Source organism: Conger conger, chromosome 13 (genome assembly GCF_963514075.1).
Source record: "Conger conger chromosome 13, fConCon1.1, whole genome shotgun sequence".
NCBI lineage: Eukaryota > Metazoa > Chordata > Actinopteri > Anguilliformes > Congridae > Conger > Conger conger.
This window is the reverse complement of record NC_083772.1, coordinates 35,640,778-35,760,327: the sequence shown is the minus strand read 5'-3', so window position 1 is coordinate 35,760,327 and position 119,550 is coordinate 35,640,778. Positions and strand designations below refer to the sequence as shown.

Below are 119,550 nucleotides of genomic sequence, written 5' to 3'. Positions count from 1 at the left end.
GTCGTTTTTCCCTGGTCCGGCAGGGGGCATTCAAAAATGGCAACGCGTTAGTAATTTTCTTCTTGCTACGAATGATCCTAGAATCGTCGTGTGTATTTTGATTCGCTAGTAAGGGTTATACTCAGATGTATCGCTGGAATGCATGGACAAACATAACGCGTATTTAAATTAGAAAACCGTCAAATCGAGGCCTGCAGCAATACGTTAATTTAGGTAAAGTTACTATCATGTAGTCGCAATTTGGAAAAAATGAATTGGCTTCATAAATTAGCTGGCCATCCAGACATATTTTAGGCGCGATTTGTCAGTATAGCCACCATGCTAGGTTATGAACTAGGTTACCTAGTTACTTTGGCACTGTCACGGGTCATTCAGACGGTTCCTTATACTACCAATCTGCGATTGTTTAGCGATGGCTGTTACCTAGACTATATACTTGCAAAGGGGAAAAACACGTTTCTGCCGAGTCCGAGTTTTGGCGCGTTCCGTCCACAGAACCACAGCTACGTTTTTTAATTAAGTAACGGAATGTGTGAGCATTCCAATCGCTCAGCCTCATCATGCTAGCATGGACAGTATGAAATGAGCCACTCTGTTTTTGGTGGTAGTGTCTGTTTTGCCCCAAGCTAAATGAAAATGTTATTTTCTAATGCCCACTTCACCCCCCAGCGAAGTGCTCGTTTTCGGCAAGACCGCAACTTTATCTCTCACAAAATGTACGTGGCTAACTATGGATTGGACACAGAATAATTTTACGTGCGTTTGAAATAAATGACAAATGTCTCGGACAGTAAGCGTTGCTTGTTCATTTTGCGCGCTTTGCAGTTTTATTGAATTGCACATGAATGAGATAAGCCATGCAGCGTGACACGGAGACACAAGGCGGCGCAGTTTTATATATAAGACTACACATAGAGTAGCCTACACATTTTCGGAAGTATTAGACATTCACCAACCTCCATACGTTTCCTCGCCGATCTTTTTAAAAGCTTAGGTTTTGGGTGGCAGTGTACAGTAGTTACTTTAGGGAACTGCAGTTTGTGAAAATTGGAGATTTGATTCAGAAAGTCACATTGAGTAGGGAATAAAACAAAAATTATATATTAAATGTTACTTTGAATAGTATTCTAATGCAACAGATTTTTAAACAAACTAATTGGAATTGACAAGTTGATATCATGCTGTAACTTCAACAAGTATGATCTCTTTAGGTCTTACATTTTTTCAGTTGCAATAAACCAAGCTGAGATGCAGTTGTTATAATGAGGCACTAGTGATTTCAACTTGAGGTTTAAATTAAGTCCCACTAAGTTCTTTGCAGTTGACCTCATAACTTTTCAGTAATCCTGACCCCAATGATTCCAATGGTATTTTTCATTTCCCTTCTATGTGGGTTTGTATTCATATTGAACTGGGAAGACCGTGAAATGACGCCCCATTCAGACAGAATCATGACTTGAAAAGCAGTGCTTCATGTTGTAGCTTGTAGCTGCATTATAACCATTGTTCGGACAGTAAATGTACCAAATATACTCAGTTTCGGAAGAAAATTATTCTGAACAAGTGGTATTAAAATCAGAAATTTCACCAGCCTTTATTTATTTATGGAACCCACCGCCACAACACTTCATAGGGAGTGATGGTATGGCTGACTGTGTGTCAGTCAGAGAGGCAGCAAAACTGATCCGATGAGGAGAAAGGCCTGAACCACTGGGGGCTTGAACCACCAACCTTCCAGATCCCAGTTGTGTACCTTAGACAATAGGTTACAGGCTGCCCCTAATGCTTGGGTCACAATTTTGTTCAGTAACAATCGGAGCATTACTCTCTGGCCATGAGAGAGGTTACAGGGAACCATTGCCACAGGAGATATGCTGTCCAACATGTATGTGAATTCCCAAACATGATACTGCACATGGTGGGCAGTGGCATTGTTAGAAGCATGTTCACACGCTAGGCGCTAAAGAAGATGCAATCTGCTCGATCAATGCAGTGCAGTGACTAAAGGGAACATGATTCATCCAGCAATGTAGTGACTCAATTGAACATGACTCATACAGCAATGCAGTGAGGAAAGGAATCCCCATACATCTGGAATGTCGGGCCAGTATCAATGTTTATTTGATATGTGTTTAAAATCTTTAGAAATACTACATTAAACTTTGTGAATGATCATCTCAAAGTTGAGTAAGCAAGCAGTGTAATAAATTCTGAGGCACTGGCCAAATGTTGTTGGAAAGTTGACAAAGTTGATCCAGAAGTTGCAATGAGACAGTCAGTGACCATCATTGGTCACACCAACCAGTCTCTTTGGCTTTGCAGAGTAACTGAAGAAACCAATGGATCACTCCAAAGTCCTTGTTCTCAAGCAGAATATGTATTCTACATTGGATATTTAACTTTGATGTTTGACTATTATCTGAATTAACCTCTACCTCCTGCAGTCTGTCAGTCGGTCTGACACTTAACCATCTGCCAGACATCTAGCCAGGTAGGGGCCTATTGTGCCCAATAATGTAATGAAATCATAGTGAGGCTTGTCTGTGTCTGTGTGCCTATGATGGATAGCACTGAAGATGATTTTCCACAATGAAGGCATTAATACTTGTCTGGCCCTGTGTACATGTGTGCACATGTTTATATGGGTTTGTGCTGGGCCATTCTGTGTCAAATAAAGTGCACCGCAACATCTCTTCAATTTCTTTTTTTATTGTGTGGTGGTAGGCAATAGAAATCCTGCAGATTTTAGCTTCATACGCTGCATAGTGTTTGTGCTAGAACCATCTAAGATTTAGTGGGCCATCACCTAAACAGTACCAATTTGAATTAAGTCTTATTTTTAAATGTATTAATTCTACAAGAAAACTGCAAATCTTTTGATATTTTGTATCCTGGGAGTAGTTAGAGTTATTTAAAATTTAAATCTACTGTCAAAGAAACATTATTCTCTTTTAATTTTGGATTCTTGATTTGTTTCTATGGCAGCTTCAAAAACGTTTGTATATACTGTAGTGATGGCGAGACGATGCTTCTTGAACCGTTGAAGCTTTCCAGCCAATTGCATTACAAATGGATTAATTTCTCGAGGCCTCAAGTGCACATTAGTGACATCTGCTGGTAAGACTATGTACTGCTGCTGAAAAATCACAGGGGATGGCGGGGAACAGGAGGGCAAGCAGGCAGGCAAACTGGCAGGAATCAACAGGACAGGCGAGGCCTAGAAACAAATCAAGCGACAAACTGAAAAGCTCACAGGAACTGACGAAGACATGAAAAAGGCTCTTGACTTAGAAGGAGAACTTCAACGGTCTGGCAAGGAGCGTGAGTGAGTACTAAATAGTGAAAAGGACAGGTGTAAGGAATCTAACTAATAACTAACTATGTGGTAGTGAATGCTCTACATGTGCCAGTGCTAATTGAATGATTGATTGAGGGGTGAGGAATGTTGTGGGAACTGCGGGGCAAATTAAATCAGCGCTAATGGATAAATGAGGTGATGACAAAGCAGGTGAAATTCATCAGAAAGTGAGGCAGGGTAACGAGGCCAGTGGAGTGACTATGTGGGATGGAAAACCAGGACTGGATGAGTGGAGTGACTATGTGGGATGGAAAACCAGGACCAGACGGAGAACACCCAACCTACAACACAGAAAAATTAAAACACACGTAAATTAAATACAATACACTGGGGAAATACATGAATAAAAGGACGGGGATCCGGGAACCGGCAGGCATAACAGATCATTTGTTTAAATTAAATATTGATTTGTATAGCGCTTTTCACAGAAGACTGTCACAAAGACACTTTATAGAGTAACACAGAAGATAATTAAACATATCAGCCCTAAGCCCCCAATAGTTTGGGTTCAACTGGGCAGTAAAAGTGCTTGTGTAACTGGGGACACTCTTGGCACTTAATGACCGCAAAGCTCTTTGCTCAAACCGATCGTGTGGTTCCACACAAAATGCGGCCTTGTTTGTCATCGGTCATGTGATTTTCTGAAAACGATACAAGCCTTGAAGCGGGGCTTCAGTGACGTATATACTCGACATACACCTTGGAGCCTCAGCATTATTTGTAACATCACTAATAAAGATGAAATCAGCGTGGCGTCACAGCAGCAAATAACTTATTTCCCGATGGAGAACGGCTCTGGCTCTGCTACCTACTGCTGTTGAGGAATATGAATAGCAGGAAGTGTCTTTCCGTGTCATTTAACTAAGTCAATGTAGGAATATAAAAATAATTTGAGGAAACTGAACCAAGTTTTTTAAATTTATATGATTTATACGATGTGGCCTAGCTAGCTAATGTAACGTTAACATTACATTAACGTTAATGTTGTAGCTAACATTAGCTAGCCAACATCATTAACATGAATAACCAATGCAAACTGGCTGGCTAGGGTTATTGCAAACCATATTACTATAACGTTACTCCCAAAACTAGTTAGCTAGGTCGGATCTAACGTTTCATGTTTGTAATCAAGTTATCATCCCAGTGTTCCTCTAGTTGAGGGGTCGGCAACCCTGGTCCTGGAGAGCTGCAGGGTGTGCTGGCTTTCGTTTCCACCTTAAAATAAGCAACCGATTCAGACCCAAGAAACCAGGTGTGGCTCTCCAGGATCAGGGTTGCCGACCCCTGCTCTAGTTATACGGCCACCGATGAGCGACTGGCGTTTATTAGCCAACATTAGCATTAGCATTAGAGAGAGACAGGAAGTGGGGCAGAAAGGGGAGAGTGAAGCAGGAAGTTGGGCAGAAAGGAAACAAGAAGTGGGACTGTCAAGTAGTGGTTAGTGGTTTTTCTGTTCAGAAAATGCATGACCAACAATAATATGGTGAGTCAAATGTTCCAAAAGAATTCCAATACAAAATGAATGGGGAAAGCTAGGCATAGTGGCACTTAAGCACCACTATGTCAAAAGTTAAAAAAGATCATCACAAAAGTGTTCAGAATACCAGTGTTGCGAAATACATTGCTTTTCAAATATTCAAATGCATCTATAAAATTGTCCAAACAGCTGGACTGGATACACAAGAAGAGCGGAGATTTCACAAGCTTGAGCTGAGGTAAAAAATGTTCCTGCTTGTGCATGAAAGGGTTAAAGGTACTGAGAGTATTTTCAATACATCCATGAAATCGAATTCTAAGTAACTGTACTTTTGTAGTACAACTGTAAATGCAAAGTAAATACCTTCTTTCAAATATTTGCTTCTCAGTGGATTATATTTCGAAATACATCAAATTATCAAATATGTATTATATTTGTAAAATAATATTTTTATTACATCAAAAAAGTACTTGAAATGTGTATTTGACCCAGGTCAACCCCAAGCACAAAATCTCCAAGTCTCAGCCACTGGATGCATCCTTTCAAAACCATTATTTCTGGTTGGTTTTAAACTCCAACCACAACATTACTACTCCCTTTCAAGTGAAACCCTTAACCTTACCCCAACCCTAACACTAACCACCAGTCAATGCTAAACCTTTATTCAACTGTACAATTTCAGTAAAATTGCACGCCACATATTTAACTCAAACAGTAGTGTCAAACTTAACTCCCAGGGGGGCACAGTGTATGTGGGTTTCCTTTCAATCAGCTGTCAATTAAGACCTTGAGAAAACAAAACAACACGATATAAATAAACCATTGGAAATAAAATGCTGACTTTAACACAAGATCCAGCTGAAGCATGTGGAATCTCCACTCTGCTTGTGTATCCAGTGCAGCTGCTTGGACAATCAGGGGCTTTTCTGTGTGAAAAATTGTTGCCCTGTTTTTCATGCATGTGACAGGACAAATGCACATTGGCGTGACTCTGTACACAAAAAGACCTTCTAGTGTAGTTTCTCTAAATGGGCAGCACCCATTCTTCCCATAAACCACTGCAACGCTATACCAGAACAGTAGAGGGCATTGAAGCAGCACTTTTTTACACCTTAAGCCATCTTACGCCAGGGCTTTCAACCTTTTCCCACCCAGGCTGATCCCCATCATAAGGTATAAATGGTCATATTTAAATGCCTAATCAGAAACCCCTGTGAAGCCACTTGTCTCAATGTAATGGTGCCCTGAAATGGGGGTGGGGAACAGTGTATACAAAGGGTTGAAATTCCTACATAGTTCACCCCATGTAAATACCCACAAATTAAAGCTGAGTCGGCACATTAACTTCACATTGACCAGTTCATTTCAACAACAAAACAACGTGTCACTGTACAAATACTTACAGACTGCACATACATTAATTCATTCATTCATTCATTATCCAAACCCGCTTATCCTGAACAGGGTCGCAGGGGGGCTGGAGCCTATCCCAGCATACATTGGGCGAAAGGCAGGAATACACCCTGGACAGGTCGCCAGTCCATCGCAGGGCACACACACCATTCACTCACACACACACACCCTCATACCTATGGGCAATTTAGACTCTCCAATCAGCCTAACCTGCATGACTTTGGACTGTGGGAGGAAACCGGAGTACCCGGAGGAAACCCACGCAGACACGGGGAGAACATGCAAACTCCACACAGAGAGGCCCTGGCCGACGGGGATTCGAACCCAGGACCTCCTTGCTGTGAGGCGGCAGTGCTACCCACTGCACCATCCATGCCGCCCTGCACCGTACAGTGTAGTATATTCATTGCGTATCAAGTTTGGCCAGACCTACAGCACCTTCAAGGACCCCGAGGTCTGCGGACCCCCTGATGAATACCCATCAAAACTAGAGGACATCATCAAATGATCAAATTGTAATTAGTAGCCGACGTAATTTGAGTTACATATAGGCCATAGTTACATACTACAGTATAGAGCTGCTTATGTTGACCTGCCATTTTAGTCATGCATATGCCTAATACAGGGACAGCCTGTAGCCTAATGGCTATGGTGCTTAACTGGGACCCTGGAAAGTTGGTGGCTCAAGCCCCAGTGTAGCCACAATAAGACCTGCACCGCTGCTGGCCCTTTAATCCTGCATTGCTCCAGGGGGATTGCCCCCTGCCTATTCTCATCAACTGTAAATCAATTTGGATAAAAGCGTCAGCTAAATGACAAATTACTATTATTAATAATAGATTGTTGTCAACATTCTTCTGGGAACATAGGGTGAAACAATGGGTGAATTTTACCATCTAGTTAAAAAAGACACATTTTGTTTCTTATTCGCGTTTAACCAGTAAGTCGCCTGTCATTCTGAAACCCAGGATTGCAGCGCTTGTTCGAGTGCGCTGCAATTTCCGATTCGCCCAGCAGGAATCACTGTACAATAACGATTGTTTCCTGGCTGCAAATAGACCGCTCCGTGCAGAAGCCGTGCGCACGGCTAGGGCTGCCAACCGCTGCTTTTCAGCTCTCACGCACGAATCCAGGGTGCGGAACTAGCGGTGTAGCCCAACCTTGCTCTGGAATTCTTGAATACGGTGAGTCTTGGACAATATGATGTTATTTTTGATCTGTAATTGAATGATGTTCCCCCTCTGCAGTTATTTTCCGGCGAGCTACTCGCCTTATTACAACTCCGGAGAGCGATGTTTTTACGCGACAGGCTGCTGCTGGATGGAGGAATGAGGGCAGGGAACTGGCTGAGCCTCAGTTTCAGAGCCGCTGGATGTAACACTGCACGCTGGTTATTGCAGTTACTGTACGCTGTGGTATGGAACTGTAGCAGTTCCCTTACGCACGGAATATTTTAAACTAGTTGACTCGATTCCCGACAAGATAGCATGCGAATTGTAACAATTGTCACAACTGATGTGAAGAGTGTGGCTTGCAGACTACCTGCCGACCGCAACGCATGTAGTATAAAGTGGCATGTTGGGACCAGTCTAACCACCATTATTCTCCGGGACATCGCAGTTGCTACATTCTTTTCAAGCGATCTGGCCTTGTTCTGCTAACAAATAAAGCGAAACATCTGTAGGTAGCTGAGCGACTCAGCTGGCTACAAACCTCTGGTTTATGAGGCGAGGTGGTGAGACGGACACAATTAGCGGCTCAGACTGAGGATGTGTGGCTGTGAATAGATTCTTATCTAACAGATTGGCTGTGCATGCATGTGGTGTGTGATCTGTACACAGTGTAATTATTTGGATGTATACGTTCCGAATAAGATAGATATGAGATAGCATATAAAATCCCGGTGCAAATTCTGGCGAAGGATGCAGGAAGTGAATCGCCCCTTCACCAAGCCCTGATTGGAAGAATATCATCGGAAACACCGGAATTGCAGAGCCGACTATTATTCATACTGACAAGCGCTCCTGCTCCGTGAAGGTTTATATTTAATAAAATACTAGACCAACTGTAAAATTAGTGACGATTTGAGTCTTAGAGTAGGTTTTACGCAGATCAGACAATTGCATTCCCGGCAATAATTATTATAAATGCACTGGGCAAGAACGACCAGACGTAAGGCGTGGAATTGTGGAATACCGACACAGTATAGTCTCCTACCCTGGAGAGCTGCAGGGTCTGCTGGTTTTCATTGTTACTCTGCACAAAATTAATCAATTAGAGCCGTTGATTACACAGATAACTCACTGGTTACCTGGGTCTCAACAGAGTGCTGATTTTAAGGTGAAAACAAAAAGCAGACCCTTTTAGTCCGCAGTTTTGGATATCTGCTCCAGTTGAAATGCAGTTCTGTGGTCTAGAGCAGGGTGTCAAAAACCAGTCCTGGTGTTTCAGCACAAGAGATACATTTCAAAGTCTTTAATTGGCTACCTGTGGTTTAAACTCCAGCTAAGCATACTGCAATTGACCCTGTAGCTCTCCAGAAGCAGGGTTGGAGACCAATGGTCTACTCCAATAAGCCTATGGGTCTATGGCTGGGTCAAGAATAGGGGCTGGATCAGGAATAGAAGCTGGATCAGGAATAGAGACTGGATCAGGAATAGAAGCTGAATAGAATAGTGCCAACTCAACTCAGTACGGGGCGCTGGGCAGAGGCACATATCATCTGAGACCCTGTTTTGGACAGAAGAGCCTGAATGCTACTGTAAGGGTATCCTTGTGGAGGGGGGCAGGATTTCCCCTTAAGAACCCTCAGGAAGACAGGAAGCGGGGATCCAAAAAAGTGACATATTGAAAGAAACACTGTGTGCATTCATTAAATGACAGCTTCATGTAGTTTTTATGCCTGTTGAGCATTTCTGGCCCAGTGAAAAGCTCAGTTTCCTGTCTCCTGAGGAGGAATGTGACCTCTTTTAAAGCCACTTGTTTAGATTTGGGGGTGTCCCGCTGCCGGGAGCAGGGGAATTTTTTGGAGTCAGGACACAGACCCAGTGGGGAGGGCTTGGGTGCCTCCTCTTCCTCCCCCCCTCCGGACAGGGCTTCAACTCCTCTCTTTTAATTCTGTGCTGATATACAGGCCAAGTGACTCCCCCCCGACCCCCACTGTAAACACTGAGCTCCTGAGTCTTAGATTGATAGCAGGCTTGTTGTCGCACAGATATAGCGACATGTTTGAACTTCGTACCCATGGAGGACTGAGCCAGCCCATGTTCTTTGCTGGGCGGTCAGACAGGTCCTTATTTTTGTTGTACTCTTAGCATATGAAATTATACTTCCCTATAGCATGCTTGTTCCTGGTGATTGGTATGCACTTTGCACTTTGTTGTACGTTGCTCTAGATAAGAGCGTCTGCCAAATGCCAATAATGTAATGCAATATACAGTATACTACTACAGTAGACAACTTGTGTTAAATTCTTTGGTCCAGTTTGGGACGTTTTCCCCTACCGGGGCCCCCACTTCCTGTGGGACACCTTTTCCGCGTTGCTTTAGGTCCTGTGTCCACTATGCTTCTTTTTATGAGCGCCAGCGCCTTTTTTCAGTTATTTTCCACTGGGAGAGAGCGCATGCGGCCTCCTGCAGTGAGAACGCTGCAGCTGGTGTCTTTTTTCACAGCGCTCTGCCTTTTTTTTGCGCCGGCTTCGGGTGTCTCAAATTCAAAATAGTTCAACTTTTCAGAAAGGGGCGGTGCTCGTCAATGTCACTTTTCATGATCCGACCAATCACAGCTTAGATGAGGCGGGACTTAAAAACACCCTAACGACTATAACCATTAGCCTAATGACAGCTTCGTAACATTGTTTGAAATACAACGGAAGAGAAGCTTGTTTTAGCGGTGTCAGAGTATCCTTAGGTTTGTTAAACTCATGTCGGAAACGATAAATAAATAAACAAACAACAATCGATATCTTCCGCAACAGACCGACAGTATACGTTAGAATGTGTAGGTGAGATGTTGTCATAGATACATAACCCACACACACCACTTTTTTTCTCAGCGCTCCGAACCGTTTTTTTCAGGTGCATCATCCTAATGTTTCCCAGTGCTCTGCCGGTGCTTTTTCTACCGGAAGAGAAGCGTAGTGGACACAGACCCTTAATGGTCCACAGTGATGCTAATTTTGGCTAATGGCGTGTAATGACTGAGTGGCTATATTCAGGGTGGTTTTAAAGGAAGTGCTGTTTGGGTTTGAGCTGATTTTGATGGCGTCATTTTGCTGGCGTCAATACGGTAGAGCATTATCCTGTGTAACCAGATATTTCAGGGCTGTTATCTCCTTCAGTTGCTTTACATAGTTTTGAAGTGAAGACTGACCTGTTTATCTGTTCTTTTATCTCCAGGGTGCTTGAGAGTATCACAACGTTTCTTGGACGCCCAAAGACAGAGAGAAATCCCAGACTCCTCCTTGCCTCTGTATGGAAAGAAGCCCTGGGCTCCGGAATACAGGGTGGCGGCACGCAAAAACACATTCGGAGTGACAGTCGACCATGTTCCACCTGATCAAGAAAGACAAAGAGAAGGACAAGGAGAAAGATAAGGATGGAGGGAGGAAGAAGGAGAAGAAGGAGAAGAAAGAGCGGATGTCGGCGGCGGAGCTTCGCAGCCTTGAGGAGATGAGCATGAGGAGGGGCTTCTTCAACCTCAACCGGGCCTCAAAACGTGAGGCCAGGAGCCGGCTGCTCATCTCCGGCCCGATACCCATCAAGGTGGCCAGTGACTCGGAGCTGTCTCTCACTGCTATCGAAGCAGACCCCCACCCCACCGAGGAGCTGAGCGCCTCCAGCTCCTCCGACGACCTGAAGGGGGAGGGGGGCACTGGGGCGACCGAAGGGCAGGACCGCGGGGGCAGGCTAGGCCAGATGATGAAGGCCTTCTCCTTCTCCCATAGGAGCAAGGAGGAGAGTCACTCCACTCCCGATTTGGCCACCCCCTCACCCCAGGCGGAGGGCAAGGGGCTCGATCCGCAGCGGAACGGGCTCGAGGCGGTCCGGATCCCGGAGGTGGTGGATAAGACATTCCCGGCGGACCTGCGCTTGCCGGCGCTGGTCGCCCCGGCGATGCCGGAGCCTCGGGAGCTGGAGCTGCAGCGGCGGAACACAGGGGACTTTGGCTTCTCGCTGCGGCGCACCACCATGCTGGACCAGGAGGCGGACGGCACCCCCTACCGCAGGGTGGTCCACTTCGCCGAGCCTGGCGCCGGCACTAAGGACCTGGCCCTGGGGCTGGTGCCCGGAGACCGTCTGGTGGAGATCAACGGGCGCAACGTGGAGAACAAGAGCCGGGACGAGATCGTGGAGATGATCCGCCACTCTGGCGACAGCGTGCGGCTCAGGGTGCAGCCCATCCTGGAGCTGAGCGAGCTGAGCCACTGCTGGCTGAGGGCCCGGGAGGGGCAGCGCAAGGAGGCATCCGGCGTGAGTACCCCCAAATACACCCCAAATACACTCCAGTACATCCCCCAATACAGCCCTAATACACCCCAAATACACTCCAGTACATCCCCCAATACTGCCTTAATACACCCCAAATACACTCCAGTACATGCCCCAATACAGCCTTAATACACCCCAAACACTCTCCAGTACATGCCCCAATACAGCCTTAATACACCCCAAATACACTCCAGTACATCCCCCAGTACAGCCCTAATACACCCCAAACAACTCCCCCAAACACTCCCCCTAATTGTGATGTGGTTTCATTTGATATGGTGTACATAGGTAACAATGTCTGTGTGTCTGCCTGTCTCCTAGTCAGGGGCCGGAACCTGCATTGTGGGGTATAAAGCTTGTACCTGCACAGCACTTCTTTGTAATTGCCCTGCCTGGCTTTTACCCAGTATGTTTCATACTGTAATAAAGACTATTTTACTGTATTAATTGACCTGAATTGTCACGAGTCCTCAGGTAATCTGCAGCTGGTTTATTAATTGTTCCCCGTGGTTCACAAAATAAAATTGGGGAAGCTTTTAATCATTACGCCCCTAAATTATGGAACGCCCTGCCAATTAATATCAGAGAGGACATTTTTAAACTGCAACTGAAAACCTACCATTTTAATCTATTTTATATCTAGCAGCACTGCTTTTATTGTTCTCTCCTTCTCTCCTTTATTTTTTCTCCCTGTTTTTATTTTGTATAGTGTTCTGTGACTTATTAGTTGGTTGTTGGGGATGGCATCAGGTGTAATTCCTAAAGGGTGACTGAGAGAATGGGATTCCCCTCTGATATCAGGAGGAACTATTGCAGCTTTATTGTGTATTTTATGGTTGGCTTCTGTGTTGAACTTCAGATTAGGACAGTGTGTAGAGTGACTAAGACTGTAACTGCGTGTGTGCGCGCGCATGTTTGTGTGTGTATGTATGTGTGACTGTGTTTTGTGTGTGTATTTTTGCCAATTTGATGATTAGTTCACTTTGGCTATCAGGTAATCAATACCCTTGTGCTGACTACTGATTCCAATTGTCTGCTGTGTGGTCTGATTACAGATGAAGGTCAGCTGTGTGCTTTTCTATTTAAGTCCCCCATTTTGGTTAACTGGGGCTTGTTTGTCACTTCATCAGCACTGTTAGACTATTAATTTGTTCGTGCACTAATGTGTGTGTGAGGTGTGGACGGTCCAGTATCATTTACCCGTGGTGGTGATAGTCAAGGGAGCTGAACATGCAGCATTCTATCATCATCTTAAAGGAATAGTACGGTCCGGCTCACCTGCACATTTACACAATTACTTTTACTGCACAAATGGCAGACACGTGACAGTAAGAGGCCGGGATTTCTTTGGGAATGGAGATCCTGTCAGAATCTTCCTTCTGTCTAGGCCAAGTGGTATGGTGGGAGTTTATTTCACGTGTGAAATGTGGGAGTGTGAGAGAGAGGACAATGTTCTCCCTGTTTGTATGTGGAACTTTCTCTTGGCACTGCAGTGGCATGCTGTTTCCAAGGCTGACAGCTGTTGTATGTTTGTTTCTGTGCACTTATTTTTGTCAAAACGCAGTGTTTTTGTTCCCGTCATAGTTTAGTGTCGGTTATTGTACGTAACATCCTTATGAGAAAGAGAGTTTTGCACCTTCGGTACCTGGGGATCTAAGGTCTTCATGGTGGATTGTGTAGTTGGGTTACTTCAATATGGTTCTCTCGGCGGAGGATGCTTATGCGTTTAGTTTCCTTTTTATTTGTAACTAGGTTACATATGTGAGTTTGGAGTGTCGCTCATCCCAGTAGGAGCGTTGCGAATCTCTGATAGCCCGGAGTTCTATACGGGAGATCTTTCCCCTGCGATAGAGCCTTCATACGTTTTGTAGCTGTGTCAATATTAATGCTGTTTGTGTGACTTTCCACTAAGTCTAAATGCACTGTGTTTGGAGGTCGCCCCGCTCAGTTGGAAAGCTCTTCCACTCTCAGCTGCCAGGGGTTTCTGTGTATGATACCTGCGTGGCTGTTTGTGTGCACTTTTTGCCAGTGAATCAATAATCCTGTTTTGTCAGTGTAATTAGAGGCAGAATGTTCTTAGTGTATTTTAGCCTCGGTTTAAGCATCCTGCTTCGGTTGCTGAAGTTCACTTAATGTTTTTTTATGTGTACATTAGGATGAGGATTAGTGTTCCTGTTTTGTCAGTGTAATTAGAGGCGTAATGTTGTTTTGTGTATTGTAGCCCTAGTATAAGAGCCCTGCTTCGTTTGTTGTAGTAGAATTAATGTTTTTTGTGTGTATATTAGGATGAGGGTAATTGTTCCTGCTTCGTCAGTGGAATTAGAGTGTTGTATGTCTTTTGTTATCGCATTTCCGTTCCAGTCCTAGGTAGGCTATAATGCAGTTGCTCTATAGGCGTACCTATGATCCACTTGCCTCGTTTTATGACCACCATAATCTGTAGGACATGAGGTTGAGTTTCCCTGCCGTTTGTTGTTTCCTTGCTCGATTCAGATTATACTTCTCAACTGTTTTGATAAGTTGTTTTATTGAGTTATTTAATCCCTTTCTTGTTTACCCCTTCCTCCTCTGGGGTGTGTCCCTTGTCTCTAGGGATGCCCCCAGAAAATATCAGTGGTTATCGCACATCTTGTGGGTAACTTTTAGAACCCAACTCCTCCCACCCTGCTCCCATACAGTATGTGTCAGTGTGTGTGTGTGTGTGTGTCTAAAACCCCCAGACAGACAAAGGCCTGTGCCGGAGGCTGTCATTACCAAACAATGTTAGTGTGGAAAAGCTCCTGGAACGTGAGAGGAATGTACTTCCCTAATAAAAGGCAGCATGCTCCATGCTGCTGCATGTGGAACACAGGAGGGGGAAGATGTGTCCTTATGTTTTTCCACGCCTTGCCCATCTGCCTACTGCATGGCTTCTGTGTGTGGTTTCTTGTTGTGACATTGTGGACAGGCTGTTTGTGGTGTGGGAAAGCCCTCTTTGTGGTTCTGTTATGTAAGACTGTGGAGTCTGTATGAGTGGGGGAGGAGAATGGACTGTGTGTGTGTATTGGCTCCTGAGACAGAGTGTGGCTCTGGAGTGTGTGTATGTATGCATGTGTTGTGGATGGGTGTGTGTGTCTGAGTGAGAGTAGCAAGCTGGGACAGCCCGCTTCTGTCTTTTTGAAAAGTTAACTGCCTGGAGCAGACAGAAAACAGCTGCTTCTGATGCCCTCCCCCTGAGCCTCCTACAGCGCCACCCCCTTCTCCGCCAGCACAGCACCTGCCAGATCACCTTGCCACGTGTGGCAGACGGTTAGATCAGGTTATACATGCTGCGTTATTAGAAACAGGTTGTGCTTGCATGAAATTGACTACTCCTGAAACTAGTACTATTACTACTACTACTACTACTAATAATAATACTAATAATAATAGTAATAATATACAAACTAAGCATTGAGGGTGGTATGGCAGCCATTTTGTGCAGGACACTGAGCTCACATCAGCTGAGGGGATCAGTTTAATCAGCCCGTCACACTCTGGAACAGATTAGAACCCCAGACTGTTTGGTCACACCTTCTCTTTTCTTAAACAATATGGCGTCTTGACACGGGAGAGTTTAGAGTGAGAGTTTGCAATGTTTGGGGCTTGGTTTGGTATCTAATCCTGTAGAAAGTGTCCCCAACCAGCTGTAAAATCCAGCTATGCCAGCTTGACTGCCTTGAAAATTGAGCTGGTCAAGCTGGTCATAAGCTGGTCTAGCTGGATATGAGCTGGTCAACCAGCATAGCTAAGCTGGTCATGAAGCTGGTCTAGCTGTGTATGAGCTGGTCAACCAGCTACAGGCTGTTTCAAAGCTGTAGAGCAAGCAGCCAGGCCGGACGCTCATCAGCGTGTGTTCTGGGTGAGTGGCCGGCTGGGAGCGCACACCGCCATTCCGGTTCTTTCCGCTACAGCACCGTCCCCCAGGACCCACCCGCTTCCTGTGGGGCTCTGAAACTCCCTGTGTCAAAAGGCATTCTTCTGAGTGTACAGCAAGCGTGTGATACGCCGCTATGTTGGTTTAACATTCTCTGTCCAGTCCAGAACATTCTCTGGAGGTTTTTCCAAATAGATTGTTGGACCCTTTATTGGGTGGTGATTGTGTGCCTGCCCCCTTTTGAGTGTATATTTATGATTTATGATGAATGATTTATGGTGCACTGTTTGCAGCCGTTTGGTGCTGTTGTTCATGTTATGAGGACGCGGTCAGCTTAATTTGAAACAATTGGCCTCTGTTCATTTTCTTGGTGTTTTCTTTTTTAAATACAGAAGTGCCAGGGTATTGTCTGAGTGCTTCCTGAAGTGGTTTTGGGGGGTTGCGTCCGAGCTGACTGAGAGGATGCCCCCCCTTTAGACTGGAGGGAGATAGTATCTCTGAGCTGCTCGGATGGCTTTGTAACTTTCTCAGGAAATAGTTTGTGTGTAACCTAATCAGCTGCGCATGGAAAAAATATTTGCGTTTGCTTCAAGTAAATGGCAGGATGCATGACGAGATTCCTAAAATCAGGAGTCTGTCCCCCTTCTGCATTCCGGGATCTTCAGCTGCGTTCTATTTCAGGATGTGTCAATAAACAAATATGAAGCTGAACAAAGGCTTGTTTTCCTGGTGGGAGAGGGAGGTGGTCCTGTCGGTGGGAAGATGGGGATACAGTGTGTGGGCATGGTCCCAGAGACAATGGGCTTCATGCAAGAACCACTTGAACCAATTTGTTCTTAAATCGACCCGAATGAGTGATTTAGGAGAACTTTTTCCTCATATCCAAAAATGTTTCTGTGGTAGGAAACAGAATTTACGAGTGCCCCCAACCCGACGTACTGTGAATCATGCACTCTTCAGGTGCTTCCACACCGAATCTGGCATGCAAGCATTCCATTCATTGCGGTGCATCATGGGTGCTGTGTACGTTGGGTGGTTCTGTATTTCTATAGAATAATTTCCCCAGTTATTCTATGCAAATCAATTGCGTCCAGCAAAGCTTGCCTGGCTCACAAAACTCGGATCAATCTTAAAAACTGGGCAATGCAGATCAAATATGATTCAAGATTCAGCAACTGCATTGCTTGTTCATCGCATCAAATGTTTTCAGAAACCTATTTTGGTGGACTGTTTAGGATTATTATTATTTTAAATTTTATAAACAGTCTGCCATATTGTTCTGTTTACCAAAAAACAATGAAACACAGTGCTATCCAATCAGGCACCGGCCGTGTTATGTAGTAAACTGCGATCCTTGTTCGTGGAGATCTAGCCAACGGAACACACCTACAGGACTGCTTATAAGACTGACAACTTCGAGGTCATTTTCATGAATGAGTCTTCCGGACAAGCCTTGTGTTATATGGCATTTTGGGGGGTCAATTATGCAATTATATTTATAGTTTTATGAGAGTGAAAAAGTAAGATAAGAATATGAAAATGTTGATGCGTGAAGCCCATTGAGTGTGTGTGTGAGTGTGTCTGTGTCTGTGTGAGCGTGTGAGTGTGTGTATGTGTATGAGTGTGCGTGAGTGTGTGCAGTGTGGTTTTCTATCACTCAATAATAACTTAAAAAGTAACCAGCAATAAGAAGGCAGTAATTATTCAGTCCCCCAACGGCAACTGGAAATGGGTGTGCCCTTGTGTTTGAGGAATTTTGTGTGCCTATGTGTGGTTATGTGTGTATGCATATGTGTGTTTGTGTTTGTGTGTGTGCTTTTGTGTTTTTTTTGCATATGTGTGTTTGTGCATGCTTGTGTCTGCGTGTGCTTACATGTGTATTTTATTTTGATGTGTTGTTGTGTTATGGGGTGGGGGGGTTGTGAAAGGTGGAAAGATGGAGAGGGAGGAGATGTCAGTTTGGGTCAGGTCAGTTTGGGTGCTGGGGGGCTATGAACCATGTTCTTTGGCAGGGAGTGACATTCTCAATTCACCATTTTTCCTAAGGAATGCATGGAGAGGTCAGACCTCACACACACACACACACACACTCACATACACACACACAGACACACATACACACACACACACACACAAACTCACATACACATGCACACACTCACACACAGACACACAGACACACACACACACACACACACAAACACACACACGCACACACATACATACATGCACACACATGAGCACACACATGCATGCACTCGCAAACACACACACACACACACACACACACCCACATACATGCACACAGGAGCACACACACGCATGCACTCGCAAACACACACACACACACATACATGCACACACATACACATGCACACACACACGCATACAAACATGCACTCGCAAACACACACACACATACACACACACATACATGCACACACACACACACGCATACACACATGCACACACACATACAAACATACCTAAACACACACACACACACACACATTACACACTAAAACAAACAGATCAATAATATCTAGTTCTGTCTTTAGGCCTGTCAACTAACCTGGATGCTAACAGGGCTCTGTGCACTAATGAGTTCTACTATTTAACCAGTGTGAAAATGTGTTGCTCCAGAAAAATAATTCAGAGTGACACAACATTAATGCCTACAGCCAAGCCCAATCACATTACAATCCTGAATGTATTGCTAAGCAGGCTAGTTACCTATCAGAAAGTTAATGTTCCAACCTAGAACTATAATCCAGGTTAGATATATTGCTAAAATCCACATAAAAACATAAACCACACTATTGTAATCCTAAAGCAGAAATATTTTCTGACATTTAAAGTCTTGAAAAACCATTACTACACCAAACATGTCATTTGGCTGATGCTTTTAATCCAAAGCAATTTACAGTTGATTAGACTAAGCAGGAGACAATCCTCCCTTGGAGCAATACAGGCTTACACCAGGGATTGAACCACCGTCCCAGTCATGTACTTTAACCACTACGTTAAAGGCCACCACACACACATACAAGCCTTAGATGGAGTCTAGCTGGAACCGGCTTCTTCTCTGCTTGGATGGCATCTGGAAAGTGGTGAAGGTTTGTTGTCTGTACCAATGCTGTCCCACCACCAGGTAGTCTAGCCATGGCTGCTATCTCAACCATCTTGTTGTATGCGTGACCATCGTCAAATCAGCTTCAAACCAGCTGGACCGCCTTAAAACCCGATTAGAACCAAGCTGGAATTTCCAGCAGGGAACACGATCGTGCTGCATCGGGTCACCCAATGACATGAGGTACTACAGTAAAGCTGTTCTTCTGACCTGTGGCTCCCTGGGCCATAGCAGCAGTGCTGTGGAGTTACCCTGGTAATGGAGTCCGAGGCTCGGGGCCCTGTGTGTGCTGCTCCAGGCAGGCGTGGGGCAGGGCAGGCTGGGGCCTGCACACTGGAGAGGGGTGTCTGTGAAAGTTCATCTGAAGTAGTCTGAGCTCTGTGCACACACACACACACACACACACACACAGTCACACTCTCTCTCTCTCTCACACACACACACACACACACACACAGTCACACTCTCTCTCTCTCACACACACACACACAGTCACACTCGCACACACACGCATACACACACACACACACACTCTCACACACATGCATACACACACACACATACCGTCACACTCTCTCTCTCACACACACACACGTACACACACACTCTCTCACACACACACACATGTACACACACTCTCACACACACACACACTCACACACTCTCTCTCACACACACACACATGTACACACACTCTCACACACACACACACACACACACACTCACACACTCTCTCTCTCACACACACACACACACACACACGTACACACACTCTCACACACACACACACTCACACACTCTCTCTCACACACACACACATGTACACACACTCTCACACACACACACACACACACACTCACACACTCTCTCACACGCACACACACACACACACACACTGCTAAAGCACAGGAACAGGACGTATGGCACGGCCGTGTTAAACCAATGGGCAACATGGCTGCAGCGCAGGGTCTCCCCTGCTGAAGGGCCTCGCCACGATGTCTTCAATCGTGTTGCTCTCTTGGGGCCTCACCTATGCGTCAGCCCAGCGCCTCCAAACCCCTGAATGCGGCCTGAGTGGGTGGTCAGTAGTCCTCCTGTACAGGAGCCAGAATCCTCCAGTCCCAGCTGCCTGCTGTGAGCCCAGGAGCCAGAGCTCCATCCCACACAGCCGTCAGTCCCAGGCTGGCACACGTGGGGAATGTGCCGCACAAACGTGGGTGCGGAGCGTGCTGGGGCAGAGTGTGTGACCTCAGCAGGGAGGACCAGGGCTCAGAGCTCCAGATGAAGTGTGTGTGTGTGTCTGTGTGTGTGTTGATGTGTGTGTCTGTGTGTGTGTCTGTGTTTGTGTTGATGTGTGTGTATGTATGTGTGTGTGTGCGTGTGTGTGTGTACATACACTCAGTGAGCACTTTATTAGGTATTTCTTAGACTTATTTTTTAGATTTAATGGTCTTCTTCCGCTGTAGCTTATCCACTTAAGAGGTCTGACACATTGTATGTTCAGAGATGCTCTTCTGTATACCACTGTTGCTATGTGTGATTATTTGCCTTACTGTCGCCTTCCTGTCAGCTTTGACTAGTCTGGCCCTTCTCCACTGACCTGTCATTAAAAACGTTCACTGGATGCTTTTTTCCGCAACATTCTCTGCTCAACTCTAGAGACTGTACATGAAAATCCCAGGAGATCAGCAGTTTCTGATAAATTCAAACCACCCGATCTAAAAAACAGGTGAACCTCTTGACCATGTCTGCATGCTTTTATGCATTTATATATTGCCACATGATTGGCTGATTGAATATTTGTGTGTGTGTATGTGTGTGTTTGGTTTCTCTCTGTGTGTGACTGTCTTCTATAGCTGGTTTCTCTGTGTGTGTGACTGTTTCCTGTAGCTTGTTTTTCCTGTGTGTGTGACTGTTTCATGTAGCTGGTTTCTCTGTGTGTGTGTGACTGTCTCCTGTAGCTGGTTTCTCTGTGTGTGTGTGACTGTCTACTACAGCTGGTTTCTGTGTGTGTGTGTGTGTGTGTGTGTATGACTGTCTACTGTAGCTGGTTTCTCTCTCTCTCTGTGACTGTCTCCAGTAGCTGGTCATTCTATCACTGTTTACTTCTGTGCGTCTATTTAGTAGTAGCCATCTGATATGAATTAGCTTCTTGGTTTTTTTCCCCAACGTTCCTCATTTCTTCATCAGTAAAAACCCAATTTAGCTTTTTGGCATCTTTCTCAAACGCTCCACTTTCTCCTCCTCCACCCCATCTCTCTCGCTCCCTCTGTTTTTCTGACAGTGTGTTGTGGTATTTCCTCAGTCTTTGCACCAGATGTGTGTGTGGTGGGGAGGAGTGTAATTTCAGCTGAATATTTCACATGCATGTGTAAGTAGGGTAGCCACTTACTCCCCCATGGATCCACCATCTCTCCCTGACCCTCCTGTTTTGCTCCCTCATCTTCACCCATAATGCTCTCTGGCTGCGTCCATTTGTCTCCGCCTTATAATAGCACTTGTTCGTATTTTCTTTGGTCAGTTCGTCAGTCCTATTTTATGTTTTAGCAGGAGCCGTGGCCATGGATGAATACTGTTATACTATACTATACTATCTTAGAGGCACTCACAGACACAAATATATACACACACACCGTACACACACACGCACGCACACACACACACACACACATACACACACACACACTCACGCACACACCGTACACACACACCGTACACACACACACACATACACACACACTCACACACTCACACACACTCACACACACACCGTACACACACACACACACTCACACACACTGTTTGGTTTGGCGCAGGCTGTTATTTTGCTCTCTGAGACTGCTCCACTCAGGAAGCAGCCCTGATTTCATTGGCTCTCTCCGTGCTGAAAACTCCACCACTCACACACACTCACACACACACACATTCACACACACACATGCTCACACACACACACACGTGCACACACACTCACACACACACACATTCACACACACACGCACACACATTCACACACACACACACACACACACACACCACACATTCGCTCACACTCACACACACTCACACACACACACATTCACACACACATTCACACACACACTCACACACACACACACACACACACACATTCACACGCACACACACACACACATTCACACACACACACACACACACACACCACACATTCGCTCACACTCACACACATTCACACACACACACACACACACACATTCGCTCACACACACTCACACACACACATTCACACACACATTCACACACACACTCACACACACACACACACACATTCACACGCACACACACACACACATTCACACACACACACACACACACACACACACACACACACACACACACACACACCACACATTCGCTCACACTCACACACATTCACACACACATTCACACACACACACACACACACACACACACACACACACACACCACACATTCGCTCACACTCACACACATTCACACACACATTCACACGCACACACACACACACACACACACACACTCACGTTTCCGGAGCTCAGTGGCTTTTCTCAGCCCCTCCCGATGTCACTGCTCCATTTTCCTCAATGGGGGACTCAAATTTTCTCGTAGTGTTTCCGCGGTGATAAGAAAGGCGCACGTCTGACTGGCCTCTCGTCCCATTGGCTCCCTGTGGTGGAGAAATGCAGAGTATTTCCTGCGGCCGGCCTGCGCGTGCCAGTGGAGAGAGAGAGGGAGAGAGAGAGAGAGAGAGAGAGAGCGTGCCAGTGTGTGTTCCTGCCTGGGAGCCTAGGTGGAGCGGAAGAGGAGCTACGCATTCCCTCTGCAGTGTAATAATTCCCCAATCCCCTGCTGTAGACCCCTCCTGCCTGGGGTCGTGACCTCCAGCATTGGGCCTGTGGGCCCGCTGCAGGGTTTCCTAGGCCTTTCTAAAGGGGCCCTCCTGTATTTTACATTAGTAATTTAGCTGATGCTTTTATCCAAAGCAACTTGCTGTTGATTAGACTAAGCAGAGGGACAATCCCCCCTGGAGCAATGCAGGGTTAAGGGCCTTGCTCAAGGGCCCAACAGCTGCACAGATCTTATTGTGGCTACACCTGGTTTGAAGCACCAAACGTCCAGTCATGCTCTTTAGCTACTAGGCTACATGCTGTATTTGACAGCTGCCTTTAGCAGTCAGACCCCTGCACAGGGTGGACCTGTTTTAAGGGTTTGTTATGCTACTCATGTAGATCACCCAGTGCTATCAAGGCACTTTGTTTTTGTATCATTATGACGACAGGTCTGTGAGTCTGTCTCAGGTGTGAGTGTGTCCCAGGTGTGTTAGTGTATCTCACGTGTGTCAGTGTTTCAGGAGTGTGTGTGTGTCTCAGGTGTACTCAGGTGTGTTTGTATCTCACGTGTGATAGTCTGTCTCAGGTGTGTCAGTGTGTCTCAGGTGTGTCAGTCTTTCTCATGTCTGGTTGTGGCAGTTTCATAGTCATGTATTTCATTGGCTACTGATGGAAGATGTTCCAGTGATATGCAGTATTTAAAAAACATTTGCAGATAAAATGGTTGTCATGCATCTTCTCTTGTAGGTACTTTGTGAAATAATGTCACAGGATCCTGGCCCTTGCACTTGCAGCTGTACCACTGCTCGGGGTGGGTGGGTGGGGGGGGGGGGGGGGGGGTTAATTTCCTGCAGGTCACTGTATTACTTCCCCTCTGGCTGCAGCTGGCAGCCTCTGAGGGAAGTGGAGGGCCTGTGGGGGGGTGAGAAAAAAGGAAAGTTGGACTGGAAGCACTCCTCTGAGCGTAAAATACTTATCAGTGCTCACTTCCTGTTTTATACGGGATGTTTATAATGGACATACAGCGAGCAACACTGTGACACACTGCAGTGTTTGCTCCGACACTGTGACACACTGCAGTGATTGCTCCATGTCATAACATCTGGAGTATGTCATGTGACACCCTTGGGACTTAACACTGGGGGAAAATAACTCCCAGTGCAGCCTCACAGATACTGTAAGAAGATGGGCGATGTCCATTCTCTGCCCTCCCACCTCTGCCTTCCTGCCCTGCCCGCCGAGGCCGGATGTTTTTTCACTCGTGGGGCCTGGACAATAAGAGGGGAAGTTTCGAGAGGAGAAGAGGAAGACGCAGCCGGTGGAATTCCCCCCCCCCGCCCCCAGCCGTCTCCATGTGTGTACTAAGTGAACCGCAGGTAGAGGGGCTGGACACCTCAGTGGAACAGGGTACTGTTCCCCAGGGGCCGAGCACATGACAGGATTAAATGGCGCGCGGAGGCTAGCCGCGCGGACAGGCCGCCGCTGGCCAGGGTCAGAGCGCCGGGCGGCTGGGACAGGCCTGTGATGTCATCGCTGAGTAATTAGCACGCGGCGGAGGCTGTGTAATGGTGCCGCGGTCCCGAGAGCCGCGGGCAGGCCTAAAACAGGGTCGCCTTTATGCCCGAAATAGACACAGCGGGAAATGGTTATGGGTGTGGGAGTGCTGGGGGAGATGCTGTACCGCTCAGCACGGATCTCTGCGCCTGTGGGTGCGGAACACGCCTGTGTGCTAGATTGATTGATAGACAGATCTTTATTTACAAAGCACTTCCAAAGCAGTTCCAAACAGTTACAAAGTGCTTTACAGAAACAAGCATAAAATCTAGATAACAAGCATAAAATCAAGACAAAATGAAACACACAAAATATTATTTTTTTAAGATCAATGAAAGAAATGCTAATAAAATGAAGTAAATAAAGTAAAGTTTTTTTTATTATTATTATAAAAGCAGCAATATAACCAAATAAAAACATATAAAATAAACCAGGGAGAGTGCTACTGTATTAAAGAAATGCACGTTGAAAAAAAGTGGGTTTTCAAAGGTTTTTTGAAATGCAAAACAGGCTCAGCAGATCTAATGTGTTAGGAGAGGTTATTCCAGAGGGTGGGTGCATGGACTACAAAAGCACAATCACCCTTGGAAACAAGTCTGCTGCAGGGCACTACTAACTGGTTTTTGTCCACAAATCTAAGTGCCCTTGTTGGGATGTATGCCGTAATTAGTTCAGTAATATAACCCAGGGCCCAACCGTGCAGTGCTTTAAAAGTTAAAAGCAGAATTTAAAAATCAATTCTAAACCGCACTGGCAGCCAGTATCAGGATACTAAAACTGTGTTGTAATGTGGGACCTGCGACTAGAATTAGACAAAAGCCAAGCAGCAGCATTTAGACTAATTGGAGTCGTGACACAGCAGAAGCACTGAGGCAGGTAAAAAGCGAGTTGCAATAATCCAGGCATGAGGAAATGAAAGCCTACAGTGTCTTTCCTTGAGAGAAGGGATTTATTTTTGACAGTATTCCTGAGTTGGAAAAAACAGGCCTTCACTATGTTTCTGACATGTTGATCAAATTTAAGGTTTGGGTGAAATATAACACCCAGATTCTTTCTGTGTGTGTGTGTGTGTGTGTGTATGTGTGTGTGCGCGCACGTGTGTGTATGTGTGTGCGCGCGCGTGTGTGTGTGTGTGTGTGTGTGTGTGCACGCGTGTGTGTATGTGTGTGTGCGCGCGCGCGTGCGCGCGTGTGTGTGTGTATATGTGTGTGTGGGCGAGCGTGTGTGTGTGTGTATGTGTGTGTGCGCGTGTGTGTGTGTGTGTGTGTGTGTGTGTGTGTGTGTGTGTGTATATATGTGTGTGCACGCGCGCGCGCGCGCGTGTGTGTGTGTGTGTGTATGTGTGTGTGGGCGCGCGTGTGTGTGTGTGTATGTGTGTGTGCGCGCGTGTGTGTGTGTGAAGCTTCTCCAGCCCACATTGTCTTGCACTTTAAGACGTTGCTGCAGACTTGTGCTGACGAACGGCGCAATGCCCAGGCTTCACGCCGGGTTCGTGACCCTGTGTCCCTGTGTTATGTGAAGGCACCTGTCCTTCATTTGTGCTTTCACTCACGGTCAAAATCGAAAGCTTTCACATTCAAAAAAGGTAGTTAGTGGGAGGCTCGTCACTCAGCAGGACTCCCGAACAGTGGAGCGTTTGTGATGAAGTGATTTGTAAGTCAAAGTTCCGGGCAGAGACGGACTGGATCCAGGCAGGAAGTAGGGCTGTATGTCCCAGCAGGATTTAAGAACACTGTGCCCTTCTAAAATAGATCGAGATCTGCCCTGAATTCAAAGACCTGATAGAGAAAAACAGATTAGCAGAGAGAGAGGGAAAGGGGAGGGGAGAGGAGAGAGTGAATGAGGCACTGGAGGAGAAGGGAAGAGAGAGACAGGGTGAAAGAGTGAGAGAGGATTTGGGCTATCAGGTGAAGTCCCCTCTCCACTCTCCCAAGTCTGAGCCACACCCACTCCGAAGGCTCTCATTGGCTAAAATGTCAGTATTTACATATATATCTTGCCACTTAAAGGAAAATATGAATTGGAACAGGAAATAAATATTTGTGGCTCATGTGATTTTCTTTGGTCATAAACATCCCCCCTCACAAAATGAACCTTCAGTAATGCATATGATGAATCACATTGTTGTTGTTATTATTGTTACCCAAAGTGTAGCAATAATAACGTGCGCGTGTGTGTGTGCATATATATATGTGTGTGTTTGGCTGGCCATCCGTCTGTCTGTTCTGCGCAAACACAGAGAGCTCTTTGTCTGTGAATGCTCCCTCCATTTTGGGGTTTTCCTTGTTTCTGTAGAATGTCATGGAGCAGGGCAGGACGGCCGGGTGGGATTGTGGTGTGAAAGACGCAGGGTGCTGGCGTACACTCTACCGTCGAGACAACTTCCTGTTTGTTTATCGCCGCTGAATGCCTCCCTGTGAAATGGATCTGGCCTCTGACCCGCCCTGAGCCAATCAGGAGCCGGCAGCCCTTTCTCCTGCGCGCCGCTGTGCTGAGTGAAAGTGCCCCCCAGTGTTCACCACTGGAATTACAGGCCCAGAAGAAGCTGCTCCGTGTGTGTGTTTGGGGACAGAGGCTGAGGCTGACAGGTGACAGCTGACAGTTTATCCGGAGTTACGTACAGTTGATTCGACTAAGCAGGGGAAAATCTCCCCAATACAGGGTTAAGGGCCTTGCTCAAGGGCCCAGCAGCTGTGTGGATCTTATTGTGGCCACACCAGGGCTTGAACCACCAACCTTTCCCAGGCATGTACTTTAGCCACTAGGCTACAGGCTGACCCAGAATGTCCACACCAGTGTGTGTGTGTGTGTGTGTGTGCATGCTTGCGTGTGTGTTTGTGTAGCTTTTGACAGAATTTTGGAACCCCAGCCAGAAGTGTAATCTCTGTGTATCATCTCTGGCCTGACCTGTGGGCTCATTCCTGGATGATCCTATCACCCAGACTCCTCCCCTCTGTGGGTTCACCAATCACACGTGGCTCCTGTGCAGATCCACCAATCACACGTGGCTCCTGTGCAGGTCCACCTATCACGCGTGGCTCCTGTGCAGGTCCACCAATCACGCGTGGCTCCTGTGCAGGTCCACCTCTCCCCTAAGGCATGCCTCACCTTAAAAACAGCTGTGCCCTTATTTCTGGGGCCACGGAGTGGAGTTTCAGGCTCTGTCACCTAAAGGTTGTGAAAAAGTAAACAGGGTTTGCAATGGTATACAGCCTCAGCGTAATCATGGACATAACCAGGAATCTGTGGAAAGAGACTTCTTGAGGCCATTGGCTGTGCTCCAGCTCATTTTTATTAGTGGAAGGAAATTGAGTTTAATCTGACTTTAATCTTGAGTTTATCTTGTGCTTTGTGTGTGTGCTTGACAAGTCTGCTTTAAAACTGCGTGTGTCTGAAAAAACAAGAGCAGAAGTTCGGGAGGAAATGATTTCTTCAGAAACTGTCTTTTAATGTTGACGGGGTTACAGTGTCAACTGTGTGTGTGCATCTAGCTGACCGGTTCAAAACCATGAGTCCTTCGAGTCCTTTTTTGTGTTTTGACATTAAATTAACATGAAATACATTCTGTAAAATATATATTTATTGCTGATTTATAGTGGACAGTGGCCTATGACATATGACATACTCATAATTTCAGCATATTGCAGAGATTTGGCGGGTGGTTTTGTTGCATGCAGAATTATCAGAGTAAACTGAAGTGGCTTTAGAAATTCTCCTTCATTCCCTCACTGTGCTGCTCCCTAAGTGTAGTGGCAGTACTGCCACTTTGCCACTAGGTGGCTTCTCTCTGTGAGCTGTGTGTAATCTGTGTGTTTGAATGAGCATAAATGACTGTGTGTGTGTGTGTATGTGTGTGTACGGTGTGTGTGTGTGTGTGTGTGTATGTGTGTGTGTGTGTGTGCGTGGGAAAACAGGCATTTCTTGCTGCAGACAGGTCAGTGTTAGTTTGCATGATTAGTGAATGTATGAGGCAAGTACTAAGAAGGCATTCATCTTGGCCATATAAGTTTGGCCAGGATGTGTTGTGTTGTTGCCTGCTGGAAATGGCGATCAATCTGTTCAATAATTACAATCAGTATAATGGAGCATGGTCTGTTCACAGGGCTGTGGTAAGTGTGTCAGTCAGGATTTCTCACCATATTACAAAAGTAAGGCTTCGACACACACTGTTTTCATGATGTGGTGACACACAGAAGGCTCTACTATATGTTTACAAAAATTTCAAAATTTCAAATCTTTCCATTTATTTATCTTAAAAGAGGTTAATAAAAGCAAATCCATCAATATTCTGACAGTATGTTTTTCATTTTTTTTATATACTGTCAAATTGCTCAGACATGGTTTGCAACACAAATCAAAGAATGACCCGCCTGTTCTTGATTCTGATTGCCTTTGGAGTCTGCCGTTTGTCTACATGAGGCCCAGAGTTGTGCCAGTGACAGTCGAGGAAGCCATTATGAGGCTGAGAAATAAGAATTTGTGTGAGAGTGTTCTTGTGAGACTGCCTATGTGTGCGTGTTGGTTTGAGACTGGGTGTTTTGTGTGGTTTGACAGCAGTGACTCATATCTCTGTTGACTATTGAGTCCTGTGGGGCAGTGCCAGAGGTAGTGGTTTGAGAATACCCTCACACTGAGAGGTTAAAGGCCTCTTGTGTTTCGGTTTATATGCGTAGGTACATAGGTGTGTGTGTGTGTGTGTGTGTGTGTGTGTGTGTGTGAGAGTGTGTTTGTGTGAGTGTGTGTGTGTGTGTGTGTGTGTGTATGTGTGAAACTGTGTGCAGTCATATGTTACTGGTGCTGAAGTAACACAGCATTGCAGAATTGTGCATAGGTACATTTCTCCTTCCTGACCCTTCTGTGTACATCTCTACAGCCCAGCGTAACCATGGCAGCCTCTGCTGGAGTCACGCGTGACATCAGAAAGTCCTGACCTCCTGACCTGACCCCCCCCACCCTGCCCCAGTGCCGCAGTGTTTGAGACCTGGGGCCTCTTTTATAAAACATTCACATGCACAGATTTGATCATAAATTTGGTACATTTCATCTTACGTGGAAATCCGAGCACAACTTGAGATTTGAAATTGATGTGACAATGGGAATATGTACACAGACTCCACAGTTTACATACAAACCTTTCCTTGTGGCTATACAGTTGTTTAGCAGGCTCAACACATTATTTCAGATGTGAGGATATCCCAGTCCCCTCCCATATGGAGATGAGCAGGCTGTCACACCACATGTGCGTCAGATCTGTTTTCTGTGATACGCATTGCGAGACGCCATGGTGGGGGCTATTAACTAGGCTATTGCAGCACATGACATCATCAGTGAGGAGGTGGAGGGGGGTCTGGTATCTCTAATAGCGAGACCCCCCCAGCCCTATCACGTCCCATCACTGGTTGTGGTCCTCTGTCACACTCAGCATGTGTGGAGGAGAGGTACACACACACACACACATACAAACACACACACACACACACACACAAACACACATACACACACGCACACCAGTTTGGGCTTGGTCAGTGTAGTTCTCCCATCATGCAGTTCTCTCACAGAGAAGCTGTTTGTCTTTAAATTAGCATCATTCTGGTGCTGCTTTGTCCACATAAGCTAAGTGCTGAGGTTAAATAGTTTGTGTCACAACTTCGCAAAGTATTTTTTAGGTTCCAGAAAGCCAATGTCAGACACTGGGTGCCTGTTTCGCGTTATACAAACCTGTGTAAAGATCTATTCTAAAGCGTATACTGCCCTCTGGTGGCGCACTGAGAGAAGTGCAGTAAATGCCATCTGGTGCAGCCAGGAGTTTCTGTAGTTCGCCCTCTACTGGCCTGCAATGTGAAGTGTTCTTCCTGTGTTTTAAATCCCTGGACAGTGAAAGGTTAATTGGACTAGCTTTTACTTTGTTTACCGAAACATGGCATGGAACTGAACCCCCTGTTGTGACATGAGAGACACCTGACAGATGCTGCATGCATATGTAGGTCCCTGGGGGAAGGGGCTGGGTCAGTTTCTGCTGAGCTGCTGCATTCTGAGGACTCCCATTGGACAGTCAGGAGGTTCACATCTCCGCAGGTTAGACACCAGGGCTGCGTCCGATATCGCACGCTGCGCACTACGCACTATATACAGTATGTATACTATCATTCGGCATACATAAGGCAGCTTTGGTATACAAATAGAAAGTAAGATGGATTATCGGACATACTACTTTGTGGTGAGTTGATGACGGCGGCTATTTAATGTGACATTGTGTGAGGAAAGCAGTTTTTTCTTGTTAGTAAGTATATAGTAAATATAGTAAATATATATCCATTAATTCTAACTACCGTTAAGAGTAATGGTAAAACTCACATTTCAATTGTTCAACTCTTTCACCACTTTGGTTTGAACACTGCCTTCCTGGTTGCTGGGGTCATGACCTAGCACAATGCCAGCATAGTGTCCAGTGTTCACACAATGATATTTCACTGAACATAGTGTGACATCCGGGTAGCTTTAGCACACTATTTCATGCAGCTGTGGTTTCGGATGTCAAAATAGTAAGACAGTATGCCATTTCAGATGCAGTCCAGGTCTACTGGCATGCTGATATATAAAATAACAATAAATATGAAGAAAATAAACATACAGTATTTTCCAATTCGTTATAATTCCAATTCGTTATTCATTATAAGATTGATAATAAGTAAATCTTAAGTATTTTAGTCTTATATTTAGACTATTACTTTTTTGTTAACGAAGATTGCCAATGAGGTGCAACAGTGATGAGATGAGAGAATTTCACTTTTCAAGCAAAAAGTAACTTAAAACAAGTAAATGTTTTCTACTTCAGAGAGAAAAAAAGCTTTCAAGTTTTATGACAACACTAAGGCACATGTTTAGTCAGTCTAAATGTAAGTGTAAATTGACTGACTGAATTATTTAAATTTTGTTTTTATTTTACCTTTTGGTTGCCTGTAGCTCTGGTTCACAATTGAGTCTGGAATATGTTTGGTTCAAGCATATGTACCCATAAAGCACTGCATTATCACACTTCCTGTTGCGAGGGCCTGGGTGTGAGAAGCATCATTTCCTGAAACACTGTCTCTGCTCTATAAATCTGGGTGTCAGCCAGTGCTCTGTTTCCTGTTGAAGCTTTGCACTGTCACCCATCTGCAGTACAGACATGTTGGAGCTACAGAGAAGAGACGCGCACACTAAGGTCAACGGCCAATCGCCTTCGTCTTTCTTTCTCACTGTAACTTCCCAAAAATCTCATTCAGAAAACACTGCTCTTCCTCACATACACACACACACACACACACACACACTGTCTCAGTCTCTCTCTCTAACACTCACTCTCGCACACTCTCACACACACACACACACACACACACACTCTCTCTCTCTCACACACACACACTCTCACACACACACACACTCTCTCTCACACACACACACACACACACTCTCTCTCACACATACACACACACACTCTCTCTCACACATATACACACACACTCTCTCACACACACACACACACACACACTCTCTCTCTCTCACACACACACACACACACTCTCACACACACACACACTCTCTCTCACACACACACACACACACACTCTCTCTCACACATACACACACACACTCTCTCTCACACATATACACACACACTCTCACACACACACACACACACACACACTCTCTCTCTCTCACACACACACACACACACTCTCACACACACATATACACACACACTCTCACACACACACACACATTGTTGTGGGTCTAAACACCCGGGTTAGGCTGTTAGTGCAGGGTGAGTGCTGTAAATTCTTGGAGGAGGGAGAGGGAAGGGGTGCGGCTATTTTTAGTGCTGCTCGTATCACTGCAGCAGCTGTTCCTCCCCCACTCCCTCTCGGCCAATCGGAGCAGCCGCAGGAACACGGACGTCGGCCTGTCGTGTTACACCACCTTCCCCTCATTCAGAGCCTGGCTTCTCCACGGGTGACATCTCTCCCTCTCCCTCTCTCTCTTTCTCTCCGTCTGTCTCTTTCTCACTCTCGTTCTCTCCCTCTCTCGCGCTCTCTGGCCCTTGGTGTGGTGTGGCCCCGGCACTCTCACCTCTCTCTGGCGCTTAGGGACAGACAGACAGACGTTCTGCAGACACCAGGTAACGCTCTCTCTCTCTCTGTCTCTCTCTCTCTCTCTCCCTCGCTTGGAGCCGGTGCGGTCCGGGGGAACCTACAGGTTAAGGGTGTCGTCCGAGGGCCGCGTGGCTGCGACTATTTTTAGGGCCGGTCGTGATTCAGTGGGACGGGGTCCTGCTGCGGTCCTGGTCACACTCAGCAGTCCGTCCAGGAGGGAACCAGGGTTACAGTGTGCTCCAGACCAGCAGAATCACAGACGCAGAGGGTTACATTGTGCTCCAGACCAGCTGAATCAGGGACAAGAGAGGGTTACTGTGGGCTACAGACCAGCTGAATCAGGGACAAGAGAGGGTTACTGTGAGCTACAGACCAGCTGAATCAGGGACAAGAGAGGGTTACTGTCTGCTCCAGACCAGCTGAATCAGGGACAAGAGAGGGTTACTGTGAGCTACAGACCAGCTGAATCAGGGACAAGAGAGGGTTACTGTGAGCTACAGACCAGCTGAATCAGGGATAGGACAGGATTACAGTGTGCTACAGACTGGCTGAATCAGGGATAGGACAGGATTACAGTGTGCTACAGACTGGCTGAATCAGGGATAGGACAGGATTACAGTGTGCTACAGACTGGCTGAATCAGGGATAGGACAGGATTACAGTGCGCTACAGACTGGCTGAATCAGGGATAGGACAGGATTACAGTGTGCTACAGACTGGCTGAATCAGGGATAGGACAGGATTACAGTGCGCTACAGACTGGCTGAATCAGGGATAGGACAGGATTACAGTGTGCTACAGACTGGCTGAATCAGGGATAGGACAGGATTACAGTGTGCTACAGACTGGCTGAATCAGGGATAGGACAGGATTACAGTGTGCTACAGACTGGCTGGGGACCAGTGTTGTGGGGACTCTGCTCACACTGTCTCTGTGCTGGTGGAGCATGTTATGAACATTATTGTAGTCAATAATCTCTGGCTGTTTGATGTATTAAAAGGAAGGTGTGTGTACAGTACAGTGTGTGTGTTCAGTGTGTGTATGTGTGTGTTCAGTGTGTGTATGTGTGTGTGCATGTGTGTGAATATGTGAGAAATGTGTGTGTGTGTGTGTGTGTGTGTGTGCATGTGGCTGGCTCCTTCAGGCAGCCAGTTGACTAATTGTCTGTTCAGCTGCCCAGAGGAATAAAAGGGTGGAAGTTTCTGTAGTTAGAGGAGACACTTTTGAAGAGACCTTGTGAAGAGTTTTTGAAGGCGCCTTTTTCAGTCCTGTGGTTTTGAGACTGGTATATTGGTCCTCAAACTGATGTTTTTATTTACTGTGGCTGTGAAATTTGGCAGTGTGTAGTGTAGTGGTGTGTAATTCAGTGGTGTGAAATTCAGCGGTGTGTACACTAATTGGTGGTGTGTAATTCGGCATAGTGTAATTTGGCAGTGTGTAAGTCACTGGTGTGTAATTTGGCAAAAAAAAGAAGTATTTGTTAAAGAGCTCTGTGTATTGATTGGTTAAAGCTGTGAAAGAGTCTGTCTGTTCAGGAGAGGGGTAGAGGGTTTCCCCCGGCTGTGTGGGCTAATCTCTGGCCTCCCCGGCTGAGAGAGGGCAGAATCCAGGCCTTGCCCTGACAGACCCTTTGGGCAGACTGTCTGTCTCCTGTGATGTCATCAGTGTCAGAATACTGTTGGCTCATCTTGGTCTGTATGCATTTTTGTTTTGTTAGAAACTGGTAGGGTTAGAGAGATCGAGAGATGCATGACTTGGAGGTACAGTAATCTTTGATCCTAAAATAAACTCCTCAGAAATTCTGTCCCAAGATAAGCATACCAGACCTGTACTACAGTGTTAAGAGAGTGACGTGTACCACAGTGTTGCTAAGAGACTGACCTGTACTACAGACAGTGTTGCTAAGAGACTGACCTGTACTACAGACGGTGTTGCTGAGAGACTGACCTGTGCTACAGACAGTGTTGCTAACAGACTGACCTGTACTACAGACAGTGTTGCTAAGAGACTGACCTGTACTACAGACAGTGTTGCTAAGCGACTGACCTGTACTACAGACAGTGTTGCTAAGAGACTGACCTGTACTACAGACAGTGTTGCTAAGAGACTGACCTGTACTACAGACAGTGTTGCTAAGAGACTGACCTGTACTACAGACAGTGTTGCTAAGAGACTGACCTGTACCGCTGATATGTGGCGCGACATTGGCTCAAGAGCAGTTGTCTGGCAGTCGGAGGGTTGCCAGTTCGATCCCGCCCTGAGTGTGTTGAAGTGTCCCTGAGCAAGATACCTAGCCCCCAAATGCTCCTGACGAGCTGGGTGGTGCAATCACTGTTGGTGTGTGAGTGTGTGTATGAATGGGTGAATTAGAAGCATCAATTTTACAGTGCTTTGGATAAAGGTGCTATATAAATGCCAACCATTTGTACCACTTTCTCCCTGCCTTAAAGTGGTTAAGTTCCTTCTCTCCCTGCCTTAAAGAAGTTAAGTTCCTTCTCTCCCTGCCTTAAAGAAGTTAAGTTCCTTCTCTCCCTGCCTTAAAGAAGTTAAGTTCCTTCTCTCCCTGCCTTAAAGTGGTTAAGTTCCTTCTCTCCCTGCCTCTCTGTGTAACGGCCTGTCTGGCTTTCCTCCATTCCGGATTCCCAGTGAAGAAATGGGTGTCGCTAAATTAGTTTGGCAGAGATAAGATAGTGGAGTGGCGGTGTGTGCGAGTGTGTGTGTGAGAGTGTGTGTGTGTGTGAGTGTATGAGTGTGTGTGTATATGTGAGAGAGAGTGTGTGTATGTGTATGTGAGTGAGTGTGTGTATGTGTGTGTGTGTGTGTGTGTGAGTGTGTGAGAGAGTGTGTGGCTGTTTGTGTTTCTCTCTTCTGACTGTGCCCTGTGGTCCTCCTGCTTTCCAGCCCGGTTCGACCCCTCCCCCTCCAGGGCCCCTGGGCCTTCTGACGCTCTGGGTCTGACCCCCAGAACCCGCTCTCCACTGTCCAGAGACTCCCCACATCTCCTGCACCCCGAAATCTCCAGCCCTGTGCCCCCCTACCCCCTCTCCCCTCCCACACAGCTCATGACCGCAGAGCAGTTGCCATGGCGTTCTCATCGCGGTTTTCCTTCTGGGAGAAAAAGGGAAGTGGAATTCTGAATTCCTCTGCATGCAGGACAGTAGCACCCAGTTCTTGGATGGGGGTGGTGTGCTTTCTCGATTGGGAAGGGGGGGGGGGGGGGGGCTGTCCCTGTGAGGTTGTTGCATGGTTTGAGCTCACTTGGTCCCAAAATGCTTGTGTGCTCTGGAGATGAGAGGAGAAAGCTAACTAACATTCGTACAACTTTCTTCTGTGTGGCAACTGTTGCGTAGTGGTTAAGGTAAACGAGTGGGACCCGCAAGGTCGGCAGTTCGATTCCCGGTGTAGCCACAATAAGATCCGCACAGCCGTTGGGCCCTTGAGCAAGGCCCTTAACCCTGCATTGCTCCAGGGGGGATCATCTAATCAACTGTATGTCACTCTGGATAAGAGCGTCTGCCAAATGCCAAAATGTAATGTAGCTGTTATCAATCATAAAATAACATTTACAAATAATACTATGTTATTATATGTACAATATCTGGCTTATCCCACCAAATTGGGATCATTACCAGGTGTGTATTTTACATGACACCCATATTTGTGTGCTGCCTGACTTTGGTGTGTGTTCTGCATGAGGACCATGTTTGCGTGTTGTGTGACGTTGCTTGCGTTCCGCGTTAAGCATTTTTGCGTGTTCTGTAAAGGTGGCCTGGGTTTGACCCTGCCCCTCTCCATCCTTGCCCCCATTACAGGTGAAAGATGAGGTGAAAGTTGGGGCCAAAAGTGCAAAAGAGAGTGTAAGTGTCCTGCACCCCAAAGGTCCCCCAAAAACCTGCAGCTAGGACCCAGGGAGAAGAGAGAGACCTCTGAATATTTAGTAAATGTTTTTGTTGGCAGGGGGCGCTATGTGTGGTTATGGGTGGTGGAGTCCCTCCAGTTGCTGTTTACATTCCTCTGAAGTGTTTGGGGCCTGATTTCTTTCCGTGACGACCGGCACAAACTGGTGCAGAATGAATCATCTAGTAAAAGAGAGATTGGCAACTGCTCCCATCCCTTGGTGAAGTTTTACTGGTGTATTTAGGGGATGATCCCATGCTGGCTCATGTAACTGTTTTGAGAATGAAGTCAGAATAAGTGGTTGGAGCAAAAACAGCGTATCGGCTATCCCTCCTGGAGTTGGAGTTATTCTGCTCTGCCGGTGTGAGCGTTGTTGGCAGCAGAGAGAAAAATAAGTGTTTGGAATGAGCTGTTTATTTGCTAAATAGAAGCCCTTAGCTAGGCATGGCCACACCCTTTCTCACCTGTGCCTTCACTGTCTCCCTGGGTGGTGTTGAGGTTAAGAGTGTAGAGTGGAGGACTTGAGGTCTTCTGGGCATTCGTTAGGGATAGCCACTGCCCGGTCTCGTTCTTTAGCGTCTGTTTTTGCCCCGTCCATTTCCTTCTCGACCTTTACTGTCCTACGCCCCCTTCCTGTTCTCAGTCTGACAGCAATGGCAGTTTGGACAGCGTCATGTCCTCAGGCCCCGCAAGGGCCAAAAGCCCAGAGCCCTCCAGGGGCCCAGCCCGTGCCCGCAGCCCCTCCCTGCCTCGACGGATAGGGCCCCTGCAGACCCCGGAGCTGAATGGGAGCAGGAGCGAGCCAGGGGCCAAGGATGACCAGGGCACGTCCTACAGGAATGGGGTGACGGTGGGGAGGAAAGAGGAGGGGCCCACGGCTGCCCCGGTGACCCCGCCTGTCACCCCGCCCGTGACCACGTCTGGACGAGAGCAGGCCAGCCAGCCTCCCAAACCCGCCCCCGTCCCAAGGGTGCCCAAGATGCCCGTCTTCTCCTTCAAACACGACACCATCAAGAAGGAGGAGCTGGAGGAGGGGCCAGCCGGCCCGATTGGCCGAAGCAGGAGCGCAATCTTTGAGCACAGGCCACGCCTACACAAGCAGGAGGCGGCACAGTGCCCCCGGCCCACGGAGGAGAGGCCACCACTGAACCCTGAGCCGGCCCCCCAAACCTCACCCCAAAAACAGGACCATAAGGCCCCAGTGCCACCCCCCCTCTCCCCCCCACCGTCTGCTGTCTCCCGTCAAGCCAAATCGGAACCCCCTTCTCGCCCTGCTGGGTTTGTCCCTGCCCCCAAACCTGCCTCTCTCTCGCCCCCCGCTGGCTTTGTCCCTGCCCCCAAACCCGCCTCTCTCTCGCCCCCTACTGGGTTTGTCCGTGCCCCCAAACCTGCCTCTCTCTCGCCCCCCGCTGGGTTTGTCCCTGCTCCCAAACCCTCTCCATCCCACCCAGGCCCCAAAATATCTGCTCCAGTCAAATCAGAGGTACGGTGTGCAGCATGTAGTGTGGAGCGTGTAGTGTGCAGCATGTAGCGTGGAGCGTGTAGTGTGCAGCATGTAGTGTGTTGTGTGTGCCTCACATGTGTGGGACGTTTTTGTTTCTCTCGCCTAATGGAGAGCGGTGTTTGTGAATGGATGGCGGCTAACAGTCCTTCCCCGATAAATCCCTTTTGAGAAACGTTGCTCCCTTGTGTGAGCAGAATCGTGCAGTTTTTTACCAGTGTAGTGTAGCCGCCTGTCTACTTGCTGTAGTAGAAATGGTGTGACCCTCCAGGGCTAGCAGACTAATTGAATTGCTTCCTTTGTGCTGAGTGTTTTGGCCTTGAATTTTTTTTTCAGTGAACTAAATGCTGATTGTTATCTCTATGGTCTCTCTGTGCAGTGGAACTAATGACTATGCTCTTATCTGTGATAGTAATGCACTGGGTTTTTAGTGTGCTTTATCATTTCTATTGGCTCGATCAATAAAACACGAACCCTGTATTTGTGCATACACGTGTGTGTGTGTGTGTGTGTGTGTGTTTCTGTGTGTGTTGTTAAAAGGTGAAGGCTGCCTCTCGCCTATCCCGTGTTACAGTCAGGAGCGGTCTGTCAAAGGGCACACCTGCCCCAATAAAACAGGTGTGTTTTTGTGTGTTTTTGTGTGCGCACTCATGTGTCAGCCTGTTAGCACTGCTGTGGCCCGTTACTGCCTATGGGTTAGCGGTAGCACTACGGCTGCTGTTAGCTTGGCTGTAACCTGCTGGCAGAGGCTGCTGCTCGGCTCAACCTCTCCCTGCTCTGACCTCTAGGAGGCGCCGCTGAGTGCCACAGAAGAAGCTCAGAGACGACTCGAGAGAATCTTCGGCGCACCTGTAATCTCCCATCATGCCTTGCTGTAGTCATAGTAACACACGCTTCCTGTTTCTGCACTGGCACGGGCGTGGCAGTCACCCTGGGGCCTCCCTGAACCAGACACCAAACGGGCCCATGAAAAGGGCTGTTCTGACCCTACCAACAGACTGGTGGGGGGGTTGGTTTTGGGGGTCACCCCCAGGGTGGCTGCACCTCGTTGCCGGGGTGTGTGCTGTGGTTTGACCCCTGACACCCTCTCGGATTAATCCTGTCTATTAATCTCTCTCATTTTCCAGGTGTCCTTACTCATCTCTCCTTTTTCTCTCTCTTTCCCTGACTGTTTCTCACACCAATGGCGGGTGTGTCACAATATGCATGAGTTTCACTAATCTGTGATTATAACTGCTTTCGTTTGAAAAAGGAACCGGTTGGATCGTGTAGCTGTAACTGGATTTGCATGTTTGTGGCAGTGGTCTGTTTCAGAGTGGTTATGTGAATTTAGTATCATTTAAAACCGCCAAGCTCAGATAAAGCCCCACAGACCGTCGCCCTTCCTCCATCGCCCCTGTGCGCCCCTGTCGTTCTGTTCCTGCTGCTGTTCTTCTTTCCTGTGTCTGTTCTGCACTCATCTCTCCCTCTCTCCCACTCCCCTGCTTCTTGGCTGCCGGTGTCTTCGCTGGCTGTGGTGTGGGTAGCTGGAGCCCGTGGCGTCTTTCGATGACCCCCCTGCGACCCCTGCCCACGACCTGCTCAGAGTTTGCGCTCGTGTGTCCTGTTGGAGTGTAAGGCCGCTTTCCTCATCTAACCCCCCCCCCCCACTATATTGTGCCCAAGACTGCCCTACCCTGCTAGCTTATGCTAGGTTTTGAAACAGATGGTAGGTGGTTGGCCGGTTCAGACCAGCTCCCAGCTCAACATGGTTTAGCTGGTTGACCAGGTCAGACCATCTCCCAGCTTGACATGGTTTGACCAGCTCAAGCTATGTTTTGATATAGCTGGTAGCTGACCAGCTAGCGCAAACAAGCTACTAGCACTAGCTGGTTGACCAGCTCATACCCAGCTAGACCAGCTTTATGACCAGCTTGACCAGCTCAATTTTCAAGCTCGTCAAGCTGGCATTGCTGGATTTTACAGCAGGGTCCCCCGTGCCCCCAACCCCACCTCTCATCATACCCAGCCTAATTTACCCCCCTGCCCCCGTGTGTGTCAGTCAGGCTGTCTGCGCTGAGTGTGTGAGTGACAGGTGTTCCTGTGCTTTCTCAGACTCTGTTTATAGCCATCTCATCTCATTATGCGGGACCCCGTGTCACACCCCGAGAGCATTAACCTCCGACAACCTCCCCCCTCTGTCTCACATTCAATCAGAAAATCTATCTGTTACTGTGCTAACGGCGGACCATTTCATCCTAATGCTCATAGCTTTGATTAATGTATAAGTTCAGAAACGCACCCTTCAATCAAAACTTGCCCCCTATCGTTAATGACATGACACCTGGCCACCTGTGTGTTTTAGCATTTCCTCAAATGTGAAGACTGCCCTGCTGAAAAGCTCAAGCTGGGTTTTGAAACAGCTGGTAGCTGGTTGACCAGTTCATACCCAGCTGGACCAGCATATGACCAGCTTGACCAGCTCAGTTTTCAAGTTGGTCAAGCTGGCATAGCTGGACTTTACAGCAGGGTGTAGATGCATTGATGCAGTAATCTATTGCTTGTAAAGTTTATCCTTAAGTTTATGAGCAGGAAGTCCTTGGTATACTTAAAGAAAACCAGCCAACTGTGCCTTAATGCCATGTATAGTCCCCTCCAAGAGTATTGGAACAGCAAGGCCAATTCCCTTTTTTTGTAATACACTGAATACATTTGTGGTTGAGATAAAGATGAACACGGGACAAGAGTTCAGAACTTCAGTTTTTATTTCCTGGTATTTACACCTAGATATGTTAAACTACTTGGAACATAGCACCTATCATTTTCAAGCAGAAATTCAGTCTTCACAGGCAAACCCAAGGCTAAAACCAAGAGTAGACATTCAGAACGAATGATTATTTAACCAACCAATCTAACAGGACACACATGGGCAACAAGAAATGTTCTAATACTTTTGCTCATGTAAAGATTGGTGGGTGGTTTGATACAAACAGTGATAAGTTGTTTAACAAATCTAGATAAATGGACGAGGAAATTCAGATCTGGCATCTCATGCACATCTTTTGACCTCAGTTGTCTTCAGTGTATAGGAAAAATGAAGGAATTGACCTTGCTGTTCCAATACTTTTGCAGGTGATTGTATATGCACTCCTGAGTGTGTCTTCTCTCTGTGCACTCTCTAACAAAGACCTTGTGTCTGAATGTTGCTTTAACAGTGTGAAGCATGAAAAGCGTGTGTGTGTGTGTCTTTGGGGCTGGACGCTTTTGGTTGACTCTTGACTTTCGTCCTCCCTCCCCCCATGCCCACGCGCCCCCAGGGGCAGGTGGATGAGGACCCCGTGGCCATCCTACAGGCGGCTCACACTGCTACCGCCCTGCCCAAGGTTTGGCCTGCATTGTGCCTGTCTGTAAATCCCATTCCCCTCGTCCTCTCCCTCCACCCCCCCTCCCCAAAGTGCTCCGTCAAGTGTGGTCTGTGTGTGGAATGCTGTGGCCTCCCACCCCCCCTTCCTGCCGTTCAGTCAGTTGTACAGAAACCTAAGCTGCTCTGGAGATATATTTTCTTTCTGTCAACCACAAACTCACAAATAGCGCTAGATTTGCAAAATGCAAGCCTGCATTTCTGCAGAACCTTCTAGTATCTGACTTACCCATTATTACGCACAATAACTGTCTGGGCCAGTCAAAAACATCCACTCCAAAATATCTCCAAAAAGAGAAGGGTTTGTTTCAGGTTACATCACGGGCCATATTTAACAGTCAAGGCACAATCGTCAAATGCTTGCTTTGGATACTTCTTACTTACTTCTTGAACCCTTTTGACTACAGGCATAATCCTGGTCTCTCCTGAAAGGTAAATAATTAGAATTACTCCAAGTATGACTAAAACAGAGTTACAGAAGCTCAAACACTAAAAAGAGGAAAAGACTCCAAAGTATGTTTTTGGAGATTCCAAAAGAAGACATGAAAGATAAATGATATTATGGGTCTTATGAGATGTAAAATACTGCATTTTGCTTTCTAAGCTATATAACACTTTTATCCTGAAAAAAGGGTTTGCACCTTCTCCTTCTCTGTTCCAAACTCCCTCTGCTATCCTCAGACAGCAAAAGGCTGAGAAGATCATAAAAAAATCAGTACAATAATCACAATAATACCATCTTGTATACTAATATTTTCATTGAAGTCCATTGATTGAAGTTTTTGTCAATTACCCAACCCCCATGAACAAGTCAAGCACATATCACATGCTATTTATTATTCAAAAGCAGGCTGGCTCCTTATTTATAAGCATACGGAATAATCATAAAATATTTTGAGAATGTATTTAGATGCTCATCGATATAAAATGGGGTGCCCTCTATTGTGTTCTCAACGGTGTTTCCACTGTCTTCCTCAGAAATATTCACTTGGACAGATTCCTTGGAAGTCCTCCAAAGGAAGTCCTCTATTTAGATATAGGCACTGCAAAATATATATTTTTTTGTAAAACATCAACCTTTTTCGGCATAAAATCTGAAGAACTGTTTTTGCCGATGCGCAGCAGAGTCCGCATGTGCATTGAAAATACTGCAGTTTCATTCAGAAAAAATGCTGTGTAGTCTTATGCAAGCCATTGGAAACGTAATGTCATTAGCTAAAACGCTTTTTAGTTGTAACTTCTATAATATTCCCGTAGTTGGTTCTTTGTGAGCTGAAGTTTCTTACACACAGATGGGGGTAACGCATATAATCTCGAACTATGTTACAAATACTGGCCAGAAACGGTTGTACTCGGGCTCATCTTGTTAGAGAGAGCCGATACAAGACGTAGATAATGGCATTGCTATGTATAAGTACTTTTGTAGAAGTCTACAATGGCGAAACAGAGAACAATGATAATTGTTCCAGAGAAATGTTAAGTAAACAATGGCCAATCTATCAACGTTTCTCCGAAGTTTCAGAATGAGAAACTATTCTGCATTTGGTCCACTGGACACTTGTTTGAAAAGGATACTGACATTACTTATTTCTTGTAGTATGTGGATCTCCAAAAACGCAGAGAAGTTGAGGTCCCCACACACTTGTTTTGCCACCCACATGTTACAAAATGAGGAACTGTTGTCCCTAATGGCACCTTATAATAGGTTATAAAGATAGAAGCGTGAGTTTTGAGACTGAAGAGGCTCACTGCATAATGAGAGGCTACATTATCAGCCTCTCTACAAACCATTACTCCTGTTAGTAAAGGGGGAGATTGAACAGTATTCAGTATTTATTTTCCCCTCAAGCAAAATATATTTTCCATTTGCATGCCAGTACATTTTTTCTTTGCTGTCAATTTTTGTTCAAGACCACTACTGAAACCAAACAAAAGAAACCACTTCAAGTTTCATTAATGTCAGATGTGCACTTGATAAGATGAATGTACTGTGTACACACTCAGTACACAGTCTCCTGTGTTTTTAGCATCCATTTATTATTTATTATTTGTTTATATATAAGCATCTGTTTACACAGCTTATATATACTGAAGCAATTCAAGTTAAGTGCCGCAGCATCCTAGCCTACATTGTAATGTATATATCCCCATATAAAACCAGCCCATGTGTGTTAGCTAGCTCTTACATGCAGGCAGGTAGTTGTTGGTTGATGTTTTCATTTAAAGTGATTGATTGAATTCACAGTTCTGGAAGAGGGACAGTGCTTTTATCATCATTCCAAATATTTCATCATTTTCATTGAGATTAGCCAATTAGCCTGCCAAAATATGCTTTCACAGCTTCTGGCCTGATGTTGAATAGAATTGAGATTACTCCCAATAATGTTCCCACTTTCAGTGTATTAACCTATTGTGTCCCAAAGCAGAGAGAGGCTTCATTAGTGCAGATTCCAGCAGAGGTTCTTTACCGTCAGACCTGGGCCCTGTGCCTTGGTCAGAGACCACAATCACACAATAGAGAAAGGGACTTTGAAACAAAAGGTTCCTTTACTCTGTGACATACCCTTGTGGTTGTACAACGTGACTCTCGGTGCATTTCAGTGCTGACCTCTCGATGTGTTGTGAATAATTAATATATCTGCCCTGACCTTTGACCCTTGTCTCTCACAGGTGAAGTCAGAGGAGCAGATTGCGGCAGAGCAGGCTTGGTATGGCTCAGAAAAAGTGTGGCTGGTCCACAAGGATGGCTTCTCCTTGGGCAAGTATCTGAGACATCCTTCCACAACATCATTAGACATCCTTCCACAACATCAGTAGACATCCTTCCACAACATCAGTAGACATCCTTCCACAACATCATTAGACATCCTTCCACAACATCAGTAGACATCCTTCCACAACATCAGTAGACATCCTTCCACAGCATCATTAGACATCCTTCCACAACATCAGTAGACATCCTTCCACAACAACAGTAGACATCCTTCCACAACATCAGTAGACATCCTTCCACAACATCATTAGACATCCTTCCACAACATCATTAGACATCCTTCCACAACATCAGTAGACATCCTTCCACAACATCAGTAGACATCCTTCCACAACATCATTAGACAATTGAAGACTAGCCGAAATGGAAATTGGAGCAGCACTAGCTTCTGTGGTGTGACGTATACACGAGTGATGGATACTTTTTGAAGGGCGGGGAGTCGATTTGACTGACTTCAAATGAGGAAGGTGATGTCAAATGAGGATATGCACCACTGTGTAAAAAGGATATTGATTGGGGGGGAATGAAATGTGGATACACAATGAAGTCAAATCTCATAAAATCTCATTTTCCAGGAAGTGGATGGAAAAAACCTTTGGTGTGAAAATACACAAGTGTTACAATTGTATATATTTTCTGAATGCGGCACAAATCCTGAAAGTGCTGCATCTCCCTCCCAGGGGAGTCACCTGCCGTGTGACAGTGTACTTTAAGACGGCGTTCATACGGTTACAAAGAATTTACTGAATGTAATGAAAAAGCGAATTTTGTTTTCAGCTTGTCATTACAAACAAAAAGCACAGAAACATATTTTAGTTTAAACATCGATAATTGCAAGTCTTGGTTTGGATTTCCCTGTTTCTGGAACTGCTTGGAACTGCTGTGTAAATTGATAATATGTAAACTACCCAGAAAACATCCGGCAGATGTGTTAGCGTGAAATTAGCATAACGGCTGCACAGACCCACTTGAGTGTTTTTGCTTATTGGAGTATGTCACAAGCTCAGGCACAGCCATTGGGTAGGTGTTGATCGTGACCTTTGACCCCGCCCCCAGCGACGCTGCTGCAGACGGCCGAGGGGGACCTGCCCGAGGGGAAGGTGAAGATCAGACTGGAACACGACGGCTCACTGCTGGACGTCGACGAGGATGATGTGGAAAAGGTACACAATTCAACTTCATTCATCCCACAGTGGTGACTGTCTCTGTTCACTTCTTCGTTAGGGCATAAATTAAAATGACATTACATATAAAAATAATTAATTCCAATAGTAAAACTATTCGTAGGTTGAGAAACATTAATATGTGGTGATATGTTGTTACCATGGGAGCGGAAGGGAACACCCAGGCTGAATTATTGCTTGGCTGCAATCATTAATAATTATTTACTATTCATAATATGTTTGATTTCTTGCTCTGGGAGTCAGAGCAAGTCAAGAGTCAACCAAAAGCGTCCAGCCCCAAAGACACCCACACACACGCTTTTCATGCTTCTCACTGTTAAAGTAACATTCAGACACGAGGTCTTTGTTAGAGAGTGCATAGAGATAAGATACACTCAGGAGTGCATATACAATCACCTGCAAAAGTATTGGAACAGCAAGGTCAATTCCTTCATTTTTGCTATACACTGAAGACAATTGAGGTCAAAAGATGTACATGAGATGCCAGATCTGAATTTCCTGCTCCATTTATCTAGTCAGATTCTTGTTGCAAAGATTATTTCAGTGCATCTTCAGAGCCAACATCCGTGTCTCGGTTTATGCCTGCTCTTTAGAGGCGGAGACATTTCGCACACAGATCAACCCTCGTTAGTTGTGTGAACTTTCAAACTTTCAGCCACACTTATAATATCTCTGCCCTTTATTTGCACGATCCACCCTTAAATTCATATGCATTAAGGAAAGAAGCGCAACCAGCGATGACTCACCTAGATGGTACGCATGCTCCAGTTCCAGGCCTGCACGCCAGTTTGACACACATGATGCATGTTTGCAGGGCAGAATGCATCATATGTGTGTCTGAAAATCATTGCAAAAGTAAATCTGGCCCTATTATGTATCTGCTATATACACTCAGTGAGCACTTTTTTCGGCTGCTGTAGCCTATCCACTTAGAGGTTTGATGCGTTGTGTGTTCAGAGATGCTCTTCTGTATACCACTGTTGTAATGCATGTCTATTTGCATTACTGTCACCTTCCTGTCAGCTTTGACCAGTCTGGCCCTTCTCCTCTGACCTCTCTCATTAACAATGCATTTCTGTCTGCAGAACTGCTGTTTTTTGTTTTTTGCACCATTCTCTGCAAACTCTTGAGACTGTTGTGCGTGAAAATCACAGGAAATCAGCAGTTTCTGAGATACTCAGAACCAACAATTATTTAGTTGCTGCTACATGATTGGCTGATTAAATATTTGCATTGAGCTGGTGTACAGGTCTACCTAATGAATTTCTCACTGAGTATATACATATATATAAACATATATATGTGTGTGTGTGTGTGTGTGTCTGGTTTTGCTTATGAGATGTGATGAGTTGCAAGGAGGGCTTCAGGCAAGGATGTGTTAGAAAGTAGATACCTATTAAGAGTTTGATCGTGTAGCATTTGATATCCTATGGCAGTATATAGGCTACATACTTGAAATAAAATCATGAACAGGTTCTGTAGACCTATAAACGGATGGATTTCTGTTCAGATTAACTTGTCACTAGGTAGTTAATGACTAGTTAACATTAGTTAATGCCAATTCTTGTAACCTTATTGTAAAGGGTAACCCAGTACTGTGGCCATTCACATGCAATTGTATAATACAAGCGCTGGTTTGCCACCAGAGCGTCCCATGGTTATGAAACAGCGGAAGGATCCGGGGCATCTCGGTAGTCTGCAGACTCTGTGGCACTGAAGTGGTGACCTTTGACCTGTACTCTCCTCCGACAGGCGAACCCCCCTTCGTTTGACCGCGTGGAGGACCTGGCGTCCCTGCCCTACCTGAATGAGTCGAGCGTGATGCACTCTCTGCGTCAGCGCTACGGCGGGAACCTGATCCACACCCACGCCGGACCCAACATGGTGGTCCTCAACCCGCTCAGCACGCCCTCCATGTACTCCGAGAAGGCCAGTTCCTCTTTTACTCACAGAACATTTCTCAACAGATTAACATATACATGAGCTGCTCCTCTCTGCCTGTGCAGGTGATGCACATGTTTGAAGGCTGCCGCAGGGTAAGGGTCAGGGTTAGGGGTTAGCTTTAGCTTTAGGGGTTAGGGTCCGGGTTAGGGTAAGGGTCAGGGTTAGGGGTTAGCTTTAGCGTTAGGGGTTAGGGTCCGGGTAGGGGTAAGGGTAAGGGTCAGGGTTAGTGTTAGCATTAGGGGTTAGGGGTTAGTGTTAGGGGTTAGGGTAAGGGTCAGGGTTAGTGTTAGCATTAGGGGTTAGGGGTTAGTGTTAGGGGTTAGGGTCAGGGTTAGTGTTAGCATTAGAGGTTAGGGGTTAGCATTAGGGGTTAGGGTCAGGGTTTGTGTTAGCATTAGAGGTTAGGGGTTAGCATTAGGGGTTCTGGCTGTTCTGTAATGAGTGTGCTCCTCTGTGCAGGTGATGCATATTTTTAAAGGCTGCCGCAGGGGTAGGGGTTAGGGGTTAGGGGTTAGGGTACTGGCTGTTCTGTAATGAGCGTGCTCCTCTGTGCAGGTGATGCACATGTTTAAAGGCTGCCGCAGGGTTAGGGTTAGCGTTAGGGGTTAGGGGTTAGGGTACTGGCTGTTCTGTAATGAGCGTGCTCCTCTGTGCAGGTGATGCACATGTTTAAAGGCTGCCGCAGGGTTAGGGTTAGCGTTAGGGGTTAGGGGTTAGGGTACTGGCTGTTCTGTAATGAGCGTGCTCCTCTGTGCAGGTGATGCACATGTTTAAAGGCTGCCGCAGGGGTAGGGGTTAGGGGTTAGGGTACTGGCTGTTCTGTAATGAGCGTGCTCCTCTGTGCAGGTGATGCACATGTTTAAAGGCTGCCGCAGGGGTAGGGGTTAGGGGTTAGGGTACTGGCTGTTCTGTAATGAGCGTGCTCCTCTGTGCAGGTGATGCACATGTTTAAAGGCTGCCGCAGGGAGGACGCAGCGCCTCATATCTACGCCGTGGCGCAGGGAGCCTATCGCAGCCTCCTGACCACGCGGCAGGACCAGTCCATCGTGATGCTGGGCCGCAGCGGCAGCGGGAAGACCACCAACGCCCAGCACCTGGTGCAGTACCTGCTCACCATCGCTGGCACTGCTGGGAAGAGCTTCTCCTGTGAGTCAGACACACACACACACGCGCACACACCCTCACACACACTCTCACACACTCTCACACACACTTACTTACTTAATACAGTTGTATATATTACTGTCAGTGTCTTTATTCTTGTCATGGTTGGTGTTCTCATTGGTAATTTCCTTAAGTTATTTTAGTTCTTGCTTTAAATGTCTTTGCTGGCTAATGGTAGCATTGACTAGCCTCACGACTGTGACACATAAAACGTGTGCTGTGCGGCTTGCGAAAAATAATTATTTAGGTTGGAAAGCGGAATTCAGTAGAACCAGTGCAACTTAACAGAGATATGAGTACGGATAAAAATGTCCAAATATCAAACGGCATCTTAAATAGCAGACTGTAAGAGAGACCGTTATGTGAATAGCCGCAGAGCAATGACGTGAGCCGTGCAGTGAGAACTGAGAAAGTGGAAGCTGTCTGTAGAACTGTTGAATATGGAGATATATTTAGTAATACCTGCAGACAGAAAAATGTGTTCAACGCTAAAATTATCTACTCTATTTTGGAGATAGAACACCAGGGTGATAGGTTACAATTAGCATGTACGACCTTTCATAACTAATTACTGATTTTTTCTCATGAAATACTCACAATACTCACAAACTCACTGAGAAAATGACATTCCTACTGCTTGAAAATGGTTAGCACAGTTAAATGCTGAACTAGATGGCATTGTCGCTTTATGCAATTATCCTCATCATCACCACCACCTTAACCAGCCCTCAAAAATAAAGATTGGCGATTTACAGCTGGTTATGTTAGAGCGGGTCACATGTACATTAGTTTTTGTTGTAATGAAAGAACTGCAGGAAAGCCCCCCAGGCTTTGACCCTGATGCACTCTGGCACCATTTTATATTTCCTGCCTTCCGTACCAGTTTTTATATCAAGCCCAGTAGTGTGGGGACTCCAACTGACCTAATTTTATTTCGACTGGACTTCATCCAAATACTTCCTCATTTTTCTAGGCACAAATAGACATGGAGTTAATTTTACAGAGTGTGTATAGAGCCCTGTGTGTGAGTGTGTGGAGATCTGTACCTTTTACAGTCACAGCAGGGTCTTTATGTTGTCTTATCACTGCACTCATCTGTCCTGCCTTACCATTAGTCAGATTTAATTGAATGGTTGCAAAAGTAAACATTAGCTAACCCCCACTCCCCCTTTAAATGTTATTGTTAGTTGTTAGCTGTATTTATTTTAAGCAATGCAGTTTTTGAAAGCGCTGCTGTGGAATACTGAGAGGAGTTTTGGACTTCCCCTTCGTCCCTCTAGAGTTGCAACCAGAAACAGCAACGATCCACCTGCGTTGCTCACTCACTAATGAATCACAACTCCCCCTCCACCACACGCACACATATATACACATACACACACACATAGACACACACAGACATGCACACATACACACATTGGTGACTGGTCTTGTTGACTGACAGCCAGGGGTTTGTGTGTGTGTGAGTGTGTGTGTGTTTGTATGGGGGGTTGGGGGGGGGGGGGGGTGTTGTTGCCTTGGTGCTCAGCGGGCAGTGGGGTCATTAGGACATCTTACCCAGCCAACTCAGCTGCCCCGCTAATGAGCTGGACAGGGCGGGGGGGACTGACAGTGCCTGACACTGATGCTGTTTGTCAGAATTATTAATGGAGACAGGGTCAGTGTGAGAGGCAGAGGGCAGTGTTGGGGTTGTACAGTAACCCCCGTGTCCCCCTCCTAGCGGAGAAGTGGCAGGCGGTCTACACCATCCTGGAGGCCTTCGGGAACAGTGCCACGCCCATCAACACCACGGCCAGCCGCTTCTCACACATCGTTTCCCTGGACTTCGACCAGGCAGGGCAGCTGGCCTCCGCATCCATACAGGTACTGATACACACACTCATACTCACTCACACACATACACACACATACACACACTCACACGCACACACACATACACACACACGCATACACACACTCTCACATACACCCTCTCACATACACACACTCACACACGCACACACGCACACACACACATACACACACTCACACACACAAACGCACACTCACACACATACGCACACATACACACACTCTCACATACACACTCACACACACACACATACACACACACATACAGACTCACACACACTCTCACACACATACTCACACGCGCATACACACACACTCACACACACACACATAGCCAGTCAATGAACTATGTTTAGATGTGAGTTTGGCGCATTAGTTTGGCACATTGCTTTATGTTTCTCCACCAATCGTCTCCAACAATCAGCTGTTCCTTGTCCATTTAACACAATAAACAACAAACAACAAGTTCTTGAAATTTAATTCCATGGTCCTCATAAGGTATTTTAGGGGTGTCAAATTATGCTAATCATAAGATTTAGTGTACATGCTTTATGTTTACAATGAATTGGTATTCATCAACATACACACGCAGATATGAAAAAAAGCTGTCTATGCCTGTTTGATAAATCCGGTGGAATTTATGAGTTCGGTCCCGATCACACATAAATTTGCACACGGATTTCCGAAAATGATTGATATGATTGAAATGATACGACTGAAGCCCACTGTATTTACTGGATATGTGATAACAGTAAGGAGCCTGCTCTCCTGCTCTAGACGCTGCTCTTGGAGAAGCTGAGGGTGACCAGACGCCCGGAGGCGGAGCCCACCTTCAACGTCTTCTATTACATCATGGCTGGAGCCGACGCCAATCTCAAGTAAGCCCTCCCCTCGGGGGCGGGGTCACTGCTGTGTGCCAGCTCTGAACCTGTGTTACGTTTGTGATGCTGACTGTCGATAATCAGGACCCTGCTACTTCAGTGGAATCAATGTTTGTGGGGAAGTGGGGGGTGGGCTCTCTGTGGTCGTCATGGTGACCTGTGCTCCGTGTCCATTGGTCCCTGCAGGACAGAGCTGCATTTTAACCACTTTGCTGAGAATAGTGCCTTCGGAATCCTGCCCCAATCCAAGGTAAACCCCTGAGTTATGCATTGTCACGCTGGATAAGAGCATCCGACAAATGGTTAAAATGTAAAGACTTTTTTTTATTTTTTATGTGTGTGCGGGCATGTGTGTTTGCGTTTGTATGTGTGTGTGCGCGTGTGTCTGTGAGTGTACTGTGGGTACGTGTGTGTGCATTTGTGTGTGTGCGTGTGTGTGTGTGTGTGTGTGCACGTTTGTGTGTATGAGTGTGTGTGTGTGTGTGTCTGTGTGGGTGAGTGTGTGTGTGATTCGAGGAAGGCATAGTTAGTTTAGTGGCTCAGACCGGAGCAGACAAAGACAGGTGACCCTTCCCATCATGCCCTGCTCCAGCCCGAGGACAGGCAGAAGGCCTCTCAGCAGTGGGTGAAGCTGCAGGCGGCTCTGAAGGTGCTGGGCGTATCGGCCGAGGAGCAGAGGGCCCTGTGGCTCATTCTGGGGGCCATCTATCACCTGGGGGCTGCTGGGGCAACCAAAGGTGAGAACAACCCCCCCCATACAGGTCAGAGGTCACAGGCCAGTGCATCACCCGCCCTATTGTGTCCTATTGGCCTATTAGCTTCTCAGCTGCAGGATGTCCCAAGTGTATACAGAAGACTGCAGTGGTACAGTTCACTCCCACATTACTGTACTGCCCATTATCATCTTGAGAAAATGCACAAAATGAATTTTTTTGCTAACAATTGAAAGAACACAGGCCTTGTTCTAGTTCGAATAATTTTTTAAACCATAATTTTACGAGGCTAATTTAAGGCTAACTGCTCTTTTACAAGCAAGACCTTCTACGGCACAGACCAAGGGCAGGAAAGTGGAGAGGCTTAGAAGAAAAAAAAACAAAAAAAACAAACGGCTGGTACCATTATAAAAATCACTGGATGTTATTCCATAAAACAGTGAAGGAGCAAAGCTGTTCACATGTATAGAGTCTTCAGTGTGCCTGAACTGACATGTGACAGAATATATTTAAAAAAGAATGGCTTCTGCATAACTTCGCCCTTCCTTTTGGCACTTTGGTTTATTTTGCCTTTTCCAGTAGATTTTTAGTATTGTTTGCCTTTGTCATTATGCTGCATGATGTCATAAACTACTGCTCAGAGTGGGCAGCGATTAAAGACGAGAACTGCCTGAAAGACATCTGAAGGAGGATGCGATTATTAGAGGGGAAAAAAACACGTGAACCTTTTCATTCCATCATTCAGTCACTAAATCGTGATTTTACGTGCGTGTTTTCCTGCTGGTTTATGTGGCTGCGCCAATAAATCGCGGTCTGGTTGTAAATTAAATGAGAAAAGCGTCTTCTCATTCTGTGGTTTGTTAACTAAAAGAGAATCTAAAGATATGAACGAGTAGAGACGCAGAGTAATTCATGAATTAAAAACAAACAGAACCAATGAAACGCCGAGTGGACCTGCCGCCAATGAACAGCTGACGTCTATAGGCGTTTTATTTGGGCAGCTGCGGGTTTTCTCAGAACTATGTGAGCGTTTGTAGCTGTGCAGCCGGGACGCATATCTTCCGCTCTAATGAAGATGGATATGTCTGCAGCCTGCGTGTATATTCATAGCCTGCGCATTTGCCTCCCCCGCTCCATTTTCAAACGCAGACGGATGTGGTAATAAACATGTAACTGCTTGCAATCGCTTTCACAATGCTCTGTATATGCGCGTCAGTGCGGGCACGTGCTTGGTGTGCTCTGTGGAATACGCGCGCGTGTATGTACTGACACTTGGTGTGCTCTGTGGAATACGTGCGCGTGTATGTACTGACACTTGGTGTGCTCTGTGGAATACGTGCGTGTGTATGTACTGACACTTGGTGTGCTGTTTAATACGTGCGCGTGTATGTACTGACACTTGGTGTGCTGTTTAATACGTGCGCGTGTATGTACTGACGCTTGGTGTGTGCTCTGTTTAATATGTGCATGTGTGTACTGACACTTGGTGTGTGCTCTGTTTAATATGTGTGTGTGTGTGTACTGACACTTGGTGTGCTGTTTAATATGTGTGTGTATGTGCTGACACTTGGTGTGCCCTGTTGAATACGTGCGCATGCGTGTACTGACACTTGGTGTGTGCTCTGTTGAAAACGTGCACATGTGTGTGTATGTGCTCTACAGGAAAAGCACAGAAACGCTTCTGTGTGTGTGTCTTCGTGACATGTCCATGTCCGTGACATGTCCTCGGAACCGTGCTGTCCTCTAGGGTCCGTCCTCTTCACACTCGTCCCTGTGTTTGATCTGCACTCCGTTGTACGTCGCTCTGCATAAGAGCGTCTGCTAAATGCCTTGTAATGCAATGTAAAGTGATGTAACTACTGCCTATCTTGTTTTCCTCACGTCTGTACCCTTCATTTTATGAGATTTCAAAGCAAACTAAAGAAGGCAGGATGTGGAGACATAAGCAGGCAAAAGAGCCGGTGTGGGTGCAGTAGCCAAAGACTACTACACCTGGTTCAACTACTTAACTAATCACAGCGTGTCAGTGCCTGGGGCTAAGGCAGAAACCGGTACCACTCTGGCCCTTTTTGGATAATAGTGGTCACCCCTCCAGAAGATCATCAAATCCGGCCCTCAAATCCAAATCCAGCTCTGGTATTTTTTTCTCCTGGGTTTAAACTGAACACTGCTGCTGATTGATCAGCCTGTCTCCACACCTGACTCCCAGGTAAAGGCAGGGTGGAACACCAGCAGTTCTCAGCCCTGGAGGAGACCTTGATTTGCTAATCCCTGCAATAGAGTGTCATGATTTTGAATCACCTCTGCAGTTTGCTAATGTGCCAGCAGGGGGCGATGTTGGTCTTCCCTGCAGATGCTATGCTGCTTGAATGAAGGGAAACCCACGCTTGTACTTACTGTAGACTTGTGTCTGAGTTACAATGGCCTCACAAAAGGGGGCTGTAGCTGTTGCAGACGTGTTCATGGGGTTTGTGGGTGGCCTTGGGGAATACATGGGGTTGTATTAAAACCATCAGGCATCAGGCGAGCAGTTAGTTGTTCAGCCCTTTGCAGAATTGACGTTAATAAAGCCTGCAGGATTCTGTATACAGTGCTGCTTGCCCTAAAGCCTGCCTTTACCCCGCCCTGTCCCACTCTCGGTCACATCACTGTGACGCTCTCTAAAGCCTGTGTGAGATCCTGCCCCGCTCTGTCTGCTCTGTGGAAAGAAATGGCAGCTGCTAACCATCGCCTTCTAACCGCCATGTTTTGCTTGCATGCTGCATGACGCTCTGTTTCGCAGAGGAGGACGAAGGTAAAATGTCCCTCTCTTTGACTGTTTTACTTAACGACTTCCTTGTGACTTTATTGTTACAATGACAAGCCATTTGCATTTTTATTGTGTTTTCCTACTTTTCTCACCATCTACTTTAGAAGCAGTTTTTTTATTCGTATTACACTTGTTGTTTCATTGATTCTGTCCACTGGCAGTGGGTTTGTAGCTTGCCATTGTTAAAGGTACAATAGGTAATTTCGGACTTCTAATGGTAAGAGAAGAATAGCATCAACAAACAACAAACAGACTCTGTTCTCTGCGAACGCGCTGACGTTGAACCCATTGGCTGTGGCGATTAGAACCAATTTTCAACCAATGAACTTAGTGTTGTGCAGCTATTCAATGTTTTGGTACAGAGTGTCGGTCCGTCAACTATATAGTTTGAAACCCAAATTTAAGGACTATAAAGACAGGCAGATGGTGAGCCAACATGTCAGTGAGCCTTTTTCAATGATAGGAAGGGATTTACAATGATCTTGTAACAATGTTTTAACACAAAAATTGTATCTTTAAAGACCACCTATTTGAAGCCTTTCCCTGTTACTTACTGATGCTTATTCATCCAAATGAAGCTGGTCATAAACTAGTCTCGCTGGGTATGAGCTGGTCAACCAGCTTTTCCAAGCTAGTCATAATGCTGGTCTAGCTGGGTATAAGCTGGTCAACCAGCTAGTGCTGGTAGCTTGTTTGAGCTTGGTCAACCAGTTACCAGGCGGGCGAAGGGGCGGCCTGTAGCGTAGTGGTTAAGGTAAATGACTGGGACACCCAAGGTCGGTAGCTCTAATCCCGGGGTGGCCACAATAAGATCCGCACAGCCGTTGGGCCCTTGAGCATGGCCCTTAACCCTGCAGTGCTCCAGGGGAGGATTGTCTCCTGCTTAGTCTAATCAACTGTATGTCGCTGTGGACAAGAGCGTCTGCCAAATGCCAATAATGTAATGTAATGTAATAGTTGAGTTGGTCAAACCATGTCAAGCTGGGAGCTGGTCTGAACTGGTCAACCACTTCTACCACGTTGAGGTGGGAGCTGGTCTGAACTGGTTGAGCTGTTTTTTATAGCAGTGTTCCTCTCCGTGATTTGGACACTATTTTTTCTAGTGCTGTAGTTTTGGAAGCTGGATACTTAAAGAGGTTGTCTAAGAGCCTGACAGGGTCTTTGTTGTGAATTCCCCCATCGTGATTTTACCAAGGCTGCCATTTTCATCAAATTAAGTGTCACTACTAAACCACAGAATCTCTGATCCTTTAACAGTATCAGGAAAATCCATAGCTGTCAGAGATGAGGGGTAAATGGTTTTAGCATTGTTCTCCTCACACTCGCTGGCTGCCTGGTGGGTGGAGGAAGAACGATTATCTATCCCTTCAGCCACCCACGACCGATCGCTGACTTCATAAAATGATCAACTCTTATCTGCTCAATTATACAGACGCCTGCCAATGCTGTCAGAATATATTTCGGGTGTTCTAACTCTGTTAGTGTCAGATGGACAGAACTTTGACACAAAAATATAAAACGAATCAACAGCTGCCTCCAAAAGAGTGTATAGCTCTATAGAGTTTAATTGTACTGTTTAAAGTGATGTGCTGGTGATTGCAATTAATAGTAAATTAGTAAAATAGTTTTACTCTACTGTGCAAAATATAATTAAACTTGTGAACAATTATGTTCCTAGTGATGATGGTAAACAAAACATATTAGAGTCCAAATGCCCACACTAGCCAGCATATATCCCAAAGCCAGCTTCTAATGGGGAATTGCCAATGGCTGAGGGGTATCTGTTTGTCAATTTCTTCTGTTACCTTAAAATAAGCATATTTGTGTGGTCATAGATTTCCCTGCCAAAAATTCAGATTCCTGGCTTTCCCTACCTGTTGCATGCTGGGAGCTGACGGTGGTACTGTGCTGTTCCTGAATCCTTGCCCTTGCCCTGCCCTGTTGCATGCTGGGAGCTGACGGTTGTTTCATGTTGTTCCTGAATCCTTGCCCTGCCCTGTTGCATGCTGGGAGCTGACTGTGGTTTTGTGTTGTCACTGAATCCTTGCCCTGCCCTGTTGCACGCTGGCAGCTGACTGTGGTTTCGTGTTGTCACGGAATCCTTGCCCTGCCCTGTTGCATGCTGGGAGCTGACGCCGGTCTTGTGTCGTCCCCTGCAGCCGGCCGGAGGCAGTTTGCCCGTCACGAGTGGGCGCAGAAGGCTGCGTATCTCCTGGGCTGCACCCTGGAGGAGCTCTCCTCCTCCATCTTCAAGCACCAGCCCAAGGGCGGCATCCAGAGGTCAGCCTCCTTCCGCCAGGGCCTGGACGATGGCGGCGCTGCGGACGGGTCAGGTAGGCCCCGCAGCCAATCAGTGGCAGGACAGAGGGTGAACATACTGTATGGCTGTTGTGTCTACAGTGGCAGGACAGAGGGTGAACTCTTCCCCTCCCCTTCTCCTGCTTGGTTGTTTATATATTTTTGTGTTGCGGCGTCCAAACAATCGTTGCGTCAGCAGTGGGAGGGATGGACTGCAGCCTCTGTGTTTGGCACAAACCGGTCGCCTGTGGGTTTGGTCAAACGGCTTAACGGCACACAGAGGAGAAAAAAAAGGGACAAAAACTGATGGACAAGAATGATTTTAAAAAGCTGAAACTATCTTTTGCATGTATTGCAAGTGCTGGAATGAACATGCGGGCTGATGTGGTCTTGAGCACAGTTTGTATTGCGGGTAGGCCCCGCAGCCAATCAGTGGCAGGACAGAGGGTGAACATACTGTATGGCTGTTGTGTCTACAGTGGCAGGATACAGGGTGAACTACTGTTTCTACTCTGTGGTGGCTTGAAGACAGTGTATGTCCACTGTGACGCATTTCCTGTTTCTGTCACAGGGCCGACGATCACAGCTCTGGAGTGCCTGGAGGCGATGGCAGTGGGGCTGTACTCTGAGCTTTTCACCCTGGTTATCTCCCTGGTCAACCGGTCAGTCCGCACACACTCCACTCCTGCACAGAAATGTACCTTATACATATTCACATTAGACAGACAGGGACAGCATTGACACATATTCACATCAATCAGACAGGGACAGCATTGACACATCTGTGACTGATATCTCTGTGTGTGACTGATCTCTCTCACTATGTCTGATCTCTCTCTCTCTCTCTGTGCGGCTGATCTCTCTCACAGTGCTCTGAAGTCCAGCTCGCACTCTCTGTGCTCTCTCCTGATTGTGGACACTCCGGGCTTCCAGAACCCGCGTCTGGCCCAGTGTGAGCGCGCTGCCACCTTCCAGGAGCTCTGCCACAACTACACCCAGGAGCGCCTGCACACTCTCTACCACGAGCGCACCTTCACCCAGGAGCTGGAGAAATACAAGGAGGTACACACACACACACACACACACACTCTGCACACTCTACCTGGAGCTCTGCCACAACTACACCCAGGAGTGTCTGTGCAGTGAGTGCAGTGAGTGATGCAGTGAGTGTCTGTGCAGTGAGTTATGCAGTGAGCGATGAGTGCAGTGAGTTATGCAGTGAGCGATGAGTGCAGTGAGTTATGCAGTGAGCGATGAGTGCAGTGAGTTATGCAGTGAGTGATGAGTGCAGTGAGTTATGCAGTGAGTGTTGAGTGCAGTGAGTTATGCAGTGAGTGATGAGTGCAGTATGAAGTGAGTGCAGCTGTACTTTCTGTTGACAGAAAATCCCAACAGTTTCCCCACAAAAGTGTCTGTCTGGACATGAAAATCACAAAAAATATTTTTAATAATGAAGCGTGAAAGTAAAAATCCTGAACTGACTTCTTAATCCTACAAACCAGGAAGTGGTTAGTTTAATGAAACCCTCTGTTCTCTGTTAGGAAAACATTGATCTGCCATTCGATGAGTTGGACTCCAGCACCTCCCCCTCTGTTGCTGCGGTCGACCACGCGTCCACACAAACACTGGTAAGAGTATGTTTTCTGTCCGCTTCCTTAGCATTTGCCCCTTGTGTGTGTGTGTGTGTGTGCGTGTTTGTGTGTGTTTTCTAATGGCCAGTAAAGGAAGGCTGGTTTTGGCCTGCAGATTAACTGTTTTTTGGTGCAGTTTCATTTGCATTATGCATCTTAATTGGGGACTGTCTCTCTTACTCAACAACTATTCAGAATACTGAATACTTGATACTGAAGGGAGCACCGTTGACCTTTAGGATGGGGGAGTAACCTTACTGATTGAACTCCTCCCTCCTTTAGTCTTCAGTTACACTCAACCTGGCATGGTCAGGACTCAATCCAGACCAGTTCCCTCCCTGCTGAAAGAAACAGCTCAAGCTAGGTTTTGAAATGGCTGGTAGCTGGTTGACCAGTTCAGACCAGCCCCGAGCACTAGCCGGTTGACCAGCTCATACCCAGCTAGATCATCTTATGACCAGCTTGACCAGCTCAATTTTCAAGCCGGCCAAGCTGGCATATACAGCAGGGCTTACAGTTCAAACCAGATGCATTATCTCAGGTGGCTTATCCCGGTTATGCATACATTTTCTAGCCATGAGCAGTTTTAAACATGACTCACCCCTCATACTGTATAGTCTAAAAGTTTAGGGGATGGGCTTACCCATCCCAGACATTGTCTGGTTAGACACTGAAACTACTGTCCTTTGGTTGGAGGCCAGTACCTGAATTGGGGCTTGTTTTGTTCTCTCCTCGAATCAACATAGAAGCATTCGGAAGATAGGCGGCCCATCGAAGCAGTGTGTAGATAATTATCTCTTATTATGAGATTTAGTCACAGGACGGGGAGTTGGTAGGAGCAGTGCTATTATTGGTTCAGTTTCATTTTGTTTGCATGCGGTTCAGCACACTTGGCTTGGTATTAGTCTAATATCACAGCTCTTAATTATAGCCAAATTAGATTTGTTCTTTCTCTTTCTGCCGAGTTTGTTATGGGCTGTCAAATATACTGTAACAATACAGTGTGTTTGTGTGATGTGGCTTTTACAAATTTAATGTTTGGTTTGTGTGTCAAGGCACTTCATTGGCATTAACCAATGCAGAAATAAAATGAGCTTGTGATTTACAGGGAACTATGTGGCACAAGTAATTTTTTGTGGTGGTTCTGGCAGTTTCCAAACAGCAGGGTGGGAGAGGGAGAGAAGTGTGAGAGATTAGGATCAGGAGTGTGTCTCCTGTGATCCTCCTCACCCTCCACTTCCTCTGCAGTTGCCAGGCTAATTCTCAAAGCAACAGATGAGAAATGGCTTCATGCATTTTTAATAAAGAGACAAAAATATTTTAAAGAAAAATAAAGAAGCATTAGCTGTGAGTGCGGACTGTTTTAGCTGTGCTGTTTATTGTGTGATACACGGATGATGGAATGGGAGTAGATGCTGGAGAATCGTGAAGTTAACGAACGGGTTAAATAATTAGCGTCTGTTTGGTAATGGGTTTGGGGTAGGGACGACATGGCTCAGGCAGTAAGAGCAGTCGTCTGGCAGTCGGAGGGTTGCCAGTTCGATTCCCCACCCGGGCTGTGTCGAAGTGTCCCTGAGCAAGACACCTAACCCCCAAATGCCCCTGACGAGCTGGTCGGGGCCTTGCATGGCAGCCAATCGCCGTCGGTGTGTGAATGGGTGAATGGTGAAGCATCAATTCTACAGCTCTTTTGGATAAAGGCGCTATATAAATGCCTGCCATTTACCATTTAATGGAGACAGGTGCTGTCACAGTGGTCAGGGTAAAGTGCTGTATATTAGCGGCTCACAGCCGACAGCTGTGATTAAAGCCTGTTTATCCCAGAGAGTCATTATACAGCTATCTCAGAGTGTGGCTCAATAATATAAAAGGATAATACAGGAACAGCTCTTACCTCCATTAATAGTTTAAGTGGGCAGTAGTGTGGGTTTTATGCACTCCAGTGCCAGGAACCCTGATTTTAATATTAGGCATAATGGGAGAGCTGTGGCTAATGGCTTTATCTCTTTTTTACGGATAATCATTTTCAAACCCACGATTGCTCAGATGAAATAAACCTCGCTCTGTGTTTTGAGGGTATATTAAATAAAGCTTGCTCTGTGTTTTGCGGGTATATTAAGTTGGCAGTGAATGAGAAGTACCCATCATGGTTTTGGCTGGTTTTGGCAGGTGTCTGTTATTACAGCACGAGGTCGTGCACAGACTGCTGCCGATCACAAAATGGAGGGCCACTCTAGCTGTAGTATTTACTGTGTGCTATTTATTTTCTCGTATGTTGAAATTGCTTCACTGAATCAATGGCTATCAAGCTCAGCACAGACCAGTTCAGTACAGCTCTTATCTGCTGCTAAACGATCGTGCCTATAAATTAGCCACACTAATCTGTGTGATGTGCTTTCACCACTTTATTTAGGTGATGTGGCATTAAATTAGGCAGTGTAAAAGCCGGCTAGTTTCCATTAGCACGTCCATATGGTTTTCCATTCTTGTTAGCTTGAAGCTAATCTATAGAACAGCAGTTAATCAAACAGTACTTCTGTGCTGTTTGGTTCCCTGTGACGAATAGCAGGTGTATTTTATGTTGTATGCGATCATCAGTAGACATGTGGAATTTACGAGTGGCAAATAGAAGACAGTTAGCGATCTTTATTCATTTAACAACAACAATGCAGAACAACAGTTGCTTGCACTGGGAACCAGTGTCACCTTGGAAAAAATCGTATTTAGTGGAGAGCCGGGTAACCAAATGTGTATATGTGTGTATGTGTGCGTGTGTATATGTGTTTGTGTGTGTGTATATGTGTGTGTGTGTGTATATATGTGTGTGTGTGTGTGTGTGTGTGTGTGTTTTAGGTGCGGACCCTGTCCCGCACTGACGAGGCGCGGGGGTTGCTGTGGCTGATGGAGGAGGAGGGGCTGGCGCCGGGGGGAACAGAGGAGACTCTTCTGGAACGCCTCTTCAGCTACTACGGGCCGAGGGAGAACGACAGTGGTGAGACCCCTAAACTAAAGAACTAAAGACTGCTACAGATTCGGCACACCATTTCATTCATACTGTATGTTCAGAGGCTGAAGCCATACAATCTGCATCTTCTGAAAGTCAACCTGCTGTGGAAGTAGCCTGTAGCCTAGAGGCCAAGGTACATGACTGGGACCCTGAAGGTTCTTGGCCACGACAAGATCCATACAACTGTTGGACCCTTGAGCAAGGCCCTTAACCCCACATAACTGATGTAATGTACTGCGTGTGTCTGAGTCAGCCTCCTAAGTACTGTATCCGGAAATGATGTGCTGTCTATAAGCGTTCTGCATACTGCGTAGTGCGTAAGTTTTTATGTGCGATGGGCAGTTTGTGAAAAGTATCCACCGTACTATTGTCCAGCTGTGCTGTAGGAATGTGGTGAAACACTCGGCCCTTGTGGCTATGCTCACATGTCGTTGTTGTTGAAAGAAAACGTCAGTGAAGCTGCACATCATATTTATGGGTCATTGACTTCCTGAAAAATCTGCTCCCTAATATAATTAGCGAAACACCAAAAATAAGAAATAAATAATTATCATCCTGGACATTATAATATGGGTGCTAATGAGGATCGTGTCTCTTCCTGTCCTGCCACCCCTGACCTAGGCCCTGCCCTGCTGATGAAGAGCGAGAAGCCGCATCACTTCCTGTTGGGGCACTGCCACGGGACGGACTGGGTGGAGTATGACACGCAGGGCTGGCTGAGCAACGCCAAGCACAACCCCGCCTCGCTCAATGCTGCCTCCCTGCTGCAGGACTCCCAGAAGTAAGGGAGCCAATCAGCTCACACACCGCTGTACATTCTGCCAATCAGCTTTCTCACTGCTGTACATTGAGCTAATCAGCTCGCACACTGCTGTCCACCCAGCCAATCAGCTTGCAGCTGTGGTGGGCCTTAGGTGTAAAAGATGTATCTATCCGGAAAATAAATGGCCCTCTCAATTGAACAGGTGAAAAGTGTGTTTGTTGCTGAATTTAAGGTGGGAACAGGCAGCACCCCTGTCCTGTACTCTCTGAGGCCCTGTTTACAGGTTTCTCAAAAACCGAAAAGTTTTTCCCTTTCCCGTTTCCAAAAAAATCGGCGTTCATATGAAAACGTTATGATAACGATCACCCTTTACATGGTTGCGCAAAAATATTTGAAAACGCTGTAGTATGCATGCCAGGCCAGTGGGTGGTGGTGTAGCTTTGCAACTTGCCACAGAATAACACCACGCGCATGCGCATGCTGACTTCTACAGCATCTGCAAACTAAAACAAAAAACATGGCAAAGCACGGGCGAAAAGTGATAGACATATAGGTGGAAAGAGTACTTGGCGCATGTAATTAATGCGTCTCCGCTGATCAAAGTAATGGCGCAGCAAATCTACATTTTGCCTGAGGAGCGTTAATAAAGTTTGAATCGTCTGCAGCACAAACACAGCTCTGAAGGGCGCCATTGTTGTTGTTGTGTTTAGACTGATTGGCGCATGCGTTTTGGGGTCCGTGTCATCACAGTTTCATGTCTTCACCCACCTCCTCTCCTAATTCCTCCCACTGTGATCACAAGAATTGCGTTTTATCCATTTACATGGAAACGGTAATTTTCAGAGTGGAATTATTTGAACGGAGCCCGTTTTTGAAAGTTATCGTTTTCAGTCCTCGAAAACGCCGGTGTCATGTAAATATAAGGCCGAAACACAACAAAAGTGTGGCGTTTTCGGCAGGCACCATTGTCGAGTAAACAGGCCCTGAGTGTTCCTCTCTGCCCCCCCAGGAAGAACATCAGCAGCCTGTTCACTGGGCGCACAGGGGGGGCCACGGTCCTGTCAGGCTCCATCGCGGGGCTGGAGGGGGGGTCCCAGCTCACCCTGCGCCGGGCCACCAGCATGAGGAAGACCTTCACTACCGGAATGGCAGCCGTGAAGAAGAAGTCCCTCTGCATCCAGATCAAACTGCAAGTGGTGAGAACAGGAGGCTGTGTGTGACAGTGGGAGTGAGAGTGAGAGTGAATGTGTGTGTTTGTTTGAGTGTGTGTGTGTGCCTGATAGTGTGTGTGTCAGTGAGTGTGAGAGTGAATGTGTGTGTGTTTGTTTGTTTGAGTGGGTGTGTGTGTGTCTGATAGTATGTGAGTATGTGTGTGTCTGATAGTGTGTAAGTGTGTAAGCACACCTTTCTCTTCTCCTATAGGATGCTCTGATAGACACGGTGCGGAGGTCCCGGGCCCAGTTTGTGCACTGCCTCCTGCCCAAAGCGGAGGGTGTGGGAGGGGAGGTTCGGATGCAGGGGGGCCCCTCAGCCCGTCCTGGGGAGGGAGAGGCCCCCGGTGGTGACTGCGACCCGGGCCTGATGCAGCTGGATGTGGCCCTGCTCCGCGCCCAGCTACGTGGCTCCAAGCTCCTGGATGCTCTCCGCATCTACAGACAAGGTTAGGGCCCTGCTAGGCTCAGGGAGGATGGTAGTCACTGTGATGGAGCTGAAGCTAATGGCAAATTTCTTGTGCTTGGCATAAATAAGGCTTGGTGACCTTCTGTCATCAGTTTTTGCCAGAAGGCTCCATGGTATTGCAAGTCTCGACGCCACAGTATAATACATGTTATCAACTGATAAAAGTTTGGAAATTGCACTTATTCACATTTATTCAGATATACACACAAAGGTATGCATATCACACGAAAACCACTGCAGTTGTATAAAGTAGAGTCCGTCTAAACCTATCTACCATCCTGCTTCCCCAAGGATACCCTGATAACTTGGTCTTCTCTGAATTCCGCCGGCGTTTTGACGTTCTGGCCCCACATCTGACCAAGAAGCATGGCCATAACTACGTTGTGAAGGACGAGAAAAGGGTGAGTGCCTGCCTTTCAATGTGTCTCAGAGTTTCTCCTACAGCCTCAATGTGTCTCAAGGCTTCTCCTAGGGTCTCAAAGTGTCTCAGGGCTTCTCCTTGGGTCTCAAAGTGTCTCAAGGTGTCTTTAAGCATCTCACAGTGGAGAAGGCAGGAGAGGTCTTTCCTGATAAGACAGGTCTTCAGGTAATGGTGGAAGGCTGGGAGAGGCTCTGATTGAAGTGGACAGGTGGCTCCACTGCTGGGGAGGTCATGGGGAGAAGGCTTTGTGTCTCAGCTGTCAAACAGCATGTAAGGCCTTTGAGTGTCTCTGAGAATCACACCCTCGGTGCAGTGCTTCATGGGTATCCGCAGTTTTGTGAAAAGCCCTTGCAAGTCTGCGAGTATCTTGGATTGTCTGCTAGTGTCTTGTGTGTCCTTGAGGGTGTCAGAGTACCTGGATGTCTCGGAATGTCCCGTAGTGTCCTTGAGGACCTCAAGAGTTCCACAGAGGTAGAAAGCAAGAGCATCCGAGAGCATCAGGGAATGTTTAGACACTGCTTCGTAGAAGGGTGGGAGCAGGATCTTTCCCCTGCTCACCCGCTCCTGCGTTGCATGTAATTGATTATGACAAGGCTGACAGCGGAAAGCTGCCCCCTGATTTATGAACTGCACCATGCATCTCTGTGTGTTTTACCCCACTGGCTCCACAGTGACAGGGTAATAAAGCATAATTAATCAGGCCACTGTGACGGCTTTATGTACTGAACCTTGCGTTATTACAAACATTAGCGGCCGGATCAGTGGGGACCGCACACACATGGAAGCCTGTAATTGCACCGGTGTTGTGAAACCGCGATAGAGCTGAACTTACCGCAGTAATTAACTCCATGCAATCAGCTGTCTGAGGTTTCCTGCTGGACAATTAGTCAGGTTTAGCAGCACATTCAAGCAATGTAAGGCCCAGGAGCCAGTAAAAAGCCAAACTTTCAAATCCAAGTTGCCATATGAAGGAATTTTGGTTTGTACAATGCTAGCCCTGTAAAATGCATTGTGGTGGTAAATACAATTCTTCAGCTAAGGGCACCTGCACCTGCGTTTGAAGGATGTTGTGACACTCATCAGTAAGTCTGTCAGAAGGGCTGACGTGCTGTGAACCGTAAAAGCCAAAGCGCTTTAATACATCAATATGGAATTATGTATGCACTGCATCTGGGTTAATGGTTGTGTATCTGTACCTGGAGAAAGATACCACCAAGCTGCTGTTCAGCCAGTATCAGTCTCTGGTGTAAAGAGTAGCCAGAGGGTGTGTTGTGTGCTGTTTGATGCAAGAAAGGGCTACTCAGGGGGAGAGCTTAGAGAGAGATTTCGGAGAGAATGTGTGGGGTCAGAAAAAAAGGACAGGCTGAACAGTAGACCTGGGACATCCTGGAAAGGAATGTGTCTTCGTGAGCCTGTGTGCTCTTTCTCCTGCCTCCCTCTGTCTCTCTTATCCTGTTCTTGAGACATTCAATGAACAGCTTTTTTTCTTTAAACAACAAACAAATTTAGCCTTTTAAGAAATTCCCAGGATAGAGGATTGGGCCGGAATTCTGTAGTTTGAGCGATGGGGCTGTAATTTGAGCCTTGGGGCTGTAGTTTCAACAACAGACTGCAGTTTGAGCTATTGGGCTGTAGTTTGAGCCGCAGGTTGTAGTTTGAGCTTTGGGGCTGTACTTTGAGCTGTGGGCTATAGTTTCAGCTATGGGGTGTAGTTTGAGCAAAGGGGCTGCAGTTTGAGTTATGGGTTGTAGTTTGGACTCTGGTGTTAGAGTTGTTATGCTGTGCGACTGTAGTTTCAGATATAGGCTGTTGTTTGTACTGTGGGCTGTTGTTTGAGGTACAGGTTGTAGTTTGAGCTATGGGGATGTAGTTGGAGCCTCAGTAGTTTGAGATACAGGCTGTAGTTTGAGCCTCATGGCTGTAGTTTGAGCCATGCACAGTAGTTTGAGCTATGGGCTGTAGTTTGAGGTTTGGGCCTGTACCTTTGAGCTATGCTGTAGTTTCAGCTATGGGGTATAGTTTGAGCTAAATGGCTGTAGTTTGAGCGATGAGCTGTAGTTTGCGCTATGGTGTGTGTTATAGTTTCAGCTATGTGGCTTTAGTTTCAGTTATGGGGCTGTAGTTCGAGTTATGGGTTGTAGTTTCAGCTATGGGGTGTAGTTTGAGCTAAATGGCTGTAATTTGAGCTATGAGCTGTAGTTTGAGCTGTGTGGCGGTACATTGAGTGACAGGCTGTAGATTGAGCTATGGGGCTGCAGTTTGAGCCTCCGGGCTGTAGTCTGCATTATTGACTGCATATTGAGCTATGGGGCTGTAGATAGAGCTACAGGCTATAGATTGAGCTATGGGCTCTTGCTCTCTTTCTTGAACCGCACACTCAGGGTCACAGGCATGGCAAAGGCTTTTGGACATAATGTAGTTTTACTTGAAATCATCAGCCTTTTTGGATGGTTGGGCTGTTGTGTGGGGGTGTTTGGCCTGGACTGCATGCACAGGGAGTTCAGCGGGGTATGACATCCTGTCCCTCTATGTTTCAGGCTGTAGAGGAGCTCCTGGAGAGTCTGGACCTGGAGAAAAGCAACTATCTCATGGGTCTAAGCCGAGTGAGTACCACCCAACTTCACTCACATACACACACACACACACACACATATATACACACACACACACACACACACATATACACACACACACGCACACACACACACACACATATATACACACACACACGCGCACACACACACACACATATATACACACACACACACATATACACACACACACACACACATATACACACACACACACATGCACACACACACACATATACCTACACACACACACATGCACGCACACACACACAGGCAGACACTTAGGCAGGAGATCACGGTCAAACGCACCCTGTGGCAAATGTATTACGTGCAAACTTAATGAAGTTGTCCCCTGGACAACACAAAATCAATACATAGTTGTAAGGGAGCGGGGTCGGAGGACCAAATGCAACCAAGTTGGGTTCTAAAAGTTACCCACAAGACGTGAGGTAACCACTAATATTTTCTGGGGACATCCCTAGAGACAAGGGATACACCCCAGAGGATTACGGGGGAAACAAGAGGGAATAAACAACTCCCCGGAAATTAGCCAACCAATAAAACAACCATTCAAAACGGTCGAGAAGTTCAATCTGAATGGAGCAAGAAAATAATAGACGAAGCGAGTATAAAGTAGGGACACCCATATCGCGAGGGAAACGCCTACAACTGTGTGATAGCCCACCTAGGACCAGGAACGGCAAAGTGATAATGAAAGACATACAAGACATCCCGTCTCTGGTTCTACTGACGAAGCTGGAATACTGGCCCTAACACTAGAATAACCGGAAAAATATTAACCATCTAATTCAACTGACGCAACAGGAATACTACACGAGCAGCACCAAGGGTCTCTCACGTAGAGCCCTGGGCTGTCGGAGGTTCACGCCACTCTCTGTTGTCAACTCCAAAGCACGTGTAGTTAACCTTAGTGTAATACATAAAACAGACCTGCACTAAGAAGGAAACGAAAAGCATAAGCCCCTTGGCTATGAGGACATAGCCTAACTACACGATCCGTTGCGAGAATCTACAACAGATCCCCAGGTACGCAAACTCGCCGTTACAGATGTTACCTCCGACAACTGCGAATTGAGACTCTGTGCTATGCGTACAATAACATGCAAAACTCTTACGAAAATGAAAACAGTGAGTTTTGTAAGGGACAAAAAGAAACACCTCGCTATACTAAAGTAAGTGTAAGGCGGCTGTAAAACTTGGAAACCGCACATTACGGGAAACAGACACAGAAGCAGCGCCAAGAATAATTTCCACATATGGATAGAGGGAATATTGACTTATCCCTTATGCCAGATCAAAGCTGTAGGGAGTCTGAGCCAGCCTTAATTACCAGAGGGCCTCAGTACTCCTGGGTCCACTTTAACTTTAACACCTAAAGCTCTTTCCTTCCTAAAGGCAGCTTTTACACAAGGTGGAAATAACCTCTGCTGACGACAGCCACTGAGAGCAAGCGTGCGGAATAAGGAGTGCAATAAACTCAACACTCTAACACTAGACAGCAGGAAGCTGCTAACGGGGTCTCAATTTCCAGAGGAATCCCGTCTTCCAACTGTCATACACACACGGATACACACACGCACATACACACTCACACACACACACACACACACACGCACACACACGCATACACACATACACATGCACTCAAACACACACACACATGCACACACACACACACACACACACACACACACAAACACACACATGCACACACACACTCACAGAAACAAACACATCAAACTTAGTAGCACCTCAGAGGGACAAAATTCAACAGTTATGGACTGGCCAGTCTAGCTAAACGGGGCATGAACCCAGTATCATAAGCGATTACACAATTTCCAGCTTCCAGTCAGTGAGTTTTTAGCAAATGGAGCAGTGAAATGAAAAGATAACAATGGAAATTTCTCATGTGCTGTGCGAAACACATTTTAATGCATTTCATGACACATTGACAGATGCATTTATTCATTAGAGCTATGCTGGAAGCAGTTTGGCTGGGTGCGTCCGCAGATTGCTGCTCCCATTTCAGAAAAAAAATCATGTTCTAATGAAATACGGCTTTCAGCTTGTCTCATTAGTGGCTGTTATTGGCACTTATAAAATGATTTATCGCAACAAAATGAGAGGCTGTTAAAAAAATAAAAGGCTTGCAAGTTACCATTCCAATAAGTGACTCAAAATGAAGTTGGCGCAATTTAACTTCACTTTTGAAGTTGCAATTATAAAGAAGTTTTCCGAGTAACTCCTATTCCCAAAGGGTTGGTATCTGTACTGTATTTGAGAGGCCAGAACCCAAGAGCAGCCATACCAACATGCACCCTGCTCCTGCCAAATGGCTGGAGCTACGCGGGTGTGGGCTTGGTTTGGACTTGGATAGGAAACCCCCCTGGGAAATCCAAGTTGCTGCTGGAAGAGGTTTTGCTGGGCCAGTAGGGGGCAGTCTTCTGGTTAAATTACCCCCCAATGCCCCAGCGCAGTGGTGGGGAAAACTGTTCTGGAGAAGATGCCGTCTTTCAGATGATACATTAAACGAAGGTCCTGACTAACTGTGGTGATTAAATATCCTATGTCGCTCTTTGTTATCAAACGCCTCTGTTTGCCTTTCTCTCTCCCTGCCATCGCCATCTCCCTGCCTGCCATTTCTCAGTCTACCATTTTCTCAGAGTAAAGCAGACTTTTGAAAAACACTTTCCGCTGACACTACTTTTGCCCAGACTCAAAGGCCTGGTTGTTCTACCCCTGTCTCTGCGTAATTAATTTGGAATTCTCCTTCCCTCTTGATGTTCGTCTCCTTGCTCCATGATCGATTTTGGCAAGAGAAAACTGCCTTTGTTTGTTGCACTTTGACTTGGCAAATGCTGATGATTCTTCACAAAAACCAATCAGCTGGTGTCAGAGAGACAGAAGTGTGGAGGGGGGGATTAAAGCGGAGGAGGATAGAAAGGCAGATAGATAGCTCATCCCGGGTACACTCCTTAATGTTCCTCTCCTTTAATGTCTTTCCTCTAGGACTGGCCAGCGGGTTTTTACAGAACCACTGACTCACTGACTCACTCCCCAAATGACTTAGACTCACTGAAGATTTGAGGGAGTCTTGACATTTTGACTTTATGAGGCATGTGGAAAATGTGTGTGTGAAGTGAGCCGCATTGAAATGGCCATAGCACACACACGCACACACACACATGCACACACTCGCACACACACACACATGGGCACACACACACATGCACACACACACACACACACACACACGCACACACATGCACACATCTGTGTGTGGCTCCGCCTCTGTCTTGGTGATGTCATGACTGGTCAGTATGTGGAATGCTGTGGAGATTATGATAATGGGAAAATGGCCTCTTCACCTTCAGCGCTGTGCCTCACACACAAAGCAGCCCATGTGACTGCCCTGTCCTGCACCCACGGTCCTGCATGTTGCCTCCCCCCCGAGGCCTGTTTGGTAAAATGCACGTTTGTGTGCAGAAACAATGCCCCCTCCCACACACTGCCCCCACACTACCCCCCAGATTACTGCACTCAGTGTTTTCACCACAAAGACTGCGGTTTCAGAAGGACTGTTCCTGGAAAGTATCTCATGCGCATTCAGAATGCAAAACACATACAGAATACAAAAGGATCTCATACCCAGAATTCAGCACTGTAGAGTCCTCACAAGCCAACCACAGAGTTGTGAATGCCTTTATTTGGTTAATGATGTAATGAGAGGCACACTATTACATTATTACGTTACAGGCATACTTTTTAGCTGAGCAAAAATTGTACATATTTATGAAAATTAAGACTCATAATCATAAATACTTACAACTCAAACTTTTCAAAAGTTTTAGAATGAGAAAAATGTGTTTAGGCTCATTGCCTCAGTCCTCAAAAGAGCAGCTTGCTGTTGGTCTGGACAGATCTCTGTGACTTACAGATGGACCCAGTCCAGAGCTGTGTCGCTCTGTGTCTGTACTTCAGATGGAGAGAGAGACAGATGGTCAGAGGTACAGACCCACTCTGGAGGTGTGTCTGTAATTCAGACGTAGAGGGAAGCAACAATTATCCAGCCTCGTACAGGCACTCCCTGACCACTCCTGGCTCCTCTGTGACCTCTGAACTCAACCCCGTGGTTAGGTCTAGGTCTAGGGAATGGAATCTGCAGACCAATGAGTTGACCAATGACCAAAACGGCTCTGAACGCAGAGCTTCGGGACTTAATATCGGTCTGAGTAGAGCACCCCCAAGGAAGGTTTACAACTCCTCCCAGAGTCACCTTCAGAAATCATGAAGGAAAAATAATACAGCAACATAACAAAAGAGGAAGGATGTGTAATCAAGCTGGAAACATGGAAACACTCTAAATAACCGGAGGCACTATTCGACAAATGTAGAGGAGCGAGAGAAAGTCAGAGTCGGGGCGAGAGAAAATTCACTGGGGCAATCAGAAAGTCGATAATGGAAACAAGATACGGTGGAACACGCAAGGTCGACAGAGTTCTCAATCCGCAAATCCACAAGCAAGTTGGAGGAAGGGTCGTGGGGTTGAGTCCTGAAACGTTGGAGGAAGGGTCGTGGGGTTGAGTACTGAAGGGTTGGAGGAAGGGTTGTGGGGTTGAGCACTGAAGGGTTGTGGGGTTGAGCACTGAAACATTCTCTCTCTCTCTCCAGGTGTTCTTCAGAGCCGGGATCCTGGCCCGGTTGGAGGAGCAGAGAGATGGGCAGACGCGCTGCAACATCACCCTGTTCCAGGCCACGTGCAGGGGGTACCTGGCCCGGCAGGCCTTCAAGAAGAGGAAGGTAAGATGGCCGCCTCAAATTGAGGGTCAATTCAACTACACGACTACACTGCTGTATAAGTGCAGCGTTTACCTAGCTAAACTTGTCGACCATCTTGCCGGACTCACAGAGCACTTTATTAGGACATTTTTTAACTTATTACACCTGCTTATTCATGTGAATATCTAATCAGCCAATTGTATGGCAGCAGTGCAATGCATACAATCATGTAGATACAGGTCAGGAGCTTCAGTTTATGTTCACATTAACCATCAGGATGGGGAAAGAATTTGATCTAAGTGTGTGACCATGGAATGATCGCTGGTTGCCGTCAGAATAGTTTGAGTATCTCAGAAACTGCTGATCTCCTGGGCTTTTCACACACACTAGTCTCAAGAGTTTGCAATGAACGGTGCAAAAAACAAAAGAAAAAAAATCCAGTGAGCAGCAGTTCTTCAGACAGAAATGCCTTGTTAATGAGAGACGTCAGTGGAGAATGGCCAGACTGGTCAAAGCTGACAGGAAGGTGACAGTAACACAAATAACCACACATTGTAGAAGTGGTATGCAGAAGAGCACACTCTGAACACACGACACATCATAACTCTAAGTGGATTGGCTACAGCAGTAGATGTCTAAAAATGAGAAAAGTCTGAGAAATACCTAATAAAGTGCTCACTGAGTGTATATTAGTCCATTTTTGATTACGGTCTTAGTCTTACAAATGAACCTTCCTAAATGTATGTATTGCCACCTCCCTCTTCTTGCTGTCTGTGTCTCTGTTGTAATATGAACTACAGTTCAATCTTTCTCTCTGACACTCTCCCTCCAACCTCCACTCACTGAGACTGATGCAGATGAAAGCAGTGTACCCCCTCCACCAAACATTGCCCCCTTGTTGATCCCCTGATCTTCTAGAGCGCTTCATGTCATACTGACTGCCCTGTCAGAAAGTGCGGCAACCACACCAACTGTCCCAAGCCCCCGTTCCTCAGTCCTCTGAAGACTTGGGTCAAATATGTAATTGTTTTGGGTTTTCTGTGCTTTTGATAATGATTGATAATGCCTGGCGCAATTAAGCAAACCAAGAGCACCAGAAGGCGGGGCCTGCACTTTTTGAGAGTATTTCATCGGTTTCAATACACCAGACAAACTCAGCAAAGCATAGAAAAGTATTTAAATCCAAAACACTTTGGTATTTTGTGGATACCAGGTTTGATCCACTCCCCTTCCCGGAACATTCCAGACCAAAACAATGATGTTCACATAACCCCCCCCCCAACCCCAGCTGTCAGAGGCTTCCTCTCAGTCACTTCACTGTCCACCCTCCCCCCTCCACTCCGCCCAGTTCCTCTACTGCCCCCTGTCAACCTGAAAGCAGCTGTGTGAAATTGCTTCCCAAAGTGTCCACGTCCTGCGGCCTTTTATTTCCGCGCTCCCCTTGACCTGGGAGTCCGTCCTTTGAGTCAGTGATGTGCTTGGGCTGCTGCCCTGTTATTGGTTTGCTATCCTTTGATGTCCTCCCTTCGCTGTTAGCATGGCTGAGTGTGCCAGTGTCAGGTGTTACTGCAGGTACTCTTGAGGCTGTGTAGTGGACGTGATCTGAAAAAGATTTTAAATTTGTTCGCTAAATGGTTTCAAGTCATCTAGGGTCCAAGGTATCAAATGAGCCTCAAACCACTGTGCTGCTGTCAGATACGATTTTTCAGATATGATACTACAAGAATTTTCCTGTTGGAAAATGTATTTAGGAACAGTGTAAATCCCATGATAAGTGTCCCATTGGTGTGGATAGCAGTTTAAATCCTGTGGTAAGTGTCCCACTGGTGTGGAGAGCAGTGTAAATCCTGTGGTAAGTGTCCCATTGGTGTGAATTGCACATTAGCTTCAGGTGCGCAGGCTTCCAAACGCTCCATAGCGCGAGTGTGGCTTCAATCCGTGAATCCTGTTTTCCATTTTCCCTTTGTCCCGCTGCGGTATTTATTCCTGCGTTATTTCCGGAGTTTGTTGTGGAATTAGAACCCTGCAAATGACTGCTTTTTTGCTGGATTACTGGATTTGCCTCGTCTTCACAGGGTGTTGAAGCTTTGGCTGCGCCGTGATGAGTCAGGGGGCTTTCCAGGAGCCCCCACTCCAGTGGCACTGCCCTAATCTGCCCTCTCCCCGCTCCAGTGGCCTGCTCTAATCTGCCCTCTCCCCGCTCCAGTGGCACTGCCCTAATCTGCCCTCTCCCCGCTCCAGTATCCTGCTCTAATCTGCCCTCTCCCCGCTCCAGTGTCCTGCTCTAATCTACCCTCTCCCCGCTCCAGTGACACTGCTCTAATCTGCCCTCTCCCCGCTCCAGTGGCCTGCTCTAATCTGCCCTCTCCCCGCTCCAGTGGCCTGCTCTAATCTGCCCTCTCCCCGCTCCAGTGTCCTGCTCTAATCTACCCTCTCCCCGCTCCAGTGTCCTGCTCTAATCTACCCTCTCCCCGCTCCAGTGACACTGCTCTAATCTGCCCTCTCCCCGCTCCAGTGGCCTGCTCTAATCTGCCCTCTCCCCGCTCCAGTGGCCTGCCCTAATCTGCCCTCTCCCTGCTCCAGTGGCACTGCTCTAATTGGGTTTGTGTGTAATCTGCCCTCTCCGCAAGGTGCCTGTGACCTGGTGGCATGGAAATCCCACAGTGTCTCAGCGTGGCTGCAGGTTCTCCTCACAGTGTCTCAGCGTGGCTGCAGGTTCTCCTCACAGTGTCTCAGTTGCAGGTTCTTCTCACAGTATCTCAGCCCGTGACCATGGCCTTATAGCTACCGTATATATATCTGGATACTTGCTAAGTTGTGGTGAGGAGTATGGAGGAGTTGTGGTTTAGAGTATGGAGGTGTTGTGGTGTGGAGCTTTGGTATAGAGGTGTTGTTGTGAGGAGTGTGGAGGTGTTGTAGTGTGGAGTATGGAGGTGTTGTGGTGTGGAGTGTGGAGGTGTTGTACTGTGGAGTTTGGATGTGTTGTGGTGTGGAGTGTGGAGGTGTTGTGGTGTGGAGGTGTTCAGATGGAGGTATGAAATCTAGAGGTAGACAAGTTACAGTTCCTGCCCCCCCATCCCATCACTGAAAGAGGGTCATTCATGTGCACTCCTCCACCTCCAGTGGGCCTCAGGGTGCTCCCCCCCCCTCAAAGCCCCAGACCACAGTCCTTCCATTGTCTGGCTCCACTAACCCCCCCCGCCTACCCCCCCACACCAATACCGCTGCCTGCCCATCGCTGAATCACCCCCCATGTGCTCCTCCTGTCTGAAGGACCAATGGAGAGAGGGCTGGTGTTGGGCGTGTTCTCAGTCTTAACTTTTCCTGTCTTTACTGAGGCTGTCAGCTCCCTACAGCAAGCAGGTTTACATCTGCAGAGCATATTACACTCACTCACTCACACACACACACACACACACACAGACGCACACACACACACACATACACACACACTCACACACACACACACACACATACAGACGCACACACACACACACACATACACACACACTCACACACACTCGCACACTGATGCCTCTCTCTCTCTCTCTCTCTCTGTAGATCCAGGAGCTAGCGATCCGCTGTATTCAGAAGAACATCCAGAAGAACCGGGGGGTGAAGGGCTGGCCCTGGTGGAAACTCTTCACCACTGTGAGACCCCTCATCCAGGTGCAGCTCACCGAGGAGCAGATCCAGGCCAAGGATGTAAGTCTGTCCGTCTGTCCCCATCCCCACGGCAAGGACCTGAGTCCGTCTGTCCATCTTTCCCAACGGCAAGGACCTGAGTCCCCCTGTCTGTCCCCCTGTCTGTCCCCAACCCCATGGCAAGGACCTGAGTCTGTCCGTCTGTCCCCACCACAAGGACCTGAGTCTGTCTGTCTGTCTGTCTGTCCCCATGCAGTACTTCTCCTGTTTCACCCCCAACCTACCTGTGCATCCACAGCACCCACCCAACACCCCATCCCATTATCTCTGTACCCCTACTACCATCCTCTGATCAATCTTGCTCTGATAAATTCTGTGCCTCTTTTTTGGGAGTTCTGGATTGGTGTGTGTGTGTGTGTGTGTGTGTGTGTGTGTGTGTGCATGTGCATGCATGCGTACATGCATACTTATTAGCATATGTGTGTGGGGAGGAGTTGTTTCTCCTTTTCTCACCCTCCTTTCTTGGTTTTAGGGGTTTGTTGTTATTTGTCATTTATGTATCCCAAAGCTTTTGCAACACAAGTTTACTTGTCATGCAAATGAAGCACATTTGAATTTGAACTTGAGAGAGCAGGATGGAGAGTGCAGGTGGGAGAGAGAGGGAGCAGGGCAGAACAAAAGAGAGATAAGAAAGTGAGAGAGGTGGAAAAGGGAGAGGATGGACAGGAGTGTGGGGGGGAGGGCAGTAGAAAGGGGAGAGAGATAGAGAAGGAGGAGAGAGCGATAGAGAGAGAGGCAGTTTTGGCTCAAACCAAGTCTCCCTTCTCTGCTTTTCCTTCATCTTCTGTGTTATTGAGATTGCTCAAATTTATATTCAGCTTTTTAAAAATTCTGGAAACACTTTGAAAGTGTGAGTGGGAGATTTTTGAAAGTAAAGGCAGTGATGTCAATGGTGCGATGTGTATGTGTGTGTGTCTGTGTGTGTGTGTCTGTCTGTGTATATGTGTGTATGTGTATATGTGTGTGTATGTGTGTGTGTCGGTCTGTGTGTGTGTATGTGTCTGTCTGTGTGTCGGTCTGTGTGTGTGTCTGTGAGTATGTGTCTGTGTGTGTGTCTGTGTGTGTGAGTGTGTGTTTGTGTGTGTGTGTGTCTGTCTGTGTGTCAGTCTGTGTGTGTATGTGTCTGTCTGTGTGTCTGTGTGTCTGTCTGTGTGTCAAGTCAAGTCAAGTCAGCTTTATTTATATAGCACATTTACATGCAGCTGAAACCAAAGTGCTTTACAGATTGAGGAAAAAAATAAATAAAGATAAGGAGCATAGATGCAGATAAAAGTGCAACAGTACCAAATAGAATACAATATAAAACAATATATGATAATAATTAAAAAAAGGAGAGAAAATAAAAGGGCTAAAAGCAATTAAAAACAAAAACAATAAAACAACAGAAGCCAGGGACCGAACGAGGACAAAGTAGTAAAGAAGGATGGCTACGTGGGGGGGATGTGTGTGTGTGTGTGTATGTGTGTCTGTAAGGCACTTTGAGTTCATGCAAGATGAGTAGCACTATGTAGGACACATGTATTGTGACTGTGGTGTGCAGGAGGAGATCCTGCAGCTGAAGGCTCGGCTGGAGAAGGTGGAGAAGGAGCGGAGCGAGCTGAGGCTGAACTCTGACCGCCTGGAGAGCAGGGTACTCCTCTACCCCTACACTACACACACCCACCACACACCTTACACACAAACACACCTGGAGAGCAGGGTACTCCTCTACCCCTACACTACACACACCCACACACCTTACACACACAAACACACACCGACACACTACACACACCTTAACACACACCCACACACCTTACACACAAACACACCTGGAGAGCAGGGTACTCCTCTACCCCTACACTACACACACCCACACACCTTACACACACGAACACACACCGACACACTACACACACCTTAACACACGCCAACACACCTTACATGCCTTAACACACGCCGACACACCTTACGCATCTTAACACACCCAGAGAACAGGGTACTCCCCCCTCATACACTACACACAGACACACCTTAACACACCTTAACACACACCGACACACCTTACGCCTCTTAACATGCATTAACACTCCAGGAGAGGTTCTCCTCCACCTAACCCACAAACACACCTTAACACATTGTAAAATAAATATACAGTATTTTCAAAAAACAATATATCTAAATTGAATGAACATAAATGTAAATCTACTGTTACAGCAGTTTCACGCTTGTTCTGTGTATACACCCAGACACACACACACACACACACACACGCACACACACTGGGCTGAAGCACACATCCTGCTGATAACACAGTGGGACCCTTACATTGGCCTGCTCTGTGATGCTGGTCAGCGGGTGTGTTGCTTGGTAACAGCCCCCTCCTGCTGGCCCGTGACACGGGTCTGTCTGTGTTCCCTGTTCTAGATCACGGACCTGTCGGCGGAACTCGCAGACGAGCGGAACACAGGGGAGTCGGCGTCTCAGCTGCTGGAGTCAGAGACGTCAGAGAGACTGCGTCTGGAGAAGGACATGAAGGACCTGCAGGTGAGACGCACGCTGGCACCCCCTGTGGAGCGGAGGACCTCCTGCTTAGCATACATCCCACTCTTCCGTATACATCTTTCATGATTTATTCTTAAATAAATCCTTCTGCATTTTTTAAAACTTTATTCAGATGGGGGTAGCAGAGAGGGCTGTATGCTGGAATAAATGACTGCAGAATGCAGCTTGTCTCGGCCTTTGGGTGATTGACATTTGGCAAAGTCATGGTTCAAAGCTCCAGGTGCCTGAAAGTGTTTTATTAAGAGAGGGAGCCAGAGACGAGAGAGGGAGGAAGAGGGGGAGGAGGACAGGGAGGGATAGTGAAACGGAGAGAGGGAAGAGATGGGAGGGAAGGTGTGTAACAGGAGGGAAGTGATGGGAGCATTAGGTGTGCCAGGGCATAGATCACAGATGGTCAGGGATTTTTCTGTGGATCTGACTGTGTGTGTGTGTGTGTGTGTGTAATTGTGTGTGTACGCAGGTGAAGTTCGAGGCGGTGCAGAAGCAGATGGAGTCGATGGAGATGGAGGTGATGGAGGCTCGTCTCATGCGAGCCTCCGAGCTGAACGGGGAGATAGATGATGATGGCTCTGGTGAGTCCGTCAGGGCATCTCTCATAGCCAATCCAAACTCCTCACACAGATGCACAGCCAATCAGACGACTGCATACAGATACACAGCCAATTTGAACATCTCACACAGATACACAACCAATCATAACACCAGATTTGGAATGTACATAATTTGTGTGTTCTACTCAGTGTATATTTATGATTATTATGTTCCTTTGTTCAGTGCAGTAGCAGAGTCCAGTATCTGGGCTGCAACTCTAGGTCCACTGGTGCAGTGGAACAGGTGGGATTTGAGTAAAGATGGTGGCTCACTGGTCCTGTGTAACTGGTGGGATTTGAGTAAATCACATCGCAGAATGCTTCTGTCATAATTTACGAAGCAACAGATAATTGCTCGTCTTCATCGTCATTTTTCGTTGCATCGGGCTTGCCGACCCAGGTCCTAGCATCGCCAATTTGCTGTCCCACATCTTTTGCCATCCTAGGCGGTTGCCTAGATTTGCCTAATGGATGCTCTTGCCATTGCTGCGGGCTCATGCAGTGGTTAGAAAACTGACTGCGGGCCACATGCTGTTTCCACATGGGCAGGGAGACGCACAGACAAGCCAGAGAATAATCTGTGAGATTGCAGACTGTGCTCCCTGCCCGAGCCACCATTACACTATTTATATGCAAATGAGGTGAAGTCACCACGGCAACACCTGCAGTCCCTGAGGACATGACACAGACATCCCCTCAGCCAATCCCCTGTGCCCACGGGCATTTTCAGACTGTCTCTCTATACCATCGCCCACCTCCTGCCCAGCCTGAAAATGCCACATCAATCTCCCACCTCAGGGTTTAACACCAGCTGATCAATTCTCTCCCTCCTCACAATAAATATGAGATGAAATCCATTATTCTCCTTTTTATGTTTGTTCTGCTGTAATTAAGGAATCTGCCATCGATTGCTCTGAGCTGAGACAGCGGGGTCCATTAATATTGGCCCCTCTTATCGCCCCCACGAGGCAGAGTGGGGGGGGGGGGGGATGCCACACCATCAGGAGATGGTGGCAATCTCTCTTTTACTCTGCAGACTGAGAGCAACAAGGTGGCATAATTTTAGTGCAAACTTTTACTCAACCTTTAGTCCACTGTGAACTTTTACTCACTCTGAACTTTTACTCTGAACTTTTACTCACTCTGAACTTTTACTCTGAACTTTTACTCTGAACTTTTACTCCACTCTGAACTTTTACTGCACTCTGACTTTTACTCTGGACTTTTACTCCACTCTGAACTTTTACTGCACTCTGACTTTTACTCTGGACTTTTACTCCACTCTGGACTTTTACTCTGTTTCCCATTTGTCCTGATATGTAAAGAAACTGTTATTACTGTGCAGTTCTCAATTTTCCTTTGTTTTACTGTGTGAAATCTTAAATCTTATGATATATATTTTATATTTGATATATTATAAATAAACACTAAAATGGCTTCATACATACATAACTTTTATATTGAACTATTTAAACTTTTTGAGCAAGGTATATTTCTTCCTTGCTTATTCTTAATATCATTTGTACAAATAAACTGTTCACTGTTAAACATGTTCTCCCAAAAAATAGACTTTGTATTTAACAATAGTTTAGATTTCTGTTTAACAATATGTAGTTATATTCCAGTTCTAATGTCTTTTTGCATGCCAACCCGGCTGTTTCTTCTGGCATCTTCCGCCAATCTTGAGACTAGTTTCCGCAAGTAAATGGATGGGTCTGTCCGTTTCAGAAAAGGTGTGTTGGTAAAGGAATATACCATGGTACGCCATATGCTTTCGTAGATAATCTTAGTTACAAATATAAAAACAATGCTGAGCCAGGAAGAGAAAATGTAGCCGTGATATCGTGAAAAGAACATAAAAGTATTACTTGGGAGGCCCAAGATGAATTGCTAAATGGTTGACCTCCAGATAGTAGATTTAAATTGTTCCAGAGTGGAGATGACTGAGTAAATTTAAATAGGCCTTCCATCATCATTTCAGCTTTCTTTAAGATGGTGAGAGAATTAAATAAAATTGGGCCTAATTTAAGATTAAGGTTTCTGCTTCCTAGCCATGAAAACAAGAGGACCTCGAGTCTATGAGGTTTTACTAATGCCTGGGGTCACGGGATGCCAAGGGATCATGGAGATTGGGTCTATCCAGGCCTGGAGTGCTTGTATCTGATATGACCAATAATAATGTTGAGATCATTGAATGCATTTCTTCAGAGTATTTTTGTGGGGGTGCAATTAAAAGCATGAAAAATTTGATTTGGGGGAGAATGTTAATTTTTAGTGTGGAATAAAATCATATTTTTAAAGAGCTCCACCTTTCAAGATCCAATTCGATTTTCTGCTATATACCAGTAAAATGTACGTAAAGTTTTAGAGATTGTTGGGAATATTTGTATGCCTAGATACATAAATGAGAAACTTAATGGCATATCTAGTGTTATCTTAGCTTTCCTGGCTTTATCAGCCAATTTTTGAAATTTGTAAAATAGATCCAATATACTGGGAATGGAATGTTCAATGGTGGAAGCAGAATAAAATTTGCATGCAGTGAGATTATATTTTTGTGGTCAAACATCGCAACTTACTTTTTTAAAGCACATAACAGCTTCGTAATTCACGGTGGAGATATTGACGGATGTAATTTAAAATGGGAAACTGTTCAGCGCAAGTTAAGAGAACCTTATCTTCGGCAGGAATTTAAATACCTGTCGCACTATTTAACAGCATGTATGTTTGGCGTATTACTTGCTGTATGATTTTTCTCAGTATCCTCTGGAGGATAGAAATGCAATCATGCTTCATTGACGGAGAAGGACATGTTAACATGCATATTATCATGCATTAATGAGAACCGGGTGGTTTTACCTGCAGAAAGGGGAAAAGCTGTATTTGAACATTGTGTGGGCAGTCTTTAATTATCTACTTGGAGGACCAATTTGAATAAAAAAAAAACTGAATCAAAAAGCCTTTAAGAAAGTTTCAAGGGTATTAGATTGAATCATTTCAGGCCACCAGCTTCATATTCATTGTAAAGATACATATTTTTCTTTTACAATTTCTAGTTTAGCTCTCTATATGAATGTGAATATATTTAGCTCATCTGGTTCTAAGAATGATTTCCCTGGAGAAGGTGAAGGCTTACAGGAATAGCAGTAAATGGGCATTCAGATAGAATATTTGATCAAGGTGATCCTACCATAAACTAATGTTTTCCTTTCCTTGGTGGCATATCTATTTTAATAAGTGTATTGTTGATCTTAATTACAGAGATATTCTTGGGTATATGAAGCTATAACACTGCCTGTTATCAGTCGACTGCATGGTAACATAATCCTTCAGAGGCCTGAGCCTGAGCATTTTACAATTGCCATCATGGCTTTAGACAGGGTAAATGAGAAACATGGTCAACTTGTCATGGCTGAACTTTGTGGGCTCTTTGTGGGCTCTGTGGGAACAATGGATGACCAGCACACAACTTCATATTAAAGTGTGAATTTTGATCCTTTAAGTGGCAATCTATGATTGAACAAATACCATATTTGAGACATAATCACACCGGAATTATTTCTCTAACAATTCCCATTGAGACCATTTGTGTTGTTTTATTTCTATATATTAAAATAAAATGCCCACCATTCTCACCCTATATGGGAAACCATAGAAGCCTATGTAAGAAACAATTGTTGTGGGGATTCATTTCTCAATCTGCAAGAATTTCAATGGCTATAAAAAATGAATATAGTGATGAATGTCAGACCACAAAATTAATCACACACAATTCACAGGAAATAACCAACATTCATCAATGTGGGATGGCTGTACGTGACCTTAAAACATTTTAGATTTTAGATTAATTAGATTCAGATTATATTAATAGATTCATCAACCAATTGCAGGCATTTATACATGAAATCCAGGCATTTCTCAGTCTTGAACTCAAAGTCAACTTTCTTGGATATTTCAGAATCTAAGCTGTATGGCTGTAATGTGGCCTATAAGGTGACCCTGCGTGTGTGTGCTGCAGGAGGAGAATGGCGACTGAAGTACGAGCGAACTGTGCGGGAGATCGACTTCACCAAAAAGAGGCTGCAGCAGGAGTTTGACGACAAGCTGGAGGTGGAGCAGCAGAGCAAGAGACAGCTGGAGAGAAGGGTAGGACAGCAGCGCCTGAACCTACAGCACCTCCACACACCAACCCACCGCACCTCCACGCACCAACCCTCAGCACCTCCACGCTAGAACACCAACCCACCGCACCTCCACACACCAACCTACAGCACCTCCACACACCAACCTACAGAACGGCAGAGTCTCTGACCTCTTTCAAGTGCAGACTGAAGACTCATCTCTTCAGGCTACACCTTTCCCTCCCTAACTCACCACCATGATTAGCCTTATATATGCCATAGACTGCAATGGCACTTATATAGTTGTATAGATATTGTTTTTTGTATTAGTTATTGTATTGTTGTACTCGGGGTATTCTAGCTGCCAACTGTGGTAGTATTCTTCAAGGGTTCCGATTATATCTGTACTCGGAACTGTACTGTCCTCTCAGGTCCTCTTTGCACTTCTGTTTGATCTGCACTTCGTTGTACGTTGCTCTGGATAAGAGCGTCTGCTAAATGCCATGTAATGTAATGTAAAAGAGGAAGCAAGGTAAATACACAAACAGCCACGAGGATCTCCTATATAGAACTCCGGGCTTTGCACAGCTCTTACTGGGAGGAGTGATAACTCCAAACTGTGTATTTAAATGTAATACATAGAAACAAACATGCACTAAGAAGGCAACGAAAAGTACTCTGGGCTGGAGGCTTAAGTGGAAGAAACCCAAATACACAATCCGCCATGGGGATCTGCAATGTAGATCTGCAAGGCTCTCTCTAGTAAGGATGTTACCTCTGACAGCAGTGAATTGAGACTTAGTGTTATATGCACAATAACAGATGTAAACGATGACAATAACAAAAACAATGAGTTTTGAAAGTGACAAAAAGAAACACCGCGCTCTACTAAAGTAAACGTAAGGTGGCTGTCATCCTTGAAAACAGATACACAGCAGCACCAAGAATAATTTCTAATTAATATTGATTAACCCTTACGTTAGATCAAAGCTGTAGGGAGTCTGAGCCAGTCTTACTTACCAGAGGGCCTCAGTAATCCTAGGTCCGCTTTAACTCACTCTAAAGCTCCTTCCTCCCAAAAGGTAGCTTTTAAACAAGGCGGAAATAACCTATGCAGACGAACAGCCAATGAGAGCAAGTGTGCGGAAAAGAGATGCAATAAACTCAAAACTCTAACACTTGGCCTAGACAGAAAGAAGCTGCTAACGGGGTCTCAATTCCCAGAGGAATCCCATCTTCCAACTGTCATGTGTCTAACATTCATGCAAAAAATAAAATGTCAAGGTGAACGTGTGGCGGACTGTCCTCACCACCAGAAGGGTTGCTGCATGCTCACCCTGTCGCCACAATGGGTAAATGAGTATCGTCTGGCACATACCTCACATTGTGCACAATTGACAAAATAAAAACATGCTGTGGGAATTGGAAAACACACAAGCCCCAATTCAACGAAACGCAGGACTTAAATAGAAAGACACGCAGCTGACCGTCATCGGTATTCAGACCACACTTGGCAGACAATTGGAATCAGTAGTCAGCATGAGGGTATTGATTACCTGATAGCCAAAGTGAAACTAATCGCCAAATTGGCAAAAATACAGCAGGCGTGTATTTTTCAAGGTAGTGCCCGGATGCTGAATGCCGTAATCCCCCCCTGGCAGATAGCGGACCTCCTGGCGGACGGTGAGGAGCTGCAGCGGGTGGTGCAGCAGATGAAGAAGAAATGCCAGAGGGTGACGGGCGAGTTGCAGGACACCAAACTGCACCTGGAGGGACAGCAGAGCCGCAACCACGAGCTAGAGAAGAAGCAGAGGAAGTGAGTGCAACACCCGACACTACACATACACACTACAGTAAACAAACCCTCTACACGAAACACTGTAAGTACAGTACACACGCACACCGTACTGTAAACACACACACTACAGTAAACACACACCCTATATCTACACTAATATGCTATTCACTATACACACACTCCACACTATAACTATAGCACACACTATAACTACACTAACGCGCTATCTACTATACACACAGACTCAACACTATAGCTATAACACACACTATTACTACTATAACCAACACTATTTCAACACTATTAGTGACTAGTTCAGAGCTAAGAAATCCCAGGCCAGGTGAGGACACCTAAAATAATCTGCTTTACTCATTACGGACCGAGCAGCAGTGCAGGTGTTGGTACCCTGCAGGTAATCAGCTTCATAGAACCTGTCCCTTCAGTAGGAGCAGAAGCATGAGCTACAGGAGAAGGCCTGAGCTCTAGCTGAGCTTCCAGCTGTTCCTGGGTGTCCCTTTTCAGCGCACATCTGGTCTATGCCAAGCTGAGCAGCGTGAAATGGAGTGCGATGGTGCAGGTGGTGGTGGCGGGGCATCATTTCTGTGTAAACAAACAGGGTTGCAGTGCATCCGTAATTTCATGCTGCTCCCAGCACGGCGGATTGGAGGGTATTACCGGCCGGCAGACTGGTCTTCTCCCTGGGTGGGTAGGGGGCAGGCTTAGCACATAGATTATCGGTATTAGCACTTTAACAGTGTGTTGTGTTCCCAGGACAGGGTGGCTGCTTGGGTCTTCCTGGGTGGGGTGTGGTGGAGGTTGAGATGCAATGAACCACTCTTCATGCAGGGACTGGCTTCCGCTGTTCCATCGGCCATGGTTGCGGGGCCACCATGTTGTGGTCAGGGGTGGCGGGCGCGGTGGCTTCCCCACATATCAACAGGGCCTGGCACATCAGTGGCCTCCTGGCCTGCGATAAGCTTTCTCCTACCCTTTCTGCAGAGGAAGCGGGTACAGGATGTGAGAGTGCTCCTGGCAGGGGCCTCCAAACATGGTGTGGTTCCCAATGGATCCTCCGCTCCTGGACGGGATCCTGTGGGGGTTCTGTTCCAGGGAGACCTGTTGTCTCAGGCAGGAGGGACCCTGTTCCTCCCATTTCCCCAGGGGGTCAAACTCTAGGTCTGGCCCCTAAAAGGACTGGGTTTTTGACACCACCGAGACCACACTAGGATGGCCTACTCCTATAGGTGGTGTTTGCATCTTGGTGTGAAACACACCACAGGGATCCTCTAAAGCCCAATTTATACCTCCTTGGCTCACGGCTCACAGGCATGAGCCGTTGGCTCACGGCTCACAGCCATGAGCTCCGGGCATTTATACTCAATACACCAGCTCACTGACGCATCCTGTAGCTAACGTTAAATTATTAAAGTAATAATAATATAATATAATAATATTAATGATTATAATTCACTAATAATAATAACTAATTAATTAATATTAATATAATACACTTTATTATAGTGTTAACGAACGTTAACGTTATTTAAATTTTAGCCTACATGTTGCGAAGGCTTCTCCAGGTATCCTTCACTCGTTTGACGTTTGGATTGCCTTCGGGGGTGCGGGCAGCACCAAGTGTTTCGGAAATTTCGACCCATGAATTCATATTTCCTACCACATCTTTATAATCCTGACTGCTGGAGTCATATAGATTACGGTACTTCCTCACCTCCTCCGCCAGTCTCTCTTCAAAACCATTCATATTATTGACTCGGTTGACTCGGCTCCGATCAAAACACGGAACTTCTCGTCTCCTAGCAACACAGAACGCTCGTCCAGGCCAGTCAACCAATCAAAGCTATAAGACATGAATGACGCGGTGTGAGCCGTTAGAAATTTCAGGCGGTATGAGCCATAGATATGGAGCCAAGACTTTTTGGCTCACAGACGTCATTTGAGACGTTCCAAATGACGTCTGTGAGCCACGGCTCATGCCTGTGAGCCGTGAGCCAAGGAGGTATAAATTGGGCTTAACTGTTCCTGCCCAGGAGGTTTTGGTGTTCCTGTTTTGGACCACTGCAACTGGCTCCCTTTGAGCCACTGGACTAAGCAGACTTGAAGTGGGTCCTACAAGACTACCCTCCTATGAGCAGTTACATCTGCTGGGAGAATGGGGAAATCTCAGGCTCTATCGGTGCTGTGGATTCTTCCCAGAGGGTGCTTTGTCCTTTGTCCAATTTACAACAGTCCATCAAGCTATGAACGTTCACCTCTGATCTGTCTGGTTAGGGCATTCAGCAGGGCAGATAAGGCCCTGGATGGCTCTATGCCAGAAGACCTCAAGGGTCCTCTGTTGTATATCGAACACACGCTCCGGCACAGGCAGACAGACCAGGCCAGCTTTTCATCTGCTCCAAACCAGGATGTTCACACGATTGCAATTAATTAATTTTGTGTGAACCCATGCATGTTGGACCCATGCTGTGGGGAGGGTATGTGGGCCCTCACCTGTGTGTGTTGCAGGTTTGATATGGAGCAGGCAGGCTCACCTGTGTGTGTTGCAGGTTTGATATGGAGCAGACGGGCCCACCTGTGTATGTTGCAGGTTCGATATGGAGCAGACAAGCTCACCTGTGTATGTTGCAGGTTCGATATGGAGCAGACGCAGGCTCAGGAGGAGGTGGAGCGGGAGAAGACTTTGCGGGAGAGGCTGGGAATAGAAAAGGACCGGCTGACCGGAGAGGTGCTCAGCCTCAGGCAACAGCTGGAGGTACAGTTTGTGTGTGTGTGAGTGTGTGAGTGTGTGAGTGAGTGTCTATGAGTGTGTGAGTGAGTGAGTGTGTGTGAGTGAGTGTTTATGAGTGTGTGAGTGAGTGAGTGTCTATGAGTGAGTGAGTGAGTGAGTGAGTGAGTGAGTGAGTGAGTGAGTGAGTGTGTGAGTGAGTGAGTGTGTGAGTGTCTGTGAGTGAGTGAGTGAGTGAGTGTGTGTGTGAGTGTGTGAGTGTGTGAGTGTGTGAGTGAGTGTGTGTGTGTGCTGTGGCTGACCTCCTCTCCTCGTTGGCCTCCTGCAGGATAAGGATCTGGAGATGTGTGCGCAGAGCCTGAAGATGGAGACTCTGGAGGCGGAGGTCCAGGACCTCTCCTCACAGGAGTCCAAGGACGAGGCGTCTCTGGCCAGGCTGAAGAAGCAGCTACGGGACCTGGAGGCCAAGGTCAAGGACCAGGAGGAGGAGCTGGATGAACAGGCCGGGAACATCCAGATGCTGGAGCAGGTATGCCTAGACTGTCCCCAAACCGCATCCATCTACACCCAAATGCCATGCCCATCTCCTCCCAAATACCACACACACCGACTGCAGGGAGTTTCAGAGGGGCCTCTGCTGTACATCAGCCCGTCTGTCTGTCCCTGCCGCCTCTCACGGCCCGTCTCTCCCTCAGGCCAAACTGCGGCTGGAGATGGAGATGGAGCGGCTGCGGCACACGCACAGCAAAGAGATCGAGAGCAAGGAGGAGGAGGTGGAGGACTTCCGCCAGTCCTACAGCAAGAAGGTACTGCGCAGCTGAACCGTGTCTGACTGCGCAGCTGGACTGTGTGCCTTACTGCGCAGCTTGACTGTGTGTCTGACTGTGCAGCTGGACTGTGTGTCTGACTGTGCAGCTGGACTGTGTGTCTGACTGTACAGCTGAACTGTGTGTCTCTGTGACTGTGCAGCTGAAGCAGATGGAGGTGCAGTTGGAGGAGGAGTATGATGATAAGCAGAAAGTTCTCCGGGAGAGAAGAGAACTGGAGTCCAAACTGCTGGCTGCTCAAGACCAGGTACTGTCCTGTTTGTCTGTGTGTGTCTGTCTGTGTGTGTGTGTGTGTGTGTGTGACTGTCTCTGTGTGTCTGTCTGTGTGTGTGTGCGTGTCTGTCTGTGTGTGTCTGTGTGTTTGTACATACATTTTTTATGCAAATTCATGTACAAAAAGTGCATATCAATAGAACTATAGTACCAACAATACAACCAAGTACAATAAGGGGCTATACTGTACTAAGATCGGTATGGACTCTGTGTTGTGCTGAGATCAGTTTGAAGGCTGTACTGTACTGATCAGTATGGACTCTGTACTGAGATCAGTTTTAAGGCTGTACTGTACTGATCAGTATGGACTCTGTACTGTACTGAGATCAGTTTTAAGGCTGTACTGTACTGATCAGTATGGACTCTGTACTGTACTGAGATCAGTTTGAAGGCTGTACTGTGCTGTACTGTTCTAAGGGGTGCCAGCGTGACATGGAGGCGGAGAAGCGTTTGAGGAAGGACCTGAAGCGCACCAAAGCCCTGCTGATGGATTCCCAGATCATGCTGGACCACCTGAAGAACAATGCCCCCAGCAAGAGGGAGATCGCCCAGCTGAAGAACCAGGTACCCGCCAGGCCATGGACACGCCGTACAGCTACATGCACACTCTGAGAAAAATGGGTTCTGAAAGGGTTCTCTGGCTTCATTCCATGGGGGAACCCTTTTTAGTTCTGGATGGAACCCTCTATCAAAGGTGTATAGTGTGAAAACTACCAGACAAAGATCCATTTTGCCCAACAAAGAACCCTTTACCCTCATAGGGTTCGTATTGGAACCACTTTTTCTGAGAGTGTCACAAAATCAATGTACAACTACTTGTTGAATGATCACTGTACGACCACAAGCATTGTGATCAAGGCACAAACTCTAGATGTAGCATGATGACAGTGAAATAACACGTTTGGCATGTTTGGGACATGTTTTGACACAGCCTCTGATGTTCAATGCCTTGTGTCTCGTGATTTCTCTCTCCCTCCATCCCTCCCACCCTCCCTCTCTCTCTCTCTCCCTCTCTTCCCCTTCTCTCTGCCTCTGTTTTTCTTACGCCCCTCTCTCTCCCACCCCTCCTCCCTTTCTCTTGCTCTCCCCCCTCACCCTCTCTCTCCCTCTCTCGCTCCCCCTCTCCCTCCCTCTCTCTCTTGCTTGCTCCCTCTCTCTCTCTCCTCCTCTCCCTCTCTCTTGCTCTTCCGCCCTCCCTCTCCCCCTCTCACTCTTTTTCTTTTGCGCTCCCGCCCTCCCTTTCTCTCTCTCAGCTGGAGGAGTCAGAGTTCACCTGTGCAGCAGCGGTGAAGGCCCGCAGGTCCATGGAGGTGGAGATGGAGGACCTGCATGTGCAGATGGACGACATCTCCAAGGCCAAGCTTGCTGTGAGTAGAGTTCGCCAAGCCTCCCTCCCCTGCTGCAACGATCTCTCAGCCCCCCCCACACCCTCAGTACAGTACACCAGCACCCCTCCCCCCCCCCATCCATCCTTTCTCCTCCCCGACCTTCTCCCAGGTCTCCCTCCCCCACTTTCTGCACCACTAAAGGGCATCCCGTAAAATAAAAGCCAAGCTAAGTATTTTCCCCGGAAAAGTGTCTGCCACTGTTACTTACCAAATTAAAAATAAGATTGACGAAGATAGTTGATGTCAGTCTCAGCTCTAACGAGGAGATATAAATCACCACCTTTTCCTTGACAGTTTCCATGACAATACCTGTGACAGTCACGATGACAATCCCCATGGCGATCATTGTGTTGCTGTACTGCCCATTAATCAGAGAGATGAAGAAATTGGTCTCATGAGCCCCACCATCCCCCTTCCCCCTCTACAGGCTGTAGGTTCAGTTATTGACTGCTGAAAAATGGCTTCCTCCTTGTAATGATACGTTTCCAGATGCATTTAATTTGATCATTTTCCAGATGCATTTAATCCCGATGATTTGACCAAGACGTACCACCTTGTGATACATCACATTAATGACATTGTCATTGGCTGAATGTTATCTCTGCACAGGGAGCTGTAATTGAGTTTCTTGGTGGCAGGATGTTAGGGGTCATACACTGATATGAGGAACAAGCTGTACAGTTGGATCAGCAGCGTGTTTTCTTTATGTGTGACCTTTACCGTTAACCATTCATATTCGCACGCGTGTCCTGCTGATGGTATGTTCCTCCATTGAGGTAGGCCCTTTGTGCAATGTTTTAGGTCTGTAGGTCTGTTGGGCAGTAGGTTTTTGGGTCTGAAGGCCCGTTGAGCAATAGGTGTTTGCGTCTGTCGGTCCTTTGGGCAGTAGGTTTTTGGGTCTGTGTGGTCTGTCCATGAGAAGCTCCAGCATGTTCTGCACAGTAAGGACCGCAGGCCCATGTCAGAAAGCTCCAGAAAGCGTCAGTAAAAGACAGATTTGCTGAAACGCAGTGAATCAGTAAGAAGGGGTCTTTTGCCTCCAGGCATCACTTGACACTGGCTCTTTGAAGAGACATCAGGAAAGCAAATCTCTCTTTCCACAATTGTGTCAGGCTGGTGGGGCGATTTCCTGCCTCTTTATTTAACGGCGAGATGCTTCACTCAGCACGGCACTGTTGCTGTCAGTATAATAACATCACTGTCTTGGACTGAAATAGCTACAAAGGCAGTTGTGAATTGAAACACACCGGAAAAAAGGCTCAACTTTTACCTTCCCATTGTTTTTAAAGCCTCCGCTTGCAGCATCTGTTGTCCTAAAGGCTGTGTGCTCAAAACAGTCTTGTCAATATCTGGCTGATTTCTTTTCAGGAAGAAAACCTAGCTCAGTGGCACTCCATCCCATGGTTTTAGATGTACAGAAGGATCTACCCTGGTTGTGGACAGGGAAGGTACACTTGATGGATTGGTTCATATGAAGTTTTTCTTTAGCATAGTGTTGGGGCTCTGCGAATGGACATTCAGTACAGCACTGTTTTTTTTTACTAAAATAGTTTGCAATAATTATCTCTACTGAAATGCTACATTAGAAACAACAGGAACAGACTGTGTGCAGACTGTGGGATGGTTGAGACTGTGGGAAGGGTGTCAGCAATCCATCTCTGTGTTTACGGACCCTGTTCAGTCAGGTTTTACTCCATTCTCTGTTTCAATTTTAATAATCTTCACATATGGCGTCAATTATGTGGTGTAGCAGTATAAGTGCAGAAAGTAATCAATCTCAACTAACCCACAATGTGGACATTTCATTAATAAGTAAAATTACCAATATTAATGGTCAAATATAATCGATAACCTGAAGGTTGGAAGTTCTTCGAAAGACTGATTTGACTCAGCCCTCCAGTTCATGAGACATCAAAACAGACACTGGGTTTAATAAAATAAATGTATTAAACATATAAACACAGAACATAAACGAGTTGAGCTAACTGGGAGGAAGTGAAGGAAATGAATGAGTTTTGGGCTTGTGTGCGTGTGCATGCAAGCACACGTGTCCTTAAAGGTAAAGGTAGTGTGGTGCCCCGCTGGTTGAGAGAGAGAGAGAGAGAGCAAAAGGTGTGAACAAAAATTATTTTATTGTTCTTAGTGTCTTTCAGACATTTCAATTGTCCAGAACAAAATTTTAGGTTCCTTTCAAAAAAATAAATCAACGGCCAGAAAATTAGGAACACCGAAAAGGAAAAAACAAAAAAGAACCGGCATCCACGTGACAGCGTTCGTCCGTGTCTCCCCCGGCCTCGGTAGTCCGCTTGTCCGCCCTCCTTAGGGGATTCTGTTTGAATTCAGAGCGGGACAGGTTAGCCGGTTTTACAGCAGGAGAGATACGCTGACGTGAGGCCCCGAGTTAAGTTTCGGTCGCGGGGTTTCTCCCGGAATTCCACCCCGTTTTCCAAGTGGTGGCTCGTTCGGCTTTACGCTGCACTCTTTAGTCAAGCACGGGTTGCACAGCTCTCCGCCTCCGTTGCCAGCCCCGCTCTGTTCTCCAGCCCGGCTTTTTGTAGCGTGCTGGTCTCCTCTCTCATTCAGCTCAGCTGTGCCTGTTTACTCAAAATTAGTTGGAGGTTTGCATTCCGCACGCGCCTCGCCCCGGTGGTGCTGGCCGTGGTGCTGACTCTTCCCCCCGGCTCTCTCCAAGGTGCGGCTCTATTTAAAACGGACATAGGGACATATTCGCCGTCAATTACTTTACCCAGCTCCTGACGTCGGCGTCCTCGCCGTTCCACTCCAGTGGTGTATCGATCCCTGATCGGGCCACCACAGTAGCAAGAGCAGGCCTGCATGACTGTACAAACTAATGCTACAGGTATCACTCGACAAAGAGAGAAGCGTAGCTTCAACTCGAAGCGATACAAGAAACAATTACTGGGTTATTCACAACTACCGGATACGTTGGTTACCTTGATTTCTGAGTGGGAGTGTTAGCTGCGAGGAGACAGGCTATGTGTAGCTTAACTACATACGCGAAAGCCGGTGAACCTATTCACGTAAACACGCAGCTAACAGAATGCATTCACATGAATTAAAAAACAAAGCTGAATAAAAACACACACATTCACAGTAATCTCAGTTAAGACAAAGCTAAACTTCGGCGTGGATACACGCAAAGCTGTAACTATACGTTACGCCGGGGGCGGTGCCGTAAACTTAAGTGTCCTGTGGAATCATGGGAAGTGCAGTCAGGTGGTCCCTACATACAGTATATGCTAATTCATTAAATAGAGCAGGAAGTGAAATATAGAGGCTATCAGAGTCCCAGTCCTCCACTGGCAGAACCTGCCCTTCACTGTGAAGCCCAGGGTACAATGAAGACATTTTGATAAATGCTATTTCAAACAAAAACAAAAGCCTCTTCCCACTTATCTTGTCAAAAATGCATTCGTGCGCTGAAATTGTGAAGTTGCTGACAAGGCTGACTGCAGGGATGTGCAAATAGAGTCACCAGGGGAGGGGGTTGGGGTTGTGGGTTGGGGGGAAATGGAGTGAAATTAAAAGTAGCATGACATCATTCTGAAGTGTGGGAATGCTGGAATTATGCCATTAGCTCGATCATTTACATGACCTGACATTTTAGCAACACACTCATGGTCTCAGGAATGACAGCTGATCTTTTGTCCCAATATGAAACCTGTGGTTTGATGAATTGGTGAATAAGTAAACCAGTGGTATATATAGCTTTGTGAGCCAAGGTAATTGCTGAACAGAATAAACCTGTATACCACCAAACCAACAGCTCTGCACACCTAATTTCAGACCCTGGGTGTGCAGTGTGTGCTGTAGCTGCTGATAGGGTGTAGCTGGGTGTGTAGTGTGTGTTGTATAAGCTGATAGGGTGTAGTTGGGTGTGTAGTGTGTGTTGTAGATGTTGATAGTGTAGCTGAGTGTACAGTGTGTGTTGTAGATGTTGATAGGGTGTAGCTTGGTGTGCAGTGTGTGTTGTAGATGTTGATAGTGTAGCTGAGTGTACAGTGTGTGTTGTAGATGTTGATAGGGTGAAGCTTGATGTACAGTGTGTGTTGTAGATGTTGATAGGGTGTAGCTTGGTGTGCAGTTTGTGTTGTAGATGTTGATAGGGTGTAGCTTGATGTACAGTGTGTGCTGTAGATGTTGATAGGGTGTAGCTTGGTGTGCAGTTTGGGTTGTAGATGTTGATAGGGTGTAGCTTGATGTACAGTGTCTGTTGTAGATGTTGATAGGGTGTAGCTGGGTGTGCAGTGTGTTGTCACTGCTGATAGGGTGTAGCTGGGTGTGCAGTGTGTGTTGTCACTGCTGATAGGGTGTAGCTGGGTGTGCAGTGTGTGTTGTCACTGCTGATAGGGTGTAGCTGGGTGTGCAGTGTGTGTTGTCACTGCTGATAGGGTGTAGCTGGGTGTGCAGTGTGTGTTGTCACTGCTGATAGGGTGTAGCTGCATAGCTGCATGTAGCCAGTTGGCCAGGATCCCTGCAGGGTGTAATGTCACCCAGGGAGAAGGGGCTGGAGTCACCAGGATTCATTGCAGCCATTATCTTATTTAGAGAATTTGCTTTTTTCTGTTTTGTAAATAAGTACAATGTAATGTCTATGGTTCATTGCACATTTCCCACTGGGGTTCTTTTGTTGCAGTGTTTTAATAAGATGAATGACATTGCACTGTCTTGCTACTAAAGTCATTTATTTTCTCTGTTGCGTGATAATAGATTCATTAGCTTCATATATGCATGCTGACATTTCCATTATGTATTAGTGCTCCCTGCCACCAGCTCTGCCAAATGGCCTCTCCTTCTGTTCATTTTAGAAGTAATATTACACCTATAATTTCACAGGGAATTGCATTCGGCTCTAGTCTAAGGTGCTAATTGGTATGTGTAATTAATGTTTCTGCTGTGTTATGCTGAAATACGTTCCGTCCAATCAGGACGGTGCTTTGTCATCTGGGAGTGTGTTCCACTGAGTGGGAAAGGTCTGTGGACGAGCTCTGGGAATAACAGTGTGCAGTTTAACTATTGGTGGAAATTAGATTAGTTTACTGCAGTTTCCCTGTATGTCCAAAGATTCCTCAGTTTCCCTGTCTGTTTTCCGATCCTCTGGCTTATGTTACTGATCAGTGTGTGTGTGTGTGTGTGTGCGCACGTGTGTATGTGCGCCTGTATGTGTATGCCTGTTTGCGTGTATGTGCGTGCATGTCTGTGTGTGCATTTATGTGTGTGTGTGTTTGTGTGTCTTTCTGTTGCTGGATATGTGAGATTATCTCCTGAGGTTTCTTCCCACTGGGGAGCTTTTTTTTTTATCTCAGTTGCTCGCATTTTGGGGGTTCAGGCCCAATTTTCCGTATTTCCACGGTAAAGTCTCTTTGTCACAGTGCCTATAAAAACATTGTACGTTCTGTTCCTCTCTCCTTATCCCTCTCTCTCTCCTCTCTCCCCTCTCCCTCTCTCAGCTGGAGGAGCAGTTGAGCCGTGCCCAGCGGGAGAAGAATGACCTGCAGTCTCGGATAGAGGAAGACCAGGAGGACATGAACGAGCTGATGAAGAAGCACAAGGCGGCTGTCTCCCAGGTAACCACCCACACCTGTGTCTCCCAGGTAACTGGGCTCACCCACGCACCCCCTCATAGCGTAGCCCTATCACAGCTGATGCCAGGATGATGTCAGCAGCACAGTGTGGTATCAGTATATTAAATGTCATTTCTCATAGCATAGTTTTCTCGGGCAAATTTTTAACGTCTCTGTATTGTTTTACTCCCGTCGGTTTGTGGAAACAGCCGTGGCGTAGGTGGCTGGCTCAGAGGCGCAAATCTATTTATGACCAAAAAGCTCCGTTCTACGAAATCTATGAAATTTCCGCTGAGCTCCGATTCCACTTGTGCCAGAGGACATATGCTCAAAAACATGGAGGGGCTGTTCGCTTCGGTTTGCGGGTTTGTGTAGCTGAACGAGCCCGTAATGAAAGCACTTATCTGAAGTGGTTCACCAGCGAAGCTCACTCAAATAGATGATTTAATGCACATCAAAGCCATGTGTTGCACATTTTCCACAGCTGCCATTTTGTATAATTATCTCAGTGCTTACACTTTCCTCACACCTTTAGGGTTTGTCTTCAGTTCCAAGCCTTATTCGAGCTGCGGCAACAACTTGCTCTTTAAACCAAGTCTGAGGAACTTCCACCTCCTGCATGTCTATTCCTCTTACTTTGGGCTGAGTTGGATATATTTTTATGTTATTGTGAAGGGATATTTACATGAAGAGAGTTCTCTAAGAGGTTCTTGGGCTGAGTTGAGTTCGACTATATTAATTCCACAGTAGGTGTGGAGGTACCCATCCATATTAATTCCACAGTTAGTGTAGAGGTACCCATGATACATGCCTGATAACAGAAGTGCGATCTGGGGCAGTAATGCATGCTGGAAAGACCTGAGTTTGTGCTCTGAGCAGCACTGCCCTGCTGTAAAAAATAGCTCAAGCTAGGTTTTGTAACAGCTGGTAGCTGGTTTGACCAGCTCAAGCTATGTTTCGGCCAGCTACCAGCTCAGACCAGCTTCTAGCACTAGCTGGTTGACCAGCTCATACCCAGCCTGACCAGTTTATGACTAGCTTGACCAGCTCAATTTTCAAGAGCTGGTCAAGCTAGTGTGACTGGATTTTACATCAGGGAAGTTTCTGGGTGTTTGGTGCGAGCTGAGCTCTTGTCTTTTCCCCGACAGTCGTCCCAGAACCTGTCACAGATCAGCGACCTGCAGAGCCAGCTGGAGGAAGCCCTGAAGGACAAACAGGAAGTCCAGGAGAAGGTAAGCCCCCTCACAACATGGCTGCCTGCTGCAAGTGTTTTTTGTGATATGGGAATGGTCTGTGCTTTCCTGTTTATATTTATTCAACCATTATTTAACCAGCCAGACACACTGAGCTTTCTTATACAAGAGGGCAACGCAGTGTACACGGAGCATATACGTACACGGAGCATATACGTACACTCACCGAGCACTTTGTTAGGTATTTATTAGACTTCTACCGCTGTAGCCTATCCACTTAGAGTTATGATGCGTTGTGTGTTCAGAGATGCTCTTCTGCATACCACTGTTGCAATGTGTGGTTATTTGCGTTACTGTCACCTTCCTGTCAGCTTTGACTAGTCTGGCCGTCTGTCATTAACAGGGCATTTATGTCTGCCGAACTGCTGCTCACTGGATTAAAAAATAATAATTCACCATTCTTTGCAAACTGTTGAGACTAGTGTGCGTGAGATGGTAAATGGCAGGCATTTATATAGCGCCTTTATCCAAAGCGCTGTACAATTGATGCTTCTCCATTCACCCATTCATACACACACTCACACACCGACGGCGATTGGCTGCCATGCAAGGCCCCGACCAGCTCATCAGGAGCATTTTGGGGTTAGGTGTCTTGCTCAGGGACACTTCGACACAGCCCGGGCGGGGGATCGAACCGGCAACCCTCCGACTGCCAGACGACTGCTCTTACTGCCTGAGCCACGTCGCCCCACTTGTCGCCTGTCGCCCCACTTGAGATACTCAAACCACCCTGTCTGCCACCAGCAATCATTCCATGGTCAAAGTCACTTAGATCACATTTTTCCCCATTCCATTAACTGAAGCTCCAGACCCGTGTCTCCATGATTGTATGCATTGCACTGCTGCCACACAGTTGGCTGATTAGATAATCGCATGAGTAAGTAGGTGTAATAACGTAAAAATGTTGCAGTGCCTTCAATTTAAGCCAACAATGTTATAGAGTCTACATTTTCTAAAGTAGTTAATGTAGAATCACTAAAAACATTACTGGTTTAATGTGTTAATCTTAAACTTACTCTCACCCTGTTAAAATCTCATTCGATACTACAGAGAGATTCTATTCTGTCCAGATATTGTACTAGGGATTTATCTACCAAATCAAATGCAATATACGTATTTAGCCAGCAAAAGGCAAAAGTCAAGAAACTGTTTTTCTTCAGTTGGAATATTTAATGTTTTCATATGAACTACTCTGAGGACTGTATCATAGGTATTTTACTATTGATTAGAGAGACTGTAATCAGATATGCACTTTGATCGGGCTGCCCTGGGCTGAACCCAGCAGTGAGCAGGTTGTACTAAACACATGGAACCATGTTTTTTTTTTTCTTATGTATTTCAAGTTGGTACTGTCTCAAGTGACTAGTTATGACCAGTTCAGACCGGTTGTGACTGAGGGCTGGTGGTAGGATTGGTCATGACCAGGTCAGACCATTTGTGACTGAGGGCTGGTGGTAGGATTGGTCATGACCAGGTCAGACCATTTGTGACTGAGGGCTGGTGTTAGGATTGGTCATGACCAGGTCAGACCATTTGTGACTGTGGGCTGGCGGTGGAACTGCTCATGAGCAGTTCAGACCGGGCGTCACTGAGGCCTGGTGGTGGATCTCTTGCAGATGCAGGGTCTGCAGAGTCAGCTGGACTTCCAGGAGCAGTCCATGGTGGAGAAATCTCAGGTCAGCCGGCAGGAGGCCAAGATCCGGGAGGTGGAGACCAAGCTGGAGTTTGAGAAGACGCAGAGCAAGCGCCTGGAGGTGAGAGGCCACAGAGCAGCCACTCACAGTGAGCCGACCAGTCCAGAGCGTCTGTGAGCCTGTCAGGTCCTCCATAATGACGAGCACTTAGTGTCCTGTCTGCCTGTCCGTCTGTCCGTCCGTCTCTGTGTCCTGACCGGACCCTGTCCGTGCGTCCGTCCGTCTCTGTGTCCTGACCTGACCCTGTCCGTCTGTCCGTCCGTGGCTCAGAGCCTGGTGGCGCGGCTGAAGGAGAGCCTGGAGAAGCTGACAGAGGAGCGGGACCAGCGGGGCGCAGCGGAGAGCCGGGAGAAGGAGCAGAACAAGCGGCTGCAGCGGCAGATCCGCGACATCAAGGAGGAGTCCGCCGAGCTGGCCAAGAAGGAGGCCGAGGCCAGCCGCAAGAAGCACGACCTGGTGAGGGGCTCGGATCCCAATTACTGACCAACACTCCGACAGATACCATGCGCTTCAGTGACTTTCATTATAGCAGTGTGTATTTATGGTTTAGATAGTTACTATGTTCACTGTTATTGGGGTGATGGTTTAGATATTTACTATCCGTGCTGAAAAGAAAACGGCTCAAGCTAGGTTGTGAAACAGCTGGTACCTGGTTGACATGTTTAGACCAGCTCCCAGCTTGACATGGTTTAGCTGGTTGACCAGTTTAGACTAGCTACCAGCAAGACATGGTTTGAGCAGCTCAAGCTATGGTATGTTTTTCAGGTCACACCCCAGACAAGCTACCAGCACTAGCTGGTTGACCAGCTCATACACCTCTTGACCAGCTTGAAATTTGAGCTGGTCAACCTGGCATAGCTGGATTTTACAGCAGGGATGTTCAGTAGAATTGTGGTGATGGTTAAGGTTTATATATTTACTCTGTTGCATATTGTTGGAATGATGGTGAAGATTTCAATTTTTACAGTGTTCTATATTGTCTCCCATTAGGAAATGGACATTGAGAGCTTGGAAGCAGGCAATCACAGCCTCCAGGCAGACCTCAAGCTGGCCTTTAAGAGGATCGGTGACCTCCAGGCGGCCATTGAGGATGAGATGGAAAGCGATGACAATGAGGACCTCATCAACAGGTGGGCTTCTGGGGCTCGCCCCACTATGAGCCAGTACGCACACGGGGAGAAGGGTGTAATAAGCCAGCCTTGATTCAACTCAACAGAGGAGGTGGATAAAATGAGCCAGTCTGGTTCAGCTCTACAGTGGGAAAGGGCTATAATGAGCCAGTCTGGTTCAGCTCTACAGTGGGAAAGGGCTATAATGAGCCAGTCTGGTTCAGCTCTACAGTGGAAAAAGGCTATAATGAGCCAGGCTAGTTCCAGCTGGACAGAGAGGGGTAGAATTCTGGCTCTGCAGGTATTAATGAGAAACATGTTGGCATTGGTGGATGTGTACAACTACCCCAGCCCCGCCCAGTGCAGTTGCACCTTTGGGGGCATGTTGGGGGCAGTTGGACATTCGGGGGCATTTATGTTGCTGGGCTTTGGTTCAGAATTCTGATGCAGTTCATAATAGGCTTAATCATTAATTAAATGCCAGTTTATAATTCAACTCCAGCTACAGCTGAAAATACCACTAATGATGCTCTTCACACTTTGTACTGGTCACTAATTGGGCCAGTTAAGACAAAAAGTACAGACAGCATGTTTTTAGCAGTTCAGAGTGATATTCATAGAAATAATAATCATGAATCATAAAAACAGCTCCTGCCTTTTGTATTTATATATCCTGTGTTCTCACAGAAAGTTTCACTGAAATATGAAAAATAAGATTACCCAGCGTGTCTTCAGAGACTAAATCCGTGTTTAGTACAACTTGTTCACTGCTTAAATCAGAGATTAAATAAGGGGTCTCAGTTAACTCAGTTTCCTACTTTTGATTGAGATCCTCTAATTTCTTCATTTGCTGGTTTTGTTTTCTCTGGCGTTCCGTTGGTTCTGAGTTGCTGTGTTTTTGTTTTGTGGGGGCGGTCCCGGGGAGAGAGATCTGCTCTTCTCAGGCCAGCGTGGCTGAGAATCGGAATCAGGGGCGTGTGTTTGCGCCCCATCCCGCATCCCCCAGCCCCCACCAGGGCTTTACCCCCAAAAATATACAACTAATCCCATCTCAGTCAGGGAAAAGAAGCAGAAAGACAACATGGGTTACGCTTTATTTTACCCAGTATTTACAGGGTAACTAACAGGTAAATTAGGCATTAGGTAACTTTGATTTCAGAGGTGAGTACTATTAAAGGGTCTGTAAAACGTCCTTACATATGGTACTTTGTTCCATAGCACTTACCACTGAAATCAAAGCAGTTAACTAATAATTACACAAGTAGCTGTGTACTTAACAAGCTGTAAAATAAAACATTACCAAAACGAGGTAATTACAGTATCTAGCCCTCCTGCTCCCCCTCTCTCTCCTGCATTGCATGTGTCTCAGTTGATTTCTTTGTTGATTTTCTATGTTTACCATGCTCATTTTTCTATAGTTTTGTTTTCAGTTTCTATGTTCTCTGAATCTGTTTTGTTTCTATTTCTCCATATTCCATTTTTTTTGTTGGTGTCTCTCATTCCAGTCTACAAGACATGGTGGCCAAGTATCAGAAACGAAAGAACAAAACGTGAGACCGGGAGTTCCCTTCTGCTATTGCCCTTGTGTTAGCTTTTTTAAAGTACTCACTGTTTCAACGGTCCATTGTTCTCTGCTGGATAAGGATGCAGTGCTCAGTACACTTCCACTTATAGCCGACAGCCCCTTTCAATTCTCAAAATAATTCAACTTATTACTCACCTTTGATTTATAACCTGTCTTAGATCACTTACTGTGCATATGCAGCGAGGGAAACAATCCCTAAATGCAGTCTATTATACTCATATTGAATTGGCAATATATCCTCAGCTCACCAGAAATGTTTCTATTAGAATATTAGAAGAGTCTGGTGTATAACAGTGCCTTAGACATGTGCAGTAATGCACTGTGTATAACTGTTATATGCAGTGTCTTAGACATGTGCAGTAATGCACAGTGTGTATAACAGTGTTATATGCAGTGTCTTAGACATGTGCAGTATTGCACAGTGTATAACTGTTATATGCAGTGTCTTAGACATGTGCAGTTTTGCACAGTGTATAACTGTTATATGCAGTGTCTTAGACATGTGCAGTAATGCACAGTGTGTATAACAGTGTTATATGCAGTGCCTTAGACATGTGCAGTAATGCACTGTGTATAACTGTTATATGCAGTGTCTTAGACATGTGCAGTAATACACAGTGTGTATAACAGTGTTATATGCAGTGCCTTAGACATGTGCAGTAATGCACTGTGTATAACTGTTATATGCAGTGTCTTAGACATGTGCAGTAATGCACAGTGTGTATAACAGTGTTATATGCAGTGTCTTAGACATGTGCAGTATTGCACAGTGTATAACTGTTATATGCAGTGTCTTAGACATGTGCAGTTTTTCACAGTGTATAACTGTTATATGCAGTGTCTTAGACATGTGCAGTAATGCACAGTGTGTATAACAGTGTTATATGCAGTGTCTTAGACATGTGCAGTTTTGCACAGTGTGTATAACAGTGTTATATGCAGTGTCTTAGACATGTGCAGTTTTGCACAGTGTGTATAACAGTGTTGTATGCAGTGTCTTAGACTTGTGCAGTATTGCACAGTGTGTATAGCAGTGTTATATGCAGTCTCTTAGACATGTGCAGTAATGCAGTGTGAATAGCAGTGTTATATGCAGTGTCTTAGACATGTGCAGTAATGCAGTGTGTATAGCAGTGTTATATGCAGTGTCTTAGACATGTGCAGTAATGCAGTGTGAATAGCAGTGTTATATGCAGTGTCTTAGACATGTGCAGTATTGCACAGTGTGTATAGCAGTGTTATATGCAGTGTCTTAGACATGTGCAGTTTTGCACAGTATGTATAACAGTGTTATATGCAGTGTCTTAGACATGTGCAGTTTTGCACAGTGTGTATAACAGTGTTATATGCAGTGCCTTAGACATGTGCAGTAATGCACTGTGTATAACTGTTATATGCAGTGTCTTAGACATGTGCAGTAATGCACAGTGTGTATAACAGTGTTATATGCAGTGCCTTAGACATGTGCAGTAATGCACTGTGTATAACTGTTATATGCAGTGTCTTAGACATGTGCAGTAATGCACAGTGTGTATAACAGTGTTATATGCAGTGTCTTAGACATGTGCAGTATTGCACAGTGTATAACTGTTATATGCAGTGTCTTAGACATGTGCAGTTTTTCACAGTGTATAACTGTTATATGCAGTGTCTTAGACATGTGCAGTAATGCACAGTGTGTATAACAGTGTTATATGCAGTGTCTTAGACATGTGCAGTTTTGCACAGTGTGTATAACAATGTTATATGCAGTGTCTTAGACATGTGCAGTTTTGCACAGTGTGTATAACAGTGTTGTATGCAGTGTCTTAGACTTGTGCAGTATTGCACAGTGTGTATAGCAGTGTTATATGCAGTGTCTTAGACATGTGCAGTAATGCAGTGTGAATAGCAGTGTTATATGCAGTGTCTTAGACATGTGCAGTAATGCAGTGTGTATAGCAGTGTTATATGCAGTGTCTTAGACATGTGCAGTAATGCAGTGTGAATAGCAGTGTTATATGCAGTGTCTTAGACATGTGCAGTATTGCACAGTGTGTATAGCAGTGTTATATGCAGTGTCTTAGACATGTGCAGTTTTGCACAGTGTGTATAACAGTGTTATATGCAGTGTCTTAGACATGTGCAGTAATGCAGTGTGAATAGCAGTGTTGTATGCAGTGTCTTAGACTTGTGCAGTATTGCACAGTATGTATAGCAGTGTTGTATGCAGTGTCTTAGACATGTGCAGTATTGCACAGTGTGTATAACAGTGTTGTATGCAGTGTCTTAGACTTGTGCAGTATTGCACAGTGTGTATAGCAGTGTTATATGCAGTGTCTTAGACATGTGCAGTTTTGCACAGTATGTATAACAGTGTTGTATGCAGTGTCTTAGACATGTGCAGTAATGCACAGTGTGTATAGCAGTGTTGTATGCAGTGTCCATGGGACTTGCAGTGCCTGTGAAGGCTTGTGCAGTTTTACACTAGATCGCTGCAGCTGGACAGCTGTTTATGAGGGCGTGTTTGGCAGCAGTATACTCAGTCTGTCATTCAAAGGTGGGAATGGTATTCAAGATTGAATTAAAATGTAAATTAAGGATTACACAAGGTCACAGGAAGAGTACTAGTGCTGCATCTTTATCCACACGATGCGATGATTGGCTTTTGCTCCATTAGCTCCGCCCTACTCACTTTGATTGATGTCGCATGCCTTACCACCTGCATGTCACTGACAGCGGCCTTCACCAAACAAAGCCCCGCCCCCCACACGCCACTTGCATACAAGCCCCGCCCCAACCCCGCCCATTAGTTTCCTTTTAGCCTCATACCCTCCCCTCACCATACTAGCTGCTAGTGTTTCCCACAGACTCACACAGTGTAATAGGTGAACTACATGCCCGAATGCAGGTAAGTGTGCCCAACTTTTGATTTCGGCTCGGGCCAATCACGGAGTCGCCTGCGCTGGTCCCATGGAAACGTATGGATATGACCCCGAGGTTCCCGGTCCGGCTTGATGGTCATGTGTTGGAATCTGCAATGATGCTCGATACTCAATTATTCTGTTATTCGCCCAAGAGCTCTGGAATCCATGTATTATTTTATCCATGAAGGAGAGCCCAGAAGTCCTGTGTTGAGTGTTCAGATAACTCACCAAAGTTATTCCCTCCACCTAAAGTGAGAGCACGTGATTTGTCTCTGCGGGGCGAGAGGTTATTTATGCGGAAAGAAACAGATTTCCATAGGCCGCTTACGGGGGCAGCAGAGGGCAAAGACAGAGCTCAAACGGAGAAAGAAGGGCAAGACGGTTTGACCCCTGCTGCTGAACCCTGACGTTTGACCTCTGCGCAACATCTCGGTTTTTGTTTTGGTTCCTGTAAGAGGAAAGGACGCTGGGAACTCCGGCACGGTGCTGTTACTGCGTGATCGTGCTGGACACACAGGAGAGGCAGCGGCTCCTGCACCCGTCATGTTCCTGTTTCTGCTCCTGCTCCTGCTCCCTGTTCATTATGAATGAGGCCGCAGAGTCAGACACAGTAGCCACTCTGGCTGCTGCTCTTTCGAGTGTGGATTGTGGAACACGTTTCCTGTGTCCTGCCTTTGGGCTGAAACAGATTCACTGTCTCCTTTCCTGAATGCAAATCCCATCTTCCACTGGTTACCCAGTGAAGGTGCTGCATTGTGATGGGTCTAACATTCCCACTGGTTTCCAGTGCGGCACTGTAATGGGTCTAACATTCCCACTGGATACCGGCACATTGACCAGTTACAGAGAGAACCCTTTTAGAGACTACAGTACACAAATGAGATATCTGCACATTGACCTGTAACAGAGATAAACCTTTTAGAGACTACAGTAGAGAAACCTGCTGGTCCTGTGGATTGGCAGGCATTGACAGGGTGTTCTGTTTCTGTTTTTATTATATCTAGGACTGGCATACCAGTAATGAAAGTGAGTGGGAGAGATCGAGAGAAAAATAGATTTTTAAATTAGGCAGCGACATTTATGTTTTCGGTATCTAGCTGACGCTCTTAAATAGAGCTCACTATCTTTTTACATATAATCAATTTATACAGCCAGATATTTACAGAGGAACTTCAGGTTAAGTGCCTTGCTCAAGGCTACAGTGGGGGAAGTGAGCCGTAAGCATTATGCTACACTGCGGTTGACAAATTATGGTACGTGGCAGTGCAGACCTCCCTCCTCATCTGAAGGAGAGCTTCTCCCGTTCTCTTTTCTAATGCTTTTTCTACTCTGAGAGATGAAGCGAGGTCCCCTACTGGAAAAAAACTGCTCAGGCTAGGTTTCAGAACAGCTCCCAGCTCGACACGGTTTGACCAGCTCCATTGTAGAAGGAGGGCAGAACCCTGCCCCTGGAGTCAGCCCCTTGGGTTGGGTTCGGGTTCGCTGGTTCCATAGCTGGCCAGATTGTTCTGTCAGAGTGCAGAACCCAGGAACAAATTGTGAACTCAAAGGTCTGCCAATAAAAGTATGTATTGAATGACTGGCAGGTCAAACAGGCAATGGTCAAGCACGGGCACACAGGAATGTAGTCGACAGTACAGTTCGTATTCAGTAATCCAGACAGGGGTTCGGTAACCAAGCAAACAGGTATAACAAAATATGGTTGTGGTCATGGGCAAAAGTTTGTTAACTGAAAAGCAGTCGGAGAAGGCAGATGAACAAAAATTAAATCCAAAATCATAAACCGGGAATCCGAATACAGTCCAACCACAGCGGGTCAAACACGAACAGAAGGGTAATCCAAAAGGCGGTGGTAGAGGTGCACAAAATGGGTGGAAACACAGGCAGATCAGACAGAGAGAACACGGGAGAGAATGGCAGGAGCACATTACAATCTGGCAAAGAACTAACAAAACAGACGGGGTGGGGGGGTAAGGTTCAGATGGGGTGGGGGGGTAAGGTTTAGTAGGGAGTAGTGATTGGGTGGGGGGGGGTAAGGGGTTCAGTAGAGATGGGGTGGGGGGGTTGATAAGCTTTTATGATGAATGTAGCCTGATATATGTGGGGGAGGCAGATTGTCACACACAGTTAGTGTCTCCCTCTCTTTCCCTCTCCCCTGGGCTCACCGGCCCTTTAAGGAATGGTGTGAGACTGCAGACATAAATTGTGTGAGCATCTCGCTTACAAAGCAGCCTGCCCCTGACTCCTACAGACAGACACACACACTATACCCCATAAACACTCAATACATGCACACACACACTATACACACATACACACACAATACATGCACACACACACTATACACACACACACACACACACAATACATACACACACACATATACTACATACACACACATTGCACAAACACATTATACAGACCAGCTATACACACATACACACTATATACACACATACTATACACACACACACACACACACACAAAAACCCACAGGCAGATAGCAGATTACATGAGCCTGGGAATATTGATCATCTTCAAATCTTTTGTTTAAAATGTTTGGCTCTTTCCAACACTTGGCCTTTTTTAAAAATGTAAATACAGTGGCCTGTGTGTGACCTTGGCTCGATGTATTTGAGTGTTATTCAGATCCTGCCCATTCGCGGTGCTTCCCTGCTAAAGGCTCCACTCCCAGTGCGATGCAGGAAGGGGGAGGTGTGAGAGGTCTTCAGAGGGGGGGCCGTGGGGCTCTCCGGGGTTTGTGACAGATGAGAAGGGATTTCTGTAATCCAACGTGTAGATGTGCAGGCGGAAGAAAGGGCTCAGATCTGCCAAAGGGAATGAGAGGGGGATTCCTCTCCTCTCTCCCTCCCTCCCCATCTCTCCCTCTCTCTCCTTTTCTCTCCTTCCTTCTCCTCCCTCTCCCTCTCTCTCTCCCTCTCATGCTGTTCTGTCCCCACACACAGATCTCTTAAACAGGGAACGGTGTAATTCTTAAGCAGCACACATTTGAAAGCGCTATTTTTAAATCCGTCAACAGAAAACACATGAAACTAAAAGCCCCACCGCATGTTTTCTGCTACCCCGTGTGAATAATATTTCGGGGAGCCTGCAGTTAACCCAGCGTTGTATTCGGGGTTCCCCCCCCGTTAACCTGCGGCATGTTCCGGGATCGTCCCGCTAATCCAGCTCGTGCACCTGTGTTGTGCATCCTCTGACCATTTCGTGTGACCCTTCACCACCCATGTGACCCCACTAACCCTCAAACACCATGAGACACCCATGGGGGGGGCACTGAGCTCTAACCCCACCCCTGCCCCTCTCTCTGCCCCAGCGAGGGGGGTGATGAGACGGACTCCGAGGCAGAGGAAGGGGGAAAGTCCTGGCTCTCCAAAAGCAAAGGATCCGCCAAGAACCTGTCCGACGATGGGAGCTTAAAAAGCTTCAGGTCAGTGAGTCGGGGTGGGGTACTGCCCCGTGCCTGACTGGGCTGGGGGTAAATCAGATGGTAATTATGCGGAGGTGAGTTTTGGTTTCCCCACCAGTAACCATCTGCAGTGAGGAGACAAATCTGCTAGCCCCCTCCCACCACACCCCCCTGATGAATGCATTAGAAGGCTGGGTACCGCCCCCCCCCCACTCCCCTAAGATTTATAGGTTGTCCAGCTGGCTGGCGGGAATCGATCCTCCATCCCTGATGGTGCTGTCTCATTCCTGGGCAGATTTAAACAAACAGACTCAGGGAGCAGTCACAACTTCTCCTGACTTTGTTCCTTTCTCAGTCATTTCTGGCTTCTCCCCCTCTCCCCTTCATCCCAGCATCAGCCGTAGAAGGTTAACGGAAGGCAGAGAAACAACTTTTTGTTTGAAGTTTCATAGACACGGCTGTAAGAACACACACCAGGGTGGGGTCTGTAAAGACAGACGCTGGGAGTACGTCTGGGTGCTGTCATAAGCCAGTCATTCTCCTCTTAATCAATAGGGTCAGTCGGGTTAACTGCAAAGCGGGATGTTGGGAATTAACATTGCCGGAATGTTTCCGTACAGGAAGTATTGGCATCACTCTACACCCACTCTGTCTTTATACCATGAATAATGAACAGCAAGGTGTGAAAAACAATCAATCCTCTGATTGTATTACTTTTCATTCATCTTCTCTCTCACACACACACTATCTCTATTTCATATACACACACTCTTTCTCTCTTTCACAGGCACACACACTCTCTCACACACACACACACACACACTCCCACACACACACACACGCACACTCTCACACACACACACACACTCCCACACACACACACACACGCACACTCTCTCATTCACACACATACACAGTGTCTCTCTCTCTTTCCGCATGTAAAGTGATCCAGTGCTCATTACTTTGAGGATCTGATTCTGTTTTACATCGTAGATTAAAGTGTGGCGCTGCACACATTCGGCTGTCCTGAAATTCAGTTCATGAATACATCTAATTTTAATCTATTCCCCTGTGACCTCTGACCTTTGATGAATGTATGTTGTTTATCTGTTCGTTCATTGACTTGCAGTCTCGAGCCCCCGCAGTGCTGTAAGGTTTGGCCCTTGTCACCGGTCGGGACTGTAAGCTTTAATCATTACACCTGCCTCCTTTTATTTCCCCGCAGAGTTTCATGTCTTCTCACACCTCTATCATTCACCTCTTTCTGTTTGAGTTATTCATCCATCTTTGCTTTCTCTTTCTCTTTTCTTTCTCCTCCCCATCTCCCAACTTTTTTTTTTTTCGCGCTGCGTGCCATAACCCCGTTCCCCGCCACCACCACACCCGCCTCCCCTCCCCTCCCCTCCCACCCCCCCCCCCAGATACGCCGCAAACGCAGACACCAAAGAAGGGAAGGAGTGGAAAGAGGGTAAGGAATGGAAAGAATGTGGGAAAGAAGGGAAGGAGGTAGAGAAGTGCAGGCCTGTGTCTGTGCTGAGCTACCGCACGCGCCCCGCTCTTAAAGGCCCTGTAGGGGGCGCTGCAGACGACAGCCCCCTGCTCCGCAGCCTGAAGGAGCAGCAGGCTGATGCCTCGGACCTCTCCTCCCTGGGTAAGAAGCCCAGTCTGGGAGGAGAGGTGGAGAACCGGGCCTTCTCCCAGGCCTCGCCCCGCGCCCGGACAGGTCTGGAGAGCCGCCTGTCGGAGCGGGAGTTTGAGCGGGAGTCCTGCGTCTCCTCGCTGGCTCCCAGCCGCGCCTCCTCCCGCTGGGGGCCGGACTCGGACGAGGAGGGGAAGTCCACGCGGAGCTTCAGCCGGGCCAGCTCCCGCCGCAGCGTCGTGTCCCGTAGCCCGGCGACCAGCCCCGCCCCCAGCCGCCGGTCTCTGCTCCTCCCCCGCAGCCCCCGGGCGGAGTCGCGTGGCTCCCCGGCGCGCAGCTGCCGCCTGAGCGAGTTCGGGTCCTTCGACGACGACGCCCTGAGCGTGGCCTTCACCGAGGACGGGTTCTACGGCCCTCACGCCGCGGGGCGGAGCCTCTCCGTGCCCGCCCAGCCCCGCCCCTCCTCCTCCGTCGCCGCCGGCGACGACCTCTCCGACCTCAAGCCCGTCACCCACCGCAACTACCTGGACCCCGACCTGGAGGCGGCCATTAACGAGGTCCTGAGCTTCAAGCCTATCAAGTTCAAGCGCACCAGTCTGGAGGACTCTGAGCAGGAGGGGGAGGGGCCGGGTCCAGGCCGGGACGGGGAGGGAGGGGGGAGGACCGGGCGGGGCACCTCCGCCTCCACGTCCCTCCGCCGATCCGCGTCCGTCATGGAGTTCCGACGGCCAATCAGCAGCTGCTCCACCCGCAGCGACCGCAGCCGCAAAGGGAAGAAGAAGAAGTCCAACAGACGGAGCCACAGCTCGGAGTCTTCGGCCTCCGACTCCTCCTCTTCCTCGGCGGGCCGCCACAGGAAGGGCTCCAAGAAGAAGGGGAAGAAGTCCAAAAAGAAGGACAGGAAGAGGAAGTCGGAGTCCGAGTCGGAGTCGTCGAGCGATTCCGGGTCCAGCTCGGGTGCCTCCACCATCTCGTACCGTAGCGGGGGGAGCGTGAAACGGGGGCCCGGCCGGCGGGCGTCGGCCTCAGAGGAAGAGGAGCCTGGGCCCCCCGCCCAGGAACGCCCTCCCAGCAGGAAGGAGGTGAAGAAGAGGAAGGCGAAGGTGGACAACGTGATGATGAAGTACTTGTACAGGGCCGACAGCGACTGAGGCAGCAGGGGCAGTAGGTGCTTCAGCATGCCGGTGTGGGTGCCGTTTGGTGTTTTCTCACCCACTAGTGAGTCATTTGGGCTGACCTGATTCACCATATTAACTCAAATCGCACTGCCTGGCGTTCTATGTTCCTTCGTTGCGTGGAGTGAAATAATTAATTAATTAATTCAGAGAAATAGTGCCTTCAGATGCGGCTTGTCAGCTCGTTATTGGCAGGCACGTTTTAAAGTGAGGTTTTTTGTCAAGATGATGCCGTTTCATTCCGTCTTGCCAGATAATTAAAGTAATTCATTTGTTCGTGCTCATTGTTTTGCAATCTGGCTAACATTGCACAGATGAATCGGTGCGTCTCTGGTAACTCGGTTAAGGCTCTTCGATGTCGTTGAACAAAACTGCAGAGAAAAGACGGCTTTTGTTTGCTTGTATTTAAATTAAAATCTGCTGTGAAGAGGGGCTGGAAATGCCTGCTGGATGTGACTACTAACCGTGACTGAGTCCCTGGTGTGATTTATAACCCTGGAACAAAGGCAAACACAACAAGAGCTTTAGAGGGGACAATTAAGAGGTACCACCATAGATTTTTCTTAGCGGACTGTGGACGTAATTAAACCTGGACATTGATTTACATAGCCAGTGAATTAAAGAGATTGGCAGCCGATAACCCGAGGCTTGCCTTATTAAGATGCATTCAAATTACCACCAATTCACGGGAGACAGGTTTTCCAAAGTATTTATTGACTTTTTTTTACTCAACTGGGTTAGTTTGTTCCTGTGAGATTCTGCCAGTCTGGAATGATTCCTGTGATAATCTTTGGTGGCCATTTTGTCTAGTTTTGTTAACACAAATGTGGAAAATCTCCAGGGTTTGGAGTCTCTTTCTATCATTTCTAAACATTTTGCTGCGTAACAGTTAATAAGAGGCGGTTCAAAACCGAACAAATAAAAAAGAGAAATAAAGAAATTCTGAAAACTACTGTCATTCAAGCACTTCTTCCACACAATGCAAGCTAGGTTTTTTTTCTTCAAATTAATTGCGCAATACGGTTCAGATTAAACAGTATACACATGCTATTATCTTCAGAGTAAATGATGTACATACAGTATGTCGTCATTTAGCAGCCTGGTTGATACAGATTTCTCTTTATTAGTACCTGCATGAGCACTAATTGATCAACAGCTGAGTCATGAGCCTACGAACCACATTCAACTTCTGGACTTCATCTCCCATGGTCCACCCCGAATGAAATACCCCCTGGGGTGATGGGAAAATTAGTCCTATTTGAATTAGGCATTGATATAAATGCATTCATATAGCCATATAAATGCAGTCCAGGACAGTGTTCTGGTGGTCAGGGCAGGTCTTGTGTTGTGTGGCTAACGGCATGTCTTTCAGTTTACAGTTATTGGGATTTTTGGGTAGCTATCATGGTTACTGGATTAGAGTTCAATCTGAAGGCTATTCAAGGTGATTCAGACAAAATAAATCCTGAAAAATTCTGGCCCAGTAACCAGAGTATTCCCAGGACCGGAATTTTTTCCCAGACTGAATCCCAATTGCTATTGCTCTGGACTATGAAGTGTCGGTCAGATAAAATAGGTGTAATTGCAGATGTCCGTAAAACATCTCAGAAGGACCCTGTTCGTGATGCTGCCAGGTTTTAGGTTTGATTTGGTTTAGCTTTTACAGTGAAGCCTCTCTGTATGGCTTGCTGTCAGTGTCAAGTTTGATTGTTGGAAACCTTTGTTTATACAAGGAGATAATTATTCAGTTCCGTATTACCAGGCCACTTGGTGCTATTTATTTCATTATTTATTAATTTATCTATTGCTGGAGGAGCTGTATGTTAAATTTAATTTCCCAGTTCAAGCATAGAAAACACACAAGGTTTTCCACACAGTGTTGTAGTAGTGAAGAATTTGACAGACTCAACTTTCCAGCCAAGCACCCTAGCCACTCGGCGATAGTCTGCCCCTCGCTAACACCCACCTGTCTCCCCCCCAGCCCCTCCTTCAGTCGAAGACACTTGGGCTTGGACAGATCGGACGAGGAGGAGGAGGAGGAGGAGAAGGAGGAAGGCGGTGCGTCTCTCGGGTCCTACAGCACCAGATACAGCCGGCGCGACTATCTGAGTGACAGCGACAGCGATGGCAAGCCCTCCGACGCCACGGCGTAGAGGAGCTGAGCCCTACTGCCGTCCCTCTCTGTCCCCCACCCTACCCCCCGGTACCCCACCCTACCCTCTCTCTGTACCCCACCCTACCTCCCCGTACCCCACCCTACCCTCCCTCTGTCCCCCACCCTACCCTCCCTCTGTACCCTGCACTACCCCCCCTGTTCCCCTTTTAATAAGGGCTCATTTCACAAGCCCACATTTCCCAGAATTCCCAGTTCCTCTCACTCTCAGGTCTCCTCCTTCCCCTCAGAAGTACAGATTCTAATTTTTGAATTTTTGAACTGTTAACTGTTAACTAGCTCCTAAAGTCATCTAAGTCTGCTAGAGAGCCCTTAATTGTTACTAAAGAAAAGTTTGCATTAAAGGAAGAAAAACCATAATGCCTTTGTAGTAAGTACATGCAGTATGGACACAGTGTTCTAGCCTAGCTTAGAATCATTATAAAACAAGCTTTGGGGAGCGGCACCATTGATTTAGGTTATTTTTTAAATCTTTCGTCTAGGCATTGACTGTGCTAGGCATTTCATCTAGGTGTCCTTAAATGTTCCCAGAATGACCAGCCCTTGACTAATGGCTGATTTCTGCATTTGTGATTAGAGAACAGGGAAAAAAGTTAAAGATATGCAGTGAAATTTATGCTGGAGAACAGAGTTTTAAACGATGGTTAAAAAGCTGGTGTTTGGAAGGGGTCTGAGTGTGCAGAAAATAATAAAAGAAGAGTTTCAGGGTTCTGGGTTTCATGTAAATTCTTTTCAATTTAATTTTATCTCAAATGAACTATGCGTTTGCTGTGATGGGTTTGTATGGGTCGTTGCTTTGGACTTGTTGCATTGTGTTTCAATGTACATTATAGGGAACGCACTTTGGCTCTGGTATGGCATTTCATTGTTATTATTCTTTTGTCTGCAATTTCCACCTCCCTCTACCATCGATCAGTGAAATCCTTTTTGATTCCTTTCCGGTTGTTTTAATGTTGGAACCAGTGTGTTGCCATCAATTTATGATGCATTACATTTTTACAAATCGATAGGCTGCTCAGAAAAAAAACATTCGGATCCCCCCATTTCTCCAGATTTAATTTCAAGATAACATCACAAAACATAATTCGTAATTTTTGCCACAATAGCCTGTATAGAGTTAGCTTCAATGAACCAAGTCTTTCTACGCAAATGTGACATTTTTTACATGGCATCGTGTCATGGAATGAAAAAGTTTAGTTGATGAATTCAGTTGCTGGAAAAGTTTGAGTGTTTAGGACAGGGGTCTGCAATTCTGGTCCAGGGGAGCCACATAGTCTGCTGGGTGTTTTACCTTAAAATCAGGAACTAATTCAGCCCTAAGAAACCAGGTGAGGTGGAATAACTATAATTAACCACTTTGTTTCATCCATTATGTACTGAGTAACAATGAATGTACCAGTTGCCTCACTTGTTATTTTGAGGATTCAGGTCTGGTGTTGGCCTTTCTGCTTCTCTGTCAAGCGTCTTTGTGACAGTCTTTTGTAAAGAGAACTTTGCAAATAAAACTGAATTTATTGAAAGCAGACACTGTGGGAGTTGCACACCCCACCCGTTGGTTTGGACATGCTTGTGTAATGTAGATTGGTTCTTACTGCACTACCACACAGGACCTATGTCTCCAGCCTGTTATCTATGCATTCAGCTACCCTCCTCGGAAAAGCAGGGGTGTTCGCTATGACTATGGCTCATGAAACAAATAGAATACACACAGACTACACATTACAGGCTGTACACATTAAGATATATGAATATATAAATACCTGTGTGATTCATTTAGCTTGTGGAATACTTCCATGCTTATTTTCTTGGGTAAAAATGCCAATTGTTATGGGAATAATTTTGCAGTACAACTTTCATATTGTAAATAAAGGTTTGTTATTGTTTGAGAAATGTTTCTGAATGTTTCTATTTCATTGTTTGAAATTCCACGCAACACTGTTAGTGACTGGGTTACTATGCATACCCCCTCTTCTGAAATGCAGTGGCTTCAGAAGGGATTCAGACCAAGGGCGGTTCTAAAGGGGTGGCCGGGGTGCCACCCCGCACATAGTCAGTCTGCTCTAACGTTACCAAGATACCGTTTTTACCAAGACGCCGTCTTTCCCGTTTTACTGCCTTCCAAATGTGCATCTAAAGCGCACATGTCAGAAGCACCAATCTGATTTGCACGTTATTCTGTTTTGTCAGTCAATCTATTTTAACGAAGACACCGTCTTCTCAGCTTGCAAGACTACCAAATGTGCGGTAAAAAGTCCGAATCACCAAATCGTGACAGCTCGCAAGCTTATGTGGTGCAGTTTGTGAGCATCTAAACTTCATTTTGCTCTTGTCAGTGTGACAGGTTGAAATAGTGAATATGTTGAATGGTAACGTTACGTTTGAAATTTGAATGTCATCATTAAATAACATCAAACTAGTTAGCTAGCTGACATTAGCTAACGTTAGCTGACTAAATTGAAGACTAGTAACTCGATAGCTAGCTAGCTGGCTAACGACGTTAGTCTGAACAAGAAATAAATTACTTGAATGCTGTTTTTCTTTAATATAATATGGCCCCTTGTGTACTACTAGCTAAATCAGCTAAATCTGTATAGGCAAATTGCTAACTTATCTAGTTAGTTAGCTAACGTAACGTTGTAACAGATGGTTTTAAAAAATGTGCATTTACATAATAATATTGTACCCACTGTGTAGGTGCTGGTACATATCACTGTGTAGGTGCTGGTACATATTCTTATTGTATTTAGACAATTTGTTTGACATGTTGATTGATGCAAGACAATGATTCATATAGTTTCCAAAAGGTCTTTAAAATGTTACATGTAAACATTCTTCTCATGTCACATTGTGACATCCCTGTGTCTGACCCGTCTATTGTTTTAAAATATTGCATTTAAATGAAGATAATTTGTCTTATGTCGTTATTTTGAGTGTATTTTGTTATGTCGAGTTTGTGTTATCTGTATTAATTCAGAAGAAGACTAACATGAAGTGACTGGATAAGTAACATGCATCAGAGCTGGTGAGAATGTGATTTTGGAAAAAGCAACAATGTGTATTATCATCATTTTAATTAATTGAATTAATCATTTTAATCATATTAAGCAAATTTGTGAGACATCCATGACCGCAAATTCTTGAACTGGCTTAATTATAGGTCAGAGGCTTATTTATTGTAATAAATCAGGTACATCATGATGATAATACACATTCTTTGTCCAAAATCACATTCTCACCAGCTGTGATGCACATGTTACTTATCCATTCACTGCATGGTATTCTTCTTCTCAGATTGAAACAAGCCCACTTGGCCACCCCAGTAGAACCGCCCATGATTCAGACCCATTCACTTTTTGCACACTTTATTGTGTTGTAGATTTAATAACAAAATGTCCATTTTTGGCCATCAATTTACACTCAATAACCCATAAGACAAAGTGAAAACATGTTTTTAGAATTTTTTGCAAATTTATAAAAAATGAAATACTAATATAAATTGTCAGAACAGTAATAATCATGTAGGCTATTCAGCATCTAGTTAATATTTTAACCACTCAGTTGGAAAATAAAACTTATTTTCAGAAGAGGTGTGTGTTTATATATCCTTAAATAACCAAACTCGTCTCTGTCATGGTTATTACAATTACATGGATATCTCCTTGTACAATGTGTGATCATGCTAAATTTATACCGTGTGTCTATTTTACAGAAAAAAGGGTATAATGTATAAACTATTCAATTAAATAACTTGTGGCAGGCTAATTCATTTGATGTTGGTGTTATTTTCTGATATGCCAAGAGTGCTGTTGGGAAATATGTTTGCTGTTTTCCAATGTGAACGGTCTTGATCATGTGTTGACATTAGCTAGTCTAGTGCGTAAAATATTGGGCGCCATTTAGCTGCCTAGTGTGAAGATTCCCTCGACTCGAAGCACAAAAATGGATCGCAGAAAAGAAAGGATAAAAAAGGCCCAGGAGGAAAAGGTAGTAAAACTACCTAAACTAGACGGCTTTTTGGAAAAAATAATCGCTGAACTACTACCCTGTTCCCAGTCGCAGTCGCCTATCGCAATCATTGCACCCGACGGCTTCGAAACCTTGCAGGTAGGATAACAAGCTAGATAACGTTAGCCTGCTGTACTTTTTCAGGAGAAAATTTGCCGACATTTGGCTGAAAAAAAAAATGCATTCAGTGAATTAGGCATAAGAACACAATGAACAATACATTCAGTGAATTTATTGTGTTGTGCTTTTCCTCTGATACTGACACGAGTAGCATAGGCCTACGCTTTAGTTATGCAAACATCCCAACTATCGTTAGTTGATTTGTTGACTTGTTGATTTGATTCTATGACCATCCACGTTGGTCCATGGTTCTGACTTGACAAATGTTTAAAATTATTTCAAACAATGGCCTGTGTCCGAAGTTACTCATCAGCCAAATACAATCCAAAGTAAAATATCTGTGTAATGGTGCTGTGTGTGCGTGTGCGTGTGCGTAGGCTATATGCGTTTTCGTACGCGTGCTGCATCTTGATTGGCATTTTTTGCCACCACCATACTTCACCATAGGGATAGTATTAGCCAGGTGATGTTTCATTTTGTCTGTCTTCGCCAGACATAGTGCTTGGAGTTCTGTCCAAAGAGTTCCAATTTTTGCCTCATCCGACCAGAGAATCTTTTTCGTCATGCTCCTTTAAATGCCGCTTGGTAAACTCCAAGCAGGCTGTCATCTGCCTTTTTACTCAAGTGGGTTCCATCTAGCCACTCTACCATAAAGGCCTGATTGATGGAGTGCCGCTGAGATGGTCGTCCTTCCTGCAGGTTCTCCCATCTCTGCAGAGGGCTTGCGAAGCTCGGTTAGAGTGACTGTTTGGTTTTTGGTCATCTCCCTGAACAAGGCCCTTCTTGCCCAGTTAATCAGTTTGGCAGGATTATAGGAAGAGTCCTGGTGATTACAAACTTCTTCCATGTCACAAACATTGTGGCCACTGTGTTCCTGAGAACACTCTGAAGCTTTTTAAAAAAGTTTTTTACCCTTGCCCTAATCGATGCCTTGCCATAGTTTTAGCCAGGCCTACAGAGAGTTCCTTGGAATCCATGGCTTAGTTTTTGTCCTGATATGCAGTGTTCTAGGCACATATCAAAGGTTATTAAAGCAAGGAGGATACCCCTGACCATAAAATACACCTGTTCCACAGCAAAGTTTCTGAAAGAATACTTATTTAAATGAGACATTTAAGTTTTTGATTTTTAATAAATTTGTAAAAATGTCTAAAAACATGTTTTCACTTTGTCATTATGTGTCAGTGAGTTGTGTAGATGTCCACTTACCAGTGAGAGATGTTCCAAAGATGTGTACATTGCCTTCCTTTGCATCGTGTACCATGGCCAAAGAGGTGCCATGTAACGCATTATAGTAATTATAATTCTGTAGTTGCAGAAGAAGTGCCTATAAAACAGGAGCTACTTCCAAGAAACACTTCTGAGAAAACTTGGATCAAGTGCAGTATGAAGGCCAGGGAGCATTGCAAAAGCATGACAAGCACTACAAGTCTGCGGTAGTACAGGATCTGTTTTAATGCTGACGGGGTCCCTGGGTGCACACATGCAATATTTGGAGCTCTTCCAAATCTTTTGTCTGGAGAAAATGACCGTGGAAAGCAGCATGCACGTCTGTCTCCAAAATGCCACAGCTCAGAATCGATACGTCCTCTACAGCAGCAGACAGTGGCTCACTGTGCACCGTCAGCCTCCAGGTAACTGCTGAACATGGACGTGCCTGGGCTCTTTCTCCAGTGAGCAGCGGCCATTTAGCGGCACTGGGGGAGACAGATCTGTCTTCCTGTATTTAAGATGGCAGTGTGGTGTAGTGGTTAGGGAGCCTGGTCTTAATGCCACAGGAATGTAGGATCGTCTCTTAGCCTTCCTTAGCCTTCTGCCATTTAGCGCAATGCTTAAGCTTACTGCCTTTCATAAAACACCCTGCTGGACCTCAGCCACTGCTAAAATCTAATATAATCCAAGCTGTCCTTCTGACTTAGACCGGTTAAAGGTGATAAGCCTAGTCAGTAAATCCTGGGGTAACAATGAATGCAATAATTTGTGGCCAGCCTAATCATGAAATAATAAACGGTGGTAAACATTGTTTGCATTTGCATGTGCTTATTGGTAATACAATGCAAAATTAAGTATTGACCTATTTTTCCTCTTCGGAAAGTCATTCAGAAACCACACATGCGCACACACACTATGTAATCTACTTAAACAGCATCGACATTGGAGGAAGGACACTGGATCAATCACGTGAATCAATATTCAATCTGAGGTGTCGTGTGGCATTATGGTAAATGGCATTATGTATTTTACTGTCATTGTGAGTCCTGGTTGTGCAGAGAAATGTGAACACTGAAATGTTCAACACTGAAAGTCCAACACTTTTGTAGCCAAAGCAGACACTCTCCATTTCAATAATTATGTAAAGAAAATAAATATGCTTTGTAAAAACCTATCAAACATTTTCAAACTGCCCCAAGACAACACATTACAGAGAAAATACATTTTGCTGAAGATGATTTTAATGAATCAATTATTGCCATCCTTCATGAAGAAATCTCCCATTGTAGCCTGGTTATCTCTGTCATTATCATTTCATAATCATTATAGGCTACATATTGGTCTTGATTATTCAGCAAACAAATTGCATGATTGCAAAATTAAATTAGCAGAAAGAGGTTGAGTAGCATCGGCTACTGGGCTTGAGGTCATGGTTTACGCCCCCCTTTTTCCAACACACCTCCATAAAATGTTACGACACAAAATAACACTGATAGCAGGCCACACAAAATATCTTTATAGCCCATCTATTTTCAGTTGTATTAGTTATTGAATTGCTTGACTGATAGCGGTATAGGTACTGGAAACAGGTTGAGAGGAACCTGATCACCCGCTTAAAGGTAAGGTTACTGAAGGCTGTGTTCTATATCCCACGAGATATCACTACTCATCCATGCCATTCAAGCAACTTGAATTATTCATAATCCATAGACATAAACCCTGATAAATTCCTGATTAAAAAGAAAAAAAAAATCAAATTAAAAAGATGAATACATGGCCATGAATATCCATCATAAGGGAATGCCTGAAGGGGCACTGAATCTGGAGGAAATGATTGCAAATGACAGTGAGTTGGAGTTGGGGTGAAACACATTTCATAGCAGGAACCACACAAAATGTGTCATTGCTGGTAGCTGTGTATAAATTGGTGGTAACCAACCCCTTTCCTGGAGATCTACCTTCCTGTAGGTTTTCATTTCAACCCGGATTTGCCACACCTGACTATTAATTATCAGTTCTAGCTGTTGAATGAGGTGTGCTTTGTTAGAACAGGAGTGAAAACCCACAGGACAGG

At 46.2% G+C, this 119,550-nt stretch overlaps 1 protein-coding gene across 8 annotated transcripts; it reads left to right on the top strand.

Moving 5' to 3' along the window:
• Positions 1–7,325: 7,325 nt before the first annotated feature.
• On the top strand, positions 7,326–114,029 carry LOC133108742 (unconventional myosin-XVIIIa-like). Of its 8 annotated transcripts, XM_061218448.1 has the most exons (47): positions 31,957–32,322; positions 35,198–35,418; positions 36,110–36,153; positions 36,837–37,676; positions 38,235–38,312; positions 38,483–38,545; positions 40,991–41,056; positions 43,765–43,852; positions 44,924–45,030; positions 46,804–46,980; positions 47,931–48,141; positions 49,880–50,022; positions 50,788–50,888; positions 51,078–51,141; positions 51,484–51,628; positions 56,573–56,746; positions 57,283–57,373; positions 57,581–57,773; positions 58,253–58,339; positions 61,196–61,334; positions 61,971–62,130; positions 63,122–63,308; positions 63,535–63,772; positions 64,084–64,193; positions 66,751–66,816; positions 71,497–71,625; positions 75,166–75,309; positions 76,850–76,939; positions 77,716–77,835; positions 78,314–78,425; positions 82,462–82,589; positions 84,226–84,380; positions 87,009–87,132; positions 87,434–87,634; positions 87,801–87,911; positions 88,075–88,179; positions 88,623–88,769; positions 89,459–89,572; positions 95,065–95,181; positions 96,327–96,410; positions 98,048–98,185; positions 98,396–98,581; positions 99,116–99,255; positions 100,740–100,784; positions 107,060–107,173; positions 108,574–109,955; positions 111,948–112,087. In XM_061218448.1, exons 2-46 carry the CDS (start codon positions 35,379–35,381, stop codon positions 109,940–109,942), a joined length of 7,485 nt encoding a protein of 2,494 aa, XP_061074432.1. In that variant the 5' UTR covers positions 31,957–32,322; positions 35,198–35,378; the 3' UTR covers positions 109,943–109,955; positions 111,948–112,087. The 8 variants fall into 8 exon arrangements, with proteins under 8 accessions (XP_061074437.1, XP_061074432.1, XP_061074434.1 ...); XM_061218450.1 differs by lacking the exon at positions 38,235–38,312; XM_061218449.1 differs by lacking the exon at positions 38,483–38,545.
• The last annotated feature ends 5,521 nt before the right edge of the window (positions 114,030–119,550 follow it).

Coding starts and splice junctions, on each gene's coding strand:
- LOC133108742 (XM_061218448.1), top strand. CDS start 35,379: ATGGCGTTCTCATCGCGGTTTTCCTTCTGGGAGAAAAAGG. Junction 35,419..36,109: donor TTCCTTCTGGGAGAAAAAGG/GAAGTGGAATTC, acceptor CCCCATTACAGG/TGAAAGATGAGGTGAAAGTT. Junction 56,747..57,282: donor CGGCGCTGCGGACGGGTCAG/GTAGGCCCCGCA, acceptor TTTCTGTCACAG/GGCCGACGATCACAGCTCTG.